At 45.6% G+C, this 144,179-nt stretch overlaps 1 protein-coding gene across 1 annotated transcript; it reads right to left on the bottom strand.

The window, feature by feature from the left end:
- Positions 1-71,546: 71,546 nt before the first annotated feature.
- PACS1 (phosphofurin acidic cluster sorting protein 1) lies at positions 71,547-143,573 on the bottom strand. Its single transcript, XM_077287344.1, has 24 exons — positions 143,336-143,573; positions 133,702-133,789; positions 132,050-132,139; positions 130,939-131,064; positions 129,369-129,513; positions 127,912-128,003; positions 124,474-124,554; positions 111,876-111,935; positions 90,802-90,956; positions 90,619-90,712; positions 90,013-90,075; positions 89,451-89,545; positions 87,948-88,065; positions 87,746-87,847; positions 87,153-87,259; positions 85,784-85,938; positions 84,673-84,783; positions 83,101-83,206; positions 81,148-81,190; positions 80,095-80,137; positions 79,825-79,960; positions 77,990-78,186; positions 77,759-77,878; positions 71,547-75,187 (listed from the first exon to the last, which is right to left on the bottom strand). The coding sequence occupies exons 1-24, from the start codon at positions 143,515-143,517 to the stop codon at positions 75,072-75,074; spliced, it is 2,625 nt and encodes an 874-aa protein (XP_077143459.1). The 5' UTR covers positions 143,518-143,573; the 3' UTR covers positions 71,547-75,071.
- Positions 143,574-144,179: the final 606 nt, after the last annotated feature.

Here is a 144,179-nt window from a genome sequence, read left to right as displayed (position 1 = left end):
AGCAGTCATAAATACTCGGAGATCACCCGAGCGTGCTCGGGAAAACCCGAGCAACGAGTATACTCACTCATCACTAATAATAAATATTATTCCGACAGGTTAGCATTCTAGGTTTCCATTGCTCGGGTTATTGGTTCAAATCTAACCAAGGACAATCATTTTCCACCAGGTACAGACAGGGGCTGAAATTCAGTCCTGGCATTTAAAATCACATAGGCCCATGCTGTCCCTGTCCCCATGAACCAGATGGAATATATTACTAATATTACCCTGGATGGAGGAAAGGAAGATTTTTCTATAAGTCCAATATTTCTAATGATACCCATGGCCTGCTGGGATAAAGTGACGGAGTCAGCAACTTTGTGCAGTATGGGTATCTTGAGACCACCGATTCTGTTACCAACATAGCAGACAAGGCAGCCCATGACCAGACAGGCCCTTCTGGTATTTGCCAGAATTCCCAGATGGCCAGTCTGGCCCTGCAGTGATGTCACAGTACAGGCAGGGCCGTATTTGCCACTAGGCACTTGAGGGCATGTGCCTAGGGTGGGGGGATGCGGGGGGGGCGCACTTGAGCTAGGCTTTTTCTTTTTTCTTTTTTTCAATAAAACTCCGGGGTCAAGTGCCCGCCCCCCTTCCTCCCTCCCTCCTTCCCAATCCTTCCCTCCTTCCCGCCCTCCTCCCTGAAGACGTAATACCTTCCTCCATCGGTGGCTGCAACTGCGTCTCAGCGCCGGCAGCGCGTCCTGTCTTCAGCGGACACATTGTACCGCTCATTAAGGTGATGAATATGCTCATATTCATCACCTTAATGAGCGCTACCACATGACCGCTCATACAGGAAGGAAGACGCTGCAGAGATGCCAGGAAGTTCTGCGCCACGCGGTGAGAGGTGAGTATGGCAGGGGAGAAGGATGGGGGAGCCATGCACGCAGGGGAGAAGGATGGGGGAGCCATGCACGCAGGGGAGAAGGATGGGGGAGCCATGCACGCAGGGGAGAAGGATGGGGGAGCCATGCACGCAGGGGAGAAGGATGGGGGAGGCATGCACGCAGGGGAGGAGGATGGGGGAGCCATGCATGCAGGGTGGGAGGATAGGGGAGCCATGCACCCAGGGTGGGAGGATGGGGGAGTCATGCACGCAGGGGAGAAGGATGGGGGAGCCATGCACGCAGGGGAGGAGGATGGGGGAGCCATGCACGCAGGGGAGGAGGATGGGGGAGCCATGCACGCAGGGTGGGAGGATGGGGGAGCCATGCACACAGGGGAGGAGGATGGGGGAGCCATGCACGCAGGGGAAAAGGATGGGGGAGCCATGCACGCAGGGTGGGAGGATGGGGGAGCCATGCACGCAGGGTGGGAACATGGGGGAGCCATGCACACAGGGTGGGAAGGTGGGGGAGCCATGCACGCAGGGTGGGAGGATGGGGGAGCCATGTACACAGGGTGGGAGGATGGAGTATAAATATGGAGTATAAATACTGGGCCCTATAGGGGGGACACAGTGTAAGAGGACAGTGTGAAGAGGGGGCTGGTATAGAAAGGAGAGGTCAGTGTGAAGAGTATGTACCATAAGAGGGACAGTGTGGGGGTCATATTTTGTGCAGACAATATAGTGAGGGGCAATTTTTTATTCAGGAGCATTATAATGACACTTGTATCTTTAAGGGCGTCATGTGGAGACTTTCTGCAAAAGAGCGGAGAAGATGGAAGTCTGCAGAGACGGCTGTGGATGAGAAAACTCATCATGGGATCTGGACAAGATGAAGAAAACAAGAACGGCTCCAGAGGCGACGTCATCTATCAGATACCTGGATGTAAATGTTATTTGTGATGCTAACTCTAATGTTTTTATTTATGTTAGGAGCATTAAAGGGGAATGTCCAGGTTTGTAATGAGTCTGCAGTCATTCTTTGTGACACACAGCCATCGCTCAAGTCTTCTTGGCGCCGGGCGCCGCCTCCTCACCGCTGTTTTGAAATCAGCCGGCGCCTGCGCTCTTTTGTCATGCCTTGGGCAGGCGCAGTGAGCGCTGCCCGTCCTCTGTCCTTATATGCAGTCTAGCTGACTGCGCCTGTGCGGCCGCCCTGCCTGTGAATCCCAGCCCCGCAGTTAGAATAAATCAGAAGACACTGCGGGGCTGGGATTCACAGGCAGGGCGGCCGCACAGGCGCAGTCAGCTAGACTGCATATGAGGACAGACTAGCAGCGCTCACTGCGCCTGCACCAGGCATGACAAAAGAGCGCAGGCGCCGGCTGATTTCAAAACAGCGGTGAGGAGGCGGCGCCCGGCGCCAAGAAGACTTGAGCGATGGCTGTGTGGCGTCTGCAGCAGGGGGGAAAGGCCTGCCTCCAGGACTGAAGAAAAGGTATTTAGGACAAATTACAAAACTGATTATTTCGGCAGTTACAGCACCCAGAACTAAAAGAGCCACCTTGTCAGAATGCAGCATTACTGCTGCACAAGGTAGCTCTTTTAGCTAAAAACGCCTGGGGGGGTTGACAGGTTCCCTTTAATATATTGTTTCTAAAGCTTTATAGTGTAGTTTTAGGTCAGGGAGGGATGGATAGGGATGAGCTAGAAAGGTGCAGGGACCGGTAGTGATGGCTACTTGCGGACATATGCGGCAATTGCGGTTTTGCACTTACGGTGATACAAAAAACACTGCTAGCAGTGTTTTTTTCCATTGCTGCAAGTACCGCATTTGCCGGACATGTCCGCAAGTCCCATAGGGAATAAATGAGGCCGAACGCAGTGTTGCCGTAAGTGATCCGTTACTCGGCAGATGCGGAAAAACTGCCGGTTCTGCTGCAAAAGGCGACTTTCACATCAGCGATTTTTGCCAAAGTCACTGCCGATAGTGTCATACTCACCAATGGGGGAGGCAGCACTAAAAGTGCCTAGGGCAGCAGAAACTCTAAATACGGCCCTGAGTACAGGGATACTACATACAGTAACGTCAAAGTACAGGGATAATACACAGTAATGTCACAGTACAGGGATACTACATTCAGCAGGAGCAGTCCGAAGAACATTTCCTGCATTTATTTAATTTTCTGCCATTTTTGATCCTGTGGTCATGGGAGTTTTGGAACGCCACCTTGATGCCAAGTCTGAACTTGGACTTAAACACCCATACAGTGATTTTTCTTTAGTGTGTTTGAATATGCAAAATACACAAAATATTATTAATCTACTATGAAATTTGTATCATTCATTATTGACAAAACTATGGGAGCACCTCCAATGCCGATAGTTATATACCAGAAGTCTCAGAGAACTGGTTCATAATAACTGGAGCCCATCTTTTTATGAAAAAAGTTAAAAGATCTGATCCTCAAACATTTTCTGGAATAATCTTGGTAAGCAATTCTGACTTCCAAGCACGCTGCCTAAGTCCTCATTTGGAGATAAGTTTTTGTTATCTTGCATACAAGAAAACACAAACTGTTTTTCATTAGTGTGCTGGAGTTTTTATCATCGGTATGTCAGCCATTTTTCTTGTCAGCAAAATACAAAATTCCAGGTTTCTGTTATCTATTACTTATCCATGAGGAAGTCACGGACGTTTTTTGGGTTCTTTTTATGTAAGACATTTTTGCTGATAATCTTGGAGGCTTTGCATCAGTCTTTGTATGGAAAAGTGCTGCTTCTATTTTTTTTTCTAGATAGGTAGAACAAATAGGATTTTGGCTGAATATGATAAAATTACACACATTTCTTGTACTTTTATTCTGTGTATATATTAATAATGCTGTATGATTGTAGATATTCAGGGCCAAGTCTTTTTCAGCTAGGAATAAAAGAAAGGGTGTGTCACTGATCCCACCGTGCTGCCACCAATTTGTCACGTACCCACTTCTCAGAACGCGACTTGGGGTTGCGCCTACAAGGGTTAATCTATCTCCCCTCTCTCAGTTCAGCATTCAACCCCTGTCCTATGCTGTAATGGGAGCATAAATCACACACCGACCCAGGCCACACACTCGCTCATACATGCTGCCACCACTCATCGAACACACGGGCGATGAGTCCCAGAAATATTACTACTACTGTCTGCCAATCAAAAGGATCAAACACTTTAAGGCTATGGATTCTTTAGAACATACAAAGTTCAACTTGTTAAAGTTTTATGCTTTAATACACAAAGGTAGAGTGATTACAATAAAGAAAAAGGTATAAAAATATGGTAATAAAAAGACATACAAATATGCAAAACAGTTATAAAATAAACAGGAGAAAACTTACAGAAATAGCTAACTTTGTAGTCTGCTTCCTGATCCCTGAGGGGGGGGGGTGAATATGGGCTGGAACACATCAGCTAGGCTACCCCTCAATCTGTGAAAACGATTCTATGCATACAGGCCTGATTTATAGAGTCACCCTGGAGGTCAGATTTCTATACCAGCCTCTCAGGTGGATATTATAATTGCTTGTTTTTTCATTGGCCCATGGCCTTCTCCACCAATGAATATATATTATTTTCTTTGAAATTCTTGGTGTAAAGTTTCCCACAGATAGATAGTGTCAGGCTGTAATTGACATCTCTCGTCAATGGAGCTAGAAGGTTTGAAATGTTTCCCCTTCTTCCTGGTTCCCAGCAAGACCCCCTGGCGAGATTGGAGACAGTAGACTGCCTTCTCAAGATAGATATGTTGTGACCTTTGTGAGACCTGCAGTTTCAAGGCAGATGTTAAACTACTGCTGGTTACACATATGAACCTATACATATTTCACTATACACATATATACCTATACATATTTCACTACAGGGTGCACAAGAGTCAGTGGCATGACTAGAGTCCCAGTGAAAAATTTGGACCTAGGTCCTTATCTCCATGTTGGTCAAACTTATGGACCCTTGTAATGTTTTAGATCCTATAACGACATATGTGCTCACCCTCCATGTAATAATATCCCCCATCCTGACCCCTTACTGAAAAAATGTCCTGACCCTGTAATAATTTCTCTCATCCTAGGCCATTTCTTGGTATAATATCCCTCATCCTGTGGCCCTTCCTGTTATAATGTCCCCTGTCCTGGTCTCTTCCTGGTATAATGTCCCCATCATGAGTCCATTCCTGGTACAATATCCCCCCTTCCTGGTATAATGTCCTCTATTGTATAACAATGTTCACCAATTTTGGGCCCCTTCCTGATGTAATTTCCTCAATCTTGGGCTGCTTCCTGCTATTATGACGACCATCCTTGCATCCTTCCTGGTGTAATGTTCCCCAGCCTGGGCTCTTTCACGATATAATGACCCCCATCCTGGTATAATGTTCACCATCCTGGGCCCCTTCCTAGTATAATATCCGTTCTGCTGCTCTTTTCCATTCCATTAAAAAAATGATTCTACTTACCTTCTTCTCCTCTTCTATAGCCTGTAGCTGACTTTGGAGTGCCAGCCATGGACGGCGAATAATTTCACTACCTTGCTCTGATCATGAAGAGCATGCCAATGTCAGCTGCCAACCTCTGATTGGCCGGCGTTGTGTGTTGCAGTTCAAGGAGGTGGCAGGTCTCTGCCCCACAGTGCACTTAAGCTGAATGTTCATCCTTGGGCACAAATCCAGCTGAAATCAGTGCTGGTGTTTGTAGACCCCCTGTCCCAAATGAGTCTGTCACAGTTTCACCCTCTGCGACCTCGATTGTTACACCCCTGACAAGAGTCCACACATTTCTGAGATCCCAAAAAAAATTTGTAACGTTGAGAATTCTTGTGTTTTGATTGATGGTCTGCATTATTTTTTTACTTTGTTGGAAAACGGTCTCTGTCCAATCAATGTTCATTCTATAACCTCATTTTTTTAATCCTTCATCAGGTTCAGAAATCTTGAAGTCCACCAGTCATGTGTGAGGACAACCACACCACGGTCACTTATGTCTTACTTCTGGGGTTTCAAAACCTTCAAAGCTTCAAGATCCCGCTGTTTTTCATCTTACTATTACTCTATATTATTATAGTAGTAGGAAACCTTCTGGTCATCCTTACAGTGCTGATTGGTAAAAATCTCAGACACCCGATGTACATTTTTCTTCAAAATCTTGCCTTGAGTGACTTTCTGTTTTCGTCTGTCGTCGTTCCACAATTGTTGTACGTTACATGGTGGGAGACGGGACAGTTAGTTATAGGGGGTTGTATTTTTCAGTTTCATATGTACAGTTTTTTTGGGATAGTTCAGTGTTACCTCTTAACCGTCATGGCCTATGACCGATATCTGGCCATTTGTGACCCTTTACGATATTTTTCTCTTCTGAGCATTCAACATTGTCACCGGCTGGTCTATCTATCATGGTCGATTGCCTTCATGCTTGATTCTCTTGAAGTCATTTTTCTTTTTCAGTTGAAGTTTTGTGACTCCAACATCATCGATCATTTCTTTTGCGACTTATCGCCTATTCTGAAATTGTCATCAAGTGATACTTTGATCATAATGTGGCAAGATTTATTTTTATCAGTTGTTACCATATTGCTGCCATTTCTGTTTGTACTAATATCCTATATATGTATCATGATCACCATCCTCAACATACCATCGATCACGGGAAGGAAAAAAGCTTTTTCCACCTGCAGCACTCATCTGCTTCTCGTGGGCATTTACTTCGGGGCTCTGATCGCTTTATATTTAGCCCCTTCCGGGGATAATTCTCACAATGAAGACAAGTTTAAATCTCTGATAAATACGGTGCTGACTCCATTCAGCAATCCTATAATATACAGCGTAAAGGTACCGTCACACTAGGCGATATCGCCAGCGATCCGTGACGTTGCAGCGACCTGGATAGCGATATCGCTGTATTTGACACGCAGCAGCGATCTGGATCCCGCTGTGAAATTGCTGGTCGCTGCTAGAAGGTCTGCACTTTATTTGGTCGCTAGGTCGCCGTGTATCGCCGTGTTTGACAGCAAAAGCAAGGATACCAGCGATATTTTACACTGGTAACCAGGGTAAACATCGGGTTACTAAGCGCAGGGCCGCGCTTAGTAACCCGATGTTTACCCTGGTTACCAGCGTAAAAGTTAAAAAAACAAACAGCACATACTCACCAGCGCGTCCCCCAGCCTCTGCTTCCTGACACTGACTGAGCGCCGGCCCTAAACTGAAAGTGAAAGCACAGCGGTGACGTCACCGCTGTGCTGTTAGGGCCGGAGCTCAGTCAGTGTCAGGAAGCAGAGGCTGGGGGACGCGCTGGTGAGTATGTACTGTTTGTTTTTTTAACTTTTACGCTGGTAACCAGGGTAAACATCGGGTTACTAAGCGCGGCCCTGCGCTTAGCAACCCGATGCTTACCCTGGTTACCCGGGGACCTCGGCATCGTTGGTCGCTGGAGAGCGGTCTGTGTGACAGCTCTCCAGCGACCAAACAGCGACGCTGCAGCGATCGGGATCGCTGTCGCTATCGCTGCAGCGTCGCTTAATGTGACGGTACCTTAAGGAACAAGGAGTTGGTGAGGGGCTTCAAGACATTCACTCACAGACAGATATGGACAAGATAAAATGTTTCTTTACTAGAGATGACCAGATAGATTAGGACGACTCTGGTCCAACATCCAGATCAGTGGCACTTGGCAGCTAGGTTGGAGACCCGCAAATCTCTCATCTCCGGTATCCTCGACATGACTTTTGATTAGCCAATGTCATCTAGGTGTCTCGTTGCACCCTCCCCAACAAATCAAATATTGCCCCGTCAACTGTCCTGTGCATCACCTGTCCAGTGCCTCTCCTATCCTGTCTCCAAGACGTATAGTTTCTCCTTGCGGAGAGTGACATGTTAAGCATGTCGAGGTGAGGAAACTTAAAGCCGCAATGCTCCTCTGGGAAATATGCAAATTGTCTCTTAAGAGAGGAAGAGGACTAGAACTCTAGTGCCACCTATTGGAAGTAGCAATCCTAACAGTCAATGTCGACCCTTTAGCGAGCCTTGTCACATGACTTAGGATAAGAGCCATACCAGATCTCAATTTGCAGACACTGTGTTTCGGGGTACTGCCCTCTTGGATCCTGGTCAGATGCCTCTCAATCAGCCAAACCAGATCTCCACATTGCACTGACGAGGGGCAGAACCCTGAAACACAGTGTCTGCCCTCCTACTGCCCCCTCCACATCTCCTGGTGTACTGGCCCTGTCTCCTGGTATCTTCTCCATGCTCTGGACACTGTGCTGACAGACACAGCTACCTTTTTTGCCACAGTTCGCATTGATGTGCCTTCTTGGATGAGCTGCACTACCGGATCAACTTCTGTGGGTTGTAGACACCGCCTCCTGATGCTGTACCTGTAGTGTACCTCTAGGGGTGAGAGCATTTACACTACTGAGCATCATTTCTTTATTTTGAGGCATTTCCACTGAAGTTGGATCAGCCTGTAATTTGATTTTCACTTTGATTTTGAATATCATTGCAAATCCAGACCTCCATGGGATATTAATTTTGATTTACATTGACCATTTTTATTATTATTATTATTATTATTATTATTATTATTAATAATAATAATTATTTCTATAGCACCATTGATTCCATGGTGCTGTACATGACATTTTTATCTTTTATTGTTCTCAACGCATTCCACTATGTAATGAATGAGTAAAGATTTTCAACTGAAATATTTCATTCAGTGATATCTAGGATGTGGTATTTTAGTGTTCCCTTTATTTTGTTGAGCAGTGTACATATGTTTATATACATTAATATATACACAAATATATAGTACTGTTGTATAATCTAATAGCTTAAATATGTACCAGCAATGAATAAACCACACATAATCATTTAGCAGCAGTGAATAAACCATTATGTGTAAATATATACATGAATAAAGCACATGCATATTCATTTCATCAGTGAATAAACTATATATATATGAATATATTCTTTGCAATGTTGCAAAAATTCTTGCACAAATTGGAAGTTGGGAAACAATTTTATGTCCTTTGCTGTTTTTGCACTATTCTCAGCAAGCTTCGACAAAAGAGGTAGGGCATGGGAGGGGCTGGGCATTTCTAGGACTTTTATTTTTTTGTGAAAGGGGCTAAGAACTGCCTGGCGCCAATCTGTATCAGCTTATTGCATTCATGGATCACTCCTGTCAGTAATTCCTCTGTTTCCGCCCATGTCACGTTGGCACAACAGTGTGTTCTCCTCCCCTCTGCTCTCTGGTAACGCACCCTTTCATTTAAAGTAGCTCTGGATTCTCAGGGAGATCTACATCCGGCCCATAGATCTTAACAGCTCATTTACATAAAAGGAAAACATGGATTTTTCTGGAATAAGTCATTGGATTGCATAGATCAAGGTATCATTTTATTCAGCTTCCTATGACCTACATGTCCATGTATGTCATGAATCACAGGGGGAATGTTTTTGATTATCCCACCACTGCCACCAATATGTCATGAACCGGGGTTGTTTGGTTGGCCCCGCTTCAATTCTGAAGAGGATTTATCTATATCGGTATTCCCAGTTCCAGTTTGGAACATGCAGATCTCCGGCGCCCCCCTTACCCTCAGGTCAGACAGGGTACTGCACCTAGGATAATTAGTTGCCTGAAAGGCTGCCTTACTATGTACTGGCTAATGGGCACACTGCAGCAAGGGCGATATAACTACTCCCACTCAGGCGGGAACATTAATTATCAATGCCGTCCATCGCTACCAGTTTTCCCAACGGCTCAGGACAATTTCCGCTGCCACCAGCTCCTATTCCTGAATTGGTAATGGGTCAGGAGCCAACCCAATTAGTAGCATAATTTACTTCAGAGGATGTGACAGTACGTTATAGAGCAAGGAGAAACGAAGCTAGTAATTTTATGTACTGTATTTTATATATTTTACTCCAAAAGGAAGGCAGTGTTTACAAACGTATAAAAAGATATTATAAAAGTAGACAATTATGGTATGTACAGACAATTACAAAAATAACAGGGATTAAAGGTGAAAATCAACTTACAGTTCTTTCATATCATTCAATGGTACGCCATGTGGAGGTGGGGGTAGGGGACCTTCCCAAAATCATCAGGTCAGATTGCACAGCCTGTCTTAGCTGAATCCCCCGACAAAAGAGCCCCCCTTGTCTGGGCTCTTTTATACCTTTGCCCAAAACTAAGGGTCTCCCCCCTGGATGACCTCATGGGGTGGGCAGAACTATGGAATGCACTCCCATTTCACAAGGACTGAAACCTTATTAATTCCATAACTCAGGGTGAAAACCTCACTGAGCGATGGCGGGACCATCATCATTCTGATTTTGAAATTCGTTTTCTATTAAGTCTAAACATGGAATGGAAGTATGACCCAGTTAAGCAGAAATCCATTTCTGTGATTGCGCTGGTTCTGGAACCTAGAAAACTCACTGGCTGGTAGTTCTACTGAGGCACATGCCAAAGATGTATTTGTCCCACTTCTATCATTAATCGGTGCTATGATATTTACGTTTGCAAGGATGAAGAAACCTTGGTTTTCCCATGTGCTCCTACTCTGTACTTTCAGTTTAGGGCCATAAAACTAATCAGTGAGGGCTGCTGGCACGCTGGTCTCACATTACAGCTGTATAGTTTCTCTGTGAAATCGCACACAGGTACATGCAGGCAGAGGGAACTGCAGCTGAGAGCACAGTATGTGTAATTGGGACAATAAGAAATTCTTCATATTTCCTGACAAGGTAGATGACTTAAGAGAGTTCATACTACTGACGGATCCCTTTTCACAACGCCACAATTCATCATATGATAAAAAAGCTGCCTACTATCCTCCCAGATCAGCACTGTGACACCCACATTACATGTTTTGTTGCATGATTGCTGCAGTCAATCAGTGACCACTGATCGGCTGCAGTTGTCATGTGATATGGAAATGAGGAGACACAGTGCTGTATTTGGAGGACGAAAGGAGTAAACTTTTTTTCTCCATGATGGACTGAGAAGCAGTTAACAAGGCATTTTCTAGTAGTCAACAACCCCTTTACCAGCATTCACAGATACACTTTACCGCAGTCACATGGACAATAGGAACCTATACTCTGAAGATCGCTCATTGACTTCTATGACCATGTGTAATAGACTTGCTCTATGATCTATGCAGAGGTCATTGTGCAGGGAAAGGAGGAGGTGAGTTCCCTGCAATCGTCTATTGTCAGTGGTTGATTCTCTATCCCAGGAAAAAATTTAGAAATTCCTAATTCATTGATGTTTCCCTTTTAAGTGGTTTTCAAGATAGACCATATAGTTGCTGAATATCTTCAAAATACAAAAATATACTTAACAATTCCTCCCCTCAGTGCTGAGCTGTGTGTGCAGTGATTGACAGCTTAGTTATCCAGTCTAGTGCAGGGGTGCGCTGTACAGTCTGGGTTTTTATTGACAGCTCGGCCATCCATTCTGAGACTGTGAGGTGCTGAGCTCTAATCAGGTTCTCCAGATTCCCTTGATTGCTCAACTATTTAACTGAGCTGGAAGTCCCAGATAGCTGCCAGCCATAGTTTCAACTAAGTGTGGTTGGTTTACTCTTGTATTTTGCTGGTTGATGTATCACTGCCTCACCTTGGACCTCGTTCTAACCATCCATCTGTTTAACACCTTTGTTCAGATCCGCTATCCTCCCAGTATTTTGACCTCGGACCGTTATCTGACTACGACGTTGTCTCTTCCCTCTGTTTATGACTTACCTCCTGGCTTTTGACCTCCGACTCCTAGACTATCCCGACTCACGGCTTGTCCGTGAGAAGTGACTCATCGTCACATATACTTTACACAATACATTTTGCAATATACTATATCACGTTGCCCTGTTTTCCATAACTATATGTGCTTAGAATGCCCTTGAAAGTCTCATCATTTAGGAATTAAAAATGTCCAACACAAGTGAAATGACCAATCGCCATAGGGCTGCTTCCCTTCAATTTGGTTGTACATATATTGAACCAAAGTAACAAAAAAAAATTTCTGCAGCATTTTGTCCTTTTTCCAAATATGATTTATTAGTCAGTTTTGCTGTGAATATAAATAATTAATTAGTCGATTTGTTGATCCAGGTCTCTGCCTTTATGTAAGTTGGTAATTAAAATAATGTCTAAAAGTTAATCCTTATTGTTTTCTCACCAATAATCCCCTGGGGATGTCATACATGCTTTCCAGACATTAATAGAAACAAACAAACAATCATTCCCCGAGTGTAGAAAGTATATAAAAGCACAATGTAGTAAAAGCTAATAATAAGCAAAGTACCGAGCCTGTGTGCACAGTAGATCATCATCTTGAAGAACACAGAAAAGTGATATTTATATAATAAACTCCTATTATTACACATATTGGTAAGTGACAAATTAAATTTTCTTTCACAGTCCAGGTATCTATAAGAGCAAGCATCTCAGATATTGAGTATTATTACTTCCTATCAGTAATTATGATGAATTTCACTTTATAAACTATGAAGATTACAATTTCTTTATAAACATCAGCCCAGGGCTTATAATGTAAGGTTATAATTACACACATTTAGTGGCATAAGTAACCAAGGAGCCCCATAGCAAAACTTGGAATTGTGCCATATTTCACCAGGACCACATTCCGAAGAATTTTCAGAGCAAGAAACAATTAAGACAATTTTCCTCTTCATAATGCAAAAGATGAAAATAATGCGCACAGTGAAATTATAGGAAATAATTATAGTGCACTGTGATGTCACAGTAAAGGGATAATGCACACAGTGATGTCACAGTACAGAGATAATGCACACAGTGATGTCACAGTACAGGCATAATGCACACAGTGATGTCACAGTACAGAGATAATGCACACAGTGATGTCACAGTACAGGGAGAATACACACAGTGATGTCACAGTACAGAGATAATGCACACAGTGATGTTACTTTACAGGGATAATGTACACAGTGATGTCACAGTACAGGGATAATGTACACAGTGATGTCACCGTACAGGGATAATGTACACAGTGATGTCACCGTACAGGGATAATGTACACAGTGATGTCATAGTACAGGGATAATGCACACAGTGATGCCACAGTAGAGGGATAATGTACACAGTGATGTCACCGTACAGGGATAACGCACACAGTGATGTCACAGTACAGGGATAATGCACACAGTGATGTCACAGTAGAGGGATAATGTACACAGTGATGTCAGAGTACAGGGATAATACACACAGTAATGTCACAGTACAGGGATAATAGAATCATAATATGTTAGAGCTAGAAGGGACCTCCAGGGTCATCATGTCTAACCCCCTGCTCAATGTAGGATTCACTAAAGCCTCTGTTTGAAGACTTCCATTGAAGGAGAACTCACCACCTCTCATGGTGCTGGTGTGGATGGACCCCTGCCCCAAATGAGTCCGTCACAGTTACACCCTCTGTGACCTCGATTGTTACGCCCCTGACAAGAGTTCACACATTTCTGAAGTCCCCAAAAAGTTAGTAAAGTTGAGAATTCTTGTGTTTTGATCGATGGTTTGCATTATTTATTTAATTTGTAGGAAAATGGTCTCTGTTCCCTCAATGTTCATCCTATAACCTCATTTTTTTTATCCTTCATCAGGTTCAGAAATCTTGAAGTCCACCAGTCATGTGCGAGGACAACCACACCACGGTCACTTATGTCTTACTTCTGGGGTTTCAAGACCTTCAAAGCTTCAAGATCCCGCTGTTTTTGATCTTACTATTAGTTTATATTATTATAGTAGTAGGAAACCTTCTGGTCATCCTTACAGTGCTCATTGCTAAAAATCTCAGACATCCCATGTACATTTTTCTCCAAAATCTTGCCTTCTGTGATTTTCTGTTTTCGTCTGTCGTCGTTCCACAATTGTTGTACGTTACATGGTGGGAGACGGGACAGTTAGCTATAGTGGGTTGTATTTTTCAGTTTTATATGTCCAGTTTCCTGGGGATAGTACAGACTTTCCTCTTAACCGTCATGGCCTATGACCGATATCTGGCCATTTGTGACCCCTTACGATATTCTTCTCTTCTGAGCATCAAACATTGCCACCGGCTGGTCTATCTATCATGGTCGCTTGCTTTCGTACTTGATTCTGTCGAAGTCATTTTTATTTTTCACTTGAAGTTTTGTGACTCCAACATCATCGATCATTTCTTTTGCGACTTATCGCCCATACTTGAACTGGCATCATCGGATACATTAATCATAATATGGCAAGATTTATTTTTATCGGTCATTGTAATATTACTGCCATTTCTGTTCGTACTAATATCCTATATATGCATCATGATCACCATCCTCAACATACCATCGATCACGGGAAGGAAAAAAGCTTTTTCCACCTGCAGCACTCATCTGCTCCTCGTGGGCATTTACTTCGGGGCTCTGATCGCTTTATATTTAGCCCCTTCTGGGGATAATTCTCACAATGAAAACAAGTTTAAATCTCTGATAAATACGGTGCTGACTCCATTTAGCAATCCACTATTATACAGCGTAAGGAACAAGGAGTTGGTGAGGGGCTTCAAGACATTCGTTCCCAGACAGATATGGACAAAATAAAATATTTTACCATTTTTTTATACTGGTTTTGGTCCAAAATTGTTCAATAATTAATTTTGTAATATATAATTATAGAAATAATATCTCCAACCTTCTCTTACTTGTGCCATCTATTAAAGATACCCACTGCATTAGTCAACGAGAATGCACCTACCTGTAGACAGATTTTTGAAGGATGACACAATGAATAATGCCATTCAGACATATTATTAAAGCACAAGATACTGCACAAACTTTCCAAAAGTGCTCACCATATTCCCTGCCAAGCTGATACATCAATTGTCACTTCAGAGAGCAAGGAGACTAGAACTTTAGTGCCACCTACTGGATGTACCAATCCTAAAAGTCAATGTTGACTCGTTAACAAACCTTGCCACATGACTTGGGATAAGAACCCAAGCCAGACACTACATTTCACGTGTTTCAGGGTGTTTGCCCCTCATCAGAACAAAGCAGGATGTCTGATTTGGTTAGTTGAGAAGCATCTGATGGGGGGTGGAAGAGAGAATGTTTCTTCTGTGGACAGTGCCAAGCTGGCATAAGAGGCTATTTGCATATTAAAATTCCCAGAGATGCATTGCATGGCCCATAAGTCTCCTTACTCTGGCTTAGCACTCTACACAAGAAGAAATTTTACCCCTTAGACACTAACATGCCTGCATTTTGAAAGGGAACTACCTTGTCGTGGCACCCTGCTATACCTTGGAGAAAGGCCCTAGTGGTTATCTTTTATCAATACCACGTGGTGAGACATCCAAAGGGAGCAGAGACCATAAGCATCAGATGGTCAAGTCTTTAGCTAATGAAAAAAAATTGATCCCTATAGTCACATCAGCATTATGGCTTTGGAGGCTCAAGGGACCCTGCTTCAAGTCTACAGACACAAAGTGCAAAGTACCCTGAAGACTTGAGGTGCCTCGAAACGCATTGTGCGGGTGAGAGAGTATTCATAATAAAGGATCTATTGTTCTTTATTAACCAAAGACTTGACCATCTGACTCTTATGTGCTTTCGTCCTTTGGATGTACCATCAACGGGTGTAGATGTAAGATCAGCACTAGGCCTCTTCTCTATTTCCTCCTTGGCCCTCTTCAGCAGCCATTAAGGATCGGGCTGCATTGTCATCAATTCAAGTTTGCAATAATGTTGTTAATAATAATAATAATAATAGCTATAACACAACACCTTAATAGGATCCTCTTTATACCACGAATGTGACGTATTAACCCTATGAAAGGCATTGTCCTCCTTCTTCCTCTTAAGTTCTCTCAAATGTGAAGTATTATGAAAGCCATTGTCTTCCTTCTTCCTTTCTCCTCTTAAGTCCTCTACTGTTGTACTATTATACTTTGAAATAACTTTCTGACAATCCCTGTATTGCAACCCAGCACTTGCTTACCTTGTAATTAACACTTGGAATTTGCCCCATGCAGTATGATAATAAGCATTCAGAAATCCAGTGGGTGTCTACATACCATGATGGGCACCCCCTCTACTTCTGCTAATACCGCCTTTTCAACTCTAATTGATGCAGATGTTGCCCCCTATTGTCATCTACAAAGTCTCTAAATCCACACATCTGGGCCACTGCTCAATATCCCTTGCATCTTCAGAGCAGCGGATACAGTTATCTCCTGTGCATGCGCAGGAACAAGATTTTGCAGGTTGTGTGGATGACATAGGGCGATGTCATGGGCATCAATCAGAGATGGAGTGGTGTTCGCAGACACAGTGGGGTTGCCCATTGGAACACTCACCATTAATTATTTTACAGGGTGAGATAACTTCTAAATATTTTCAACAGCTTTTCAGACACTGATAAGGAGTTGGGAATGGGATGCGGTAAATAGGAGAGGGAAATCAATGCCTATGTCCCTCCAGTTGGTGTTTGGACAACATTCACATAGAGCCAGGGAGCAAATCACTTGTAAGGGAAGAAGCTGACCCAACTGTCCCAGCTAAACCTCGCCATCGAGATAGGTGGAAAAAGCAGAACATGGACCTATGTGCATAGTCGCTCTATGCTCCGAGTCCTGCAAACACACAAAAGATGCACTGCAGGGTCGAGATGTCCTAAACTTCTTTCACATACTTGTGGCCTCCCTGTAAATAACAGTCTGCTTCATGTTACATTTCTCGCCCCCTGATCTCGACCTTAATACAGAAAAGATTACATGATTTACTTTCTCCCCAAATGTCTTTTCAAGCAACCTCGGCCTTCTCTAGCTCCTTTCAAATCCCTTCTGCACTAGAGAAGGTCTTGCCCCAACTGATGCGGCAGATCTCTTAGTTCCTCCTTCTTCTCACACACCCGTTGTCTATTCTTCACCTGAATTAAGGGCAAAACTTAACATTAACATAGTGTCACCAGTCACAAATTTAGATAAAAGACGACAGCTGTCTTTTGCCATATAATGTAGGCCTCTCTAAGTTCCTTCAGCATTTCCGACCTTTCCAGCAGAGCACAGATCAGGATCCAAGAGCTCGGGCCAGATGTAAAACTGTGGTTATGGACACTTTGAAAATGAATGAACATGTGGTACAGGAAAGATATATATCTTGGTACCGTACATGTGGACATGTGGTGAAAGAAGAAAGTGCTTGTCTGAGGTCAAAAGAAGCACCCTGGACAACTCCAGGAACAACAAGTTACAGAACCTCTACTCATGGAACTACTCACAGCTTCCTACCATGTCTGGTTATCATCTCAATAATTATATTGAATGTGATACATAACTTGAAGTTGGACCACAATTGTGTTTGCCCACTTCAATGGGGCAGTTGAAATCTCAACCCACTAAGGCTCTGGTGGTAGCAAGCTGAGGAGTAGTTACAAACAAGAAGAGCAACTTCTCGAAAAATAAAAAAAATCACATGACCGAGCAGCATGAAAAAGTAGTCACCATCTGACATGTACCTACTAGTGATGAGCGAGTATTCTAGTTGCTCAGGTTTTCCAGAGCACGCTCGGGTGGTCTCCGACTATTTACGACTGCTCGGAGATTTAGTTTTCCTTGCCTCAGCTGCATGATTTACAGCTGCCAACTAGCCTGAGTACATGTGGGGGTTGCCTGGTTGCTAGTACCTACCTTTAATACTCCTCATGTTACAGGTGTTCACTGCAGGTCCCAAAATCAATGAATTACAATATTAAGGCCAAAAAATATATATTTATATTTTTCTATCTACTGGCTAACACGGTATCAAGATATATTTCTTTCCTGTATTAATATTAAGGCCAGTGTCACACTTGCAAGTGCAATGCGAGAAACTTATTGTGCCAGGAGCTGCGTTGTTTCTCTCTTTTTCTTTCCAGAGCCCATTTTATGCTTTATTGTAAGCATCATTGAGCCACCACCATGATTTACTCTAAGCATCACTGAGCCACCACCATGCTTCACTATATGCTCTTTTCAGCATACACTTCATTCTTCCTCCACTACATACACAGTTGATCCATGGGTATGAAAAGTTTCAGTTTTGTTTAATCACTCCACAGAACAGAATCCCAAAGCTTTATTTACTTATTATTTATTATTTTATATGGTTTCGAGCATATCTCCAGTACTTTCAGTTCAGGAGAAATATATGTCTTGGTGTTGGAGCCTTCCACACTTAGTATGCATGTTTCTTTGCACTTTGTATTGAATTTGGAGAAAGTTGTTATATTAGTTGTGTTGAGCTAATTTTTTTCTTATTCGATTGCTTTATTGCAAACAGCAGAAATGTTGTCAAGTTTGCTAATGAGGGTTGAATAATTCTGATTGCAGCTGCAACTGTCACAAAGCAGCCTGCACAACTTCTCACTGACATAGCAGTAAAGAGCTCCCTGAAGGGAGACTGTGCTGACTTTTTATCAACTTTTTTATTTACGAAAACGTTTCTCAATAATAGCTGTGACCAGTTTTCACAGTGATCACGTGCCTGGAGACAGTTTAATTGGCCTCAGGGGTCTTCCCTGTGACAGCTGCTAGTGACAATGCAATAACAAAGCTGATCAGTGCCAGTAGGCACCCGCAGGGCCTTAATGAAGTCACTGAATGGTAGGCGAGTAGTTATTGAAATCTACACCTACGTGATTATAAGATCAGGGCATTTTTTTCTATTAAATTAAACTGAACAGAGTTTTATTTTTTTCTTAATTTTCAGTCTAAACCCAATGTGCAGAGGAGTAAAATGTGCCAAATGTGTTAAAGGCGTTATCTAGGACTTTGCTTATTTTTTTACTATGGGTCTAAGAGCTTTTAGGCAGGTAGTTGCTAACTACCTACTTGTTCTGCCTGGAGCCAATCTCTACTGGTTCACAGCAATCGGGGACCGCTCCTGCTGGCGATTCTGTTGCCTCATTTGACTTCACATCAACAGAGCAGCTTCTTCTCTTCCACTCTGCTCTATTGATGGGACGTCTCTGCCGATGTCAGGCTGATTGATAACCGGCCCCCCACTGCCTAACTGCGGGGAGTCAGTCGTCAATCAGTATGACATTAACTATGACATCTACTCAACAGAGCAGAGAGGAAGAGAAGAAGCTGCTCTGTTGACATGAGGGCAAATGAGGCAACATAATCACCAATAGGAGCAGTCCGTGACCGCTCTAAGCTGGCAGAGATCGGTGCTGGGTTAAACAGGCAGGTAGTTAGCAACAGTTTCCATTGCTGATTTGTCATTATTCTATTTTTCTCACTGTAAATTTATGGAATTAGCTGCTGGCAATTTTCCTTCTGTTCTTTATACACATTTACTGAGTTCCTTACTTGTATTTGGGATCTGAGAACCTCTGGAAGATTCCTTGTATCAGACTGCTCACCAAGCTGTGTCTTAGCCCATAACATTTCAGAAGTATCATCAGCACTGAGAATTAGAATCATAGAATGGTAAAGTTGGAAGGGACCTCCTGGGTCATCTGGTCCAACCCCCTGCTCAAAGCAGGATTCACTAAATCATCCCAGACAGATGTCTGTCCAGCCTATGTTTGAAGACTTCCATTGAAGGAGAACTCACCACCTCTCGTGGCAGCCTGTCCCAGTCATTGATCACCCTAACTGTCAAAAAGTTTTTTCTAGTATCAAATCTGTGTCTCCTCCCATTCAGTTTCATCCCATTGCTTCTAGTCTTTCCTTGTGCAAATGAGAATAAAGATAATAATAATAATCTTTATTTATATAACGCCAACATATTCCGCAGCGCTTTACAGTTTAACAGTTTCAAACACAACAGTCATAAGTAACAATGTTAACAATACAATAATTAAAGCAAAATAAGACGACCCTGCTCGTGAGAGCTTACAATCTACAATGAGGTGGGGGAGATACAAAGTACAGGTGTGTATTTACAATTATGTATTTACAATGATGGTCCAGACATCTTCAGGGGGTGGGGGATAGATGGAGATAGTGAATGGGCTACACACACAAACATGAAATTACTTTGATTAGTGAACGTGATAGGCCGCTCTGAACAAATGTGTTTTGAGAGAGCGCCTAAAACTATGCAAATTGTGGATGGTCCTAATATCTTGGGGTAGAGCATTCCAGAGGATTGGCGCAGGACGGGAGAAGTCGGAGTCGGGAGTGGGAGGTACGGATTAGTGCAGAGGTTAGTCAAAAGTCATTTGCAGAGCGCAGCGGTCGGCTAGGCCGATAGACCGAAATGAGGGAGATGTATGGGGGTGCTGCACTGTGGAGAGCTTTGTGGGTGAGAGCAAGTATTTTGAATTGTATCCTGTAATGAATGGGCAGCCAGTGTAACAATTGTCGAAGAGCGGACGCGTCCAAGTAAAGATTAGCTAGATGGACAACCCTGGCTGCTGCATTAAGGATAGACTGGAGAGGGGAAAGTCAAGAAAGGGGTAGGCCAATTAATAGAGCATTGCAGTAGTCCAGGCGGGAGTGGATCAGGGCGACAGTGAGGGTTTTTGTTGTTTCCATGGTGAGAAAAGGGCGGATTCTAGAGATGTTCTTTAGGTGTAAGCGGCACGAGCGGGCAAGAGATTGTATATGGGATGTGAAGGAGAGATCAGAGTCAAACATAACACCCAGATAGCATGCCTGCTGCCTAGGCGTTATTATGGTGCCACCCACGGAGAGGGAAATGTCAGATTTAGGGAGGTTAGTAGACGGCGGGAGCAGAAGAAGTTCAGTTTTGGAGAGGTTGAGTTTCAGATAGAGAGCGGACATGATGTTGGAGACTGCAGACAGTCAGTGGCGTTCTGTAGTACAGGGGGTAAGGTCAGGGGATGACGTGTATAGTTGTGTGTCATCAGCATAAAGATGGTACTGAAAGCCAAATCTGATGATGGTCTGTCCAATTGGGGTTGTGTAGAGGGAGGAGAAGGGGGCCAAGGACTGAGCCCTGAGGTACCCCGACAGTGAGAGGAAGAGGAGATGAAGTGGAGCCAGAGAACATAACACTGAAGGAGCGGTCAGAAAGATAGGGGGAGAGCCAGGAGAGAGCAGTGTCCTTAATGCCTAGTGACTGGAGCCTAGAGAGTAGGAGAGGGTGGTCAACAGTGTCGAAAGCTGCAGAAAGGTCAAGAAGAATGAGCAGAGAGTGGTCACCATTACATTTTGCTGTCAGAAGGTCATTGGTCACCTTGATGAGTGCAGTTTCTGTTGAATATAAGGGGCGGAAACCGGACTGTGAAGGGTCTAGGAGGGAGTGAGTGGAGAGGTAACGGGTAAGGCGGGAGTATATCAGGCGCTCCAAGAGTTTAGAGATGAAAGGGAGATTGGAGACCGGTCAGTAGTTGTTTGTGCAGGATGGGTCGAGGTTGGGTTTCTTTAGTAATGGAGTAATGATAGACTGTTTGAAGGAGGAGGGGAAAATGCCAGAGGAGAGGGAGAGATTAAAGATTGTAGTTAGGGGAGTTGTGACGACTAGTGTTGAGCGATACCGTCCGATACTTGAAAGTATCGGTATCGGAAAGTATCGGCCGATACCGGCAGAGTATCGGATCCAATCCGATACCGATACCCGATACCAATACAAGTCAATGGGACTCAGGTATCGGACGGTATTCCTGATGGTTCCCAGGGTCTGAAGGAGAGGAAACTCTCCTTCAGGCCCTGGGAACCATATTAATGTGTAAAAGAAAGAATTAAAATAAAAAATATCGCTATACTCACCTGTCCGACGCAGCCGGGACCTCAGCGAGGGAACCGGCAGCGTTGTTTGTTTAAAATTCGCGCTTTTACTTGGTTACGTGAGGTCCCGGCTTGTGATTGGTCAGGGCGGCCATGTTGCCGGGACGCGGACCAATCACAGCAAGCCGTGACGAAATTACGTCATGGCTTGCTGTGATTGGTCCGCGTCCCGGCAACATGGCCGCCATTAACCAATCACAAGCCGTGACGTCACGGGAGGCTGGACATGCGCGTATTTTGAAAAGCGCGCGTGTCCAGCCTCCAGTGACGTCCCGGCTTGTGATTGGTTAATGGCGGCCATGTTGCCGGGACGTCACTGGAGGCTGGACACGCGCGCTTTTCAAAATACGCGCATGTCCAGCCTCCCGTGACGTCACGGCTTGTGATTGGTTAATGGCGGCCATGTTGCCGGGACGCGGACCAATCACAGCAAGCCGTGACGTAATTTCGTCACGGCTTGCTGTGATTGGTCCGCGTCCCGGCAACATGGCCGCCCTGACCAATCACAAGCCGGGACTTCACGTAACCAAGTAAAAGCGCGAAATTTAAACAAACAACGCTGCCGGTTCCCTCGCTGAGGTCCCGGCTGCGTCGGACAGGTGAGTATAGCGATATTTTTTATTTTAATTCTCTTTTTTACACATTATTACATTAATGTTGTTGCGATACCCGATACCCGATACCACAAAAGTATCGGATCTCGGTATCGGAAATTCCGATACAGCAAGTATCGGCCGATACCCGATACTTGCAGTATCGGAATGCTCAACACTAGTGACGACTGAAGAGAGAGACTGGAGGAGGTGTGAGGGAATGGGGTCAGTGGTGCATTTAGTCGGACGAGAAGAGGAGAGGAGCTTGGAGACTTCTTCTGTGATGGGATTGAATGTGGAGAGTGAGCCAGGGGAGATGCAGGGAGGGATGGCAGTCACGGCGGTGTCTGGGAGCGGATTTCCTGATGGATACTGTCTATTTTCTCTATAAAGTGGGAGGCCAGGTCATCAGCACAAATGTCTATGATAGGGTCTTGTGCTTTTGGCCTGAGGAGGGAATAAAAGGTGTCAAAAGTTTCTTGGGGTTGTTGGATAGTGAGGAGATCAGAGTGGTGAAGTGGGTCTGTTTGGCGAGGTAAAGGGCAGAGTTATAGGTCCTTAACATAAATTTGAAGTGTAAGAAGTCTTCTGGTGTGCGTGTTTTCCTCCATAAGCGTTCAGCACACCTAAAGCATCGCCGGAAAATTGGGTTTGCGATGTGATCCAGGGCTGTTTCACTCTGTGTTTGGAGGTTCTGAGGGAGAGGGGAGCTACTTGGTCAAGGGTGCTTCTAAGAGTGTCATTGAAGTGATGTACAGCCAGATCAGGACAGGAAAAAGAAGAGATTGGGGACAATGATGAGTGTAGGGAGTCTGAAAGTGCGTGAGGATTAATAGCATGTAGATTTCTGAATGTGTGGTAGGTAGGAGTGTGCTTGGTTGGGCGAGGAATTGTGAGTGTGAAGAATAGAATGTTATGGTCAGAGAGGGGAAGCGGTGAGTTATCTAGGTAGGAGATTGAACAGAGCCGGACAAAGACCAGGTCCAGGGTGTTACCTGTTATGACCTGGTGGTTAAGAGGCCACACTGATATGACCTGGTGGCTAAAACGCAACATGGAACGAGCTCTGAGAAGGTGGTATCTCTACTGACCGCAGTCCCTAATCCTAACCACAACACTAGTAATAGCCGTGGGATGTTCCTGACTCTCCCTAGACACCTCTTCACAGCCTAAGAACTAACTACCCCTAAAGAAGGAAATAGAAAGCTATCTTGCCTCAGAGAAAACCCCAAAAGGAAAGACAGCCCCCCACAAATATTGACTGTGAGTGGAGAGGGAAATGACGTACACAGAAATGAAATCAGATTTCAGCAAAGGAGACCAATACTAAACTTGATAGACAGAGAGAAAAGGATACTGTGCGGTCAGTATTAAAAACTACAAAATCCACGCAGAGTTTACAAAAATGAACTCCACACCGACTCACGGTGTGGAGGGGCAAATCTGCTTTCCCAGAGCTTCCAGCTAGCCTGAATATGACATAGTGACAAGCTGGACAAAAAGAGACATATTTGCAGAGCAATAGAGTCCAAGCAAATGGACAAACAAGAACTAGCAAAAACTTATCTTTTGCTGACAAGGACAGGCCATATGAGAAATCCAAGGAGAGAACCAAATCCAACCAAGAACATTGACAGCTGGCATGAACTAAAGCCCAGAGCAGGTTTAAATAACAAACCCAGGCAAGGCGATTAGTGAAGGCAGCTGCTACAGCTACCTAAAGGAGAAGCAGTTCCACTTGAAACCACCAGAGGGAGCCCAAGGGCAGAACTCACAAAAATACCATTAGCAACCACAGGAGGGAGCTCCAGAACGGAATTCACAACAGTACCCCCCCTTGAGGAGGGGTCACCGAACCCTCACCAGAGCTCCCAGGCCGATCAGGACGAGCCAAATGGAAAGCACGAACCAAATCGGCAGCATGAACATCGGAGGCAACAACCCAAGAATTATCCTCCTGGCCATAACCCTTCCACTTGACCAGATACTGAAGCTTCCGCCTCGAAAAACGAGAATCCAAAATCTTCTCCACCACATATTCCAATTCCCCCTCAACCAACACCAAAGCAGGAGGATCAACGGAGGGAACCATAGGTACCAAATATCTCCGCAACAAGGATCTATGGAACACATTATGAATGGAAAAAGAAGCTGGAAGGGCCAAACGAAAAGACACCGGATTGATAATTTCAGAAATCTTATAAGGCCCAATAAAGCGAGGCTTGAACTTAGGGGAAGAAACCTTCATAGGAACATGACGAGAAGACAACCAGACCAAATCCCCAACACGAAGCCAGGGACCAACACACCGACGACGGTTAGCAAAACGTTGAGCCTTTTCCTGAGACAACGTCAAATTGTCCACCACATGAGTCCAAATTTGCTGCAACCTGTCCACCACAGAATCCACACCAGGACAGTCAGAAGGCTCAAGCTGCCCCGAAGAAAAACGAGGATGAAAACCAAAGTTACAAAAGAAAGGCGAAACCAAGGTAGCCGAACTAGCCCGATTATTAAGGGCAAACTCGGCCAACGGCAAAAAGGTCACCCAATCATCCTGATCAGCAGACACGAAGCATCTCAAATAGGTTTCCAAGGTCTGATTGGTTCGCTCCGTTTGGCCATTTGTCTGAGGATGGAATGCTGAAGAAAAAGACAAATCAATGCCCATTCTAGCACAAAAGGACCGCCAAAACCTAGAAACGAACTGGGAACCTCTGTCAGACACAATATTCTCCAGAATACCATGCAAACGAACCACATGCTGAAAAAATAATGGAACCAAATCAGAGGAGGAAGGCAACTTAGGCAACGGTACCAAATGGACCATCTTAGAAAACCGGTTACAAACCACCCAGATGACAGACATCTTCTGAGAAACAGGAAGATCAGAAATAAAATCCATGGAAATATGCGTCCAGGGCCTCTCAGGAATAGGCAAAGGCAAAAGCAACCCACTGGCACGGGAACAGCAAGGCTTAGCCCGAGCACAGGTCCCACAGGACTGCACAAACGAACGCACATCCGGCGACAAGGAAGGCCACCAAAAGGACCTAGCCACCAAATCCCTGGTACCAAAAATCCCAGGGTGACCAGCCAACACCGAACAATGAATCTCAGAAATTACCCTGCTAGTCCATCTATCAGGAACAAACAGTTTCCCCACTGGACAGCGGTCAGGTTTATCAGTCTGAAACTCCTGAAGTACCCGCCGCAAATCAGGGGAGATGGCAGAAAGAATCACCCCATCCTTGAGGATCCCAGCCGGCTCAAGAACTCCCGGAGAATCAGGCAAAAAACTCCTAGCAAGGGCATCAGCCTTCACATTCTTAGATCCCAGAATATACGAGACCACAAAATCAAAACGTGAGAAAAACAGAGACCACCGAGCTTGTCTAGGATTCAACCGCTTAGCAGACTCGAGGTAAATCAGATTCTTATGATCAGTCAAGACCACCACGCGATGCTTGGCTCCCTCAAGCCAATGTCACCACTCCTCAAATGCCCACTTCATAGCCAACAACTCCCGATTGCCGACATCATAATTACGTTCAGCAGGCGAAAACTTTCTGGAGAAGAAAGCACATGGTTTCATCAACGAGCCATCAGAATTTCTCTGAGACAAAACGGCCCCTGCCCCAATCTCAGAAGCATCAACCTCAACCTGAAAAGGGAGAGAAACATCTGGCTGACGCAACACAGGGGCAGAAGTAAAACGACGTTTAAGCTCCTGAAAGGCCTCAACAGCCGCAGAGGACCAATTCATCACATCAGCGCCCTTCCTCGTCAAATCGGTCAGAGGCTTCACCACACTAGAAAAATTAGCAATAAAGCGGCGATAAAAATTGGCAAAGCCCAAAAATTTCTGAAGGCTCTTTACAGATGTAGGTTGAGTCCAATCATGAATGGCCTGGACTTTAACAGGGTCCATTTCAATAGCCGAGGGAGAAAAAATGAAACCCAAAAAAGAAACCTTCTGAACTCCAAAGAGGCACTTAGACCCCTTCACAAACAACGCATTAGCGCGAAGGACCTGAAATACCATCCTAACCTGCTTCACATGAGACTCCCAATCATTGGAGAAAACCAAAATATAATCCAAATACACAATCATGAATTTATCCAGATAATTCCGGAAAATATCATGCATAAAGGACTGAAATACCGATGGAGCATTAGAGAGCCCGAATGGCATCACAAGATATTCAAAATGGCCTTCGGGCGTATTAAATGCTGTTTTCCATTCATCACCTTGTTTAATACGCATGAGATTATACGCCCCTCGAAGGTCGATTTTAGTAAACCAACTGGCACCCTTAATCCGAGCAAACAAATCAGAAAGTAAGGTGTTATGGACCTAGTGGTTAGAAACACTTGAGATGACCTGATAGGTAAACCAGAAATATAGGACAAGCTCTGGGGACGTGGAAACTTTACTGACCACAACCCTGATCCTATCACACACACTATAGGCAGCCGTGGAGCGTACCTAACTCTCCCTAGACGCCTCTTCACAGCCTGAGAACTAGCTACCCCTAGAGAGAAACAAAAGCCTCACTTGCCTCAGAGAAATTTCCCCAAAAGTAAAGTCAGCCCCCACAAATAATGACGGTGAGTTCAGAGGAAAATACAAACATAGGAATGAAAACAGGTTTTAGCATAGGAGGCCCACTAGTACTAAATAGTAAGAAGATAGCAAGGGAACTGTGCGGTCAGTATTAAATACTACAAAAATATCCACACAGAGAATACTAAGGACCCTCACACCGACTCACGATGTGAGGGAGCAACTCTGCTCCCCAGAGCTTCCAGCTAGCAAGAAAATAGCATATAAGCAAGCTGGACTGAACTTAACATATACTGAGAAACATTTTCCAAAAGCAGTGAGCAAAAATGAACTAGCATGAACTTAGCTTCTCCAAAAGGAGACAGGTCACACGAGAAGTCCCAGAGAGATCTGAACTAATACTGAATACAACGACAGCTGGCAACAAGTAAAGATCTAGGTGGAGTTAAATAGGCAGCAGCACAGCAGAAAACGAGGCAGCTGGAGCCCAGCTAAAGACCAGCAGTATCACTCAAAGCCACCAGAGGGAGCCCACGAACAGAACTCAACAAAGTACCATTCACGACCACAGGAGGGAGCCCGAGAACGGAATTTACAACAGTAAAGGTAAAGGGTACTGGAATTTGACAGTGATCTTATTGAGAAGGCGATAATCTATACAGGGTCTCAAGGAGCCATCCTTCTTGGCAACAAAAAAAAATCCCGCTCCCAACGGTGACGAAGACGGGCGAATATGCCCCTTCCCCAAGGACTCCTTTACATAACTCCGCATAGCGGCATGCTCTGGCACAGACAATTTGAAAAGTCGGCCCTTAGGGAACTTACAGCCAGGAATCAAATTAATGGCACAATCGCAGTCCCTATGAGGAGGCAGGGAACTGGACTTGGGCTCATCAAATATATCCTGGAAATCCGATAAAAACTCAGGAACTTCAGAAGAAGGGGATGAGGAAATGGACATCAAAGGAATATCACTATGTATCCCCTGACAACCCCAACCAGTCACAGACATAGATCTCCAATCCAGCACTGGATTATGTACCTGTAACCATGGAAAACCCAGCACAACAACATCATGCAAATTATGCAACACCAAAAAGCGAATATTTTCCTGATGTGCTGGAGCCATGTACATGGTTAACTGTGTCCAGTACTGAGGTTTATTCTTGGCCAATGGCGTAGCATCAATCCCCCTTAAGGGAATAGGGCTCTGCAAAGGCTCCAAGGAAAAACCACAGCGCTTGGCAAATTCTAAGTCCATTAAGTTCAGGGCAGCGCCAGAATCCACAAATGCCATAACAGAAAAGGACGACAATGAGCAAATCAGGGTAACAGACAAGAGAAATTTAGGCTGTACAGTACTAATGGTAACAGACCCAGGGACCCTCTTAGTATGCTTAGGTGTTGTGAATTTGGATTCTGGGCTCCCCCGGTGGCTACTGGTGGAATTGAACTGGTGTTTTCATCTTCTCTGTTCACCTGTTCCCATCAAGATGTGGGAGTCGCTATATAACCTTGCTGCTCTGTTAGTTGCTTGCCGGTCAACAATGTTATCAGAAGCCTCTCTGTGCTTGTTCCTGCTCCTAGACAACTACTAGATAAGTTGGACTCTTGTCCATGTTTGTTTTTGCATTTTTGTTCCAGTTCACAGCTGTAGTTTCGTTACTGTGTCTGGAAAGCTCTTGTGAACAGGAATTGCCACTCTGGTGTTATGAGTTAATGCCAGAGTTTTAAAGTAATTCCTGGATGGTGTTTTGATAGGGTTTTCAGCTGACCATGAAAGTGTCCTTTCTGTCTTCTGCTATGTAGTAAGTGGACCTCAAATTTGCTAAACCTATTTTCATACTACGTTTGTTATTTCATCTTAATTCACCGCCAATACATGTGGGGGGCCTCTGTCTCCTTTCGGGGTATTTCTCTAGAGGTGAGCTAGGACTAATATTTTCCTCTGCTAGCATTATTTAGTCCTCCGGCTGGTGCTGGGCATCTAGAATCAACGTAGGCATGCTACCCGGCCACTGCTAGTTGTGCGTTAGGTTTAGTTCATGGTCAGCTCAGTTCCCATCTTCCAAGAGCTAGTTCCTATATATGCTGATGCTATGTTCTCTTGCCATTGAGAACATGACAGTTTGACCGGCCCACAAAGTGTTAATTGTTTGGGCTGAAGCAGGAGAAAAAGAAGTGTTTAAGGGAATTTTTTTTTTTTTTTTTTTTTCCCCTCAGAGTTTTGCTGCCTAGCCCTTAATTGCTGTCTAGCTGCTTCTTACCTCCTCTTAACCCTTGAATGGCTCTGTGTCCACCTGTTTGTAATGGATCTTCAGAGTGTAACTGCAGGTTTGAATAATCTCGCCACGAAGGTACAAAATTTGCAAGACTTTGTTTGTCATGCACCTGTATCTGAGCCGAGAATTCCTTGGCCGGAATTTTTCTCGGGGAATAGATCTGGGTTTCAGAATTTTCGAAATAATTGCAAATTATTTTTGTCCCTGAAATTTCGCTCTGCCGGAGACCCTGCACAGCAGGTCAGGATTGTGATTTCCTTGCTCCGGGGCGACCCTCAAGACTGGGCTTTTTCATTGACACCAGGGGATCCTGCGTTGCTCAATGTGGATGCGTTTTTTCTGGCCTTGGGGTTGCTTTATGACGAACCTCATTTGGAGCTTCAGGCAGAAAAAACTTTGATGTCCCTATCTCAGGGGCAAGATGAAGCGGAAATTTACTGTCAAAGATTCCGTAAATGGTCTGTGCTTACTCAGTGGAATGAGTGCGCCCTGGCGGCGACTTTCAGAGAGGGTCTCTCTGATGCCATTAAGGATGTTATGGTGGGGTTCCCTGTGCCTGCGGGTCTGAATGAGTCCATGACAATGGCTATTCAGATCGATAGGCGTTTGCGGGAGCGCAAACCAGTGCACCATCTGGCGGTGTCCACTGAGAAGTCGCCAGAGAGTATGCAGTGTGATAGAATTCTGTCCCGAAGCGAGCGGCAGAATTTTAGACGGAAAAATGGGTTGTGTTTCTATTGTGGTGATTCTACTCATGTTATATCAGCATGCTCTAAGCGCACTAAAAAGCTTGATAAATCTGTTTCCATTTGCACCTTACCGTCTAAGTTTATTCTATCTGTGACCTTGATTTGCTCTTTGTCATCTATTACCACGGACGCCTATGTCGACTCTGGCGCCGCTTTGAGTCTTATGGATTGGTCCTTTGCCAAACGCTGTGGGTATGATTTAGAGCCTTTGGAGACTCTTATTCCTCTGAAGGGGATTGACTCCACCCCATTGGCTAATAATAAACCACAATACTGGACACAAGTGACTATGCGTATTAATCCGGATCACCAGGAGATTATTCGCTTTCTGGTGCTGTATAATCTACATGATGATTTGGTGCTAGGATTGCCTTGGCTGCAATCTCACAACCCAGTCCTCGACTGGAGAGCTATGTCTGTGTTGAGCTGGGGATGTAAGGGGGCTCATGGGGATGTACCTGTGGTTTCCATTTCATCATCTATTCCCTCTGAAATTCCTGAGTTCCTGTCTGACTATCGTGACGTCTTTGAAGAATCCAAGCTTGGTTCATTACCTCCGCACCGAGAGTGCGATTGTGCCATAGATTTAATCCCGGGTAGTAAATACCCAAAGGGTCGTTTATTTAATCTGTCTGTGCCTGAACATGCTGCTATGCGAGAATATATAAAGGAGTCCTTGGAAAAGGGACATATTCGTCCATCGTCATCTCCCTTAGGAGCCGGTTTTTTCTTTGTGTCAAAAAAAGACGGCTCTTTGAGACCATGTATCGATTATCGGCTTTTGAATAAAATCACTGTAAAATATCAATACCCATTGCCGTTGCTGACTGATTTGTTTGCTCGCATAAAGGGGGCCAAGTGGTTCTCTAGGATTGACCTTCGTGGGGCGTATAATTTGGTGCGAATCAGGCAGGGGGATGAGTGGAAAACCGCATTTAATACGCCCGAGGGCCACTTTGAGTATTTAGTGATGCCTTTTGGTCTTTCAAATGCTCCGTCAGTTTTCCAGTCCTTTATGCATGATATTTTTCGCGATTATTTGGATAAATTTATGATTGTGTATCTGGATGATATTCTGATTTTTTCGGATGACTGGGACTCTCATGTCCAGCAAGTCAGGAGGGTTTTCCAGGTTTTGCGGTCTAATTCTTTGTGTGTGAAGGGTTCTAAGTGTGTTTTTGGGGTACAGAGGATTTCCTTTTTGGGATATATTTTTTCTCCCTCTTCCATTGAAATGGATCCTGTCAAGGTTCAAGCTATTTGTGATTGGACGCAGCCCTCTTCTCTTAAGAGTCTTCAGAAATTTTTGGGCTTTGCTAACTTTTATCGTCGATTTATTGCTGGTTTTTCGGATATTGCTAAGCCATTGACCGATTTGACTAAGAAGGGTGCTGATGTTGCTGATTGGTCCCCTGACGCTGTGGAGGCCTTTCGGGAGCTTAAGCGCCGTTTTTCCTCTGCCCCTGTGTTGCGTCAGCCTGATGTTGCTCTACCTTTTCAGGTTGAGGTCGACGCTTCTGAGATCGGAGCTGGGGCAGTGTTGTCGCAGAAAAGTTCTGACTGCTCCGTGATGAGGCCTTGTGCCTTCTTTTCCCGTAAATTTTCGCCCGCTGAGCGGAATTATGATGTTGGGAATCGGGAGCTTTTGGCCATGAAGTGGGCTTTTGAGGAGTGGCGCCATTGGCTTGAGGGGGCCAGACATCAGGTGGTGGTATTGACTGACCACAAAAACTTGATTTATCTTGAGACCGCCAGGCGCCTGAATCCTAGACAGGCGCGCTGGTCATTATTTTTCTCTCGGTTTAATTTTGTGGTGTCATACCTACCGGGTTCTAAGAATGTTAAGGCGGATGCCCTTTCTAGGAGTTTTGAGCCTGACTCGCCTGGTAACTCTGAGCCCACAGGTATCCTTAAGGATGGAGTGGTATTGTCTGCCGTTTCTCCAGACCTGCGGCGGGCCTTGCAGGAGTTTCAGGCGGATAGACCGGATCGTTGCCCACCTGATAAACTGTTTGTTCCTGATGATTGGACCAGTAGAGTCATCTCTGAGGTTCATTCTTCTGCGTTGGCAGGTCATCCTGGCATTTTTGGTACCAGGGATTTGGTGGCAAGGTCCTTCTGGTGGCCTTCCCTGTCACGAGATGTGCGAGGCTTTGTGCAGTCTTGTGACGTTTGTGCTCGGGCCAAGCCTTGTTGCTCTCGGGCTAGTGGATTATTGTTGCCCTTGCCCATTCCTAAGAGGCCTTGGACGCACATCTCGATGGATTTTATTTCAGATCTGCCTGTTTCTCAGAAGATGTCTGTCATCTGGGTGGTGTGTGACCGTTTCTCTAAGATGGTCCATTTGGTTCCTCTGCCCAAGTTGCCTTCTTCTTCCGAGTTGGTTCCTCTGTTTTTTCAAAATGTTGTTCGTTTGCATGGTATTCCTGAGAATATCATTTCTGACAGAGGGACCCAATTCGTGTCTAGATTTTGGCGGGCATTCTGTGCTAGGATGGGCATAGATTTATCTTTTTCGTCCGCTTTCCATCCTCAGACGAATGGCCAGACCGAGCGGACTAATCAGACCCTGGAGACATATCTGAGGTGTTTTGTGTCTGCTGACCAGGATGATTGGGTTGCTTTTTTGCCATTGGCAGAGTTCGCTCTCAATAATCGGGCCAGCTCTGCCACTTTGGTGTCCCCGTTTTTCTGTAATTCGGGGTTTCATCCTCGATTTTCCTCTGGTCAGGTGGAATCTTCGGATTGTCCTGGAGTGGATGCTGTGGTGGAGAGATTGCATCAGATCTGGGGGCAGGTGGTGGACAATTTGAGGTTGTCCCAGGAGAAGACTCAGCTTTTTGCCAACCGCCACCGTCGTGTTGGTCCTCGGCTTTGTGTTGGGGATTTGGTGTGGTTGTCTTCTCGTTTTGTCCCTATGAGGGTCTCTTCTCCTAAGTTTAAGCCTCGGTTCATCGGCCCGTATAAGATATTGGAGATTCTTAACCCTGTTTCCTTCCGTTTGGACCTCCCTGCATCCTTCTCTATTCATAACGTTTTTCATCGGTCATTATTGCGCAGGTATGAGGTACCGGTTGTGCCTTCCGTTGAGCCTCCTGCTCCGGTGTTGGTTGAGGGTGAGTTGGAGTACGTTGTGGAGAAAATCTTAGACTCTCGTGTTTCCAGACGGAGACTCCAGTATCTGGTCAAGTGGAAGGGATACGGCCAGGAGGATAATTCTTGGGTGAATGCATCTGATGTTCATGCTTCTGATCTGGTTCGTGCCTTTCATAGGGCCCATCCTGATCGCCCTGGTGGTTCTGGTGAGGGTTCGGTGCCCCCTCCTTGAGGGGGGGGTACTGTTGTGAATTTGGATTCTGGGCTCCCCCGGTGGCTACTGGTGGAATTGAACTGGTGTTTTCATCTTCTCTGTTCACCTGTTCCCATCAAGATGTGGGAGTCGCTATATAACCTTGCTGCTCTGTTAGTTGCTTGCCGGTCAACAATGTTATCAGAAGCCTCTCTGTGCTTGTTCCTGCTCCTAGACAACTACTAGATAAGTTGGACTCTTGTCCATGTTTGTTTTTGCATTTTTGTTCCAGTTCACAGCTGTAGTTTCGTTACTGTGTCTGGAAAGCTCTTGTGAACAGGAATTGCCACTCTGGTGTTATGAGTTAATGCCAGAGTTTTAAAGTAATTCCTGGATGGTGTTTTGATAGGGTTTTCAGCTGACCATGAAAGTGTCCTTTCTGTCTTCTGCTATGTAGTAAGTGGACCTCAAATTTGCTAAACCTATTTTCATACTACGTTTGTTATTTCATCTTAATTCACCGCCAATACATGTGGGGGGCCTCTGTCTCCTTTCGGGGTATTTCTCTAGAGGTGAGCTAGGACTAATATTTTCCTCTGCTAGCATTATTTAGTCCTCCGGCTGGTGCTGGGCATCTAGAATCAACGTAGGCATGCTACCCGGCCACTGCTAGTTGTGCGTTAGGTTTAGTTCATGGTCAGCTCAGTTCCCATCTTCCAAGAGCTAGTTCCTATATATGCTGATGCTATGTTCTCTTGCCATTGAGAACATGACACTTAGGGCAATCAGAAATAGCATGAGCAGAATCACCACAGTAAAAACACAGGCCATTCTGACGTCTGAATTTCTGCCTTTCTGCTCTAGTCAAAATCCTATCACATTGCATAGGCTCAGGACTCTGCTCAGAGGACACTGCCATATGGTGCACCACCTTGCGCTCGCGCAAGCGCCGATCAATCTGAATGGCCAAAGACATTGACTCATTCAGACCAGCAGGCGTAGGAAACCCCACCATAACATCTTTAAGGGCTTCAGAAAGACCCTTTCTGAAAATCGCTGCCAGGGCATACTCATTCCATTTTGTGAGCACAGACCACTTTCTAAATTTCTGGCAGTATACTTCTGCTGCTTCCTGACCCTGACACAGAGCCAGCAAAGTTTTTTCTGCCTGATCCACAGAATTAGGCTCGTCATACAGCAATCTGAGCGCTTGAAAAAATGCGTCAATATTGAGCAATGCAGGATTTCCTGGCTCAAGGGAGAATGCCCAGTCCTGCGGGTCGCCACGCAGCAAAGAAATAACAATCTTCACCTGCTGAATGGGGTCACCAGAGGAACGGGGTCTCAGAGCAAAAAACAATCTGCAATTATTTTTAAAGTTCAAAAATTTAGATCTATCCCCAGAAAATAAATCAGGAATAGGAATTCTAGGCTCTAATACCGGAGTCTGGACAACATAATCTTGGATACTCTGTACCCTTGCAGCGAGTTGATCCACGCGCAAGGACAGACCCTGAACCTCCATATCAGCACCAAAATCCTGAACCACCCAGAGATTAAGGGGAAAAAAAGACAAAACAAGCTACAAAGGAAAAAAAATGACTCAGAACTTTCTTTTCCCTCTTTTGAGATGCATTTAACACATTGTGGGCCAGCTGTACTGTTATGACCTGGTGGTTAAGAGGCCACACTGATATGACCTGGTGGCTAAAACGCAACATGGAACGAGCTCTGAGAAGGTGGTATCTCTACTGACCGCAGTCCCTAATCCTAACCACAACACTAGTAATAGCCGTGGGATGTTCCTGACTCTCCCTAGACACCTCTTCACAGCCTAAGAACTAACTACCCCTAAAGAAGGAAATAGAAAGCTATCTTGCCTCAGAGAAAACCCCAAAAGGAAAGACAGCCCCCCACAAATATTGACTGTGAGTGGAGAGGGAAATGACGTACACAGAAATGAAATCAGATTTCAGCAAAGGAGGCCAATACTAAACTTGATAGACAGAGAGAAAAGGATACTGTGCGGTCAGTATTAAAAACTACAAAATCCACGCAGAGTTTACAAAAATGAACTCCACACCGACTCACGGTGTGGAGGGGCAAATCTGCTTTCCCAGAGCTTCCAGCTAGCCTGAATATGACATAGCGACAAGCTGGACAAAAAGAGACATATTTGCAGAGCAATAGAGTCCAAGCAAATGGACAAACAAGAACTAGCAAAAACTTATCTTTTGCTGACAAGGACAGGCCATATGAGAAATCCAAGGAGAGAACCAAATCCAATCAAGAACATTGACAGCTGGCATGAACTAAAGCCCAGAGCAGGTTTAAATAACAAACCCAGGCAAGGCGATTAGTGAAGGCAGCTGCTACAGCTACCTAAAGGAGCAGCAGTTCCACTCGAAACCACCAGAGGGAGCCCAAGGGCAGAACTCACAAAAATACCATTAGCAACCACAGGAGGGAGCTCCAGAACGGAATTCACAACAGTTACCGTCTTTGTGTGCTTCAGAGGTTGAGAGCTGTGAGAAGCCTAGAGAAGTGGTTAGTGATAGAAGATGTGATGCAGATGTGGAAGTGGGGCTGTTAATGGGGATGTTGAAGTCTCCCAGGAAAAGGATGGTAGTTTTAAGGACATGTAGTGCGGCAGCCAGGCAGAGAAATGGTCCAGGAAGTGGGTGGGTGAGCCTGGGGGCCGGTATATGACCGCTACTCTGAGGGAGAGAGGATGAAAGAGCCGGATGGTGTAGACCTCAAAAGAAGGGAATGAGAGTGATGGAACTGGGAGGATGACCTGGAACGTGCACTGTGGGAACAGGAGTATGCCTACTCCACCAAGTCTGTTTGTGGGTCTCGGGGAATGTGAGAATTGTAAGCCACCATGGGAAATGGCAGCAGGAGAGACAGTGTCAGAATCCTGAATCCAGGTTTCCGTGAGGGCCAACAGATTAAGAGTTTTTCAGAAAGTGATTGTGTAGGAAAGGAAGCTTGTTACATACAGACCGTGGATTCGAAAGGGCACAATTAAAAGGAGATGAGGGAGTGCAATTAATATTAGTAAGATTATTAAGGTTTTGATGTGAGGTAGGGTAGGGGTTGAGGTTGGTGGATGGAGGACCAGGGTTGGGGGAGATGTCCCCTGAAATCAGTAGAAGTAGGAAGATAAAAAGCAAGTAGGTATTGGAATTGTATGAAGTTTTTTGTGCAGTGTGTTTGGGCAAGATGGCCTGAGGTTTTTCAGGAAGGTGAGAAGTGCATGGTAGCTGTACATGGGAGAGGGAAGGAGAGAGGGGCTGATGTATATGAGTCGTGATGGAGGGGGTATTGGGTGGCGAATGTGGATTGCAAGGGAACACAGGAGTATAGGAATAAAGCACATGGATAGAAGGGAGAGCAGAGTGTGAGTTACCTGACTCCTGCCCTGAGTAACTGCCATAGAATAACTGCTGTATCACGACGCTTAGCTTCGTGACGCTTTGCTTCTGGGATGCTTGCGTGCACCCCCACATGCGTGCACCCCTAAGGATGTTTCTAAATTTATAGTCCAGACTGCTGGGTCAGAAGAGATGGATTGTGGGAACTGGTTGGGGATAATTTGGCAGCTGGGGCCAGCACACCAGGGTTTTTTTTAGATGATCAAAGACATTCAGCCTGGCAACATCTATTTTAACACCTTCCACCAGATAAGATCTACACTGATCCCAGTCATGGATATGCAACAGTGAGTATTAAGTACAGTGCACCAAATGAATTATACCAATGAATTAGCAGGCACATTAAAATATGTTTCTAGATGGTAAGGCGGCAGATGACAGACTGCAGACAGCAAGTAGAGGGAAGTTGTACCATTAGAGTCTATTGCATAAGATGAGACAGCAAGCAGAGGTGGGAAGTTGTACCATTAGAGTCTATTGCAGCAGATGAGACATCAAGCAGAGGTGGGAAGTTGTACCATTAGAGTCTATTGCAGCAGATGAGACAGCAAGCAGAGGTGGGAAGTTGTACCATTAGAGTCTATTGCAGCAGATGAAACAGCAAGCAGAGGTGGGAAGTTGTACCATTAGAGTCTATTGCAGCAGATGAGATGATCCTTCTAAAATGTGACAGCCCTTGAGATATTTGTAGACAGCTATTAAGTCTCCTCTCAGTCCTCTTCTTTGCAAGCTAAACATTCTCAAATCCTGTAACCGTTCCTCATAGGACATGGTTTACAGACCGGTCACCATTCTGGTGGCTCTTCTCTAAACTTTGCTCCAGTTTGTTGATGTCTTTTTTAAAATGTGGTGCCCAAAACGGGACACAGTATTCCAGGTGAGTTCTGACCAAAGAGAAGTAGAGGGAAATAATGACTTTGCGTGATCTAGACTGTATGCTTCTGTTAATACATCCCAGAATTGTATTTGCCCTTTTTGCTGCTGCATCACACTGTTGACTCATGTTCAGTCTGTGATCTTTTAGTATACTCAAGTCTTTTTCACATTTGCTGTTGCTTAGTCCTATTCCTCCCATTCTGTAAATGCTTTTTTCATTTTTATTGCGCAGATGTAGTACTTTGCATTTTTCCTTGATAAAAACCATTTTGTTAGTTGCTGCCCACTGCTCCAGTTTATTAATATCTTTTTGAATCCTCTCTCTCTTCTCTAGTATTAGCTATCCCTCCTAGCTTTGTGTCATCAGCATTTGATCAGTTTACCCTCAATTCCTTCATCTAAATCATTGATAAAGATGATGAACAATACAGGGCCCAGGACAGAACCCTGTGGTACCCCACTTGAGACATTCTTCCAACTGGATGTGCAGCCATTTACGACCACTCTTTGGGTCCAATCACTAAGCCAGTTATGAATCCACCTAACAGTTGTGGGAGGAAGAAGCATTGTGGGAAGAAGAATTGTTTTGCTTGGCACATCTGTCAGTCTTCATCATTATTCTTCATTCATCCAACAAAACTGGAAGGTCATGCGGACCAAACTAAAGAAACTGCCCCAGTTTGCACAGCACTGCCTTCTGTCTGCTCAACATGGTTCCTCCAGCAGTTCTGAGCCAAAACGATAGCAATTCTGACACAATTATAAATATTTTTGTAATATGAAATTCACGGTGATGATTTTATAGGTTTGGTTATCAATAGACATATTGATTCCGTTTATATTTTTTTTCTTTAATTTCCATTTCCTATATAGATTTATAGATTTTTTTTTAGTCCCCATAGGGGACCTGACCATGTTATAAGCTTGATTTTTCATTTACTACACTTCAATACTCATGTGTTATAATGCTTACAGAGCCTAATAGCTAATAGTATCGGTCCATGTGTTAGGGCAGTGACAACTCATTGACACCCCTCGATCATCGTTGTGGGGGTACAGAGAGAACCCTCTCCCTCTATCTGACCATTAGATCCTGTACTCACTATTGATAAAGTCTACGATGAGATTAAATGGCTGGAATCAAAGTTATTTCTGGTCCTGACAACTGGAGCAGAACACCCCACTTGCAGACTGTAATGGGGCCAGTATTGGAAGATGAGTGGCATGGTGGCGCTTTTTGGCAAATTAAAGTCAATTTATCTATTGATCATTGAAACAAACTTACTTTAGTGTATCTGTGTGACATGGACAGTCATTTACTGAAATGGCCACCATGTAATACTAGATATAGTAATTAAATAACAGACAATTATAATATTCAGTATCTCAGGGCATCTGTCTACAACCATAATTATGTGTATAATGATCCTAGGAGAGTAATTATTTCTCCACTACATAAAGTTTCTATGTAGTGTCTCACAGGAATAGAAGAAATAATAATGACGAGAGACACAGGAAAACATTGGATGAGATTATTTAATAAATAGGGCAAAAAATACAATTTCTTCAAAGTTATCACTTGTTCAGCAAAATGTATAATATTTTACATTTGTTATTACATTCTAACTTAGCCCCAATTAGCTCCATTGTACATTTATTGTAGCCCTTTATAAGTAAGGCTAAGTATATGTTTCATTGAGCAGTGATTTGAGGCTTTGGTTTAAATCAAAGATTTCTGCCTAAACAGGATTCAGACTGAAGCCTGTAAGCTGTGACTTGAGCCCCACAAGCTCCTGCCCCACCATTGTGTTGCTGACTTTTCTTAAAGAAGTCGTCCACTACTTTTACATTGTTGCCCTATCCCCAGGATAGGGCATCAATGTCTGATCAGCCGGGCTCCAGCACTCAGCACTCCCGCCGATCAACTGTTATCAGTGGCGGCGTGACCGCCGGCCGGAAGTACTTGCGGAGCTTGGCCTTCTACTTGTAGAGGCCAGGGCTTGTTACCGCACCACCACCTCCTATTTAATTGGAGGCGGATTTGTAGTACCCCGTGGCGGCCACTACAAGTAATTAAATCCGGCGGCTCCCGGCACCAATAACAGCAGATTGGCGGGAGTGCTGAGTGCCGGTCCCCGACAACTTTTTAAATAATTTTAGCAGGGACATTTACTACTCTTCTATTTTTCTCTTTAGGAAAATTGTTTTTGCCAAATGTTTGTAGGCCCTGTAAAGTGCACAAAAAGCAGATTATATACCCTAGGGGCTGAATTCAGATGTCCATCTACAGTCCGAGTATGGACTACACTGCACGATCTGCTGACCCGAACGTGAGTCTTATCCATGCATTGTGTTCCATACTTGGACCATGTTGTTTATATTCAGTCTCCTACAAAATATTGCCACCACACCATCCCCCTTATGAATTACAACTGCCTCAATGTCTAGCCTTATGAACTATAACCACCACACTGCTCTCTCTTATGAACAATAACTGCCACATTGTCCAGTCTTATTAACTGTAATGGCCACACTATCCTCTCCTATAAAATATTGCCGCCACTCCATACCCCCTAATGAACTACAATTTCTACACTGTCCCCCTTATGAACTATGACTGCCATACTGTCTGCCCTGAACTATAATTGACACTCCTTCCGTCTTATGAAATATAGCCTACACATTAACCATCTTTATGTAATGTAACCCTCACATTGTCAGGTCTTATGAACTATAATGCCACACCATACTTCCTTATGAATTATAACCACCACACTGTGTGCTCTTATAAACTGGAACCACCACACTGTGATCTCCAATAAATAATTGCCCCCATACTGTCTCGCCCTTATGATACACAACTGCACTCTATTCCACTTCTTAACTACAACCACCACACTGTCCTCCCTTATGAACTATAGCCTCCACACTGTCTTCACTGCACACTATCCTTTCCATAAGGTTTTCCTTCATGCTGAACCTATCTCCCCACTACCTCCCTCATGTTGCCCCGGCATTGTCCCAATTTCCACATTCTGCCCTTATTCTGTACTTTCTTACAATGCGCCCTCTCCATATTTTGCCCCTCCACACTGTGCCTACACTGTCTCCCCATGCTGCTCCCTTTCCACTCTGATCCCTATCTTTACATTGTCCCTTCATGCTGCTTCCTCTTCATACTGTTCCCCCTTTCCATATAGAGCCTTTATACCATCCCTCTAACTGTGTTTCCTGCCTCAATCGATGCACTTGTATTGAGCGATATACTGTACTAGCTATTGAACCCGTTCTACGCCCGGGTGGCGAGCATTTATATTGGTATATGGTCTCCATCCTGGTATGTGCTGCTCCCATCTTGCTCTCCCATCCTGTCATGTGCTGCTCCATCCTGCGCCCCCATCCTGTCATGTGGTGCTCCATCCTGCGGCCCCATGCTGTCATGTGCTCCAATCCTATTATGTGCTGCTCCATCCTGCGTCTCCATCCTGTCAGGTGCTCCCATCCTGCGCCCCCATCCTGTGATATGCTGCTCAATCCTACACCCCCATCCTGTCGTGTGTGCGCCCCCATTCTGTCATGTGCTGCTCCCATCCTGTGCCCCCATTCTGTCATGTGCTGCTCCCATCCTGTGCCCCCATCCTGTCATGTGCTGCTCCCATTCTGTCATGTGCTCCCATCCTGCACCCCCATCCTGTCATGTGTGCGCCCCCATTCTGTCATGTGCTGCTGCCATCGTGCGCAATCATTCTGTCATGTGCTGCTCCCATCCTGCGCCCCCATTCTGTCATGTGGTGCTCCCATCCTGCGCCCCCATTCTGTCATGTGCTGCTCCCATCCTGTGCCCCCATTCTGTTGTAATGTGCTGCACCCATTCTGCCTGTTCCTGTTTCCATTCTGCCATATGTTGCTCTCATCTTTCTCTCTCCGGCTCTACTGCCCGAGTGCGGCTGTGCTGAGTGCGGGTGGCTGTGCTGAGTGCGGGCGGCTGTGCGTGGCTGTGCTGAGAGTGCGGGCGGCTGTGCGTGGCGGTGCTGAGTGCGGGCGGCTGTGCGTGGCTGTGCTGAGTGCGGGCGGCTGTGCGTGGCTGTGCTGAGTGCCGGCGGCTGTGCGTGGCTGTGCTGAGTGCCGGCGGCTGTGCGTGGCTGTGCTGAGTGCCGGCGGCTGTGCGTGGCTGTGCTGAGTGCCGGCGGCTGTGCGTGGCTGTGCTGAGTGCGGCAGGCTGTGCGTGGCTGTGCTGAGTCCGGGCGGCTGTGCGTGGCGGTGCTGAGTGCGGGCGGCTGTGCGTGGCGGTGCTGAGTGCGGGCGGCTGTGCATGGCGGTGCTGAGTGCCGGCGGCTGTGCTGAGTGCAGGCGGCTGTGCGTGGCTGTGCTGAGTGCGGGCGGCTGTGCTGAGTGCGGGCGGCTGTGCTGAGTGCCGGCGGCTGTGCTGAGTGCCAGCGGCTGTGCTGAATGCCGGGGGCTGTGCTAAGTGCGGGAGGCTGTGCGTGGCGGTGCTGAGTGCGGGCGGCTGTGCGTGGCGGTGCTGAGAGTGCGGGCGGCTGTGCGTGGCAGTAGTGAGTGCCGGCGGCTGTGCTGAGTGCCGGCGGCTGTGTGTGGCTGTGCTGAGTGCGGGAGGCTGTGCGTGGCGGTGCTGAGTGCGGGCGGCTGTGCGTGGCGGTGCTGAGTGCGGGCGGCTGTGCGTGGCGGTGCTGAATGCGGGCGGCTGTGCATGGCGGTGGTGAGAGTGCGGGCGGCTGTGCGTGGCAGTGCTGAGTGCCGGCGGCTGTGCTGAATGCCGGCGGCTGTGCTGAGTGCCGGCGGCTGTGCTGAGTGCCGGCGGCTGTGCGTGGCTGTGCTGAGTGCGGGCGGCTGTGCGTGGCTGTGCTGAGTGCGGGCGGCTGTGCTGAGTGCGGGCGGCTGTGCGTGGCGGTGCTGAGTGCGGGCGGCTGTGCTGAGTGCGGGCGGCTGTGCTGAATGCGGGCGGCTGTGCTGAGTGCCGGCGGCTGTGCTGAGTGCCGGCGGCTGTGCTAAGTGCGGGAGGCTGTGCTGAGTGCGGGCGGCTGTGCGTGGCGGTGCTGAGTGCGGGCGGCTGTGCGTGGCGGAGTGCGGGCGGCTGTGCGTGGCGGTGCTGAGTGCGGGCGGCTGTGCATGGTGGTGGTGAGTGCGGGCGGCTGTGCGTGGCAGTGGTGAGTGCTGGCGGCTGTGCTGAGTGCCGGCGGCTGTGCGTGGCTGTGCTGAGTGCGGGAAGCTGTGCGTGGCGGTGCTGAGTGCGGGCGGCTGTGCATGGCGGTGGTGAGAGTGCGGGCGGCTGTGCGTGGCAGTGGTGAGTGCCGGCGGCTGTGCTGAGTGCCGGCGGCTGTGCGTGGCTGTGCTGAGTGCGGGAGGCTGTGCGGGTGCTGAGTGCGGGCGGCTGTGCGTGGCGGTGCTGAGTGCGGGCGGCTGTGCGTGGCGGTGGTGAGTGCGGGCGGCTGTGCATGGCAGTGGTGAGAGTGCGGGCGGCTGTGCTGAATGCCGGCGGCTGTGCTGAGTGCCGGCGGCTGTGCTGAGTGCGGGCGGCTGTGCGTGGCGGTGGTGAGTGCGGGCGGCTGTGCGTGGCAGTGGTGAGTGCCGGCGGCTGTGCTGAATGCCGGCGGCTGTGCTGAGTGCCGGCGGCTGTGCTGAGTGCCGGTGGCTGTGCGTGGCTGTGCTGAGTGCGGGAGGCTGTGCGTGGCTGTGCTGAGTGCGGGTGGCTGTGCTGAGTTCGGGCGGCTGTGCGTGGCGAGTGCGGGCGCCTGTGCATGGCGGTGGTGAGTGCGGGCGGCTGTGTTGAGTGCGGGCGGCTGTGCGTGGCGGTGGTGAGTGCGGGCGGCTGTGCGTGGCGGTGGTGAGTGCGGGCGGCTGTTCGTGGCGGTGGTGAGTGCGGGCGGCTGTGCGGGGTGGTGCTGAGAGTGCGGGCGGCTGTGCTGGGCGTCGAGTACTGGGGGCCTGAGCAGGCGGGGACACCGGCGCGCTGTGGGGGTCAGGTGCCGGAGTCGCCGCTAGCTCAGGCCCCCGGCACTTGCTATATTTACCTGTCCCCCGTTCCACTGCTGCGCGCCTCTGTCTTCCGGGGTCCTCTGGCTGTGACTGTTCAGTCAGAGGGCGGCGCGCATTAAGCGCGTCATCGCGCCCTCTGAACTGAACGTCGCAGGTGGAGGATGGAGCAGCACGCAGCAGTGGAACGGGACAGGTAAATATACTCACCCTCCGCCTCCTGGCTCGTCCCTGCTTCTCCGTTGGAGATCGCGGTGTGCGTTCAGCGCTTACGCATACCGCGATCTCCTGGGAGCGTCACTCTGTGGGGTCCAGACTGCGCCGGCGCTTGCGCTTGCGCAGTCTATAAAGGCTTCGGACAGAGTGACGCTCCCAGCGTTATATTATAGATGTTGCCATGAGTATGCATATTGCATACTTGAGGTCAAATGACCGCCTACTCCCGACACCGGAGGATCCTCATGGCGCAAAGTGCAGCGTTAGACTGGACAACTCCCTTTAATGGGTTCATGTCATTTCATTATTTTAATTTTTTTTCCAGATACTTATCAGCACACTTTCTGTTTTGCAGCTGAACAATAGTGCAATCATGAAACACTAGCAAGCCCACACACTGTATATTGCTCTGGGGAAATTTACGTTGGTTTGTGTTTTTATAAACATCACTATGGCTCCTTAGGGGCTGATTTAACTTTGCAGTTGTCAAAACTTTATGTGTATAGGGAATTGGAAAAGGAAGTCTGAAAGTTAAATGAGCGTAAATAATAAATGTGAATCATTACAAAGGTGTTTTCAAGAAAGCATTTTGTGCACAAAGCAGCAATAGAGCTTAATTGTTGAATAAGCACACAAGGCAACTCTAAGGGAAGAAATAATGAAGTGCATGAAGTAGAGAGAAGGCAAAGAACCAATGTTAGAAAGGACTGGATTTCTACATGTACATAATACTTGTATCAAGAAAACACAATAAAATTAATAATAGACAATTGATATACAATTATTTAAATAATACAGGTCCTTCTCAAAAAATTAGCATATAGTGTTAAATTTCATTATTTACCATAATGTAATGATTACAATTAAACTTTCATATACTATAGATTCATTATCCACCAACTGAAATTTGTCAGGTCTTTTATTGTTTTAATACTGATGATTTTGGCATACAACTCCTGATAACCCAAAAAAACCTGTCTCAATAAATTAGCATATCAAGAAAAGGTTCTCTAAATGACCTATTACCCTAATCTTCTGAATCAACTAATTAACTCTAAACACATGCAAAAGATACCTGAGGCTTTTAAAAACTCCCTGCCTGGTTCATTACTCAAAACCCCCATCATGGGTAAGACTAGCGACCTGACAGATGTCAAGAAGGCCATCATTGACACCCTCAAGCAAGAGGGTAAGACCCAGAAAGAAATTTCTCAACAAATAGGCTGTTCCCAGAGTGCTGTATCAAGGCACCTCAATGGTAAGTCTGTTGGAAGGAAACAATGTGGCAGAAAACGCTGTACAACGAGAAGAGGTGACCGGAACCTGAGGAAGCAGTGGACTGAGTCTGGTGTGGAAACATCCAGAGCCACCGTGCACAGGCGTGTGCAGGAAATGGGCTACAGGTGCCGCATTCCCCAGGTAAAGCCACTTTTGAACCATAAACAGCGGCAGAAGTGCCTGACCTGGGCTACAGAGAAGCAGCACTGGACTGTTGCTAAGTGGTCCCAAGTACTTTTTTCTGATGAAAGCAAATTTTGCATGTCATTCGAAAATCAAGGTGCCAGAGTCTGGAGGAAGACTGGGGAGAAGGAAATGCCAAAATGCCTGAAGTCCAGTGTCAAGTACCCACAGTCAGTGATGGTGTGGGGTGCCATGTCAGCTGCTAGTGTTGGTCCACTGTGTTTCATCAAGGGCAGGGTCAATGCAGCTAGCTATCAGGAGATTTTGGAGCACTTCATGCTTCCATCGGCTGAAATGCTTTATGGAGATGAAGATTTCATTTTTCAGCACGACCTGGCACCTGCTCACAGTGCCAAAACCACTGGTAAATGGTTTACTGACCATGGTATTACTGTGCTCAATTGGCCTGCCAACTCTCCTGACCTGAACCCCATAGAGAATCTGTGGGATATTGTGAAGAGAAAGTTGAGAGACGCAAGACCCAACACTCTGGATGAGCTTAAGGCCGCTATTGAAGCATCCTGGGCCTCCATAACATCTCAGCCGTGTCACAGGCTGATTGCCTCCATGCCACGCCGCATTGAAGCAGTCATTTCTGCCAAAGGATTCCCGACCAAGTATTGAGTGCATAACTGAACATTATTATTTGATGGGTTTTTTGTTTGGTATTAAAAAACACTTTTATTTGATTGGTCGGGTGAAATATGCTAATTTATTGAGACAGGTTTTTTGGGTTATCAGGAGTTGTATGCCAAAATCATCAGTATTAAAACAATAAAAGACCTGACAAATTTCAGTTGGTGGATAATGAATCTATAATATATGAAAGTTTAATTGTAATCATTACATTATGGTAAATAATGAAATTTAACACTATATGCTAATTTTTTGAGAAGGACCTGTAAGGTCTATGTAACAAATTTTAATTTTTAAACCCTTTGGGTTTTCAATTGTCAATCCTCATCTTCCAAAAGTCAGTTTTTTTGTTTTACTTTCCCCGACTTGGCCATTTATCTCAGAATTGAGCTGTGTGTTGTATATTTCAATGGCACAATCGATTCATTATATGATTTGGGGAGGAGGGAGGGCTGTTGTGGCATCATACAGTGTGGGGGGAACAGTAGGGGACATCATACTGAGTGTGTTGCATTTTGGGTGCATCATACTATGTGGGGGGCTGAAAGACATTATATGGTGTGGGGGCATTATAATGTGTGTTAGGCCTCTTTCACATTTACGTTTTTTTTAAGACGTTGCAATGCGTCGTTATGTGTAAAAAAAGCATCCTGCAAAGTTGCCCACAGGATGTATTTTTTTGCACATAGACTTGTGTTACCGACGCATCGTGACGTATGGACACACGTTCCATACGTCGTGCACTGGATGCGTCGGTATTTGGCGGGCCGTCGGTTTGAAAAAACGTTCAAGGGAACATTTTTTCGAACGTCGGGTCCTGCATTTCCGACTGCGCATGCGCGGCCGGAACTCCGCCCCGGGACTTTACAGTGGGCAGCGGACGCGTTGAAACACTGCGTCCGCTGCCCACATTGTGCCGAATTTGCACAACGTCTGTCGGTACGTCAGGCCGACGCTTAGCGACGGCCCCGTACCGACATAAATGTGAAAGTAGCCTTAGGATCATATTGTGTGTGATGGAAAAAATATGGAAAAAATGTGTGAGAGTTGTGGGGGCATCATACTGAGTATGGGGAGCTATGGGTGACAGCATAGTGAGTGTGGGGAGCTATGGGTGACAGCATACTGAGCGTGGGGAGCTATGGGTGACAGCATACTGAGCGTGGGGAGCTATGGGTGACAGCATACTGAGTGTGGGGAGCTATGGGTGACAGCATACTGAGTGTGGGGTACTCTGGGTGCATCATACTATGTATATTGGGCTGTAGAAACAAATCTGTGTGGGGAACTTCAGGCACATAAAATAATGGTGGAAAGGTAATGAGTGTGTTGGGGGCATCATACTGTGTGTGGGGAGCTGTGTGTCCATTACACTATGTATATTGGACTGTAGCGACATAATTCTGTGTGGGGAATTTTGGGCACATAAATGGTGGAAAGGTAATGTGTGTGTTGGGGGCATCATGCTGTGTGTGGGGAGCTATGGGTGACAGCATACTGAGTGTGGGGTACTATGGGGGCATCATACTATGTATATTGGGCTGTAGCGAGAGAATTCTGTGTGGGGAACTTTGGGCACATAAATTAATGGTGGAAAGGTAATGTGTGTTGGGGGGCATCATACTGTGTGTGGGAATCTGTGTGTCCATCATACTGTGTATAGTAGAATGAACTGTAAAGATAACAAACTGTGTGGGGGTGCTGTGGGATACACTGTGTGTATCATCCCTGCACTGTGACATCACTATGTACGTTTATTATTTCTGCACTGACATTACGGTTTCTTATCTCTGTACTCTGACATCACTGTGGGGGAATTTTACTATTGTATGGGGGCCACAGGAGCCATAACTGTTAGTATTGTATAGGGGACATATATACTGTTTGTGTGGATGGACAAAGGGGAACATCACTACTGTAACCTTTTTAATTTTCGATGATATTGTTACTATGGCAGGCAAATTTGTGTAAAAGTACCGTATTTTTCGGACTACAAGACGCACTTTTTCCCCCCCAAAAAAGGGGGGGAAATGGGGGGTGCGTCTAATAGTCGCAATGCAGGCTTACCGTGGCGGCAGAGGTACGGTGGCAGAGGTGTGGTGGCAGAGGTGCGGCGGCAGACGTGCGGGGATGAGGAGGTGCAGTGAGCGGGGTCCCTTTCCCCGGTGAGGTGATGCAGCAGCCCGGTAATTAGCAGAGCCGGGTGAATCCTGTTGTTAGCGGTGGTGGCGGCCATCTTCCGGAGGCCGCGCGTGCGCAGATGGAGCGCTCTGCTTCCCGGGGCTTCAGGAAAATGGCCGCGGGATGCCGTGCGTGCGCAGATGGGGATCGCGGCGTCCATTTTCCTGAAGTTCGTGGCTTCAGGAAAATGGCCGCCGCGATCTCCATCTGCGCACGCGCGGCATCCCGCGGCCATTTTCCTGAAGCCCCGGGAAGCAGAGCGCTTCATCTGCACACCCGCGGCCTCGGGAAGATGGCCGCCACCACCGCTAACAACAGTATTCACCCGGCTCTGCTGCTTACTGGGCTGCTGCATCACCTCACCGGGGAAAGGGACCCCTCTGACGCCATACCTCTCACTGCGCCTCCTCATCCCAGGACCTCCTCATCCCAGGACCTCCTCATCCCAGGACCTCCTCATCCCAGCACCTCCTCATCCCAGGACCTCCTCATCCCAGGACCTCCTCATCCCAGCACCTCCTCATCCCAGCACCTCTGCCGGTAACCACTGCTGCAACCCTCCCATGGACACCAGGCCGTGGCGTCGCCCACCTAAGCAGGAAGAGACCCTGCTCAGGTGCACGCCGTACCGCATCACCCCACCTGTTGTGAACTCCGTTTTCAGGCTCCCTCTTGTGGTCACAGATGGTATTGTGTGACTTTGGTTTTTTGGCTCCCCCTGGTGGTTTGGTTTATTATCCTGCGGGTCTGCTGGATCAGCTGCCTCGTTATTCACCAGGGAGGCTCCTATTTAGCTCTGCTTCACTTCCACTTGTTGCCGGCTGTCAATGTATTCAGTGCTATTCTGATTACTCCTGATTATCTCATTTTCTGCCTCTTCAGGATAAGCCAAGTTCTGTTTGAATATTTTTTGCTCATCTGCCTGCAATATGATTTCTGTGTATGATGAGTCCAGCTTGCTAACATGTGATTTCTTTTTGCTGGTAAGCTCTGGGGTACGGAGTTGCTTCCCCCGCACCGTTAGTTGGTGCGGGGGCTCGAGCAATCTCTGCGTGGATATTTTGAATAGGGTTTTTTATTGACCGCACAGTTTCCTTCCTATTTTCTGCTATCTAGTATTAGCGGGCCTCATTTGCTAAATCTGATTTCATCTCTGCGTTTGTGCTTTCCCCTTAACTCACCGTTAATATTTGTGGGGGGCTATTCTATATCTTTGGGGTCATTCCACTGAGGCAAGTGAGCACTTACTTTCCCTCCAGGAATAGTCAGTTTCTCAGGCCGTGACGAGACGTCTAGGATTTTTAGGTAACGTTCCACGGCTGCCTATAGTTGTTTGCGGATAGGATCAGGTTGCGGTCAATCTAGTTACCACTTCCCCAGAGCTAGTAGTCTGTTCAGTTACTTAGCTAGTCCGACCTGCGATCCTTGCCACTAGGATCATAACAGTACAGCCGGCCTATAAAGTGTTAATTGCATGGCAGAAGCAGGAGAAAAGAAGCTTGGAGATATTTTTTTTTTTTTTTTGCTGCCGTGTGTCTAGCTGCTGTGTGTCTGGCTTCTCTCCTCCTCTTAATCTTGGTGTGGCTCTGAGTTCAGCTGCTGATATGGATATCCAGAGTTTAGCCTCCAGTGTAGATCATCTTGCTGCAAGGGTACAAAGTATTCAGGATTTTGTTGTGCACAGTCCTATGTCAGAGCCTAGAATACCTATTCCGGAGTTGTTTTCTGGAGATAGATCTAGGTTCCTGAATTTTAAGAACAATTGCAAGTTGTTTCTTTCTTTGAAACCTCGTTCCTCTGGTGATTCCGTTCAGCAAGTTAAGATTATTATTTCTTTCTTGTGTGGCGATCCTCAAGATTGGGCTTTCGCATTGGCTCCAGGGGATCCAGCATTGCTCAGTGTGGATGCGTTTTTTCTGGCCCTTGGATTGCTCTATGAGGAACCTAATCTTGAGAACCAGGCTGAAAAAGCGTTGTTGGCCCTCTCTCAGGGGCAAGATGATGCAGAGGTGTACTGCCAGAAATTTCGGAAATGGTCGGTGCTTACTCAATGGAATGAGTGTGCCCTGGCTGCAAATTTCAGAAAAGGTCTTTCTGAAGCCATTAAGAATGTCATGGTGGGGTTCCCTACGCCTGCAGGTCTGAATGAGTCAATGACTTTGGCCATTCAGATCGATCGGCGTTTGCGGGAGCGCAAACCTGCGCACCATTTGGCGGTGTCTTCTGAACAGACACCTGAGTCTATGCAATGTGATAGAATTCTGACCAGAAGTGAACGGCAAGATTATAGACGGCAAAATGGGTTGTGCTTTTACTGTGGTGACTCAGCTCATGTTATCTCAGCATGCTCTAAGCGCACAAAAAAAGATTGATAAATCTGTCACCACCGGTACTTTACAGCCTAAGTTTATTTTGTCTGTTACCCTGATTTGTTCCCTGTCATCTTACCCGGTTATGGCTTTTGTGGATTCAGGTGCTGCCCTGAGTCTGATGGATTTGTCATTTGCCAGGCGCTGTGGTTTTGTTTTGGAGCCTTTAAAATTCCCTATTCCACTAAGGGGAATTGATGCTACACCATTGGCTACGAATAAACCTCAGTACTGGACACAAGTGACCATGTGCATGACTCCTGTTCATCAGGACGTGATTCGCTTTCTTGTATTGCATAATTTGCATGATGTTGTCGTGTTGGGCCTGCCATGGTTGCAGACTCATAATCCAGTCCTGGATTGGAAAGCAATGTCTGTGTCAAGTTGGGGTTGTCAGGGAATTCATGGCGACGCTCCTGTGGTGTCAATTGCTTCATCCACTCCTTCTGAGGTCCCTGCGTTTTTGTCAGATTATCAAGATGTATTTGATGAGCCCAAACTCAGTTCTCTACCTCCTCATAGGGATTGTGATTGTGCTATAAATTTGATTCCTGGTAGAAAGTTTCCTAAGGGACGACGTTTCAATTTGTCAGTGCCGGAGCATGCTGCTATGTGGAGTTATATAAAGGAGTCTTTGGAGAAAGGACTTATTCGCCCCTCCTCCTCCCCTCTTGGTGCGGGGTTCTTTTTTGTGGCTAAGAAGGATGGTTCCTTGAGACCTTGTATTGATTATCGCCTTCTAAACAAAATCACGGTCAAATTTCAGTATCCTTTGCCATTGTTATCTGATGTTTGCTCGCATTAGGGGGTCTAGTTGGTTCACCAAGATAGATCTTCGTGGTGCGTATAACCTTGTGCGTATTAAGCAGGGTGATGAATGGAAAACTGCATTTAATACGCCCGAAGGCCATTTTGAGTACTTGGTGATGCCTTTTGGACTTTCTAACGCTCCTTCTGTCTTTCAGTCCTTTATGCACGACATCTTCCGCGAATATCTGCATAAATTTATGATTGTGTATCTGGATGATATTCTGGTTTTTTCGGATGATTGGGAGTCCCATGTTAAGCAGGTCAGGATGGTGTTTCAGGTCCTGCGTGCCAATGCTTTATTTGTGAAGGGCTCAAAATGTCTTTTTGGAGTCCAGAAGGTCTCTTTTTTGGGTTTCATTTTTTCTCCTTCTGCTATTGAGATGGACCCAGTCAAGGTTCAGGCTATTCATGACTGGACTCAGCCTACATCTGTTAAGAGTCTTCAGAAGTTCTTGGGTTTTGCAAATTTTTACCGTCGCTTCATCGCTAATTTTTCTGGTGTTGTTAAGCCATTGACGGATTTGACCAAGAAGGGTTCTTCTGATGTTACTAATTGGTCTCCTGCGGCTGTGGAGGCCTTTCGGGAGCTGAAGCGCCGGTTTTCTTCGGCTCCGGTCTTATGTCAGCCAGACGTCTCACTTCCTTTCCAGGTCGAGGCTGATGCTTCTGAGATTGGAGCGGGGGCTGTTTTGTCGCAGAGAAGCTCTGATGGCTCTGTGATGAAGCCATGTGCTTTCTTTTCAAGAAAGTTTTCGCCTGCCGAGCGGAATTATGATGTTGGTAATCGGGAGTTGTTGGCTATGAAGTGGGCATTTGAGGAGTGGCGACATTGGCTCGAGGTCGCTAAGCATCGTGTGGTGGTCTTGACTGATCACAAGAATTTGATTTATCTCGAGTCGGCCAAGCGGCTGAATCCTAGACAGGCTCGTTGGTCGTTGTTTTTCTCTCGTTTTGATTTCGTGGTCTCATACCTGCCTGGTTCGAAGAATGTGAAGGCTGATGCTCTTTCTAGGAGTTTTGTGCCTGACTCTCCTGGTGATTCAGAGCCAGCTGGTATCGTCAGAGAAGGGGTGATTTTGTCTGCCATCTCCCCAGATTTGCGACGAGTGCTGCAGGAGTTTCAGGCGGATAGACCTGACCGTTGTCCACCGGAGAGACTGTTTGTCCCGGATAGATGGACCAGCAGAGTTATTTCCGAGGTTCATTCTTCGGTGTTGGCAGGCCATCCTGGGATTTTTGGTACCAGAGATTTGGTGGCTAGGTCCTTCTGGTGGCCTTCCTTGTCGCGGGATGTGCGTTCCTTTGTGCAGTCTTGTGGAATTTAGGCTCGGGCTAAGCCTTGCTGTTCTCGTGCCAGTGGCTTGTTGTTGCCTTTGCCTGTCCCGAAGAGGCCTTGGACGCACATTTCCATGGATTTTATTTCAGATCTCCCTGTCTCTCAGAGAATGTTGGTCATTTGGGTGGTGTGTGATCATTTTTCTAAAATGGTCCATTTGGTGCCCTTGCCTAAGTTGCCTTCCTCCTCCGAGTTGGTTCCTCTGTTTTTTCAAAATGTGGTTCGTTTGCACGGGATCCCTGAAAATATAGTTTCCGACAGAGGATCCCAGTTTGTGTCTAGATTTTGGCGGACCTTTTGTGCTAAGATGGGCATTAATTTGTCTTTTTCGTCGGCCTTCCATCCTCAGACGAATGGCCAAACCGAGCGCACTAATCAGACTTTGGAAACCTATTTAAGATGTTTTGTTTCTGCTGATCAGGATGACTGGGTGACTTTTTTGCCATTGGCCGAGTTTGCCCTTAATAATCGGGCTAGTTCTGCTACTTTGGTTTCGCCTTTTTTTTGTAATTCAGGGTTTCATCCTCGTTTTTCCTCGGGTCAGGTGGAGTCTTCTGACTGTCCTGGAGTGGATGTTGTGGTGGATAGGTTGCATCAGAATTGGAATCATGTGGTGGACAATTTGAAGCTGTCACAAGAGAAGGCTCAGCGCTTTGCCAACCGCCGTCGCTGTGTGGGTCCCCGACTTCGCGTTGGGGATTTGGTGTGGTTGTCTTCTCGCTTTGTTCCTATGAAGGTCTCCTCTCCTAAGTTTAAGCCTCGGTTTATCGGTCCTTATAAGATTTTGGAAGTCCTTAACCCTGTGTCATTTCGTTTGGACCTCCCGGCATCGTTTGCTATTCATAATGTGTTCCATCGGTCGTTGTTGCGGAGGTATGTGGTGCCTGTGGTTCCTTCGGTTGAGCCTCCTGCCCCTGTGCTGGTTGAGGGAGAATTGGAATACGTGGTGGAGAAGATCTTGGATTCTCGTATTTCTAGACGGAGGCTTCAGTATTTGGTTAAGTGGAAAGGCTATGGTCAGGAGGATAATTCCTGGGTTGTTGCCTCTGATGTTCATGCGGCCGATTTGGTTCGTGCCTTCCATGTGGCTCACCCTGATCGCCCTGGGGGTTTTGATGAGGGTTCGGTGACCCCTCCTCAAGGGGGGGGTATAGTTGTGAACTCCGTTTTCAGGCTCCCTCTTGTGGTCACAGATGGTATTGTGTGACTTTGGTTTTTTGGCTCCCCCTGGTGGTTTGGTTTATTATCCTGCGGGTCTGCTGGATCAGCTGCCTCGTTATTCACCAGTATTTAGCTCTGCTTCACTTCCACTTGTTGCCGGCTGTCAATGTATTCAGTGCTATTCTGATTACTCCTGATTATCTCGTTTTCTGCCTCTTCAGGATAAGCTAAGTTCTGTTTGAATATTTTTTGCTCATCTGCCTGCAATATGATTTCTGTGTATGATGAGTCTAGTCCAGCTTGCTAACATGTGATTTCTTTTTGCTGGTAAGCTCTGGGGTACGGAGTTGCTTCCCCCGCACCAACTAACGGTGAGGTGATGCAGCAGCCCGGTAATTAGCAGAGCCGGGTGAATCCTGTTGTTAGCGGTGGTGGCGGCCATCTTCCGGAGGCCGCGCGTGCGCAGATGGAGCGCTCTGCTTCCCGGGGCTTCAGGAAAATGGCCGCGGGATGCCGCGCGTGCGCAGATGGGGATCGCGGCGGCCATTTTCCTGAAGTTCGTGGCTTCAGGAAAATGGCCGCCGCGATCTCCATCTGCGCACGCGCGGCATCCCGCGGCCATTTTCCTGGAGCCCCGGGAAGCAGAGCGCTTCATCTGCGCACCCGCGGCCTCGGGAAGATGGCCGCCACCACCGCTAACAACAGTATTCACCCGGCTCTGCTGCTTACTGGGCTGCTGCATCACCTCACCGGGGAAAGGGACCCCTCTGACGCCATACCTCTCACTGCGACTCCTCATCCCAGGACCTCCTCATCCCAGGACCTCCTCATCCCAGCACCTCCTCATCCCAGGACCTCCTCATCCCAGCACCTCCTCATCCCAGCACCTCTGCCGGTAACCACTGCTGCAACCCTCCCATGGACACCAGGCCGTGGCGTCGCCCACCTAAGCAGGAAGAGACCCTGCTCAGGTGCACGCCGTACCGCATCACCCCATCTGTTGTGAACTCCGTTTTCAGGCTCCCTCTTGTGGTCACAGATGGTATTGTGTGACTTTGGTTTTTTGGCTCCCCCTGGTGGTTTGGTTTATTATCCTGCGGGTCTGCTGGATCAGCTGCCTCGTTATTCACCAGTATTTAGCTCTGCTTCACTTCCACTTGTTGCCGGCTGTCAATGTATTCAGTGCTATTCTGATTACTCCTGATTATCTCGTTTTCTGCCTCTTCAGGATAAGCTAAGTTCTGTTTGAATATTTTTTGCTCATCTGCCTGCAATATGATTTCTGTGTATGATGAGTCTAGTCCAGCTTGCTAACATGTGATTTCTTTTTGCTGGTAAGCTCTGGGGTACGGAGTTGCTTCCCCCGCACCAACTAACGGTGAGGTGATGCAGCAGCCCGGTAATTAGCAGAGCCGGGTGAATCCTGTTGTTAGCGGTGGTGGCGGCCATCTTCCGGAGGCCGCGCGTGCGCAGATGGAGCGCTCTGCTTCCCGGGGCTTCAGGAAAATGGCCGCGGGATGCCGCGCGTGCGCAGATGGGGATCGTGGCGGCCATTTTCCTGAAGTTCGTGGCTTCAGGAAAATGGCCGCCGCGATCTCCATCTGCGCACGCGCGGCATCCTGCGGCCATTTTCCTGGAGCCCCGGGAAGCAGAGCGCTTCATCTGCGCACCCGCGGCCTCGGGAAGATGGCCGCCACCACCGCTAACAACAGTATTCACCCGGCTCTGCTGCTTACTGGGCTGCTGCATCACCTCACCGGGGAAAGGGACCCCTCTGACGCCATACCTCTCACTGCGACTCCTCATTCCAGGACCTCCTCATCCCAGGACCTCCTCATCCCAGGACCTCCTCATCCCAGCACCTCCTCATCCCAGGACCTCCTCATCCCAGCACCTCCTCATCCCAGCACCTCTGCCGGTAACCACTGCTGCAACCCTCCCATGGACACCAGGCCGTGGCGTCGCCCACCTAAGCAGGAAGAGACCCTGCTCAGGTGCACGCCGTACCGCATCACCCCATCTGTTGTGAACTCCGTTTTCAGGCTCCCTCTTGTGGTCACAGATGGTATTGTGTGACTTTGGTTTTTTGGCTCCCCCTGGTGGTTTGGTTTATTATCCTGCGGGTCTGCTGGATCAGCTGCCTCGTTATTCACCAGTATTTAGCTCTGCTTCACTTCCACTTGTTGCCGGCTGTCAATGTATTCAGTGCTATTCTGATTACTCCTGATTATCTCATTTTCTGCCTCTTCAGGATAAGCTAAGTTCTGTTTGAATATTTTTTGCTCATCTGCCTGCAATATGATTTCTGTGTATGATGAGTCCAGCTTGCTAACATGTGATTTCTTTTTGCTGGTAAGCTCTGGGGTACGGAGTTGCTTCCCCCGCACCGTTAGTTGGTGCGGGGGCTCGAGCAATCTCTGCGTGGATATTTTGAATAGGGTTTTTTATTGACCGCAGTTTCCTTCCTATTTTCTGCTATCTAGTATTAGCGGGCCTCATTTGCTAAATCTGATTTCATCTCTGCGTTTGTGCTTTCCCCTTAACTCACCGTTAATATTTGTGGGGGGCTATTCTATATCTTTGGGGTCATTCCACTGAGGCAAGTGAGGACTTACTTTCCCTCCAGGAATAGTCAGTTTCTCAGGCCGTGACGAGACGTCTAGGATTTTTAGGTAACGTTCCACGGCTGCCTATAGTTGTTTGCGGATAGGATCAGGTTGCGGTCAATCTAGTTACCACTTCCCCAGAGCTAGTAGTCTGTTCAGTTACTTAGCTAGTCCGACCTGCGATCCTTGCCACTAGGATCATAACACCCACCTCTGCCGACACCATGCCTCCTGTGACCCTGCTCGGCCACCGCCAGCCCTCAGGTAACATACTGTAAATTTGGACAATAAGACGGACCCCCATCTTATAAAAAATCTTTTTTTCTGCAATTTTCACCCCAAATTTGGGGTGTGCCTTATGGTCCGGTGCGTCTTATAGTCCGAAAAATACGGTAGGTGAAAAAGTGGGGAATGTGCTATAGAAGTGATCAGACCTAGATATGTACAGTTATATGAAAAAGTTTGGGCACCCCTATTAATCTTAAGCTTAATGTTTTATAAAAATAGTTTTTTTTGCAACAGCTATTTCAGTTTCATATATCTAATAACTGTTGGACACAGTAATGTTTTTGCCTTGAAATGAGGTTTATTGTACTAACAGAAAATGTGCAATCTGCATTCAAACAAAATTTGACAGGTGCATAAGTATGGGCACCCTTATCATTTTCTTGTTTTAAATACTCCTACCTACTTTTTACTGACTTACTAAAGCACTTTTTTTGGTTTTGTATCCTCATTGAGCTTTGAACTTCATAGCCAGGTGTATGCAATAATGAGAAAAGCTACTTAAAGTGTCCACTTGCAAGTTGTTCTCCTGTTTGAATCTCCTCTGAAGAGTGGCATCATGGGCTCCTCAAAACAACTGTCAAATGATCTGAAAACAAAGATTATTCAACATAGCTGTTCAGGGGAAGGATACAAAAAGCTGTCTCAGAGATTTAACCTGTCAATTTCCACTGTGAGGAACATAGTAAGGAAATGGAAGAACACAGGTACAGTTCTTGTTAAGGCCAGAAGTGGCAGGCCAAAAAAAACATCAGAAAGGCAGAGAAGAAGAATGGTGAGATCAGTCAAGGACAATCCTCAGACCACCTCCAGAGAGCTGCAGCATCAACTTGCTGCAGATGGTGTCACTGTGCATCTGTCAACTATGCAACGCACTGTGTTTTTTTTGCCGCCATGCATAATGCCTTTTTGTATGACCAAACAACTCAATCTTGGTTTCATGAGTCCACAGGACCTTCTTCCAAAAAGAAATTGGCTTCTAAAAATGAGCTTTTGCATACCTCAGCTGACTCTGTTTGTGGCGTGCTTGCAGAAACAGCTTCTTTTGCATCACTCTCCCATACAGCTTCTCCTTGTGCAAAGTGCGTTGTATAGTTGACCGATGCACAGTGACACCATCTGCAGCAATTTGATGCTGCAGCTCTCTGGAGGTGGTCTGAGGATTGTCCTTGACTGATCTCACCATTCTTCACCAATTTTGTTTGAATGCAGATTGCACATTTTCTGTTAGTACAATAAACCTCATTTCAAGGCAGAAACATTACTGTGTCCAACAGTTATTAGATATATGAAACTGAAATAGCTGTTGCAAAAAAAAACAATTTTTATAAAACATTAAGCTTAAGATTAATAGGGGTGCCCAAACTTTTTCATATAACTGTATGTGTTACATCCCGCAGAGTCGAGTCATGGCTGGAAGAAGTCATAGCGGTCTGTGCCGGATGAAGAATAAAAAACAAAAATTGTGCTTTTAAAAAAAAAAAACATCACTAGTAAGTCGCTGGATTTACGTGCACTGGTTACACATACATGGTCTGCAGAGCATCCGTGTATAACTGGCATCTATCACTATATGGGGTAATATTGGTATTAGTTACAGAGGTTTTTGTTTATGATCAGTATGGTGGTTGCATCCAGTCACCAGTGTGTGTGCAGGTAATATATGATCATGGTGTGGTGATCTTACATGTCCCTTGTAGGTCGTATTATTGATCTTGGTACAATGGATTTTCTCCAGTAACAGGATGGTGGTAATAATCAGACACTATCTGGCGGTAATATAAGGTCATGGTGTGGCGCATATTTTGCCATTGTATAGTGATATTGGCAATATTTTCAGTACTACTGTAAGGCTAGGTTCACATTGCGCTAGGTGAGTCCGTCTAACGGACACGTTTTAAAGTAATGAAAACGCAATATAACGCACATACTAATGCGCCCATAGACTTGCATTGTCTGTCGCATCGTGACGCATGCCAAAATTGGCATGCGTTTGTCACATAACGTTTTTTTCTGACGGACCTTGGAACGCGGCTTGCAGCGTTTTCAGGTCCGGCCAAGCTAACACAATACTAACGGAAGCGTTAATTCTGCCATAGAAGGCTATGGCAAACGCAGCCAGACGCAAATCGTGAAAAATTTCCAAATAGAACCATACGTTTTAATAGCGTTTGAGGGTGGTCCATGTGGTCATTTTGACAGGACATATGATTTCGGCCATTAATGTCCCAAGCACACATTTTTCCTGAGGCCTGCTGCACGTCAGAGAGAAAGTGTCTTGCAAGAGATCACAGGAAATGTAAGTACATTTGTATATATATATATCTCTGTACACATCATGGGAGTCTGTATTGTCCGTCGGATGTGTGTGTACTAAAAATGTATTGCTTTGTTGCAGATGTCGGATAGTGAGGGAAGCAGCAGCAGCAGCGTGTCTGCGTTTTTTTCTTCTCAATCGGTAGGCTTGCACTTTAAAAAACCACAAAATGTTGTGTGAAACTCCAGTGTATTGAGCTAAGCACGTGTATAATCATGTTTCTATTGCAAATAGGAGTCTTCGGAGCCCGAGGCTGCTAGGCCCCCCCAAAAAACAGGCAAAACCCACAAAGGTACATGGCAGACATTTTTAGTTTTGCAGGCATAAATTTATTGATCCAAGAAATGTAATTTTATTTTTTTCCATTTAAATACACAATAGGTTGTGGCACACGGAGGACACAAGAGAAAGAAGGTTCCTCGCCGTCTGTCGTCGCCACAACTGCCAGTGGTAAATATAAAACTAGAAATTTTCTATCCAATATTTATCTACAATCTATCTATTCACTTTCTATCTACTATATCTATAAACTATCTATCCACTATCTATCTCGCTCTCTCTCTATCTTTCGCTCTTTCTATGTATCTATATATCTATGTATCTATCGCTCTATCAATGTATCTATATATCTATGTATCTATCTATCACTCTATCTATGTATCTATCTATCTATCTATGTATCTATCAGTCTATCTATCAATCTATCTATGTATCTATCTATCTCTGTATCTATCAGTCTAGCCGTCAAGTGAAATTGAACCTTTCAACGTAACGTTTTGTGTTTACATAATCCAAGTCAGCGACCAAAAAAAAAAAGGATTGTGGTTGACGAAGAGCCGTTGACCATTCACAACGAGACACTGATCAACCTTGTGGAAGCCAACCCCTCAATATGGGACCAAAGCGACAGCTCCCACCATGACATCGTGAAGAACCGCAAGTTGTGGGATCAAATTATATGTCACTTCGATCCCCGATACATGGAGAAGTCGTCAACCTCTAAGAAAAAAATTGGTAAATACTGGTGATGTTAAATTGCAAAATGTAAAGAATGCAAACAGTCAAACCGTTTTTTTTTTGGGGGGGGGTTTAAATGTAAATCTTAAACTATCAAACAAAAAATTGTTGTTTTTCTCTCCTATCTATCTGCAATCTACCTATCCACTTGTTGTCTACTATCTATATCTCAACTATCTATACAGTATTTCTAAACTATTTCTCTATCATCTATCTAATAACTACTATCTATCAACTATCTATCTACAATCTATATATCAACTATCTTAACTAACTATCCACAATTTTTAAACTATCAATATAAGAACTATCTACCTACTATTTATATATTTTTTTTATCTTTTTTTAAAATTTAAAGCCGATGCGGTCCATACCCGTTGGAAATCGATAAGGGATCGCTTTTTCCGTGACTACCTCAACAGTCAAAATGCACCAAGCGGATTAGGTGCCAAACGGGTGACCCCGTATGTGCATTATGACCAATTGCTCTTTCTGCAAAAAACAGTGTCTCAGCGCTCGTAAGTACAAATAGGTCTGTGTGCGAGACAAAATAGTTTAATTAAAGAAAAAAATGAATTTTTTGGGGGGGGTTACAGCACGATATGCAGTACCGCAGCGCCTAGACAGGCAGAGGAACTGGAGCCATCTCCACTGGAACCAAGCCAGCAGACGGGCGCTGAAGATGTGTCTGGCATCAGCGAGCCACGATCTGGGGAGAGAAGCACTGTTGCTTTTGGTGTGAGTGCCCGGTTACAATCACAGCGTGGACGGAAGCGAGCATCACAAAAAGATGAAGCTGATGCCATTATTGTCGATGGACTCCAACGGGTTGAGGACATGTGTCGTAGTGAACTCAAAGGCCTGAGGCGGAAAATTACCGACTTGCAATCCCGCGAGTCTGTATATTCTGCAAATGAGTGGAAGCTTCTTTTTTTGTCCTATGTGCCTGTAACTCAAAATATCCCTGCACACATAAACCTTATGTTTAGGCAAAGACTGAATGACCTTCTTGAGGAATTTGTGGGCCCCCAGGAACCCGCTCCATCGCGAACAAGAAGCATGGACATGCCGGCCTACAACCCTCAATATAGAGGCCGGGGTGAAACGAGCATGGAACATCAGAGACAAAGTAGCAGTCCATCATACAGTTGGGCAGACAATCTGCCCGCGCAATACCAAAGTCTATAGTACTGTTCACTGTCCCCAGCCAGGTGCAATTACTGCGTTTCAAGTTTTCTTGGTTAATTTTTTTTTTTGGCACCCAATTTCGTGTGGGGTTTTTTACATCCCTATGGGATATCATATGTTAAACATGTCTAGCAACAGTTTGTTCGTACAAATTCCAAAACATTTAGTAAACTGTTTAAAATGTAAGATTCTTGTATGACTTTAACTTTTAACACAACATAATAACTTGAATGTAAATTTTTACACGACATACGGTTGTGGGAAATAAAACAAACAAAAAAAGCCCCACACATTTCAGCAAAACATCAGGATACAACTTTAGACTTTAAATAATTTTCACACGTGTCTGTCTTGCCATGGAACATGGCCTTCATGTGTGAAGTACTGTGCAAATTGATCACAAATCCTCATTATTTGAGCTGTAGACTGAACAGCAGTCGATTCAATGCTAATGAGGTTCGACTCACATTCATCGGGGTCAACCACCTGGGGTTCATGTCTGGCAACAAAATTGTGCAGACATATGCATGCCTTCACAACACGGTCCACATTTTCAGGTTGCAGTTGCATGCAAGTTAGTAAAATTTGCCATTTTAATGTCAAAATCCCAAAGGCACACTCTACATAACGTCTTGCCCGGCTGAAGCGATAATTAAAAATGCGCCTGGTGGAGTTTAGACTACGGCTTGAGTAAGGCTTGAGGAGATTTTGTCCAAGTTGGAACGCCTCATCACCAACTAAAACATAGGGCAAACTTGGGTCTTCGGTCCCCGGTAGAGGTCGTGATGAGGGTATGTTAAAAGTGTTGCTGTACAAACATCTCCCCATGTTGGAGTCTCTGAAGACTCTGGAATCGTTAGTCCGGCCATACGCACCAATATCCACAGCAACAAAACGGTATCTTGCATCCGCAATAGCCATCAATACAATTGAAAAGTATTTTTTATAGTTATAGTATAGTGACCCACTATGCGCTGGTTTCTGAATCCGAATGTGCTTGCCGTCCACGGCACCAATACAATGGGGGAAATTAGTCACATCCTCGAACTGTTGGGAAATCGCTAGCCACATTTCTGATGTCGGTGTTGGTAGCACAAGTGGTTGCAAGTTGTTCCAAATGGCATCACAAGTTTCCCGAACCAGTTGGCAAATTGTTGACTTCCCAAGTCTAAATTGATAATGCAGTGACGCGAAAGATTCTCCGGTAGCCAGATATCTATCAACATTCAAAAAGAAAAAAAAAATGTTTAGGATTTTAAAGGACAACTAAAAGGCTAGATACAATAGAATATACAATTGCTAAATGAACATTATGCCCCACGATACCTAGATCTAGTCTTTGTCAATAGAATGATAAAAAATGTTATAATTACCTCACAGTCACTACTAAACGTTGCTCCGCACAGATGCTTTCACGGAAAGTGCTGCAATGATGATGTATCTCATCCTTCACATGTGAGAGCAGAACATCAAAGGTCTCAATGGACATCCATAGATAGCGTTGGAATTTGGAGGGATGATCCCGAAGCTGAACATACAGGGTGTGAAAGGCACCATATGAATTCCGCAAGAAATTCACTTCGTGGATCCAATATCTCCTTTGCGAACTACGCTTTCTCTGCCGAAGTCGCAAACGCATCAAGCGAAATCTAACGAGCTCAGACACAAACATCTTGCTAGCAGAAGTTCACTCAGTGCTTTCAAAATGGAGAATGAGTCTGCACCCACACCCGACGATGACAAAAGGAGAAAAAAAAAAAAAAGAACAACTTTATTGACAGTGACAAACGCAGACAAACGGATACTTCGCGAACGGACATCCAAATGAGAAAAACGCGGTCACATGCGTTAACGTGACGGCGATTTTTCGACAAATTGGCTCCTTTTCTGTACATGCGTTTAACGGATCCGTTTAACGACATGTACTTGACGCAATGTGAACCTAGCCTTATAGTATTTGTTATTTGGAAACTGTGTGACTATTATTTAGAAGTATTAATTAGAAAATTGTTTTTTTTGCTGAATTTAGCAAGATATTTATATATTTGTATTGGGAGACAAACAAACTCTTACAACAGCACTGGGGCACTCACATCTGAGCAACATCTTCATGGTAGTGGGAACCCAGATCTAAAATTTTGAAACGTTGCACTGGATCCCAGCTACAGACGGAAAATACTGCTAATTTTGCAGTCCCAGGTTAAAGGTGTACATACTGCTATACTGTGTTACACATGTATATACTTCAAGGTATAGGGGGTATTTATTGTGGTATACTACTGTATGTGTATATACATGTCACATGGTGTTTCTCAGGAGCCAATCGGTTTCCGCAATTGGCCAGGCATAATGATCTGTTGAGTTGAGGGACCAAATGAAGGGTCAGGTGAAAGAGCGCCTCCCTCAAGGAACCAGGGGCAAAATCCAGGAAGTATAAAAAAAGAGTAAAAAAGACCGTTTAATGGTGGATAATCTACCGGAGCCTAAGAGGTGTTGGAGCTGGTGAGTAACCAGCGAACGTGAAAGTACACTAAGCTGTCTGGGAGAGACTATGGGATTGTTCGTACTGTACTGAGACATGGACTGAATTCTGAAAGGGCGAGCCCGCTGTGGTAGTCATTACCTGCTAGTGCATGAACTGTTAATTTTGTGGTTATACCTTTGTGCCCAGAAGAGGCTGTTTTGTTTGAATCCCTTTGAGTTTTGTGGAAGCAATAAAACTGCAAATGTTTGGACCAAACGACATTGACTGTATGAACGTTACCTACTGTTGAGTGTGAATCCCTACAATTGGTGGAGAATGCGGGCATGAAGTAGCAAAGAGCACAGGTGATTGCAGTGTAAAGTTTGAATGTCCTGAGTAAAGACAGCTACAGCATTGCAAATACAGTCTGGAAGCATGGAGGAGCTTGTTAACCATCTGGTCCAGGCTAATCTGCAGTTGCAGAAGCAGCAAACCCAACAAGAAATCAACAAACTCCTGATCCAGCAGTTGCAACAGCAGCAGCAGGTGGCTCTCTTGGTGGAAACTGTCCATCTTAGGGAGATGGCACCTTTCACATGTCAAAAAGCAATTGAAATTTGTGATCTCTTAATTTGCATGTTTCTTTGAAGATCATTTTCTTTAAAAGTAGAACATGGATTGTGGAACTAAAGGTCAGCTACTTCTGAGGGAAAGCAACAGTACATATTGATGTTAATCTTGTGCTTTTATACCTGACCGCAATGCAAAATATCTGCCCCAATCTTCCTGTATAGGAACTGATCATTTTAATAACACACATAACAATAACTGTAAAATAGGGATTTTTTGTGTACTCACCGTAAAATCCTTTTCTCCGAGCCACTCATTGGGGGACACAGAACCATGGGTGTTATACTGCTGTCGCTAGGAGGCTGACACCAAGTTGAGACAAAAAAAGTTAGCTCCTCCCCTGCAGTATACACCCTCATGTTGGCTTCCAGAGAGACAGTTCAGTGTAAAAGCAGTAGGAGATTATCAATAACATATAACATAATATTAGAGTACAACATGACAGAGTAAGCAAAGAGCCAAAAAGAAAACAAGCCATAAGGCTAACAGGGTGGGAGCTGTGTCCCCCAATGAGTGGCTCGGAAAAAAAGGATTTTACGATGAGTACACAAAAATCCCTATTTCTCCTTCGCCAAACTGGGGGACACAGAACCATGGGACATTCCAAAGCAGTCCCTGGGTGGGGAACAATACAACCAAATAACTCCGTGTACCAACTGACTATAAATGTGAAACAGCTGCTTGCAGAACACATCTGCCAAGGGCCGCATCCGCAGAAGATTGAGTGTGGACATTGTAGTGCTTCGTGAAGGTATGCAGGCTGGACCATGTTACGGCCTTGCAAACCTGCTCCGCCGACGCCTGGTGCCGAATGGCCCAGGAAGCACCCACCTAGTTGAGTGAGCCCTAATCCCCGCCGGGATAGGCCTGCCCCTGACCCGATAAGATTCTTGAATAGCTGATCGGATCCATCTGGCTATCGTGGCCTTAGAAGCGGCTAAACCCTTTCTGTGACCCTCCGGGAGCACAAAGACGGAGTCCGATTTGTGGAAGGGGGCAGTCCTAGAAATGTACCTCCTGAGGGCCCTTACCAACGTCCAAGATGTGAAGGGCCTTTTCAACCCTATGTCTTGGCTGTGGGCAGAAGGAGGGAAGAACTATATCTTCGTTAAGGTGGAAGGATGAAACCACCTTGGGAAGAAAAGACGGAAATGGACGTAGGACTATTTGTCCTGGTGGAAGGAAAGGAAGGGCGCCTGGCAAGAGAGGGCGGCCAACTCTGAGACTCGCCTGATAGAGGTTACTGCCACAAGGAAGAGGTTCAAAAGGGGACTCCTGAAGAACACTCAGGACCAAATTGAGATCCCAAGTCTCTAACGGCATTCTATAGGAGGGTACTACGTGGGAGACCCCCTGAACGAAAGTCCTGACTAGCAGGTTAGCAGCAATCTTACGTTGGAACAGCACGGATAATGCCGAGATCTGACCCTTGAGAGAACTGAGCGCCAGACCGGAATCCAAGCCGGACTGAAGAAATTCCAGAATGGAGGGAATAGAAAAGCCTGCACCATGAGAAGAAGGCTTTCCAGGTGCGGTGATAAATGCAGCGGAAGACGTCTTGCGAACGCTAATCATGGTGGCAATGACTTGCTGAGAGAAACCAGCTTGAGTTAGGATCCAGGTTTCAACAACCACGTCGTTTAATGTAGGGCCCCTGAGTTCTGGTGGTAGATCGGCCCTTGGCGAAGCAGATCTGGGCGATCTGGTAGCCGCCAGGGAACATCAGATACAAGTTGAAAGAGCTCCGCGGACCACACCCGACGTCGCCAATCTGGGGCGACTAGGATCAAAGGAACCCCCTCCATCTTGATTTTCCAGATTACCTTCGGTAGTAAAGGAAGCAGAGGAAACACGTACGGGAGATGGAACTGATGCCATGGGAATATCAGTGCGTCCACCCAGATGGCTTGAGGATCCCGAGAACAGGCTATGAAGTTGGGAACCTTTGCGTTCAGTCTGGATGCCACCAGATTCACGTCCGGAATCCCCCAGCTAAGACAAATCTGCTGGAAGACCTCTGGATGGAGTTCCCACTCCCCCGAGGCGAGACCCTGACGGCTGAGAAAGTCCGCTGCCCAGTTCTCGACGCCTGGAATGTGCACTGCAGAAATGGTGGAGCAGCTGTGCTTGGCCCAGCGGAGAATGTGAGAGACTTCCCACATCGCCGCCCTGCTGTGGGTACCCCCCTGATGGTTTATGTACGCCACCGCTGTGACGTCTGATTGAATTCGAATTGGGTGACCCGCAAGGAGGAAATGGAAATGTCTCAGGGCAAATCTGATCGCTTGAATCTCCAAGATGTTTATCGGAAGTCTCGACTCCTGAATCGTCCAACGTCCCTGGGCAGTATGGTGGGGAAATACCACTCCCCAACCGAGGAGACTGGCGTCGGTAGTTACCACCAGCCAGTGAATTGGGAGAAAAGACCTTCCCTGGCCGAGAGATGACTCCAAAGTCCACCATTTGAGCGCTTGCCTGATCCGTGGGGGCAGAGGACATGGCCGATCGAGGGATAAGGGACTCCTGTCTCAATTGTCCAGTAGAGCCTGTTGTAAGGGACGGAGATGCAGTTGGGCGAAGGGAACCGCTTCTATTGCGGCCACCATTTTCCCCAGGATCCTCATGGCAAAACGAATGGAATGAGGGAAGGGATGTCAAAGTGTCCGGGGTCCCTGTTGAAGCGCTTGGGCCTTGGACCGAGGAAGTAGGACCAGCCCCTTGGACGTTTCCAGGATCATGCCTAGGAAGATTAATGGGGATGGAACGGGGGAGGACTTGTTGAGGTCTAAGTTGATTAGCCAGCCCAGGCGTGAAAGCATATCAAAGGTAATGCGGACGCTTGCTTCGCAGGCATGATAGATGACCTCCTGATCAAAGGTCCGTCCTAAGTATGGCAACACGACCACTCCTCGGGAGTGAAGAATGGCCATTACAGCCTCCATGACCTTTGTGAATACCCTGGGCACGGTAGCAATGCCGAAGGGTAAGGGTATGTGCACACGTCAGGATTTCTTGCAGAAATTTCCTGAAGAAAAACGGAAATTTTCTGCAAGAAATCCGCTCTTTTTTTGCGTTTTTTTCCCTTTTTTTCGCGTTTTTTTAGCATTTTGCAAGCGTAATTAGCTTGCAGAATGCTAAAGTTTTCCAAGCGATCTGTAGCATCGCTTGGAAAACTGACTGACAGGTTGGTCACACTTGTCAAACATAGTGTTTGACAAGCGTGACCAACTTTTTACTATAGATGCTGCCTATGCAGCATCAATAGTAAAAGATAGAATGTTTAAAAATAATTAAAAAAATGGTTATACTCACCTGCAGACAGCCGATCTCCTCAGAGCTGTCCGTTCCTATAGATGGTGTGTGTGTGCAGGACCTTCGATGACATCGCGGTCACATGAGCAGTCACACGACCAATCACAAGACCGCGACGTCATCGCAGGTCCTTCACACACACCATCTATAGGAACGGAAGCGGCAGCATGCACCGCTGAGAGGCCGGAAGACTCCGGGGCCATCGAAGGTGAGTATATCACTATTTTTTATTTTAATTCTTTTTTTTTTTACCAATTATATGGTGCCCAGTCCGTGGAGGACAGTCTCTTCTCCTCCACCCTGGGTACCAACCGCACATAATCTGCTTACTTCCCGCATGGTGGGCATAGCCACATGCGGAAAGTAAGTAGATCAATGCATTCCTAGGTGTGCGGAATCCCCGCAATTCCGCAAATTTAATGAACATGTTGCTTTTTTTTCCGCGATGCGATTTTATCGCAGAAAAAAATGCAACATTTGCACTAGAAATGCGGAATACACTGTAAATAATAGGAGGCATATGTAAGCTTTTTTTCGCATTTTTATCACGTTTTTATAGCGAAAAAACGCGAAAAAAATGCGAAAAATACTGAACGTGTGCACATGGCCTAAGGCTGTGAATTGAAAATGGTCCTCTTGGATGGCAATACACAGGAACCTTTGATGTGGCGGGAAGACTGGGATATGGAGATAAGCATCTTTGATGTCTATTGATGCTAAAAATTCTCCTCAGTCCACTGAGATGACTGACCAGAGGGATTCCATCCCGAAGTGCCGGACCTTTACATATTTGTTTAGGAGCTTTAGATCCAAAATAGGGTGCACCGTCCTGTCCTTTTTTGGAACGACAAAGAGGTTTGAGTAAAAACCTCTGAATCTCTTGTGTTCTGGAACCGGAACAATGACCCCATTTTGGCGGAGAGACTCGATGGCGCGGTGAAGCGCGCGAGACTGAGCTCCTGAACTTGGAAGATGAGAGGGAAAAAAAAGAGCTGGAGGGGAGGAGAATTCTATTTTGTAACCGGAAGACACCAGGTCTCTGACCCATTCGTCGTGGATGACAGAAAGCCAGACATGTTGAAAGAGAAGCAGGCGTCCGCCTACTTTGGTGGTGTCGACCAGAAGACTCCCCGAGTCATTGTGAAGGAAATCTGGAGGGCCTGGATCCCCTAGTTCTGGGTTGCCTAGGCTTACCTCGCCAGGACTGATTTGGCCTGTATGAGGGCCGAGAGTCTCTGTCTGTACGTGGAGATCATTCTGATCTGGACAAGGCTGTGGAGGAGGACCAGAAAGGGCTACTGTGAAAGGGCCGAAAGCGAAAATGTTGCCGACGCTGAAAAGCAGTTTTAAGCCTGTGCTGCGGGAGGAATTTGCTTTGCCCTCCTTTAGCATCGGAAATAAGCTGGTCTAGTTTTTCTCCAAATAGACGTCCGCTCTGAAAAGGCAGAGAAATCAGAGACTTTTTAGAAGATGAATCCGAGCGCCACTCTCTAAGCCATAGTGCTCTTCTAATAGTGACGGCGTTTGAGGCAGCAATTGCCGCAGTCTGCTGTGTCTAAAGACGCGTACATCACATAGTCTCCAGCCATAGCGATGTTTGGCGAGATCCGCCACCTCAGACGGAAGAGCCTGGTCCTGAATGGATTTTGAAAGGGCATCTGCCCAGAAAACCATTGCTTTTGCGACCCATGCCGCAGCGAAGGAAGGGAATAGCGAGGAACCTGAGGCTTCATACACTGAGCGAGCCATGGAATCTATTTGGCGTTCTGTGGGATTTTTAATTGAAGCACCATCAGGTACAGATAAAAGCGTTTTGGTAGCCAAACGCGATACCGGAGGATCTACTAGTGGAGGTTCCGTCCAATCTTTGACAAGATCTGCAGAAAAGGGATACTTCGTTTCCAGGGTCTTTTTACCAGTAAAGCGCTTATCCGGTCACTCACTGTGTCGCCTGACTATTTTCAAAAAGTCCGGATGAGAGGCGAACACACTATGGGATCGCTTGGTTCTTGTAAAAGATACCGCATGATCCGGAGCCGAATTAGGGTCAACATCAACCTTTAGCGCATGATTGACCGCTTCAATGAGGGAATCCACAGTCGCTTGAAACTCCGGAGAATCCGGGTCCAAGTATGCCTCAGATTCATACTCAGAGTCATGATCGCGGCGAACCCCTGTAGAGGGTGAGCGAGAAGGTGGAGCTACCAGAAGCTGAATGGCTAGGTGAATGCTCTGGAGAGGTAGTGCGGATCCGTTTTTTGGATGTCCGTACCTCCTTCAGGTGAGAGCGGTCCCTGCTGGCCGATGATTCCCCTATAAGGGAGGGGTCTCTTAACCCAGGTAGACGAATGTCCCGCTCCCCAGAGGGGTCATGAAGGGATTCAATCGCCTTGGCCAGCGAAGCCATGGATTGACAGTGACGAGGCCCACTCAGGGGGGCTACATACACTAGGGGCGGTAGCGGCGGAGGGCTCCTGGGCACATTGGGCATCACAGGCTGAGCAGAGAGGGGAGCTTTGAGGCCGAGGGAGAGGAGCCTGGCAGGTGGTACAGGCAGTGAAAAAGGTGGTATGTACCTTTGTAGTCTTTTTAGCCTTTGACTGCAACATGATGTACCCCAATATAAGTGAAAGAACTGCTAGTGGAAGCGATGTGGGGTAAAGCTGCAGGGAAGCACCTAGTGCGACTGCACTAGGTGCACCCAGGTCCTGTGTCCCACAATCTGAAGGTGATGGCGCTGAGTAAAAGGCATCCAGGAGTGCTTACACTTGCAGAGGGCGGCCAGAGCTGCTGTGCAGTGAGAAAAGATGGCTGCTGAGAGCTGGGAAGTAGTCTCGCAAGGAGTGAGAAGCACCAGGTCTGGGGCTGGAGCTGCCGGAATGATGCGAGCGGTGGGCGGGGCTTACCGGGATGCGGCCTACACAAGGCCAAAGCCGGGGACTAAATTTATGGCTTCGGCCGGCGCGCACCCGCGGACCGACGGGAAATGTGCCGCGGAGCTCTGTGGGGACCCTACCGCTATGGAGCCCTACTGCCAAAAAAACGACCCCTCCCGGTGCACTTACCCCGATATGAAGGGGATGTTCAGATGCAGGTCAGAGCTATGCCCAGGGTATTTAGGACGGTGCAGGGTTGGGGAGCCTCCATCCACCATCCCCTTGAAAGGGGGGTGGAGAGGAACTGTCCGCCTCCTTCCATCATCCGCTTTTTCAGTGGTGATGCAGTGGGGGCTGCACGGACGCCACAATGGAGAGTGCCTCTGAACAGCCGAGGGTAAAACCTGGTGGGCAGGGCAAAATGTCCGGCAATAGGCCTGGCTGCAGAAGAGGATACATGGAGGTACCACTCCAGTGTTCGTCTGAAAAGAGAGGGGGGGAGATCGGTGCCCTTGAAGGGGCCCGTCGCCCCTAAAATCAGTTCAGGCAGTGGCATCCCACGTCGCAGGAGAGGATACGGAGAGGTAACACTCCCGTGCTCGCCTGTTGTTGGTTCGGGGAGATCGGAGCCTTGAAAGGTTCTGTCGCCCCTTCGTCCAGGTAAAATGGATAAATAGTAGAAAAATCCGAAAAGTTCTGGTCTGAACAGCAGACCCTGTGTGCCTCCTACGGACACTAAGCTTGAACTGAGTCTCTGGAAGCCAGCATGAGGGTGTATACTGCAGGAGAGGAGCTAACTTTTTTTGTCTCAACTTAGTGTCAGCCTCCTAGCGACAGCAGCATAACACCCATGGTTCTGTGTCTCCAATGTGGCGAAGGAGAAAAGTATTTTTCCAGGTGCTTTGATCAAATCAACCCTTCTAACTTATCGTAAGTGCCCTCTACACAAAGCAGTTATGGATCAGAGCTCTATGTGGAGGTAAAAAGAAGCCAAGTAGATTACCGAGGCAAGAACAGGCAGGTATGACTAGAGATTTACACTTCCCCGATCTAGCGTCTAATCCGGTCCCCCAAGGCGGCCTTTCCCTTCTCCCCCGGCATCCACCGCCTCTCGTTGCGAGAGGTCTAGTCACGGAGGACCGGAATGAACACAGCACAAATTAAAATTGAAAATTAACCTCGTCTCAAGTAGTGACCAATTCTACAGCAGATACAAACAGAACACGGTAATATGTAAACCACAGAAACTTTAATGAAAACAATAAGAACAATAATAAAAACCATAAAAAAACATAAAAATAAGCTGTGAAGCAAATTATATACATTTGTGCAACACCAGACGAGAGGCTAAAGAACGGCATGGGGCATCTGGAAAAAAAATATGGCATTTTGTAGGGCAGGACTTGGACCAAAACCCATCGGGGTGAGCTCTATTGTGCTTTACTAGTCGTAGAATAGATCATTTCATATTAAGACATGAAAAATGAGTCAAGCAAATAATAAAAAATACTGACCAGGAAGGCAGTACAGGACCATGGAGTGTGTGTAACCTCCCGAAGTTGGAGTTTATGACTTCTAACCTTATAGTTGTATGATCTATGACCATTCGTTTGCTCCTGGCATCTTGTACTTTGCCTTCGTCTCGGTTTGACCTTCTGTTGTAAGCACCAACAATTCATGGTAATTGTGTCCGTGTAACAGGGTATATACATTTTGCAGGGAATCGAGTAACAGGCACATTGGATATAGAAATGCACATGTAACAATCGGTATAGATGTCGGCAACATAGAGCACGTAACATATTTGCCTGGAATCAGACCATTTCTATACTTGTGCCGCACATAAAACGTAACAATTTACATCACAGTGTAACAGTGTCCGACAGGTGGTGTGTATGCATGGATCAACAGGAGGGGCAGTTTCCCATTTTAAAGAGTATGCTCATCTTGTGCTATCAGGAGCGCACTACTCCCCTACCTCCTGGCTTCCTTAATGTCGGGGGAACGGTGCACTCCTGAAGACTGACAGTTCGGACTAGCTGCATAGCGGCGCTGCTGACCCAAACTGTGCCCTCTTCATTGCTGCTAGCGGAGACAGCATCAGAGGGCCAAATCCAGACAGCTTCAGTGCAGGGCTTACAATTTCGAAAGCAAAGAGCTTGTAAGCGCTGCGCTCCTTGCTTAAGAAACCGGCCCCTATGGCAACGAGCAGTAAATCGTAGGACTAAAAATTCCCACGCTATCGAGATGCAAAATTGGAAATTTGCTTGTTTTTTACCAACACTTTGCAATTTTGCCCACTAAACAAGATGAGACAACCCCTTATTTTTCCCAAGTTCTTCATTTGGCTTTTAAGCCATCACTCCAAAAGAAGCAATCGGAAAACGAGCTGCCTCTAATCACGTAGAGAATACTAATGCTACCACGTCACGTCACTAAGACTAGAAGATTAATTTCTGGAAATGAATACAGATACATTCAATTCTTAGCCAATAAAAGCTAATGGAGCTTTGTAATATCAGATTTCCCAAGATCTGACACAAGCCGCATAGATGACGCAAGTGTGCGATATTCTCTTGCTTCAGCTACATAAAGGGGCCGAGCATTTCCAATAAAACACTCTGGACCCCATTCATCAAACCCATCTAACAATACGAAATTGTGACCCATCGCATCTTTTTTTTTTTTCCCAAGCGACCGGATAGGTATATAACAGACTTATCCACAATAACCAACCTGTTGCATACTGCTACATTATTTCGCTTTGCCACTTTACATCTTTATTTCTGTCGGCTTCTTTTTGTCCGACAAAGATTATGGTATTTTATTTTAATAGGAGCCAGTTGAATATTTTCTGGAGCCTAAATTTGGCACTTGTAACCTACCAGAATCCGGCCCATCAAATATAGCATCACAACAAATTCCCTTTTTACCTGCCATCTACCAGAAGACCACAATGTATGTAACGGACAGGACTCGGGTAAGTGGAGAAGTGAAGGAGGACTACAGCGCTCAGCAAGAAAGACTCAGGGGGCCCTAAAGGAGTAGCCGATTTCGGCTGTAACATGGCCCGGGATTGATTCTTTAAAGGATTTTCTCACCATCGTAAAACGACAAACTTACAACGTTCTTGTGAGAACGAGCAAATTTGCAATTTACCGCTTTTTTTAAAAAATCCATTCCATTCTCAAAAACAAAAGGATTTTTTAATTCTAATGTGTCCCACGTAAAGCCTAGGTTACCGGCCACCTCTGCACTCTATGGAAGGTGGCCACGCGCTTGAAAACTATAAAGCTTGTCAGGTTGTGTCACTGGATCCAGAAAACTTCAATCCCCCAGCGCTCCTCTGATGGTGCAGAGGCAAAGGTTTTTTGCATGCACCGGCAGAAAGCGCACAATTCGGGCCAATGGCTGCCGGTCCGAAACATTGATCTTTTGTTAAAGCAGCGCCAGAACCAGGCAAATAGGAATATGGGAATGGTGTGCTGCTTAAGAGAACATGACAATAACCCTTTATAGAGGTTGTCCATTACTTTTTCATTGATAAGGATAGGCCATCAATATCTGATCGACCGGGATCCGACACTCGCCATTTCCGCCGATCACCTCGGCCGGGGTCTGATACCCGGCATCCCTGCCAATCACCTGTTATCGGTGTCAGTGGCCAGAAATGCCCACTTGCAGAGCTGTCAGTCTTCTGGTAGTGGCCACGTCAGGGTACTGCTCATCCACCTTTTATTGATCTGAATAGATGAGTAATACCTTGACACGGCCACTACCAGAAGACGGTCAGCTCCGCAAGCGAGTATTTTCAGCTGGTGGCCGCCAACACCGATAACAGGTGATCGGCAGGGGTGCCAGGTGTCGGTCCCTCGCTGATCATTCATGGATGACCTATCCTAAGGTAGATCATCAATTAAAAAGTAGTGGACAACCTCTTTAATTTGATATCCTGCAGTTTACCTAGCTGATTTGAGAGCAGGGAGCGAGCCATCACGAAAGGCCTGTACATCATGCTGCTCTTAAACTACCTAGCAAAAACCTGCTGACGGATTCCCTTTAAGAAAGGCGGAGGGAAGTTGGATCCATCGGCTATGTTCAGATGTGGAGAATTCGCTGCAAACCATGGTCAATGCACATGTGTGGATGAAACGTTCTCCCACACACTAAAATAGAAGCACAGAAACATATTCTGCAAAATGAAGTATGTTAGTTCCCCCTTAGAGAAGCTGATCAAGTCCAGCTTAAAAGCAGCAAAGACGAGACACAACATGGAGACGAGAACACCAATAGACACGACACAAGAGTCGAACTACACCGGGACACACGTAATCGGCAGATCTGGGCCCATGGCACCTAAAAGTGCTGCAACCTATGTGCAAAACCACACATAAAATGTAGAGTGCGTGTGCACATGTCAGCAGAACACACAGACACTACACTTGCTTCTTTTCCACTTCAGAAATTTTAGCTTTTCAGACCTGAAAAACCTGTTATGTTTTAAATGTAAAGTGATGTAGCAATGTAACATGTGGAGAGAGTTGGTCAATGTCATGATGATCACATGGGTACTATGTAACAGATGGTATCAGCGCTTCATCACGGACACGTCCATCCAGGAGATGCGATGAGAAGGGTATAACTATGCACTGAAATACGACACAGCGTCACAGTTCACGAGAGCTGCATGTGTACAAGAGAATGCTGAGAGTGTGCAGATAGGCTCCTCTGTTTGACGACGTTAGGGAAGAATATTCAGGGTTTTCCGGCTGGACTGAACACCCCAACAGGAAAGTATTTTACGTGAGTCGGCCACTGGGAAGCCACCTGGAAAAACTTCACGTCGCTGAAGAGCCGTCCGTCAACGGTGACTGAAAGATAGAATGTATAAAAGAGCATAAGTCACGACACGTAACAATGGGTAACACAGTGATGGACTGGTGCTGGGAACAAGGACAAAGACCACGGCACAGTCTTCACAGTAGCAAAAGAGACAATCACCAGAAAGCACATTTGAGCAGTTAAAGTAATAAGCATCCCTATCTCCTGTCAGACTGCTACACCATTTACAGGGATCCGGAGCCCACGTTAGCATGTCCAGTGGAGGTCTCATCAATCAGATGCTTTAATTGATTAGGTAGTTGCATGGAGTAGATCGAGAGTCAGCAGCTGAACAGAGGAGATCAAGAGTCGGCAGCTGAACGGAGATCGAGAGTCGGCAGCTGAACGGAGGAGATCGAGAGTCGTCAGCTGAACGGAGATCGAGAGTCGGCAGCTGAACGGAGGAGATCGAGAGTCGGCAGCTGAACGGAGGAGATCGAGAGTCGGCAGCTGAACGGAGGAGATCGAAAGTCGTCAGCTGAAAGGAGGAGATCGAGAGTCGGCAGCTAAACGGAGGAGATCGAGAGTTGGAAGCTGAACGGAGGAGATCGAGAGTTGGCAGCTGAACGGAGATCGAGAGTCGGCAGCTCAATGGAGATCGAGAGTCGGCAGCTGAACAGAGATCGAGAGTTGGCAACTTAATGGAGGAGATCGAGAGTCCGCGGCTGAAAGGAGGAGATCGAGAGTCGGCAGCTGAACGGAGATCGAGAGTTGGCAGCTCAATGGAGATCGAAAGTCGGCAGCTGAACGGAGGAGATCGAGAGTCGGCAGCTAAACCGAGGAGATCGAGAGTCGGAGCTGAACGGAGGAGATCGAGAGTCGTCAGCTGAACAGAGGAGATTGAGAGTTGGCAGCTGAACGGAGATCGAGTCAGCAGCTCAATGGAGATCGAGAGTCGGCAGGTGAACGGAGGAGATCAAGAGTCGGCAGCTGAACGGAGATCGAGAGTCGGCAGCTGAACGGAGGAGATCGAAAGTCGGCAGCTGAACAGAGGAGATCGAAAGTCGGCAGCTGAACGGAGGAGATCGAGAGTCGGCAGCTCAATGGAGATCGAGAGTCGGCAGCTGAATGGAGATCGAGAGTTGGCAACTTAAGGGAGGAGATCGAGAGTCCGCGGCTGAAAGGAGGAGATCGAGAGTCGGCAGCTGAACGGAGATCGAGAGTTGGCAGCTCAATGGAGATCGAAAGTCCGCAGCTGAACGGAGGAGATCAAGAGTCGGCAGCTAAACGGAGGAGATCGAGAGTCAGAAGCTGAACGGAGGAGATTGAGAGTGGTCAGCTGAACAGAGATCGAGAGTCGGCGGCTGAAAGGAGGAGATCAAGAGTTGGCAGCTGAACAGGGGAGATCGAGGGTCGGCAGTTGAAAGGAGGAGATCGAGAGTCGGCAGCTGAACCGAGATCGAGAGTTGCCAACTTAATGGAGGAGATCGAGAGTCCGCGGCTGAAAGGAGGAGATCGAGAGTCGGCAGCTGAACGGAGATCGAGAGTTGGCAGCTCAATGGAGATCGAAAGTCGGCAGCTGAACGGAGGAGATCGAGAGTCGGCAGCTAAATGGAGGAGATCGAGAGTCGTCAGCTGAAGGGAGATCGAAAGTCAGCAGCTCAATGGAGGAGATTGAGAGTCGTCAGCTGAAGGGAGATCGAGAGTCAGCAGCTCAATGGAGGAGATCGAGAGTCGGCAGCTGAACGGAGGAGATCGAGAGATGGCAGCTCAATGGAGGAGATCGAGAGTCGGCAGCTGAACAGAGGAGATCGAGAGTCGGCAGCTGAACGGAGGAGATCGAGAGTCGGCAGCTGAACGGAGGAGATCGAGAGTCGGCAGCTGAACGGAGCAGATAAAGTCAGCAGCTGAACGGAGCAGATCGAGAGTCGGCAGCTGAACGGAGGAGATCGAGAGTCGGCAGCTGAACGGAGGAGATCGAGAGTCGGCAGCTGAACGGAGGAGATCGAGAGTCGGCAGCTGAACGGAGCAGATAGAGAGTCGGCAGCTGAACGGAGCAGATAGAGAGTCGGCAGCTGAACGGAGGAGATCGAGAGTCGGCAGCTGAACAGAGCAGATAGAGTCGGCAGCTGAAAGGAGGAGATCAACTGGATTTCATTAAAATTGTTTGACTTCTATATTCTTTTACTTCCTGGCTGGCAGCAGAATGAGCTGAGAACCCCTCAGTAAGCTTTGTCCGACAGGAAGTTTGTAAAGTTGCTTTTTTCTGAGCTCCTCTCGGCTGAAATATGACCACATCAAAGTTTAGATTAACTTTGACGTGGTCATAAACCAGCAAAAGGTAGATAACAGCATTACGAACTCCCCCATCACAACAAGTTTCCTGCAGCCGGCAATAGTCAACGCAATACGGAGACTACAGACGGCAAAAGGTTGTTTTTTGTTTTTTTTTAAATACTGTAATTTTTAGCCCAAAATATATGATTTTAAGTAAAAAAAATGCCCTGAAGGTTTCATACCCTGTAGGTTTATGTGATGCCGATACAGAATATTTTATACAATTTTGGGAAAATTATATTTTTCTTTGCTTTTACGTTTCTGCCAGCAGAGCACGGCCTTACCTCTTAGCATAGTCTGTTGCTGTCGAGCAGAACAAATAAGTCTTGTGATTCCTTCTATGATTTGACTTTTGGCATCAGTTTCTTTTTCCTTTGGTTTCTTACTAAGGAAAATTGTCGGCACTAAAAAAAATAAATAAAAAAAATAATGTAGATCACACATTACTCCAAGTTTTTTTCTCCCAAACCAGTAACCCCCTTTAATGACTGTTGGACAAAATAGAGGTCACTTACCTTTCTTGTTCCGTGACTCAGTAGTTACGACGCTCAGGCTCATACTACCAGGGGGTGTATCGGGTCCGGGCAAACGTGATACGACCATCGAGCGGAAGATGCTCCGCAGAGTGTTCTTCCCTCCTCCTTCTCGCTCTTTTCTCCGGTCACAAGTCAGCCAATAATCCACCTGCAATCCTAAAGCATCTGAAGTCGGCCTACATAAGGAGCAGCAGCCGTCAGATCAGACTCTATATGAGAATACGCCTTAAATTTCATAACAAAATGCTGTATGACAACAGTCAGCGACATAAAATCCAATAAAATAATGTAACGATAACAAAAATAACTAATACACCTAAAAAAAAATAATTAAAACGGGATCTGTCACTAGTTTTCACAATACAAACTGTATGCATTATTAATTAGATCTCTTAGACTTGATGAGGCTGGTGTACTTACTTTGAAAATATGTGTCAGAATGCCTGTATAATCCTGATAATAAAATCAGCATTTTAGGAAGTCGGCTGTAGAGTGAGAGAGGTCATGAGGTCTAATGTATTCAGTCTCTGCCCACCCAGCCTAACAACTGCAGCTTGTACTGAGCAGTGTAAGATCTCAGCAGCAGGGAGGAGGGTTACTCAGGCGTTGTCAACCAGGCTAAATGGGTGGATATTCGGCAGGGAGGAGTTATATGGAAACGATTTCAATCTGGATATTCAGGTAATGATTCAGCAGGGAGTCATGACACAGAGGAGCTGTCAATTTGGCTAGGTGCATCCAGATTCAGCAGGGAGGAGTAAAACGGAAGAGGTGTAAATCAGGCTAGGCGAATGGAGATTCAGCAGGGAGGAGGGACACTGAGGTGGTGTCAATTAGTCTAGGTAGGAGAGGCTGTAGCAGGGAAGAGGGACAGTGAGGAGCAGTCAATCACACTCGGTGGGTGGAGATTCAGGAGGGAAGAGGGACAATGAAGAGCTGTCAATCACACTCAGTGGGTGGAGATTCAACAGGGAGGAGGGACACTGAGGTGGTGTCAGTCTAGGTAGGAGAGGATTCAGCAGGGAAGAGGGACAGTGAGGAGCAGTCAATTACACTCGGTGGGTTGAGATTCAGTCAGGAAGAAGGGCAATGAAGAACTGTCAATCACGTTTGGTGTATTGAGATTCAGCAGGGAGGAGGGACAATGAAGAGCTGTGACTCAAGCTGGGTGGGCAAAGACCAAGTTTAAACTTTCAGAAATTATTATACAGCCATTCCAACATGGATTTTTAAAAATAATTACAACAGCTTTATCAGGTCTAAGTTGTCTATTTCTTAATGCTTACAAATCGTGTTGTATTATCTGTTGACAAATGTCATTTAAGTTAAAGGGGATGTCCACTACAAGGACAACCCCATATCGATCTGAATGTTTGGCGCTGATAAAATAAAAACACATATTCACCTCCTGTGAAAGCGCCTTTCCAGAGATGTTGGTACACGTGGCCCTGGGGCTCTTTGTGTGGCTGTTACGACACGTGAGCCCTGCACCCAATCACCGCTGTCCTCGCCTTCAGAGGTATTGAACTCAGGGCTGCGGCTGCTTTCTGACTCCTTCTTGATGATCGGTGACAGGGACACCAGAGCTGATTTGGTGCCGGGTTCACGCGTCATAACAGTGTAAGAGTCCCAGGTAGAGCCGACACCGCTGGAAAGGAGTCAGCACGGGAGGGGAGTACAAGTATTTTTATTTTATGGACGCCAATCATTCAGATTCAAATGGGGTTGTCCTAGTAGTGAACAACCCCTTTAAGGCTTAATATTCAGTATACACAGGTACAAAAGTAAAAAAGGGAAAGAACATTTCCTCTGACCCTGCGTTTCCCTGCAGATTGGCACTTAAAGATGGCGAAGATGGAGGTGTTGCTGAACAATCTCGGAGGACCCCCGCTGATGATGGGGGAGAAGTAGAAGGAAGGCCGACACCAAGAGTTAGAGAATCCTCTGCATCTGTGGGAACACAGAACTCCACCAGTTAGAGAAGCTGGGAGCCATCGCGTATACACAGGACAGACAGAGAAGGGGGGACATCTGCTAGGATGAAAGGGTTGGTGCAGATTGGGGAGCTGTTCTTCCTCACATACCAGTATTTGGGGGGGACGTCTCCACCAGTCCGACTTTCACCACCTGCGGGAGGACATGAGGGCGAATGAGAGGAAGGAAACCCCCGAGGATAGACGAACAGGAAGGCGCAAGGAGAAAAGGAAAAAGTCTAAATATGAGAAGGTATTTCCTAATAAAGGGAGTGGGAGAAATGGAGCAAATGGAGATGAAAAAATATGACCTTTATTAAAGGGATTATATGTCATTAATAATAAGTACACAAGTCATTTCCGGCCATTTTTCCCTTTTGCTGTGCTGTAACAGGACCGGCCGCCCTCTCCCGCTGTCATCTTTACATTACTGGAGAGAGACGCAGCTGCACCGGTTGTCAGTAGTTGCCTTTAATTTAATTTTTTCACTTCTGTTCTTCATTTAAAAGAGACATCGGAGAAACATAATGATAATATGAATGGCAGAAGCTTGTTAACCATTTTTTTATTTTTTACATAACTGTTGGTTGACAGCCATGTTCTCCGATTCCTCCATGCATATGAGACGTTAGTGCATGGGGGTGTAGAAGAGAAGTCGCTGCCTGACACCTCCGATAACAAAGGGATAGGACACCGGAAATCCGACTGCCCAATCCTTGTTTCTCCCGACATCTTCCGCCGGGGGAGAGTTGGGAGACCCCCTTAGACATCAGACTAAGCCACTACTGCGGAAATTTGGTTGACTTTCATTTAATGTGCATGGCGGTCTTAAGTAAGAAGGCAACTTTCTGTGACGCATAAGTTCGCATTTTTCCTACAAACACCGGAAGGATTCTCCGGCACAAGTCTTACATGGGACTGTCTTTTCAGGCCGTGACAGCATGACCTGCTACTAACATCAACAATGCAAGAAAACCCTGTAAATGGTCGTGTTTCTTCTCAACGGCAGACGTTCTTGGGCAGATGGACATAAATCTTTATAAATCCATAATTTGAACCGTTGGAAAACATTTGTATCCTTTTTTTGTGTGTTTTTAAACAATAAAAACAAAAAAGAAACCACTATAGCTAAACCCTACGGCGACATGAACATTGGCCACTTACCCCAATGAATGGTATAAACTTCTGATAGGAATCATCCTCCTGACTAAGAGAGGAGAAAGAGTAACGTCACTGACAAGATCACCAGATCCCAAAATGTTACAGCTAGAGTCATTAATCAGTGTTATATTAATGGAAAGATCTGCACTACTTAGGTAGCGATGAGCTGCTGTGATGTGTCCCATACAATGCAACCAGAAAGAGATCCTGCTCTCGTATATATGTATCAGAAGCAGCATGGAGGACATTTCACAGAGCTACTGAGCAGTGCAGCTGTAAATCCAGCACTTGGGACAGATCCAACACTTACTAGATAGTTTCAATATCATCTCTGTGTGTTTTTGCCTCTTTCTCCCTTCAATAGCTCCTCCACCCTCCCCGTTCTGTAGACTTCTATTGGTAACGTTACCCAATTCCATGCGATAAGCCACTTTCCTCTCTACAGACTAATTTCAGAAGATTTTAAGGGTGGATGATCATTTTACGAGGCAAGGGCAAGTGGCATTTTATTATGGAAAAATTGAGGCATTCCCAAATTAAAGGGGTTTGCCATTTTCAGAAAACTCCTGTTTCCTAGCTGCAGTTTTTTTTTTTTTAAATATGCGCTTGACTCACCCTCCCCGGGTTTAGCACTGAGTCTCTCCCGCTGTCTATTATTGTCTCCGATGCTGACGTCACGTCGAGAGCACTGAAGTCAAATCACTGAGCTTATCAGTTTTGCCCGAATTGATAGCATGAGCCTTTCAGAGCTGCTGTGCTCAGTGATTGGCTGCAGCGCTGTCAAAGTGAAGTCGGCACTGCAGATAATAACAGAAAGCAGGAGCAGCGGCGGAGACTCATCGTTGGCCATGGGGAGGGTGAGTAAAGCACATTTTGTTATTAATAAACAAACTGCAGCCGGGGAAGAAGGGTCGTCTGAAACTGGAAAAAACAAGAAAGTGGATTATTCAGAATTGTCAATAAGAATAAAATCAAAACTGTTGGACAACACTGGCGCAGCAGCGTTGGACCGGAGGAGAATGGACGCCAGGCACAGCAGCGCTGGACCGGAGGAGAATGGATGCCAGGCGCAGCAGCGCTGGACCGGAGGGAATGGATGCCAGGCGCAGCAGCGCTGGACCGGAGGAGAATGAATGCCAGGCGTAGCAGCGCTGGACCAGAGCCGAATGGATGCCAGGCGCAGCGGCGCTGGACCGGAGCCGAATGGATGCCAGGCGCAGCAGCGCTGGATCAGAGGAGAATGGATGCCAGGCGCAGCAGCGCTGGACCGGAGGAGAATGGATGCCAGGCGCAGCAGCGCTGGATCAGAGGAGAATGGATGCCAGGCGCAGCGGCGCTGGACCGGAGCCGAATGGATGCCAGGCGCAGCAGCGCTGGACCAGAGCCGAATGGATGCCAGGCGCAGCAGCGCTGGATCAGAGGAGAATGGATGCCAGGCGCAGCAGCGCTGGACCGGAGGAGAATGGATGCCAGGCGCAGCAGCGCTGGACCGGAGGAGAATAGATGTCAGGCGCAGCAGGGCTGGACCGGAGAAGAACAGATGCCAGGCGCAGCAGCGCTGGACCTGAGGAAAATGGATGCCAGGCGCAGCAGCGCTGGACCGGTGGAGAATGGATGCCATGCGCAGCAGCGCTGGACCGGTGGAGAATGGATGCCATGCGCAGCAGCGCTGGACCGGAGGAGAATGGATGCCAGACGCAGCAGCGCTGGACCGGAGGAGAATGGATGCCAGGCGCAGCAGTGCTGGACCGGAGGAGAATGGATGCCAGGCGCAGCAGTGCTGGACCGGAGGAGAATGGATGCCAGGGGTAAGTATGGTTCTTCTTATTCTTTTATGAGGATGGTTTGTTTTAGTCTTTTTTAATGAACAGTAGAAAACACACAAAAAATGGACATTTAAGACCTCCAAAACCCCTAAAATAGGCCGATATTACCTGCGACGCTCAGAATACTCACAGTTTATGTTTGCAGGTTAACATGGCTTCCGCGATTGGCAGCTGCTGAGAGTTGTTGGCTCCATTCACATACTGCATGATTCGCCCAAGGATGTCACAGGAGGGTTCTTCATGGAGAACGAAAAGTGAAAAACAGACAAATGTATTCATTGTAGAATCCTGAAATTTCTGACACCGTTAGCAGTGGTTAACCCCTTCCTGCCACGACCAATTTTCGTTTTTTTTACAACTTTCCCACTTCCCTCCCCTTCTTCCGAGAGCCGTAACTTTTTTTTTTTGTTTTCTTCAGTCAATATAGACGTTTGAGGGACAAGTTATAGCCTCAACGCCTTCAAGCGGTGTAAAATAAAAAATAAAAAAAATGTTGTTTGTGTCGCCTTTTTTCCGAGACCTGTAAAAGTTTCTATTTTTCCATCAACTTGGTGTGGTGATAAAAAAAACGTAATTCTGTTTTTTATTTATTTAATGTACGGGTTGATTAATTTTACATACTGATAGACTGGACGCACCTATAAAAAATATATATTTATTTTTTAAGGGGGAAATTAATATTTTTAGATTTTTTAAAATATTTTTTTATTTATTTTTTTTACTTTATTTTTTAAGTATACCTGTGAAGGGTTAAACTAAGATCAAAACTAAAGGGCTTCATTTGCTGCTCGTGACTCCATCTTGTTGTTTACGAGATAAATTCTGTTACTTAATTAGGTAAAGGTTCATAGTTGTTGTGGGGCCAGATTGTTCCAGCCTGAAAAGATATGAGACTGAGGGTGTATTGTTCTGCGAGACCTTGACGTACAAGCGGTTATGTTTTTTTCTATGCCACGTAGACACAGCCATATATGTAGTTTCCGGTTTTTCTGTATTCTTATAGGTTAAGTGGTGCAAGTGTGTTTTTATACTATTGGTTGAAGTATAACTTCCTAAGATTATGAAAAGTGTGACACAATAAATTTCCAGCGCTTTTACTCATCAGAAAGAGATGGCGTCCCGACCGCCAGTCACATGCCCTCAGACGTCGGTTCACTATTGGTTGTGAGGTCATCACTTCCGATATGGTGGAGAACGTTGGAGCGGTTGGATTTCGAGGGCAAGTATGCCTCGAAGCATGGCTTCTTTGTGGCTAAAAATCATTTTTTGCATTTGGGTTTTATTAAAAAAAAAAATCTGTGCTTGCCTGCTATAGCCTCTATATTGCACAGTCTATTACTGGCTGCAGAATGAGTTTACTGAGACTATCAGTGAGCTCATTCTAACTCCTTTATCTGTCTTGTTCTGAGCTTCTCTATTATTGTGGTTTTTATGACTACATCAAAGATCAACTCAACTTTGATCTGGTTATTTAAAAAAAAAAAAAAAAAAAAAAAACAGTCAAAAGAGTTACAAACTCCAGAAAGAATTCACCAACTTATTCTGCTGTCGGCAATGTGCAAACAAAGCCAGTATTATTTTTTATTTTTTTATAAAACCCAATTGCAAAAATGATTTTTAAGCAAAAGTACATGAATTTAAGTAAAAAATGCCCACAAAGGTGTATAATAAAAAAAAAATACAATAAATCCAAATCACTTACCTACAGAAGGAACCTCAGATTTATTGAACATCTCTCTCCATGAAGGGTCAAAGAACAAAGATGCATATCGGGAATCCAAAGAAGATATATATTTACATACAGGATGAGACCCTGTGAGAAAAGAGCGGACTACGTAAGTATAAATGTAAGACAATAGTGATGAGCGAACATGCCGGGAAGTGACTGTTTGGAAGTGACGGTCAGTCTTTTGATACTTGTATACATTAGTTCTCTGACTGAGCACTCCGCCCGTCAGCCTCAGGCATTTTTAATTACAGCAAGATCTTACCTTCCAATAGAGATGTAGACTTTAGTCTAAGAGAGGATTCATATTAGGCAGGTCCTAGCAACAAGAATCGCCTTATTTAAGCTGCTGGTACACATGAATTGGCCAATTTATGCGCTAAGTGTTCTCAATTTTTCATATTTTATAGTGCAGTAATGCATTTACATGTTCATATTTCATGTTTGCATGCTATAGCGCTACAAAGTGCTACTTTGTTCAGTTCTATATTGAAATGGCTACACTTAATAAGCACCTGTTCATACCTGATTTCTGTTTGGAAGTGATGGTCAGTCTTTTGATATTTGTATACAATAACTCTCTGACTGAGCACTCCGCCTGTCAGCCTCGGGTGTTTTTAATTACAGCAGGATCCTACCTTCCCAGAGAAATGTAGACTTTAGTCCAAAAGAGGATTCACATTAGGCAGGTCCTGGCAACGAGAATCGCCTTATCATGGCAGCCTGGTACACATGAATTCGCCAATTTATGCGCTAAGTATTCTCAATTGTTCATATTTTCTAGTGCCGTAATGCAGTTCAAATTTCATATTTCATGTTTTCATGCTATAGCGCTACTTTATTTGTTTAGCTGTATATATGGAGATGGCTACTCTTAGTAAGCACCTGTTCATACCGGATTTCTGTTTGGAAGTGACGGTCAGTCTTTTGATATTTGTATGCTGGGATAAGGTGTTATCTGAGCATGCTCGAATACTATGTTCGAGTCCCCGCGGCTGCATGTCTCGTGGCTGTTCCACAGACGGAACACACGCAGTTCTACTCGCTGGCAATACAATCACACGTGATGCTCCGATTGGTCACTCACCTAGGGGAACTAAAAGGAAGCGCAGGTACCCCAACCAGTCCGGGGTCCGTCCAGCTAAATTTGTAACATATGCTCCAAGCAGAAAGCTGAGAAAGGTGTGCCCTCCCACACACACAATTTTTAGAGGTCGTGGTGGTCCCGGGGCCATATGACAGCTGGAAAAAAATATATATATTGTAAAATACACAATAGATTCTGGAAAGCAGCAATCTCATAAATGTTATAATGAAAAGAAATTCAATAACACTCATTTTTTTCTTTTTTAGGATTCCTTTCCTCTGTCCAGTGTTGAAATAGGGGTGGAAGGCCCCTTTAAATCATTTTGTCACTACTAGTCTACATTATTCTATGGTTGCCTTTTTGATACTGTTAATAGTTTTATATGAACTGTTACATTGAATATTTTAGCGCTATAATAAAGATTTATTCTTATTATTTTCGGCTGGGGAGCTTGTGCTTAGCTGATGGCAAGTGAGTTCGTCTCACTGAATGACCTGCCTGATACTCCTATAGTAATAAAGAAAGGATTTCTACTCTCTTTTTTTGTTAATTAAAATATTCTTTCAAAAATATTTCCATTCATATACTGAGAGCACTCCTTCAGATTATGTATACTTTCATGCAGAATATTCTTCATTCATTTATTTCCCAAATGCAAAGTGAAGCTATTTGTCCAAATAGGTCTTTATTAAAATTTTTCTACGAATTAGCTGCTACAGAGTCAAAGTTTTATCTAGGTGACTGTTCTGCAAAATTAGTTACAATCCCATCAATTCCTGACGTCTCTTTGTTGCCCTCGCCTCTCAGTTAAAGATAGCAGCAGGGATAGAAAAAGGCTTGAACACAAGTCTTATGAATGGAAAAAGTATCTACAGTCTCAGGGAGGGCAGAGAAAGCAGACTATAGGCAAGGAAGAAAGCAAATGAAGAGTAAATATGTGCTGTAGAGAAGTTGTGCTGATATATAATCCAAAGAAAACGGCAGCACCCTGGATACACACAGAACTTACATCCAGCCTATATTACTGAGAGGAGTGGCTCTCCCAGCAATATAGGCTGGATGTGAGATCTGTGTGTACAAGAAAACAATCTGAAACTTGGATCAGGCTACAAGCTGCAAATCAGGAAGGGGTCTAAAAACTTACATTTACATGAATGAAGGAAGGAATGAAGACTGAAGCTTAGTTCAATTTTAATACCAAAAAGAAATAAAAAAATATTTTTTTGGTCAACTTTGCATAGCGTTTATATAAAGAGCTGCGCTGACGGCTCAATTCACATTTATATAATGGCTCAAGGTCAGTTCAATTAAAAAAAGAAAAAAAGACATGTTAATGAACATTTAAAACGTTTTGCCGTCATATACCTACTGTCTCTGTATTCGGGTCAGCACTGCGGTCAGAGCGCACTGTACATCGGAAGAACAGGATATACATACACATGGCTTATGCTGCTGCTGAAAAAGACTGGAGATAAACTGAAAGACAAAAGAGAAGGATGGAGACCAAAGCTACGTAAGAAAAGAAATGAGAGATGAGCGGATCGTTTCAGAAAATAGACTCTTGTTTATATCTGGTTTTTGTAATAAATGTATTTTTAAAAAAATTCGGCAATTTTTTTTTTTTACATTTTACCACATCACTATCTGTACGAAAAATAAATAGGAATCTTGGAATTTTCACCCTGGCCACTGGGATGACTTTAGATCAATACTTCCTGCTCTTTGCAGAGGGCTTTTCAGAATTCTCATTATCATCACAGAGAGCTGTAACTGTATATATTCTGGCTTACAATGACCAGTATATATACACAGATCCACCAATCACAATAGGCAATGTCACAGCTTTGCCTGCTCACCCTTCCTTTTATAATGACCTTTTGCACACGCTTATTAGATGCTTCATTGCAAAAGATAGCATCGGAGTCAGTCTATTGCTGCTCCTGTACGGGTGGATTATATCACCTGTCCTTGCCAATCGGAGGTGTGCACGATGAATATCGTTTCTGGAAGAGACTGATCTGAGAGGTTCTGATTTAACTGGTCTAGTAAGATCTTCCGTGGAATCTGCGATAAATGACAGAAATCAGACATTTTTTTAGATTGTACAAGATCATAATTATTCTTAATCATATTTAGCCGAGAGCAGGAGGCGACCAACTAGTACCTGCATCAGTCCGGCCTCTGCGGCCCGCTCACTCTCTGTGCTCTGGGTTCTCTCGGACATTCCTTTGTTAGTGGGTCTTTCTTTGACAGAGACGCTCCTCTTACTTTGAGGTGTCACACTTAAAAGGAAAAATGTAATCTTAACTTATTCACATTAAAAGGCATCTGTTGCTTGAGTCATGCTGCCAAAACCGCGGTCAGCATGGATCGGAGCCTGGCCAGAAATATTTGTCTCTGAAGCACTCAGAGACTATATAGTCAAGAGTATCCGGCTGGAGACTGTAGGGAGAAACTAGACTAGTCCAGCACCGCTCCTGACCCCACTCTGCTCCAGGTGATTGACAGGTTGCTGTGTGTATATCGGAAGAGACTTGTCAATTAATTGAATCGACACTGGGAGTAGCCGGTCCCGGGCAATGGCCGAATAGTCTCGTTTCTCCATATAGTCACAGATCAGCTCACCAAACTAGAATTTCTCTGAAATGCCAAAGTGTTTCAGAGAAAAATGTATCAGGCTGCAATCATGGAGCCAGGCTGCAATCGCGTGGAGACAGGCTGCAATCGCGTGGAGACAGGCTGCAATCGCGTGGAGACAGGCAGCAATCGCGTAGAGACAGGCAGCAATCGCGTGGAGACAGGCAGCAATCACGTGGAGACAGGCAGCAATCGCGTGGAGACAGGCAGCAATCGCGTGGAGACAGGCTGCAATCGCGTGGAGACAGGCAGCAATCGCGTAGAGACAGGCAGCAATCGCGTAGAGACAGGCAGCAATCGCGTGGAGACAGGCTGCAATCGCGTGGAGACAGGCGGCAATCGCGTGGAGACAGGCTGCAATCGCGTGGAGACAGGCTGCAATCGCGTGGAGACAGGCAGCAATCGCGTAGAGACAGGCAGCAATCGCGTGGAGACAGGCAGCAATCACGTGGAGACAGGCAGCAATCGCGTGGAGACAGGCAGCAATCGCGTGGAGACAGGCTGCAATCGCGTGGAGACAGGCAGCAATCGCGTAGAGACAGGCAGCAATCGCGTGGAGACAGGCAGCAATCGCGTGGAGACAGGCAGCAATCGCGTGGAGACAGGCGGCAATCGCGTGGAGACAGGCTGCAATCGCGTGGAGACAGGCTGCAATCGCGTGGAGACAGGCTGCAATCGCGTGGAGACAGGCTGCAATCGCGTGGAGACAGGCAGCAATCGCGTAGAGACAGGCAGCAATCGCGTAGAGACAGGCAGCAATCGCGTGGAGACAGGCAGCATTCACGTGGAGACAGGCTGCAATCGCGTGGAGACAGGCAGCAATCGCGTGGAGACAGGCAGCAATCGCGTGGAGACAGGCTGCAATCGCGTGGAGCCAGGCTGCAATCGCGTGGAGCCAGGCTGCAATCGTGAAGCCTGACTCCGATGCACGCTGCATGTTATTTGGGCAGCATGAATCAGCCAACATGTTCCCTTTAAAATGTTTATTTTTTCTGAGTATTCAAGATAAGTATTGCAAGTATCCTCATACCTGGGACTTTTCACAGATTTTGATTTCTCGGGAACGGAAAAAGTGATAGATTCGGAAAGCGTGTCTACGTCTTGTGATATATCCAAAGATACATCCTGTAACGGGGCAAGAAATAAAGCAGATTACCTATTTGTCACAAAAGTATCTGGCATAACAGTTATAGCGAAGTGAAACACCTTCGTGACATGTCCGGATGGGTGCGAGCTGTGTTATACAGCCGGCACCTGCCTGTAACTGCAGTGATCCAAGCCAACTACGCCTTAGATGCCTCGGTCACTATTGACGATTGCATCTAAGTGGTTAGATAGAGGGGAATAGAGAGGATCCTTCGCTGTCAACCCCCGAATTGCAAAAAAAAGATTTTCAGCCCCAAATACATGCATTTAAAAAAAAAAGTAAAAATATGCCCATAAGGTGATCAACCCTTTTCTATCCCCAAGCACAAAATATTGCAGATAGAATATTATTTTTCTGAGTTATAAACGTTAAACGTGAACATTTATTACGTTGTTGAATTCCATGATGCAGAATTTGTGTGTAAGAACAGCTCGGCCGACTCTACCTGACTGATCGTGTCCATTGAATCGTCCTGTCGGGGGATTTTGACATCGACTGAAAGATCTCCCTATGAAATAAACAAAGGTAAAAAAAATAAAAAACGGACATGATGGGTGCCGTCACTGATCATGGCCGATGCGACAAGGAGCCATCTTTAGCATACAGATGAGACATCTGCAGCATTTTTGCCCCAGACAGGGCAGTAAAAAAAAATAACTTATCGGCAGTTGTTAAAGGGTCAATATTCAATTTAAAAGGAGTATTCACATCTCCAAGATCTTATCCAAATATGTTGTAGGTGTAGTAATAATAAAAATATTAGCAAATACCTCCATTTAAAAATGTAGTATAGTTCTTCTGATTTGCTATGTCACTTAACCCATGTGCAGGCATTACAGTAGCTTAGGTATCCATGGTTATGACCACTCATAGTGACAGGTAGTGAATGTAACCATGGATACCTAAGCTACAGCATGGGGTAAGTGACATAGCTAATCAGAAAAACTATACTACATTTCTAATTGGAAGTATTTGCTAATATTATCACATATTATGATAGGATCTAGTTGATGGGAATACCTCTTTAACCTTTCTCCCGCCAGGTACTCACCGGGCTGCTCATGTCTCTTCCTTGGCTTCCTTTGCTGTTCAGACTTCCGATTTCGGTCTGTGAACTGGACTGAGAAACTCCCTCGAAAAACGGTCTAAGACAAAGGCCGGCAGTGGTGTCAGTGCAAAGGACAAAATACCGATACGCTCAGATGGCAACGCGAACCGGCGGCACAGCCCCTACCTAAGCTTTGGTTTCGGAGTACTCAGGACGCTCTCGCTTTCCTCTAACTCCGGGCAGCTGTCACTCGGGTTGAACATTTCTAGACTGTCGTATAAATCGTCCAGATCTTCTTCCCGAATCTCGTCCCGTGAAACGTGATCCAGGCTGAATCCGACCTGGAAAAGAAAAACGATCCTTAAACATGAGAGTGGGTTAAACGTCCACGCTCGTTTAAACCATCAACAGACGGGAAACTTAATATTTTGTTTTGGATTTGTGTCTTTTTGCATCGATTGGGGAGTTTGCACTTTGGACCATGTGGGGTCATCGTGGCGGGGCCAAACCCCAGTCAGAGGACAGCGGGGCATTCGCTCCTAGTCTGGGAGCTGTTCCGATGTTTATGGACGCGGCTGTTTGTCGCTTGTCGCTTTCAGATGGTGACAGTTCTGTGCTGTGTGGTTCTTCGGATGTTGTATCGGTCTGTGCCTGGTGGAAGGGCTTGAGTGGTCTCGGGGGCTTGCTGTTTGTTACCATCTTTTCAGTTGGCCATTGAGGGGTGTCGACCACTGAGGACTCTCAATTCTAAAAATTTTCGTAACTAATTGGAAACCCAAACAAATGTTACTCCCACAGGGGGAAATGTAATAAAAAAGAGATGTACGTCTATCATTCCCATTTATTCTTATATTTTCCATTTTCCCTATCTCTGGACAGTCCTCTAATGAGGTAGTGTATACCTCTACAATAGAAAATTATTCAAATACTTTTATATTATATTTGTATTTATAGCCCTGTCTCTGAGCTGTTGCTAGGGACAAACATATCTTGTTGCACACAGTCTGGCTTCAAATCTATGAACCTGTGTTCGCCCCTTCCTTTTGTTATTTACTTTCATCGATGGAGTCACATTTTTTTATTTATTTGTTTGATTTCATTATGATTTAGCTTTGTCTACTCATTCTCCACCACTAGATCACCAGGCTTAACGTCTTCTGTGCCGCTACAGGCAGTCCAAGTTTTTGGCAAGGATGTCTATGATGCCCATATTATGTTTTTTAAAAATGTATCCCCCTTGGGGAAATGTTTGCTATCCCATACGCTTAGTGTATGGGCATTACAAGTGTAGGAGACCCGCTCCTTTAAATTTGGCCTAGGTTTTAAGGAGGCCTTCCACCACTAGATCACCAGGGTTCACGTGTTCCGTGCTGCTACAGACAGTCAAAATTTTGGCAAAGGTGTCTATGATCCCCATGAAATATTTTTTTTAAATTTACCCCCCATGGGGAAATGCACTTAGTGTATGGGCATTACAAGTGTAGGAGACCCGCTCCTTTAAATTGGGCCTATTTTTTAACCCCTTTACCCCAAGGGTGGTTTGCACTTTAATGACCGGGCCAATTTTTACAATTCTGACCACTGTCCCTTTATAAGGTTATAACTCTGGAACGCTTCAACGGATCCCGGTGATTCTGACATTTTCTCGTGACATATTGTACTTCATATTAGTGGTAAAATTTCTTTGACATTACTTGTGGTTATTTGTGAAAAAAAAACGAAAATTTCGCAATTTCCCAACTTTGAATTTTCATGCCCTTAAATCACAGAGATATGTCACACAAAATACTTAACATTTCCCACATGTCTACTTTACAGCAGTACAATTTTGGAACCAACATTTTTTTTTGTTAGGGAGTTATAAGGGATAAAAGTTGACCAGCAATTTCTCATTTTACAACACCATTTTTCTTTTAGGGACCACATCACATTTGAAGTCACTTTGAGGGATCTATATGATAGAAAATACCCAAGTGTGACACCATTGTAAAAACTGCACCCCTCAAGGTGCTCAAAACCACATTCAAGAAGTTTATTAACCCTTTGGAAACTAGACCCCCCCAAGGAACTTATCTAGATGTGTGGTGAGCACTTTGAATCCCCAAGTGTTTCACTAAAGTTTATAACGCAGAGCCGTGAAAATAAAAAAATCCTTTTTTACCACAAAAATGATTTTTTTAGCCCCCAGTTTTGTATTTTCCCAAGGGTAACAGGAGAAATTGGACCCCAAAAGTTATTGTCCAATTGGTCCTGAGTACGCCGATACCCCATATGTGGGGGTAGACCACTGCTTGGGCGCACGGCAGAGCTCGGAAGGAAAGGAGCACCGTTTTACTTTTACAACGCAGAATTGTATGGATTGAGATCGGACGTCATGTTGCGTTTGCAGAGCCCCTGGTGTGCCTAAACAGTGGAAACCTCCCAATTCTAACTCCAACCCTAACCCCAATACACCCCTAAGCCTAATCCCAACCTCAACACACCCCTAACCCCAACACACCCCTAACCCTAATCCCAACCCTAACCATACCCCAAACCCTGACACACCCCTAACCCAACCGTAAACGTAATACAAACCCTAACCCCAACCCTAACTTTAGCCCCAACCCTAACTTTAGCCCCAACCCTAACTCTAATGGGAAAATGGAAATAAATACATTTTTTAAATGTTATTTTTCCCTAAGGCGGTGATAATGGGGGGTTTGATTTACTATTTATAGCGGGTTTTTATAGCGGGTTTTTGTGTCAGGGTTTATGATTGGCAGCTTCCGAGAGCTATAATTTTTCCATATTTTGGTCCACAGAGTCCTGTGAGGTCTTGTTTTTTGCGGGACGAGTTGACGTTTTTATTGGTATCATTTTCGGGCACATGACATTTTTTGATCGCTTTTTATTCCGATTTTTGTTAGGCAGAATGAACAAATACCAGCAATTCATGAATTTCTTTTGGGGGAGGCGTTTATACCGTTCCGCGTTTGGTAAAATTGATAAAGCAGTTTTATTCTTCGGGTCAGTACGATTACAGCGATACCTCATTTATATCATTTTTTTATGTTTTGGCGCTTTTATACAATAGAAACTATTTTATAGAAAAACTAATTATTTTTGCATCGCTTTATTCTGAGGGCTATAACTTTTTTATTTTTTCGCTGATGATGCTGTATGGCGGCTCGTTTTTTGCGGGACAAGATGACGTTTTCAGAGGTACAATGTTTATTTATATCCGTCCTTTTGATTGCGTGTTATTCCACTTTTTGTTTGGTAGTATGATGATAAAGCATTGTTTTTTGCCTAGTTTTTTTTTTTTTTTACGGTGTTCACTGAAGGGGTTAACTAGTGGGACAGTTTTATAGTTCGGGTCGTTACGGACGCGGCAGTACTAAATATGTGTACTTTTATTGTTTTTTTTTATTCACAAAGAAATGTATTCATTGGAACAATATATATTATTTTTTATTTATTTAGGATTTTTTAAAATTTTGTTTTACACATGTAAATATATATATTTTTTTTTACTTTGTCCCAGTGTGGGACATCATGTTATAGTGTCAGATCGCTGATCTGACACTTTGCAATGCACTGTGTCAGATCAGCGATCTGACAGACACTGCGGAAGACTTGCTGGGCCTGCAGGGAGGAGGACGGAGGAGACGCTTGGAGCAACGCGATCACATCGCGTTGCTCCGAGGGTCTCAGGGAAGCACGCAGGGAGCCCCCTCCCTGCGTGATGCTTCCCTATGTTTGACCGCAGTGTTCTGGGGGTTAATGTGCCAGGAGCGGTCCGTGACCGCTCCTGGCACATAGTGCCGGGTGTCAGCTGTGATAGTCAGCTGACACCCGGCCGCGATCGGCCACGCTCCCCTGTGAGCGCGGCTGAACGCGTAAGACGTACTATCCCGTTGTTGGTCATACAGCCCATACCACCTCGACGGGATAGTACATCTAATGTTAGAAAGGGGTTAATGAGGCTTTCCTGCCACTCTTATCATTTTCCACCACTAGATCACCAGGGTTCACGTGTTCCGTGCTGCTACAGACAATTTTTTGGCAAGGGTGTCTATGATCCCCATGAAATATTGTTTAAAAATTTACCCCCCATGGGGAAATGTTTGTCAGCCCATACACTTATTGTATAGGCATTACAAGTGTAGGAGACCCGCTCCTTTAAATTGGGCCTAGGTTTAAATGAGGCCTCCCACCACCTCTCATCATTTTCCACCACTAGATCAGCAAGGTTCACGTGTTCCATGCTGCTACAGAAAGTCAATTTTTTGGCAAGAGTGTCTATGATCCCCATTAAATATTTTTTACAAATGTACCCCCCATGGTCAAATGCTTGTCAGGCAATGCACTCCATTAAAAGTCTCAGAGACCCACACCCTTACATTGGGCCTACTTCTTAACTCAGTTTCCAACAATGTCTCTTCCTTACCTGCCACTAGATGACCAGGGTGAACGTGCTCTGTACTGTTATAGGCCGGTGAATTTTGGGCAAAGGGGCTGTGATGGCACTATTTTATTTATTAAAAAAAGTACCCCCCATTGGGGAATTGTTTGTCAGCTCATGCACTCCATTACAAGTCTCAGAGACCCACACCCATACATTGAGCCTACTTCTTAACTCGGCTTCCTGCAATGTCTCTTCCTTATCTCCGACTATATGACCTGGGCGAACGTGTTTTGTACTGTTATAGGCCACTGAATTTTAGGCAATAGTATACAGTCATGGCCAAAAGTATTGACACCCCTGCAGTTCTGTCAGATAATACTCAGTTTCTTCCTGAAAATGATTGCAAACACAAATTCTTTGGTATTATTATCTTCATTTAATTTGTCTTAAATGAAAAAACACAAAAGAGAATGAAGCAAAAAGCAAAACATTGATCATTCCACACAAAACTCCAAAAATGGGCCAGACAAAAGTATTTGCACCCTCAGCCTAATACTTGGTTGCACAACCTTTAGCCAAAATAACTGTGACCAACCGCTTCCGGTAACCATCAATGAGTTTCTTACAATGCTCTGCTGGAATTTTAGACCATTCTTCTTTGCCAAATTGCTCCAGGTTCCTGATATTTGAAGGGTGCCTTCTCCAAACTGTCATTGTTAGATCTCTCCACAGGTGTTCTATGGGATTCAGGTCTGGACTCATTGCTGGCCACCTTAGAAGTCTCCAGTGCTTTCTCTCAAACCATTTTCTAGTGCTTTTTGAAGTGTGTTTTGGGTCATTGTCCTGCTGGAAGACCCATGACCTCTGAGGGAGACCCAGCTTTCTCACACTGGGCCCTACATTATGCTGCAAAATTTGTTGGTAGTCTTCAGACTTCATAATGCCATGCACATGGTCAAGCAGTCCAGTGCCAGAGGCAGCAAAGCAACCCCAAAACATCAGGGAACCTCCGCCATGTTTGACTGTAGGGACCGTGTTCTTTTCTTTGAATGCCTCTTTTTTCTCCTGTAAACTCTATGTTGATGCCTTTGCCCAAAAAGCTCTACTTTTGTCTCATCTGACCAGAGAACATTCTTCCAAAACGTTTTAGGCTTTTTCAGGTAAGTTTTGGAAAACTCCAGCCTTGCTTTTTTATGTCTCGGGGTAAGAAGTGGGGTCTTCCTGGGTCTCCTACCATACAGCCCCTTTTCATTCAGATGTCGACAGATAGTAAGGGTTGACACTGTTGTACCCTCGGACTGCAGGGCAGCTTGAACTTGTTTGGATGTTAGTCGAGGTTCTTTATCCAACATCCGCACAATCTTGCGTTGAAATCTCTTGTCAATTTTTCTTTTCCGTCCACATCTAGGGAGGTTAGCCACAGTGCCATGGGTTTTAAACTTCTTGATGACACTGCGCACGGTAGACACAGGAACATTCAGGTCTTTGGAGATGGACTTGCAGCCTTGAGATTGCTCATGCTTCCTCACAATTTGGTTTCTCAAGTCCTCAGACAGTTCTTTGGTCTTTCTTTTCTCCATGCTCAATGTGGTACACACAAGGACACAGGACAGAGGTTGAGTCAACTTTAATCCATGTCAACTGGCTGCAAGTGTGATTTAGTTATTGCCAACACCTGTTAGGTGCCACAGGTAAGTTACAGGTGCTGTTAATTACACAAATTAGAGAAGCATCACATGATTTTTCGAACAGTGCCAACACTTTTGTCCACCCCCTTTTTTATGTTTGGTGTGGAATTATATCCAATTTGGCTTTAGCACAATTCTTTTTTTTTTTTTTCATTTAAGACAAATTAAATGAAGATAATAATACCAGAGAATTTGTGTTTGCAATCATTTTCAGGAAGAAACTGAGTATTATCTGACAGAATTGCAGGGGTGTGAATGCTTTTGGCCATGACTGTACTTTTAAAAAAGGTACCCCCCATTGGTGAAACCACATCCTTGTTGGCAAAGACTTCATAACATTTGTGTGCCTTAAAGGGAACCTGTCACCCCCAAAATGGAAGGTGAGCTAAGCCCACTGGCATCAGGGGCTTATCTACAGCATTCTGGAATTCTGTAGATAAGCCCGCGATGTATCCTGAAAGATGAGAAAAAGAGGTTAGATTATACTCACCCAGGGGCGGTCCCGGTTCGATGGGTGTCGCGGTCCGGGGCCTCCCATCTTCTTACGATGACGTCCTCTTCTTGTCTTCACGCTGCGGCTTCGGCCCTGTTGAGGTCAGAGCAAAGTACTGCAGTGCGCAGGCACCGGGAAAGCTCAGAGAGGCCCGGCGCCTGCAGTACTTTGCTCTGCCCTCAACAGGGCAGACAAAGTACGCCGGAGCCGCAGCGTGAAGACAAGAAGAGGACGTCATCGTAAGAAGATGGGAGGCCCCGGACCAGACCGCGACACCCATCGGACCAGACCACAGCGGGAACGCCCCTGGGTGAGAATAATCTAACCTCTTTTTCTCATCTTGCAGGATACATCAGGGGCTTATCTACAGCATTACAGAATGCTGTAGATAAGCCCCTGATGCCGGTGGGCTTAGCTCACCTTCGATTTTGAGGGTGACAGGTTCCCTTTAAAGAGCTCACTTGAAAAGCTCCTTTTTTGTTGCCTGGTTGCTCACATTGGACACAATACACTTCATATAAATTTGATAAAGCAATGCTGTTAGTTTGGCTCAGTAGTTCATTACAAATATTTCTTTGTCCACTATAGTTTCTCTCCTTGAGAGCCATAACTTTGGCTGCATTAAATATACAAATGGCGAATATACAAATGGCGATTTGGAGTGCAGATTGAAATGTACCAAATGCATTCAGACAATCACATAACTGCATTTCTTGTAAAACACTTAGGGTACTGTCACACAGTGGCACTTTGGTCGCTACGACGGTACGATCCGTGACGTTCCAGCGATATCCATACGATATCGCTGTGTCTGACAAGCTACTGCGATCAGGGACCCCGCTGAGAATCGTACGTCGTAGTAGATCGTTTGAAACTTTATTTCGTCGCTGGATCTCCTGCTGTCATCGCTGGATCGTCTGCGTGCGCAGATGGAGATCGCGGCGGCCATTTTCCTGAAGCCCCGGGCAGCAGAGCGCTCCATCTGCGCACGCGCAGCCACAGGAAAGATGGCGGCGCCCACCGGTAAACGGCGAATAGCGAAGACCGCGCTGTTTTGAATCTCCTGGGCAGTGGATCTTCTCTTTGGACATGCGCACACCACTACGCCACCAACGTAATGATGAGCCTGATCTGGGGGAGAAACAGCGCTGTGACCACGCCCATCCGACCTGACCAACTTGAGTGACAGGACAAAACGGCCACTTCACAAAGGTATTTCGGCAGCCTAACGGGGGTGTAAAGGCACCAAAAAGGCACTAATGTAAAGCCCAGCTCTGCCCCTATTTCACACTATTTTTATCTAATCTTTAAAAAACGGGGTGATAGGTTCACTTTAACTGAAAACAGACATCATTTTGTGTCACATTAGTAAACTTTATAGTCTTGCAAGGATTTAAAGTAATCTGTTTCACTCGCTTTTGGACTAATTGGTGACATTTTTCTCAGCCACAACTCTGAAGTTTTAGCAAGTTTTGGTGGAAGAGATACAGATTATTTCCTTTTTTTTCCTTGCAGTCAGTTCTCCTTAACTCTGTGTGATTTTATATGTTTTATTTGAACATTGAGAAATGGATTTTGTAGGGAAAGAACGCACTTTTCTGACATTTTAAAAAATCTTTTGGAACCATGCCTTGTTTAACGTCCACCATCTTGCAATGTACGATCTTTGCCCACAGTTTAACAGTTCAATGAATGCTTTTCTTTTCCATCAAAGACGATTTCAGGGAAGCAACATTATTTTCTTTCTCTGACACAATAACAGCAATAATGATCTTCAAGTGTTTCTGTGGAGAAAACGCACACTTTGCATGGAGGTGTAATTAATTTTTTTTTGGCGTGGAAATGCCATTTACTTATATATGTTGGAAATCTTGCACTAAAGCCCCATTAATAATCACTTGGGTAGATTAACTTAGACCTTTTATGTCTATCATTGGCGACTTCTGGATGTACAAAATGAATATTGTGAAGTGGATTTTCATGGGCCCATCCAGTATTGTGGGTTCCAAGGCCTAATGGGGTGCATATGAGTGACTATGCAGCAGGGCTGACCTTCCTGCCAATGTATAAAACAAAGGAGTACGGGAGTACAAAATGCATATTGTGAAGTGGATTTTCATGGGCCCATCCATTGGGGTGCATATGAATTGGTAGCAGGGCAGGCCTTGCATTCAATGCAACTTTTTTCAGGAGGCCCTCCTGGACATCTTATGACAGGGGTATTGTGCTGCATTGTAATTCTTGGCAGCCCATCCACTCACAGCATAGGCTACAACAGCTTAGGAGACCCACTGTTTAATAATGGCCCTTTAAGAAGATTAATGCCGCCTGATGCACCAGTAAAAATAGGCTCTGTGACTTTAAGAGTCCCTCCTTGGTACATGAAACAAGATGGGTCTGCTTATGTGTCACACACCACATGGCCAGCTAGGGGTGTTAAATGTTACGATGACATTTCCCAGTGAATGCATTTGTAGTGGTTGAAAGCAATGTTGAAGTTGCATCTGTAGCATCTTAAGAGGTGCACGCGTGTGGGGTCAGGCACGCGCATCCCTACAGCAAAGCACACACAGCTAAGCATACAGACGCCGCAGTTATTTCAACGACAGTTAGTCACAGCAGGAGTCAGGACCCCACTCTATGTATCTGTCTCTTTTGGGTATGTCTGCTGAATAAGCACTTCTTATTACTTGGACCTAGCTTTTCTATTAACCCATCTTACTCCTTCATCATGTTTACATATGCCCTTACAGTGTTTGCTCCACTAATCCTCTCTCTCCTTCGCTATCCACAAACCCCAGCACACTCTACCCAAATAATCATCTCCCCTTCCCTCTTACCTCCCCACATGTCCTCCTCTGCTGTGCTGCTCCTCAACCTCAAATCTGTCATAATGAAACATTGTTGTGAATTCTATTTTTGGGCTCCCTCTAGTGGTCACAAGCGGTACTGTGTAGTGTTGTCTTTCTGCAGGTTGGCTGCATCAGCTGGTTCGTTATCCTTGGTTTGTTTGCTATTTAGCTCACCTGGAGACTCAGTTCCTTGCCTGCTATCAATGTATCCAGTGCTCTTCAGATTCCTTGTGTTTACCTTGCTCCCAGTCTCTCCAAGACAAGCTAAGTTTTTGTTTGATCATTTTTTGATTATCAGTGTTTATTATGTTTTTTGTCCAGCTCGCTAAAATGTGATTTCCTCGCTTGCTGGTTGCTCTAGGGGACTGAGTTTCTCCCCCCACACCGTTAGTTGGTGTGGGGGTTCTTGAAATCTCAGAGTGGATATTTTGTAAGGGTTTTTTACTGACCGCATAGATTCTCTTTTCTATTTTCTGCTATCTAGTATTAGTGGACTTCATTTGCTGAATCTGCTTTCACCCCTGTGTATGTGCCTTCCTCTTACCTCACCGTTATTATCTGTTGGGGGCTTCTATATCTTTGGGGATATTTCTCTGGAGGCAAGAGAGGTCTTTCTTTCTCTCTAGGGGTAGTTAGTTCCTCAGGCTGGCTCGAGACGTCTAGGATTTTTAGGCACGTTCACCGGCTACTTCTAGTGTGTTTGGATAGGTTCAGATTTGCGGTCAGTTCAGTTTGCCACCTCCCTAGAGCTTGTCCTATGTTTGTTACTTAGCTGGAGTTTTGTGATCCTCAACCACTAAGGATCGTAACAGTATAGCAGGCCAAAAAGTGTTTAATGCATCGCAGAAGTGGGATAAAAAGAAGACCTGAGTACATTTTTTTTTTTTCCTCCCGCTTTTCCTTTGCTGCAGTCTGTTTTGTCTGTTTTGCTTCTTTCATCCCCTTGAACTCTGGGTGGTTTTGAGCTCAGCTGCAGACATGAATGTTCAGACTCTGACTTCTAGTGTGGATCATCTTACTGCACGGGTGCAAAGTATTCAGGATTTTGTTATTCATAGCCATATGTCAGAACCAAAGATACCCATTCCTGAGTTGTTTTCTGGAGATAGATCTAGGTTTCTAAATTTTAAGAATAATTGTAAGTTATTTCTATCTCTGAGACCTCGTTCCTCTGGTGATTCCGCTCAGCAAGTTAAAATTGTTATCTCCTTGTTGCGTGGCGACCCTCAAGATTGGGCTTTCTTTCTGGCGCCAGGAGATCCTGCATTGCTTAATGTAGATGCATTTTTTCTGGCTCTTGGACTGCTTTATGAGGAGCCTAATCTTGAGAATCAGGCAGAAAAAGCGTTGCTGGCTATCTCTCAGGGTCAGGATGAAGCAGAGGTGTATTGTCAAAAATTTCGGAAATGGTCGGTGCTTACTCAATGGAATGAGTGTGCCCTGGCTGCAAATTTCAGAGAAGGTCTTTCTGAGGCCGTTAAGAATGTTATGGTGGGGTTTCCCACCCCTGCAAGTCTGAGTGATTCTATGGCTTTAGCCATTCAGGTTGATCGGCAGGAGCGCAAATCTGCTCATCCTTTGGCGGTATTTTCCGAACAGAGACCTGAGTCTATGCAATGTGACCGAACTCTGACCAGAATTGAGCGACAAAGTCATAGACGTCAAAATGGGTTGTGCTTTTACTGTGGTGATTCTACTCATGTTATCTCAGCATGCTCTAAACGCTTAAAAAAAATTGCTAAACCTGTCACCATTGGTACTATACAGCCTAAATTTATTTTGTCTGTTACTTTGATTTGTTCTTTGTCGTCCTACCCGGTTATGGCTTTTGTGGATTCGGGTGCTGCCCTGAATCTGATGGATTTGTCGTTTGCCAGGCGCTGTGGTTTTGTCCTGGAGCCTTTGGAATTTCCTATTCCTCTGAGGGGAATTGATGCTACGCCATTGGCTGAGAATAAGCCTCAGTATTGGACGCAAATGACCATGTGCATGACTCCCGTACATCAGGAGGTAATTCGCTTTCTTGTTCTGCATAATTTGCATGATGTTGTCGTTTTGGGTCTGCCATGGCTGCAAGTTCATAATCCAGTTTTAGATTGGAAAGCTATGTCTGTGTCAAGTTCGGGTTGTCAGGGAATTCATGGCGATACTCCGTTGGTGTCTATTGCTTCTTCCACTCCTTCTGAGGTCCCTGAGTTTTTGTCTGACTACCAGGAGGTATTTGATGAGCCCAGGTCCTGTGCCCTGCCTCCTCATATATATTGTCTGACCATGAGTTCTATTCCAAAATAACTAATGATCCCTTTTCAGAAATGCAAAAAGCTTATAAATTCATGATCAAGGAAGCCTTTGATAGTGGTGTCCTAAATGAGAATGAGAGCAAGTTTCTTTCTATAACAAACCCAAGCGTACCTTTTATGTACCATATTCCTAAAATTCACAAGAGTCTAAAAAATCCCCCGGGATCCCCCTTTTATTTATAATAGTGCTTTTACTGACTGTATGGTTTTTTATGGACGCTATATTGATGATCTTGTTTTTATTTGGGATACAACTTTTAAACCTCCTGAATTTTTAATATCAGAGCTGAAAAACAACCCCTGGGGTCTCAATTTTACCTCTGTTTTTAACAAAACTGCTATTAATTATCTAGATGTGATATTTTTTATTGTGGATGGAGAGATTCATACAAAGAATTTTTTTTAAAAAGTAGACAGTAATAGCTATGTTCATTACAATAGCAACCATCTTGATAAATGGCTCTGTAATATTCCAAAAAGCCAGTTCATGCGCATTAGGAAAAATTGTTCTTCTGATAGTGATTTTAAGGAACAATCGGAGGTTTTAAAAAATAAGTTTTTAGCACAAAAATACCCCAGGGAGTTGGTAAACAGAGCAATTGAACACGTTTTTAAGAATTTTAATCAAGAAATGTTATTAAAAAAAGAAAAAGCTGACACTGCAGCTAGTTTAGAAGAATACACCTGTAGTTTTTTAACCACATTCAGTACAGACCACAAATTCATTAAAAAATCTATTAATGAGTTATGGCATATAGTAAGAGAGGATAATATACTTGGTAAATTGATGCCACAACATCCTAAAATTATTTTTAGGAGAGCACCAAGCCTGAAAAATAAATTGGCTCCCAGCAGACTTCTTGATGAAAGAAAAAAATCATTTGTTGCACAAAAACCAGGAATTTTTAAATGTCTCCACAAAAAAGGTCTGTGTTGTGGTATTATAGCCCATACTAGTACAGCATTTAAACATCCCTCCTTTCCTTATTCTTTTCCAATCAGTCATTTTTTCACCTGCACCACTTCCTTTGTTATTTACATTATCACTTGTCCATGCAACAAGATATATGTTGGTAGGACTACACAACCACTTCACCTCCGCATGAATTCCCACCGACACAATATTAAAATAGGTTATCTTAAACATGGTCTTTCCAAACATTTTAGTATCGCACACAATTGCAATCCTTTATTATTCCGAGTTCACCCCATTGATCACGTTCCTGCACATGTTTCTAATCGCATACAGTCACTTAATAGGAAAGAGGTTTTTTGGATATACACTTTGAATTCCCTTGAACCTGAAGGGCTAAATGTAATAGCAGATATCCTTTGACCTAACAAAATCTTGTACTGAAGTGTGGTTATAATAACTGAATTTTATTCTAATAATTATCTCTGGTTTCTTGGAGGGTTTTTAGTACATATTATAGTATAAAAATGTTAACATTATTTATTGTATAATTAACTACAGTGTACATCCTTTTTGCAAGATTGTTTGTTCTCCTTTTTCTTATAGGATTAGTTCTGGGTTCTTTTATTTCCACATTAAAAATCAAAAAAGAACCTATTAGTAACCTGTGGCACAATGACTTGAATAGCCTAAATAATAGAATTATCACACAAGGGTCCCTGGTTCGAATACTCGTTGGGCTACCTGAGATCCCAGTCTTTTTATACTTAGATCCCTGTTTTTTTTTTGTTTTGTTTTTTTTGTTTTTTTCTGTTTTTGTTTTTATATTAATTATTGTTTTAGGTTATTAATAGTAATGTGTATTGCTTCCGTTTTACTATATATATATGTTTTTAATCTAGTTTATGTATTATAATACAAGGGCCTGGCCGCCCCTCCCCTTCCTTTCTATAAATATACCCATAATGTGTTATGTACTACATGCCCTGAGGAAGAGAGCAAGAACCCTCTTGAAACGCGTAGGCTCAAATAAACTATCTAAAATATATCCCGTGAGCGCGGTCTTCATTTTGCCTAAGACTATTACCCTCAACATCCTTTTGGATTTTTTGTGGAGACCTGCTGCTACGGTTACACCTGTATGGGAGTTGTGACCTATTTTCACAACTTCAATAGGTGAGCACATTCCCTACAAAGTCTGTATTTATTCATATACAGTGTGACACATTGGGGGCGCCTTGTGTTTTTTTCTTTTTCATCCCTCATAGGGATTGTGACTGTGCTATAAATTTAATTCCTGGTAGTAAATTCCCTAAGGGACGACTTTTTAATTTGTCTATACCAGAGCATGCCGCGATGCGGAGTTATATAAAGGAGTCTCTGGAGAAGGGACATATTCGCCCATCCTCTTCCCCTCTTGGTGCAGGATTTTTTTTTGTGGCCAAGAAGGACGGTTCTTTGAGACCTTGTATAGATTATCGTCTTCTGAATAAAATTACAGTCAAATTTCAGTATCCTTTGCCACTATTGTCTGATTTGTTTGCCCGGATTAAGGGTGCCAGTTGGTTCACCAAGATAGATCTCCGTGGTGCGTATAACCTTGTGCGCATTAAGCAGGGAGATGAATGGAAAACAGCATTTAATACGCCCGAAGGCCATTTTGAGTACTTAGTGATGCCTTTTGGACTCTCTAATGCTCCTTCGGTGTTTCAGTCCTTCATGCATGACATCTTCCGAGAATATCTGGATAAATTTATGATTGTTTATCTGGATGACATTTTGGTCTTTTCTGATGATTGGGAGTCCCATGTGAAGCAGGTCAGAATGGTGTTTCAGGTCCTGCGTGCTAATGCTTTATTTGTGAAGGGCTCAAAATGCCTCTTCGGAGTACAGAAGGTCTCCTTTTTGGGTTTTATTTTTTCTCCTTCTACTGTGGAGATGGACCCAGTCAAGGTCCAGGCTATTCATGACTGGACTCAGCCCACGTCTGTTAAGAGTCTTCAGAAGTTCTTGGGTTTTGCTAATTTTTACCGTCGTTTCATTGCTAATTTTTCTAGCGTGGTTAAACCTTTGACGGATTTGACCAAGAAGGGTTCTGATGTGACTAATTGGTCTCCTGCGGCCGTGGAGGCCTTTTGGGAGCTGAAGCACCGTTTTTCTTCAGCTCCAGTCTTATGTCAGCCAGATGTCTCTCTCCCCTTCCAGGTCGAGGTTGATGCTTCTGAGATTGGAGCAGGGGCTGTTTTGTCGCAGAGAAGCTCTGATTGCTCTGTGATGAAGCCATGTGCTTTCTTTTCAAGAAAGTTTTCGCCTGCCGAGCGGAATTATGATGTTGGTAATCGGGAGTTGTTGGCTATGAAGTGGGCATTTGAGGAGTGGCGACATTGGCTCGAAGGAGCTAAACATCGTGTGGTGGTCTTGACTGATCACAAAAATCTGATTTACCTTGAATCTGCCAAGCGCCTGAATCCTAGACAGGCTCGTTGGTCGTTGTTTCTCTCCCGTTTCAACTTCGTGGTCTCATACCTGCCTGGTTCGAAGAACGTGAAAGCTGATGCACTTTCTAGGAGTTTTGTGCCTGACTCTCCGGGAGTTTCTGAGCCGGCTGGTATTCTCAGAGAGGGAGTGATTTTGTCTGCCATTTCCCCAGATTTGCGACGAGTGCTGCAGAAATATCAGGCGGATAGACCTGACCGTTGTCCACCAGAGAGACTGTTTGTCCCGGATAGATGGACCAGCAGAGTTATTTCCGAGGTTCATTCTTCGGTGTTGGCGGGTCATCCTGGGATTTTTGGTACCAGAGATTTGGTGGCTAGGTCCTTCTGGTGGCCTTCCTTGTCGCGGGATGTGCGTTCCTTTGTGCAGTCTTGTGGGATTTGTGCTCGGGCTAAGCCTTGCTGTTCTCGTGCCAGCGGTTTGCTTTTGCCTTTGCCTGTTCCGAAAAGGCCTTGGACGCACATTTCCATGGATTTTATTTCGGATCTCCCGGTATCTCAGAAAATGTCTGTCATCTGGGTGGTGTGTGATCGTTTTTCCAAGATGGTCCATTTGGTGCCCTTGCCTAAGTTGCCTTCTTCCTCTGATTTGGTTCCTCTATTTTTTCAGAATGTGGTTCGCTTGCACGGCATTCCTGAAAATATTGTGTCTGATAGAGGATCCCAGTTTGTGTCCAGATTTTGGCGGACTTTTTGTGCTAAGATGGGCATTGATTTGTCTTTTTCGTCGGCCTTCCATCCTCAGACTAATGGCCAAACCGAGCGAACTAATCAGACGTTGGAAACTTATTTGAGATGTTTTGTTTCTGCTGATCAGGATGATTGGGTGACTTTTTTGCCATTGGCCGAGTTTGCCCTTAATAATCGGGCTAGTTCTGCTACTTTGGTTTCGCCTTTTTTCTGCAATTCTGGTTTCCATCCTCGTTTTTCCTCGGGTCAGGTTGAGCCTTCTGACTGTCCTGGGGTGGATTCTGTGGTGGATAGGTTGCAGCAGATTTGGAACCATGTGGTGGAAAATTTGAGGTTGTCACAGGAGAAGGCTCAGCGCTTTGCCAACCGCCGCTGCGGTGTGGGTCCCCGACTTCGTGTTGGGGATTTGGTGTGGCTGTCTTCTCGGTATGTTCCTATGAAGGTCTCCTCTCCTAAATTCAAGCCTCGCTTCATCGGTCCTTATAAGATCTTGGAAATCCTTAACCCGGTGTCTTTTCGTTTGGATCTCCCAGCATCGTTTGCCATTCATAATGTGTTCCATAGGTCTTTGTTGCGGAGGTATGTGGTACCTGTGGTTCCTTCTGTTGAGCCTCCTGCTCCGGTGCTGGTCGAGGGCGAATTGGAGTACGTGGTGGAGAAGATTTTGGATTCTCGTATCTCTAGACGGAGGCTTCAGTATTTGGTTAAGTGGAAGGGCTATGGTCAGGAGGATAATTCCTGGGTTGTCGCCTCTGATGTTCATGCGGCCGATTTGGTTCGTGCCTTCCACGCGGCTCATCCTCATCGCCCTGGGGGTCTTGATGAGGGTTCGGTGACCCCTCCTCAAGGGGGGGGGGTACTGTTGTGAATTCTAGTTTTGGGCTCCCTCTAGTGGTCACAAGCGGTACTGTGTAGTGTTGTCTTTCTGCAGGTTGGCTGCATCAGCTGGTTCGTTATCCTTGGTTTGTTTCCTATTTAGCTCACCTGGAGACTCAGTTCCTTGCCTGCTATCAATGTATCCAGTGCTCTTCAGATTCCTTGTGTCTACCTTGCTCCCAGTCTCTCCAAGACAAGCTAAGTTTTTGTTTGATCATTTTTTGATTATCAGTGTTTATTATGTTTTTTGTCCAGCTCGCTAAAATGTGATTTCCTCGCTTGCTGGTTGCTCTAGGGGACCGAGTTTCTCCCCCCACACCGTTAGTTGGTGTGGGGGTTCTTGAAATCTCAGAGTGGATATTTTGTAAGGGTTTTTTACTGACCGCATAGATTCTCTTTTCTATTTTCTGCTATCTAGTATTAGTGGGCCTCATTTGCTGAATCTGCTTTCACCCCTGTGTATGTGCCTTCCTCTTACCTCACCGTTATTATCTGTTGGGGGCTTCTATATCTTTGGGGATATTTCTCTGGAGGCAAGAGAGGTCTTTCTTTCTCTCTAGGGGTAGTTAGTTCCTCAGGCTGGCTCGAGACGTCTAGGATTTTTAGGCACGTTCACCGGCTACTTCTAGTGTGTTTGGATAGGTTCAGATTTGTCCTATGTTTGTTACTTAGCTGGAGTTTTGTGATCCTCAACCACTAAGGATCATAACAAACATAAAACAAGCCGCCCAATCTCCTTCTCTCACCTGCTCTCTCTTTCTCTGCTTCTCCTCACTGCTGGCGACATATCTCCCAACCCTTGACCCCCACAGCTCATACCTCCCATTACTACCCCCTCCTACCGCTCCCTATCTAATATGAACTACCGCAATCTTTCCAACATAAAACCCGTGCCCCTGACCCCCACCCCCCTGCTCCCTCTCTCTGGAGCACTCTGGAATGCCCGCTCAATCTGCAATAAGCTTCATGTGATTCATGACCTCTTTCTCTCTCACAATCTTGCCTTCCTGGGCCTCACAGAAACATGGCTAACACCCTCTGACACCGCCTCCCCTACTGCGCTGTGTTATGGTGGCCTCCGCTTCACCCACACCCCTGGCCACAGACATGGTGGAGGAGTGGGTCTTCTCCTTTCTTCAAACTGCACCTTTAACCCAATCCCACCTCTACCCTCCCTTATCCTTCCCGCTTTTGAAGTCCACTTTGTCCGCATCTACTCTCCCTCCAACCTCCAAGTGGCCGTCATATACCGACCTCCGGGCCCAGCCACTGCCTTTATTGACCAATTCTCCACCTGGCTTCTTCACTTTCTCTCTGTTGACATTCCCACCATCATCATGGGTGACTTCAACATCCCCACTGATACCCTTAAGTCAACAGCCTCCAAACTTGTCCCTTACTTCATCTTTTGGACTTACTTAGTGGACCTCTGCAGCCACCCACACACTACGGACATACACTAGACCTGGTCTTCACCCATCTCTGCTCCCTATCTAAATTCACCACCTCCCCTCTCCCTCTATCCGACCACCATCTGCTCACCTTCTCATCCCTGTCCTCCTCACCGGTCACCCATGTCCAGCAACATGCACACCCCCGCAGAAACCTTGCACACCTAGACTGCCACACACTCTCTAACTCTATTCTACCACTGGCATCCATATCCTCACTCCACGACACACAGTGCCACTGCTATCTACAAAGCCACTCTCGCATCAGCTATTGACACGGTTGCCCCTCTCGTTCATGGCAGAGTGCGACATATCAATAGACAACCCTGGCACAATAACATCACTAAAAAGCTACGGAAAGTGTCCAGGGTTGCAGAGCAGCATTGGAAGAAAACACATTCGCAAGACGACTTCACTGCATTCAAACAGGCAACACTCGCTTTTAAATCTGCTCTCACCTCTGCTAAACAGGTTTACTTCACAGCCCTCGTATCCTCCCTATCCTAAATCCCCAAAAAGTTATTCAAAACCTTTAACTCCCTCCTCCGCCCCCCACTGCCCCCTCCATCCTCCCTCATCTCTGCTGAGGACTTTGCCACACACTTTAAAAATAAGCTCGACCAAACAAGGCAAGTCTTCATTGTTCAACCACCGCAACCCCTTTGTATACCAGACCAATGCCCAAACCCCATAACCTCCCTATCCAACATCACTGAAGGGGAGCTTAATTGTCTCCTCTCCAAAGCGCATCTCGCCACCTGTGCGCTCGCCCCATCCCATCCCACCTCCTCCCCAACCTCACCACCACTCTTATCCCATCCCTAACCCACCTCTTCAACCTATGACTAACTTCTGGCACCTTCCCTTCTGCTTTCAAACATGCCACAATCACGCCTATCCTTAAAAAGCCAACCCTCGATCCAACAGCTATGTCCAGCTATCGCCCAATATCGCTGCTCCCATTCGCTTCCAAACTCCTGGAGCAGCACGTCCACGCTGAACTTTCCTTCCACCTCTCATCTAACTTGCTTTTTGACAATCTACAGTCTGGTTTCCACCCCCATCACTAAACTGAGACAGCCCTGAACAAAATCACTAACGACCTACTTACAGCCAAAGCTAACGGACAATACTCTGTACTCCTCCTTCTAGGCCTGTCCTCTGCTTTCGACACAGTTGACCACTGCCTCCTACTACAGATCCTCTCTTCCTTTTGCATCAAAGAACTCGCCCTATCCTGGATCTCCTCATACCTTTCCAACAGCACATTCAGCGTCTCCCACTCCCACACTGCCTCCTCATCCCACCCTCTCTCTGTTGGGAGTCCCCCAAGGCTCTGTTCTAGGACACCTACTCTTCTCAATCAATACACTTGGCCTGGGACAACTCAAAACGTCTCATGGATTCTAGTACCACCTTTATGCTGATGACACTCAGATCTACTTTTCTGGCCCAGACGTCAACTCTCTGCTGTCCAGAATCCCGGAGTGTCTATCAGCCATATCCTCCTTCTTCTCCTCTCGCTTCCTCAAACTCAATGTGGACAAATCTGAACTCATCATCTTTCCTCCATCTCATAGATCTTCCTTACCTGACCTATCTATCGCAATTAATGACATCATGCTTTCCCCCGTACCGGAAGTCCGCTGCCTCGGAGTAACCCTTGACTCTGCCCTGTCCTTCAAACCGCACATCCAAGCTCTTTCCACCTCCTGAAGCCTCCAGCTCAAAAATCTCCCCAGAATCCGTCCTTTCCTCAACTGTCAATCTACTAAAATGCTTGTGCATGCCCTCATCATCTCCCGCCTTGACTACTGCAACATCCTTTTCTGTGGCCTCCCTGCTAACACACTTGCACCTCTCCAGTTCATCCTTAACTCTGCTGCCCGACTAGTCCATTTCTCTCCTCGCTACTCCTCAGCTTCCCCTCTCTGCAAATCTCTTCACTGGCTCCCATTCCTTCAGGGTATCCAGTTCAAATTACTAATACTGACCTACAAGGCCATCCATAACCTGTCTCCTCCATATATCTCTGAGCTAATCTCCCGATATCTTCCCTCACGTAATCTCCGATCCTCCCAAGACCTCCTTCTCTCCTCCACATTTATTCACTCCTCACCCAATCGCTTCCAAGACTTCTCCCGAATATCCCCCATCATCCTGAATTCTCTGCCCCAACACGTCCGACTATCAACCACATTCGGATCCTTCAGACGGAACCTGAAAACCCACCTCTTCAGGAAAGCCTACAGCCTGCACTGACCCCGCTCTGCCTCCTCACCACTACTGAAGCTATCGCCTCACCAGTGCCGGAGCTCCTACAACCCTCAACCTATTGTCTCCATCCCCACCATCCTGTAGAATGTAAGCCCGCAAGGGCAGGGTCCTCGCCCCTCTGTATCAGTCTGTAATTGTTAGTTTGCTTAATGTAAGTGATATCTGTAACTTGTATGCATCCCCTCCTCATGTACAGCACTATGGAATCAATGGTGCCATATAAATAAATAAATAATAATATTTTCTCGAATCTGTTCAACAGCTGCAACACATGCAGGGATTTTCTAACAAACCCTCCATGTGTTGCTGCTGTCAAACAGCCATGAGACATGCAGCCGAGGGGACTCGAACATATTTTTCGAGCACACCCTTATCCGAGCATGTTCGATCATCACTACACTGCAGCCAATCGCAGTGCTCGGCGGCTCTGCCCAACTTAATGGCATATGCCACCGATTTGTTGCAGCGCTGTCAACGTGACGTCAGCACTGCAGACAATAATAGACACAGCAAGTCGGGGCAGAGATTAAGTGCTAGACCTGGGGAGGGTGAGTAAAGGACAGCTTATTTCTGTATCAGGGGGATAGCGGTTTTCCAAAAATAAGAAAAACCCCTTTAAATTTAGCCTCGAATAATATGAATGACTGCAAAACACGTGTCTACAGGATAGGAGTGAGAAGCCCGGACGTGGGCATGCAGCTTCTCTGACTACTCTTACAGTATTTCTTGGGTGTCATGGCTTCCACTTTTACAGGATCCTTAATAGATAAAGCAGGAGTTATGGCCTGTGTGACAAATCGGACAAATAAGTACATCAATGACTCCACGGATTTACCTCCTCAGAGACTTTGAATCTGTTCAGCAGCGACTTCAGCTTCTGTTTTATGTTTGGTTGCTAGAATAGAGAGTAAAGGGAAATAGAAGGAACGTCAGATTACCAAAATCATTCACGCTAAATTGTAACAAGGCAGGAAGACACAACATATATTACATTATTCTGTGCAATTAGCTGAGTGCCACAACGTCACCCGCCTGACTGCTAAAGACGCATGGACTTTGTAGCCAATTATAATATATATATATACCGTATATACTCGAGTATAAGCCGAGATGAAAGTGCCCCTCTCGGCTTATACTCGAGTCACGGTCGGCGGTGGGGTCGGCGGGTGAGGGGGAGAGAGGACTGTCGCATACTCACCTAGTCCCGGGGCTCCCCCTGCCTGTCCCACGGTCTTTGGTGCTGCAGCTCTTCCCCTGTTCAGCGGTCACATGGTACCGCTCATTAAAGTTATGAATATGGACTCCTCTCCCATAGGGGTGGAGCCGCATATTCATTTCTCTAATGAGCAGTAACGGTGACCGCTGACAGAGGAAGAGGCTGCGGCACCCGGAGACCAGCTGTCCGGGATAAGGAGCCAGGGACGCCGGGAGCAGGTAAGTATGTCATAGTTACCTGTCCACACGCCGGGCGCCGCTCCGTCTTCCCGTCCTCTTGCTCTGACTGTTCAGGTCAGAGGGCGCGATGACGTACTAATCTGCGCGCCGCCCTCTGCCTAAACAGTCAGTGCGGAGAGACGCCGAGACGGGACGCTGAGGAGCTGCAAGCAAGAGAGGTGAGTATGTCATTTTTTTTTTATTGCAGCAGCAGCAGCATTATATATTGCACAGATTTATGTGGAGCATCTATGGGGCAATAATGAACGGTGCAGAGCATTATATATGGCACAGCTTTATGTGGAGCATCTATGGGGCAATAATGAACGGTGCAGAGCATTATATATGGCACAGCTTTCTATGGAGCATCTATGGGACCATAATGAATGGTGCAGAGCATTATATATGACACAGCTTTCTATGGAGCATCTATGGGGCCATACTGAACGGTGCAGAGCATTATATATGGCACAGCTTTCTATGGAGCATCTATGGGGTCATACTGAACGGTGCAGAGCATTATATATGGCACAGCTTTCTGTGGAGCATCTATGGGACCATAATGAACGGTGCAGAGCATTATATATGGCACAGCTTTCTATGGAGCATCTATGGGGCCATACTGAACGGTGCAGAGCATTATATATGGCACAGCTTTATAAGGAGCATCTATGGGGCAATAATGAACGGTGCAGAGCATTGTATATGGCACAGCTTTCTATGGGGCAATAATGAACGGTGCAGAGCATTGTATATGGCACAGCTTTCTATGGGGCAATAATGAACGGTGCAGAGCATTGTATATGGCACAGCTTTTTATGGGGCAATAATCAACGGTGCAGAGCATTGTATATGGCACAGCTTTCTATGGGGCAATAATCAACGGTGCAGAGCATTGTATATGGCACAGCTTTCTATGGGGCAATAATCAACGGTGCAGAGCATTGTATATGGCACAGCTTTCTATGGGGCAATAATCAACGGTGCAGAGCATTGTATATGGCACAGCTTTCTATGGAGCATCTATAGGGCAATAATCAACGGTGCCGAGCATTGTATATGGCACAGCTTTCTATGGGGCAATAATCAACGGTGCAGAGCATTGTATATGGCACAGCTTTCTATGGAGCATCTATGGGGCAATAATCAACGGTGCAGAGCATTGTATATGGCACAGCTTTCTATGGAGCATCTATGGGGCAATAATCAACGGTGCAGAGCATTGTATATGGCACAGCATTCTATGGAGCATCTATGGGGCCATAATGAACTGTGCAGAGCATTATATATGGGGCAGCTTTATGTGGAGCATCTATGGGGCCATACTGAACGGTGCAGAGCATTATATATGGCACAGCTTTATGTGGAGCATCTATGGGTCCATACTGAACGGTGCAGAGCATTCTATATGGGGCACAGCTTTATGTGGAGCATCTATGGGGCCATAATGAACGGTGCAGAGCATTCTATATGGCACAGCTTTATAAGGAGCATCTATGGGGCCATACTGAACGGTGCAGAGCATTATATGTGGTACAGCTTTATATGGAGCATCTATGGGGCCATACTGAACGGTGCAGAGCATTCTATATGGCACAGCTTTATAAGGAGCATCTATGGGGCCATAATGAACGGTGCAGAGCATTATATGTGGTACAGCTTTATATGGAGCATCTATGGGGCCATACTGAACGGTGCAGAGCATTATATGTGGTACAGCTTTATATGGAGCATCTATGGGGCCATAATGAACGGTGCAGAGCATTATACACTCACCGGCCACTTTATTAGGTACACCATGCTAGTAACGGGTTGGACCCTCTTTTGCCTTCAGAACTGCCTCAATTCTTCGTGGCATAGATTCAACAAGGTGCTGGAAGCATTCCTCAGAGATTTTGGTCCATATTGACATGATGGCATCACACAGTTGCCGCAGATTTGTCGGCTGCACATCCCAAAGATGCTCCATACAAGGCAGGATGGATCCATGCTTTCATGTTGTTTACGCCAAATTCTGACCCTACCATCCGAATGTTGCAGCAGAAATCGAGACTCATCAGACCAAGCAACGTTTTTCCAATCTTCTACTGTCCAATTTCGATGAGCTTGTACAAATTGTAGCCTCAGTTTCCTGTTCTTAGCTGAAAGGAGTGGTACCCGGTGTGGTCTTCTGCTGCTGTAGCCCATCTGCCTCAAAGTTCGACGCACTGTGCGTTCAGAGATGCTCTTAGGCCTACCTTGGTTGTAACGGGTGGCGATTTGAGTCACTGTTGCCTTTCTATCAGCTCGAACCAGTCTGCCCATTCTCCTCTGACCTCTGGCATCAACAAGGCATTTCCGCCCACAGAACTGCCGCTCACTGGATTTTTTCCTTTTTCGGACCATTCTCTGTAAACCCTAGAGATGGTTGTGCGTGAAAATCCCAGTAGATCAGCAGTTTCTGAAATACTCAGACCAGCCCTTCTGGCACCAACAACCATGCCACGTTCAAAGGCACTCAAATCACCTTTCTTCCCCATACTAATGCTCGGTTTGAACTGCAGGAGATTGTCTTGACCATGTCTACATGCCTAAATGCACTGAGTTGCCGCCATGTGATTGGCTGATTAGAAATTAAGTGTTAACAAGAAGTTGGACAGGTGTACCTAATAAAGTGGCCAGTGAGTGTATATGGTACAGCTTTATATGGAGCATCTATGGGGCCATAATGAACGGTGCAGAGCATTATATGTGGTACAGCTTTATATGGAGCATCTATGGGGCCATAATGAACGGTATGGAGCATCTATTTATAATTTTGAAATTCACCGGTAGCTGCTGCATTTTCCACCCTAGGCTTATACTCGAGTCAATACGTTTTCCCAGTTTTTTGTGGCAAAATTAGGGGGGTCGGCTTATACTCGAGTATATACGGTATATATATATATATATATATATATATATATATATATATATATATATATATATATCTATACAATGGTGTTCAAAAGTCCTGCATAGGCGTGAAGAAAACTATATGTTTCATACTTCTGCATCTCTACAGTGAAACTGGTGGAACATATATGTTTTTGTAATCCCTCATTGTATGCCATACTCATTTTTTAATGTCCCAAGTGTATAAATTGTTATGGTATGCGCATTTTTGATAAAATTTTTTACAGCATAACCATACCTACACCAGTACAGTGTGTAGAATGGTGAACAGGTTTCCAAGTTCATTAACTTCCAATGCAAGGTAACACAGACTTAAATTTTACTTTTTAAGATTTATTTTTTTTATTTAATTCAGAGTCCTGAAAAGGGCCTTTTGAGTGCATCTTTAGCTTCTAATACTTTATTGGCCAGCGTTTGCTCTTGAGCACCAGCTTGCATCTCTGTGGCATTGAATGAACAAGCTTCTGCAGATGTTCACGAGTGATGATGTGGTTCCAGGCCTGTATCAGAGCATCAATCAACTCACTCTTGGTCCTTGGCTGTTTTCTAGATATCTCTAATGATACCTTGTGCCACAAATTTTCAATTGGATTGAGGTCCGGGGACTGAGCTGGCCAGTCAATAGTAGCCACCTTGTTCTTTTTTTACCATTCCGTTACTGTCTTAGCTCTGTGACAAGGAGCATTATCATCCTGGAAGATATAATCCCCTGAAAACAGGTGTTGAGCAGAAGGCAGCATTTTCTTATTAAGGATGTCTGTTGTGAATTCCGCTCGTGGGCTCCCTACTGTGGTTATAAGTAGCATTTTTATGAGTTCTGCTCTTTGGCTCCCTCCTGTGGTTTTGAGTGGAATGGCTGCTTCTTGGATTTAGCATCAGCAGCTGTTTTCACTGATCGTCTTTCTGGCTCTGCTATATTAGTCTGGCCTTTTCCCTAATTCAATGCCAGTTGTCAATTGTTGAGCTTGGAGTCATGGCTCTCTGAGGATTTCCCTGTCACTCTGACCATTTCAGCAAAGCTAAGTCCTTGCTTGTCTTTTTGCAGTTCACTTGTTGTGGACTTTGTTGTTTAGCACTTTCTATGTTTTGCTCATTTGTCCAGCTTATCAGTATGTATCTAGTCAGCTAAGCTGGAAGCTTCGGGCAGCAGAGTTTGCCCTCCACACCTTTAGTCAGGTGTGGAGATTTTTGCATTTCTCTGCGGTGGACTTTTTCTAGTTTTTATTACTGACCGCACAGTGTTCTGTCCTGTACTAATTCTTTCTAGCTAGTAGTGGCCTCCTTTGCTAAATCTTGTTTCATACTACGTATGTCATTTCCTTCTCCTCTCACCGTCATTATTTGTGGGGGGCTGTCCTATCCTTTGGGGATTTTCTCTGAGGCAAGATAGCTTTCCTGCTTCTACCTTTAGGGGTAGCTAGATCTCCGGCTGTGACGAGGTGTCCAGGGAGTGACAGGAACATCCCACGGCTACTGCTAGTGTCTGTGTTAAGATCAGGAACTGCGGTCAGTATAGTTACCGCCTGCCCAGAGCTAGTCGCATGTCGCTCCTTAATCACCAGACCATAACAGATGTCTATGTATTTTTTTGCATTAACCATACCCTCCACAATATGAAGCCTTCCAACACCATTGGCTGCCATACAGCCCCATCCTCCCTTTTAGTTGACTTTCTGGGCCGACCAGATCTGGGCCTGTCCTGGGCAATTCCAAGCTGCTTATGTTTCTGCAAAATTCTTACGACTGTACTCTGATTACAGCCGACCTTCCTTGCGATCTGGGGGCCAGTTCACCCTCTTCATGTAGCACCACAACTCGCACACGATCCTCCGCTGACAAAAATCTGAAGGCTCCCATCATAAAACTCTACAGTATGATTCTCTAGATAGACCAACAGATAAAACAAACAAACAAAGCAGCAGATGTGATGCAATGTAATGCAATGTGATTGGCTGCCATATCCAGGTTATGATTGGTCACAAGAACCTCATCTGTGATTGGCTAATTTTGGATCTGAAGCTGTACAATATTTAGTTGTGCTTTCAGTTCCTATATTGTTGCAATAATTTCAGGCAAAACTGCTTCAAAAGCTAAAAATATTACAGGGAGAGAATGCAAAATTGTATTCTGAACAAAACCATATATAATATGTCATATTAGCACCGAAGATATTCGACAGAAAACGTTTAAAACTTGAAAAATCAATTAATCCTATGCAGGACCTTTGAACACCACTATATATATATATATATATATATATATATATATATATATATATATATATATATATATATATATATATATATATATATATATATATATATATATATATATATAAAAAAATAAAAAAGTGCATGCTATAATGATCTGAAAAACAAAATACTAAAGTACTCTTCCCTACTATCTCAGGATAAAAGGTAAATTCCTTCTGTATCATATCAAAATAAACGATAGTAAAATTAAAAACATAGTCAAACCTACGCGTTTCGAGTGATTTTTTGATTTACCGTAAATCCCTTTCTTGCAGTCTTCATTGGGGGGGGCAGGGGACACAGGAAACCATGGATGCGGTGTCCCCCAATGAAGCAAATGAGAAAACTAGTATATGTATCCTTTGGTGTAAAAGTTGTTTTTTTTCCCACTCAAAACGTGTTTGTTTCACTTTGTTTTTAATTTTTTTATCATATTTTGATATAAAACAATAAATTCCCTTTTATCCTGAGTGCTGGACTGCTTTATCTAGGTGTCCTGTTTCTGGGAAGCCGGCCCCGGTCATTTTGCTCCGTGTGCCAAGGGCCCCAGTGTTGTGAATTCGGTTTGTGGGCTCCCCCGGTGGTCTGTTATGGTAGTGTCTCTTATGTGCCTTCCTCCATCTCTGATTACCTGTCGCCACCCTCTTGGGGAGTTTCCTATTTAAGGCTGCTTGGCTGTTAGTCACATGCCGGCCAACAATGTGCTAGTAGCATTCTGTTGCATTCACCTGCCTCAAGTTCCAGTTCAGCTAAGTTGAATTTTGTTTCTTGTTTTTGCTATTTTTGTCCAGCTATCTGCAATGTGACTCTTCAGTGCTGGAAGCTCTTGTGGACAGAAAATTACTACTCCAGTGGCATGAGTTGTCACTGGAGTTTAAAGTAATTTCTGGATGGTGTTTTTGAATAGTGATTTTTAGGTCGACCGTGAAGTAACACTTTCCTGTCCTTCTGCTATCTAGTAAGCGGACCTCACTGTGCTAAATCTGCTGTTCATCCTACGTATGTCATTTCCTCTGAACTCACCGTCAATATCTGTGGGGGCCTACTATCATCTTTTGGGGTTCCTCACTGGAGGTAAGGCAGGCCTGTATATTCCTCTTATAGGGGTAGTTAGATCTCCGGCTGGCGCGTGGTGTCTAGGGCATCGTAGGTACATCCCCCGGCTACTGTAAGTGTTGGGTCAGGTTCAGGTCACGGTCGACCTTAGTTTCCATCACCCGAGAGCTAGTCCGTTTTGTATTTTTTCCCATGGTCATTGGGGTAACCATAACAGTTTGGCCGGCCAGTAAAAAATCTATGTGTTAAAATATGCACTAAAGCAGGAAGGAGGAGAAAAGGTTTTTTTTTTCTGTGTTTGAAAGTGCACCTTAGTTTGATCATTTGTATTCCTTGCTTAAACTGCAGTCTTCAGCCTTTTTTTTTTCTCCTCTCCTCTTAACCTCTGAATGCTTGGGTTACACCCATTTTGAAACATGGATCCACAGAGTTTAGTTGCAGGTTTGAATAACCTTGCGACAAAAGTACAGAACCTACAAGATTTTGTTATACGTGCTCCAATGTCTGAACCTAAGATTCCTCTGCCTGAATACTTTACCGGAGACAGATCCCGGTTTTTGAGTTTCAGAGAAAATTGCAAATTGTTTTTGTCTCTGAGATCTCACTCTGCTGGTGATCAGACTCAACAAGTTAAAATTGTTATCTCTCTACTGCGCGGCGACCCACAAAGTTGGGCATTTGCATTATCGCCAGGGGATCCTGCGTTGTTGAATGTAGATGCGTTTTTTCAGGCTTTGGGGTTGCTTTATGAGGAACCTAATTTGGAGATTTTGGCTGAGAAAGCCTTGATAGCTCTTTCCCAAGGGCAAGATGAAGCTGAGATATACTGCCAGAAATTCCGTAAATGGTCGGTGCTTACTAAATGGAATGAGTGCGCTTTAGCAGCTAATTTCAGAGAAGGTCTCTCTGATGCCGTGAAGGATGTCATGGTGGGGTTCCCTGTGCCTACAGGTCTGAATGATGCCATGAAATTGGCTATCCAGATTGATCGGCGTTTGCGGGAGCGCAAATCTGTGCACCATATGGCGGGGTCTTCTGAGGAAGAATCTGTGCACCATATGGCGGTATCTTCTGAGCAAAAACCTGTGCACCATATGGCGGTGTCTTCTGAGCAAAGACCTGTGCACCATTTGGCGGTGACCTCTGAAAAGGCATTAGAGCATATGCAATGCGATCGTGTTTTGTCTAGAGGCGAACGTCAAAATTACAGGCGCAAAAATGGATTGTGCTTCTACTGTGGAGATCCAGCTCATGTTATATCAGCATGCTCTAAACGTATAAATAAGGTTGATAAAAAGGTTGATAAATCTTTTTCTACAGGTACCTTGCCGTCAAAATTTCTTTTGTCCGTGACATTGATTTGTACCTTATCATCTGTGACTGTGAATGCTTATGTGGATTCTGGCGCCGCTCTGAGTCTCATGGATTGGTCCTTTGCCAAGCGTTGTGGGTTTGATTTGGAGCCGTTGGAAGTTTCTATTCCCCTGAAGGGTATTGATTCTACACCTTTGGCTAGCAATAAACCACAATATTGGACACAAGTGACTATGCGTCTTACCCCAGACCATCAGGAGATTATTCGTTTCCTTGTATTATATAACCTACATGATGTCTTAGTGCTTGGATTACCATGGTTACAGATTCATAATCCCGTCTTGGACTGGAAATCTATGTCTGTGTTGAGCTGGGGATGTCGGGGTATTCATGGGGATGCACCTTTGGTTCCTATTTCTTCATCTACTCCCTCTGAGATCCCAGCATTTCTGTCAGATTTTTATGATGTCTTTCAAGAGCCTAAAGTTGATTCTCTCCCTCCCCACAGAGACTGTGACTGCGCTATTGAATTGATCCCCGGTAGTAAGTTTCCTAAGGGTCGCTTGTTTAATTTGTCTGTACCTGAACATACTGCTATGCGGGAGTATATCAGAGAATCCTTGGAAAAGGGTCATATTCGCCCCTCGTTGTCTCCACTAGGGGCAGGATTTTTCTTTGTAGGTAAAAAGGATGGTTCATTGAGACCTTGTATCGACTATCGACTTTTGAATAAGATTACAGTTAAATACCAGTACCCGTTACCTTTACTGACTGATCTGTTTGCTCGTATAAAGGGGGCTAAGTGGTTCACTAAGATCGATCTACGTGGTGCGTATAATTTGGTGCGGATTAAGCAGGGGGATGAGTGGAAGACCGCATTTAATACGCCTGAAGGCCATTTTGAGTATTTGGTAATGCCTTTCGGTCTCGCAAATGCCCCTTCCGTTTTTCAGTCCTTTATGCACGATATTTTCCGTGAATATCTGGATAAGTTTATGATTGTGTATTTGGATGATATTCTTGTTTTTTCGGAGGACTGGGAATCTCACGTTCAACAGGTCAGGAGAGTTTTTCAGGTTTTGCGAGCTAATTCTCTTTTTGTAAAGGGCTCAAAGTGTAGTTTTGGAGTTCAGAGAATTTCCTTTTTGGGATATATTTTTTCCCCTTCATCTATGGAGATGGACCCTGTCAAGGTCCAGGCTATTTGTGATTGGATGCAACCTACTTCTTTGAAGAGTCTGCAAAAGTTCTTGGGTTTTGCTAATTTCTATCGCCGATTTATAGCGGGTTTTTCTGCCATTGCTAAACCTTTGACTGATTTGACCAAAAAGGGTGCTGATGTTGCTAATTGGTCCTCTGCGGCTGTGGAGGCCTTTCAAGAGCTTAAGCGCCGCTTTTCTTCCGCTCCTGTGTTGCGCCAACCTGATGTGTTACTTCCGTTCCAGGTTGAGGTGGATGCTTCGGAGATCGGAGCAGGTGCAGTTTTGTCGCAGAAAGATCCTGACTGCTCAGTAATGAGACCATGTGCGTTTTTCTCCCGAAAGTTTTCGCCCGCTGAGCGAAATTATGATGTGGGAAATCGGGAACTTCTGGCCATGAAGTGGGCGTTTGAGGAGTGGCGTCATTGGCTTGAGGGTGCTAGACACCAGGTGGTGGTCCTCACTGACCACAAGAATCTAATTTATCTTGAGTCGGCCAGGCGTCTGAATCCTAGACAGGCGCGCTGGTCGTTGTTTTTCTCCCGATTTAACTTTGTGGTGTCATATCTGCCTGGGTCCAAGAATGTGAAGGCGGATGCCCTCTCTAGGAGTTTTGAGCCTGACTCGCCTGGTGATTCCGAACCTACCGGCATCCTGAAGGATGGGGTGATATTGTCAGCTGTCTCCCCAGACCTGCGGCGTTCTTTGCAGGAGTTTCAGGTGGATAGGCCTGATCGCTGTCCGCCTGGTAGACTGTTTGTCCCTGATGATTGGACCAGTAGAGTTATCTCGGAGGTTCATTCTTCCGCGTTGACAGGTCATCCTGGAATTTTTGGCACCAGGGATTTGGTGTCTAGGTCCTTCTGGTGGCCTTCTTTGTCTCGAGATGTGCGCATGTTTGTGCAGTCTTGTGATGTTTGTGCTCGGGCCAAGCCCTGCTGTTCTAGGGCCAGTGGGTTGTTGTTGCCCTTGCCTATTCCTAAGAGGCCTTGGACGCACATCTCTATGGACTTTATTTCTGACCTTCCGGTTTCTCGTAGGATGTCTGTCATCTGGGTGATTTGTGACCGTTTTTCCAAGATGGTTCATTTGGTACCTTTACCCAAATTGCCCTCCTCCTCTGAGTTGGTTCCTCTATTTTTTCAGAATGTGGTGCGTTTGCATGGTATTCCTGAGAATATAGTGTCTGACAGGGGTACTCAGTTTGTGTCTAGATTTTGGCGGACGTTCTGTGCCAGGATGGGTATCGATTTGTCTTTTTCGTCTGCATTCCATCCTCAGACTAATGGCCAGACTGAGCGTACTAATCAGACCTTGGAGACTTACTTGAGGTGTTTTGTGTCCGCTGATCAGGATGATTGGCTTGACTTTTTGCCATTGGCAGAGTTTGCCCTTAACAATCGGGCTAGTTCTGCCACTTTGGTTTCTCCATTTTTTTGTAATTCAGGGTTTCACCCTCGGTTTTCGTCCGGTCAATTGGAGTCTTCGGATTGCCCTGGAGTGGATGCTGTGGTTGATAGGATGCATCAGATTTGGGGACAGGTTGTGGACAATCTGAAGTTGTCCCAGGAGAAGACTCAACAGTTCACTAATCGTCATCGGCGTATTGGTCCTCGTCTTTGTGTTGGGGACCTGGTGTGGCTGTCTTCTCGATTTGTTCCTATGAAGGTCTCGTCTCCTAAGTTTAAGCCTCGGTTTATCGGCCCTTATAGGATTCTGGAGGTTCTTAATCCTGTGTCCTTTCGTTTGGACCTCCCAGCATCTTTTAATATCCATAATGTTTTCCATCGGTCATTATTGCGGAGGTATGAGGTACCGGTTGTTCCTTCTGCTTATCCACCTGCTCCTGTGTTGGTTGAGGGTGAATTGGAGTATGTGGTGGAAAAGATCTTGGACTCCCGTGTTTCCAGACGGAAACTTCAGTATCTGGTTAAGTGGAAAGGTTATGGCCAGGAGGATAATTCTTGGGTGACAGCATCCGATGTTCATGCTCCCGATTTGGTTCGTGCATTTCATAGTGCTCATCCAGGTCGCCCTGGTGGTTCTGGTGAGGGTTCGGTGCCCCCTCCTTAAGGGGGGGGTACTGTTGTGAATTCGGTTTGTGGGCTCCCCCGGTGGTCTGTTATGGTAGTGTCTCTTATGTGCCTTCCTCCATCTCTGATTACCTGTCGCCACCCTCTAGGGGAGTTTCCTATTTAAGGCTGCTTGGCTGTTAGTCACATGCCGGCCATCAATGTGCTAGTAGCATTCTGTTGCATTCACCTGCCTCAAGTTCCAGTTCAGCTAAGTTGAATTTTGTTTCTTGTTTTTGCTATTTTTGTCCAGCTATCTGCAATGTGACTCTTCAGTGCTGGAAGCTCTTGTGGACAGAAAATTACTACTCCAGTGGCATGAGTTGTCACTGGAGTTTAAAGTAATTTCTGGATGGTGTTTTTGAATAGTGATTTTTAGGTCGACCGTGAAGTAACACTTTCCTGTCCTTCTGCTATCTAGTAAGCGGACCTCACTGTGCTAAATCTGCTGTTCATCCTACGTATGTCATTTCCTCTGAACTCACCGTCAATATCTGTGGGGGCCTACTATCATCTTTTGGGGTTCCTCACTGGAGGTAAGGCAGGCCTGTATATTCCTCTTATAGGGGTAGTTAGATCTCCGGCTGGCGCGTGGTGTCTAGGGCATCGTAGGTACATCCCCCGGCTACTGTAAGTGTTGGGTCAGGTTCAGGTCACGGTCGACCTTAGTTTCCATCACCCGAGAGCTAGTCCGTTTTGTATTTTTATTCCCCTGGTCATTGGGGTAACCATAACACCCCAGGGATAGATTTTTGTTCCTATGGAGTAATCAGCCGGCCCACCTTTTTACAATAGTCCCTATTACCCTGTAAATTGCCTCCTTGACTGCAAACCCCTGAATTATGGTGATGTTTGACACATCTGCTCTGTGACGGTCATGTGTGCCATCGGGCCGCTTCCCCTTCATCCTGTTTCCTCCTCACTCTTTCCCAACATGGATCCTCGGTCCTAGACTCCGGGGCTACTACTCCTGCAAAAGCCAAGTGCCCATCGGTGACCACCTCTCCTAGAGATCGGAGCACATATATCGGGTACTTGTCCTCTGGTCGGGTGGAAGGTCTACTACAAACCTTGTGAAGGTCCTCAGGAAAGTGTCGCTCTGCTAATCTGTGACCACTAATCTAACTAGGGTCACAGAGACCCACAGGACAGTAATGATAAAGCAGACTCACTCTAGTGATGGCGGATGAGGCTTGGATCTTTCTGCGCGACTTCTTCACCTTTCGGACTTCTTCATCCTCATAATAAAAATCCTACAAGAAATTGAATAATGTTACAATAACTAAAGAATCCATGCAAGCCATGCTGTGTAAGCTTCTGTACATGTATCCAATGTTCCGGTGATCATCAACAAAATACTGTCCCAATACATAGCAGGTGTCATAATAATAAACATATTAGAAAATACCTCCAATTAGAAATGTAGTACAGTTCTTCTGATTATCAATTTCTCTTTCCTCATGTGCAGGGCCTTGTATCCATGGCTACGACCACAGACAGTTGGATAGTTAGAAAGTTGCTAGTGGTAGTAACCATGAATACCTAAGCTCAGGGCCGCCATCAGGGCATTACTGCCCTTACTGGTGTATGAGGCTTCCGCTCATCGAGCCTGATGAATTGAAGGTGGGGGACAGCAAATGATAATGAACTGAGGGTGGAGGGGAGCAAATAATCAATAATTGGGGGTGGGGGTAAATGATGTATTGAGACTGGGGATGATGATGAATTTAGGGTGGAGGGCGGAGGACAACAAGTGATGATGAATAGGGGGTGGGGAGAGGCAAATAATGATAAATTGTGGGTGGGAGAGAGTAAGAGATTTATTGAGGATGGGGGGAGACCCAATGATGATTAAATGAGGGTGTGGGAGAGCAGTTGATATGGACTAGAGAGTGGGAGTGGGACAGAGAGGACATGACAATCAATTGGGGCAGAGAGGAGAATGTAAATATAATGAATCGAGGGAGCGGGAGGTACATAGTGGGGGGCACTGAGGATGCAGGAGTGTGACTGGTAATGAATTGGGGAAAGAGTACAGGTGTAAATTTATATATTTATTGGGTGGGGAAAACTGCTTTTCATACTTGGTGGGGGCACAGTGTTGGATTATAATTTATATTTGGAGTGGTGGGTGGCATAATAACTAATTATGTAATAATGGTGGTTGCATGTCAGTATTCAGCTGCGTAGTGTAGAAGTCAGGAAAAAAGTGGGGAATGTGCTCTATAAGCAGTGCTCTGCATAACTGTGTGATATTTTCTGCAGAGACAAGTCCTGGCTGGAAGAAGTGATGGCGGTCTGCACTGGATGAAGAAGAAAAGCAAAGATGAAGGACTTCAACTAGAGAAGTCACCGGTGAGTCGGTGAGTGTTACCTGTACACTGACACTATACATTGTACACTATATTTGTACACATATTCCCCAAAACATGGTACTCAATACGTATTGTATTGCATACATATGCCTTTATATGCTAGATTGCATATTGCGACAGAAAGCGACTCGCAGTTACATGATATACAAAAGAAAAAGAGTCATGCTAAATACTAAAAGTATATGAAACACCTTTTATTGGTTATATAACTCACACAAAATATATTAAAATTTAGGGCTTAAAAGAGCACAACAATAGCCCATTGTGTAACAGAGCAATTCCAAGGGGAAGGAGCTGTGGCACAACTACCAGGACACCATGATGGGTAATATACCTTTTTAATACCTTCTATTGTTGCTATATTACACATAGGCACTTTTTGCAGCTACAATGCTGGGATAGAGAGGGAAATTTAAGCTAGTGGCTACTAGCTGTTACATGCTATAAGTATACCTCCCCCTAATTCCATTTTGGGGTGGTATTTCCCTTTGTGCCTTTATATGGGAATTGTGCAATAGTAATATTATCACTTACCTGTGAGATTGCCCCAATTCACTCTGGTGTTGTGCCTGGCTCCTATTTCTATCTTGGACTATCTGTCACTCACCTGCAATACTTTTTGTATCTTTTGTATTCTTTGTATTTATTCCAATTGCTCTGTTACACAATGGGCTATTGTTGTGCTCTTTTAAGCCCTAAATTTTAATATATTTTGTGTGAGTTATATAACCAATAAAAGGTGTTTCATATACTTTTAGTATTTAGCATGACTCTTTTTCTTTTGTATATCATTGTACACTATATATAGAGCTCCTACGTATAATGTCACCGGTTATGCCTGTATACCCTGTACATTATACACTATATACAGAGCTCCTGTGTATGTCACTGCTGATCACTGTATTGCCTGTACACTATATACAGAGCTCCCGTGTATAATGTCACTGCTGATCACTGTTTTACCTGTACACTATACACTATATACACAGCTCCTGTGTATAATGTCACCGGTGATCACTGTATTACCTGTACACTGACACTATATACAGAGCTCCAGTGTATAATGTCACTGTTGATCACTCTATTACCTGTACACTATACACCGAGATCCTGTGTACAATGTCACTGGTGATCATTGTATTACCTGTACATTGACACTATACACAGAGCTCCTGTATATAATGTCTCTGGTGATCACTGTATTACATGTACAATATACACTATATACAGAGCTCCAGTGTATAATGTAACTGCTGATCACTGTATTACCTGTACACTATATACAGAGCTCCTGTGTACATCGTCACTAGAGAACCCTGTATTTGCTGTACACTGACACTATATACAGAGCTCTTGTGTATGTCACTGTTGATCCCTGTATTACCTGTACACTATATACAGAGCTCCCGTGTATAATGTCACTGCTGATCACTCTATTACCTGTACACTATATACACAGCTCCTGTGTATAATGTCACTGCTGATCACTGTACTACCTGTACACTATAAACTATATACACAGCTCCTGTGTATAATGTCACTGGTGATCACTGTATTACCTGTACACTATACACTATATACAGAGCTCATGTGTATAATGTCACCGGTATTCACTGTATTACCTGTACACTGACGCTATATACAGAGCTCCTGTGTATAATGTCACCGGTGATCACTGTATTACCTGTACACTGACACTATATACAGAGCTCCAGTGTATAATGTTTACCGGTGATCACTGTATTACCTGTACACTATATACAGAGCTCCTGTATATAATGTCACAGGTGATCACTGTATTACCTGTACAATATACACTGTATACAGAGATCCTGTGTATAATATCACTGGTGATCACTGTATTAACTGTACAATATACACTATATACAGAGCTCCTGTGTATAATGTCACAAAGGATGAATGCTGGTTGTATTATACAGCCGGCACCTACCTCTAATAGCAATGAACAGAGCAAGCTCTGATCGCTGTGTGTAAGGTCGCAGGGTACCACCATCTTGGTTCCACTATGAGGAGACCATTAATTATTGCAGTATGCAGAAGAAGCGATCAAAAGGATCGAAGGATCAAGTCCCCTTGAAAGACTAAAATATTAGTAAATGGAATCCTTGAAAACTACAACACGCAAAAAAAAAAAAAATCCTTCAGCCTGCAATGTTGATGCAAAAGAAAAAAAAAATCAATATTACAGTAATAGTAAGGAAACACATTGCTCACCGGCCCATGTAACGGGTCATCGCTCCCCTCTTGTTCTGAAGAGAAACTTTCATCTTCATCTTCGGAATAATTCTCGATATCTGGGGACCGGTCTGCAGAAACATAAAAAAAACCTCAGTATTAACATCTGCTGTATATAAATACCGGCCTTTAAGTAAAATTTGTTTTGCCATTTCTAAATAAGAAAAATACAATGATGTCTCGAGCAGAAAGAAAATGCTATGAGTAAAGCAGCCAGAAGCAGCAGGATATCCAGCTATGTACAGGAGTAGCACAGGTTCGACAGCATCAAAATAGTAGGATATTTGTAATGGAAATTAATTAGACAGTTGCTTGAAATGAATGACTGATGGCCCATGCATAGGTTAGGTGATCAATGAGATCGGTGGGGCCCCACAGCCACTCATCAACTGTAATCTGCGGCTGGATATAAGAGATGTACCAGGCAGACCTCCGCAGCCTCATATATTGCTTAGTGACCTGGTGTAAACACAATGATACATCTGCTCCACAGTGTGCTGGCAAGCAAGCATATTGACACATATACAGGAATATACCATATTTTTTAGACTATAAGATGCAGGTTTTGTGTTGAGGCAGCAGAGCTGTGTGTGTGGATGCTGCAGAGCGGAGGGTGCGGATGCTGCAGAGCGGTGGGTGCAGATGCAGCAGAGCAGGGTGTGCTAATGCAGTAGAGCGGGGCGTGCTGATGCAGCAGAGCAGGGCCTGCTGATGCAGCAGAGCAGGGCCTGCTGATGCAGCAGAGCGGAGCGTGCTGATGCAGCAGAGCGGGGCGTGCTGATGCAGCAGAGCGGGGCCTGCTGATGCAGCAGAGCGGAGCGTGCTGATGCAGCAGAGCGGAGCGTGCTGATGCAGCAGAGCGGAGCGTGCTGATGCAGCAGAGCGGGGCGTGCTGATGCAGCAGAGCGGGGCATGCAGATGCAGCAGAGCGGGATGTGCTGATGCAGCAGAGCGGGGCGAGCTGATGCAGCAGAACGGTGTGTGCTAATGTAGCACAGCTGTAAGTGCTGATCAAACAGTTGTGTGTTGATGTGGCAGAATTGTATGTGCACATGTAGCTGAGCTGTGTGCATGTAGCAGAGCTGAGAGGATATATAAAGCAAAGCTAAGTGTGTGTCCACTGTACATGCAGTAGTGATGTATATAATTGTGTGCGCAGTAAAGCTATATGTGTACATACTGCAGAGAAACACTAACATATTGTACCCTACTGATCCTACAAATCTTTACAACAACAGAGAAGTTTTAATTAGCAGGAAATAAGTTCTTCCTATTTTTTTAAACCGGGGGTGCGACTTCTAGTAAGACGAGTCTTATTGTTGGAAAAATAAAGAATGAACCACAGTCCCTCATCATGCACTCAATGTACAGACACACAACATGAGCACTACAAGGTATGTAAAAATAAAACACCGACGCTCAATATCTGGTCGTACCGGACAATTTGGCTTTCGGTCCCTCGTGATCAATTGGCTGACTGGAGAGTGAATGGATATTGATCTCTGCAACAGGCAGAGACACATCCTTGGCATGGCTATGAAGAGACAAGACAAGGCCGCTTTCACTGGGAAACTGCAACACCTAAAAGAAGAGAGGAGACTGAGGAGAGCACGGAAAACATCTTACCTTGTATATACAGTATGTGTATGTCTATAGATGTATAGGAGTCAGCCACAACATTAAAACCCCTTACAGGTGAAGTGAAAAATATGAATTACCTCAGTCAGTTCTTAGTGTTGAAAGCAGGAAAACTGTCAAGCGACAGGATTTGAGAGACTGTGACATGGGCCAAATGGTGATAGCTTCACAAATGGGTCAGAGATGTTCCCAGCATACGGCGGGTCTTGTGGTGTGTTCCCAGTAAACAGCGAATCATGTGGAGTGTTTCCAGGATGTGGAAGGTCTTCTGGGGGGAGTTCCCGGGATGCGGAAGGTCTTCTGGGGAGTTCCCGGGATGCGGAAGGTCTTCTGGGGAGTTCCCGGGATGCGGAAGGTCTTCTGGGGAGTTCCCCGGGATGCGGAAGGTCTTCTGGGGAGTTCCCGGGATGCGGAAGGTCTTCTGGGGAGTTCCCGGGATGCGGAAGGTCTTCTGGGGAGTTCCCGGGATGCGGCAGGTCTTCTGGGGAGTTCTCGGGATGCGACAGCTCTTGTGGGGAGTTCCCGGGATGCGGCAGCTCTTGTGGGGAGTTCCCGAGATGTGGAAGGTCTTGTAGGGAGTTCCCAGTGCGCGGCAGGTCTTGTAGGGAGTTCCTAGTGCGCGGCAGGTCTTGTAGGGAGTTCCCAGTGTGCGGCAGGTCTTGTGGGGAGTTCCCAGTGCGCGGCAGGTCTTGTGGGGAGTTCCCAGTGCGCGGCAGGTCTTGTGGGGAGTTCCCAGTGCGCGGCAGGTCTTGTGGGGAGTTCCTAGTGTGCGGAAGGTCTTGTGGGGAGTTCCCAGTGCGCGGCAGGTCTTGTGGGGAGTTCCCAGTGCGCGGCAGGTCTTGTGGGGAGTTCACAAGAGAAGCAGGAGAAGGATCTGCTGCTGTCGTCTTGGTGCCAGTAACCACAGGACATCTTCAGAGGACTGGTGGACTCCATGCCGTGAAGGACTGGAGTTTCTGTGGTGGCACGAGGGGCACCGTCACCATATTAGGCTGGCCATTTTCATGTTATGGCTGATGTATATACAGTAGAGAAGCTTCAGCTGTAAATAGTAACTACAGCAGGAGGCTCCGGTAAACGCTTTACTTTCTCGGAGCCGGCAGAACACAATGGAGAAACCTCCAAATGTTTGCAGTTACGGAATTCAGATTTTACTGAAAATATACTATTCTTATATGTTGAAATAAAAGTTTATTTAAGCTGATAACCAGATTTGTCCCAAAATTTCCACTATTTTGGTCACTTACAAGAAAGACTTAATGGACCTAAATCTTGGGAAGATGCATACACAAGAACAGTATCCCAAATCTACTCCTTCACAGACCAGTAAACTCTTTTTTGCTTCCACGAGACCCCTATGGCTCTTACCTCTGCCATATTGATGACCCCGACAGCCAAGCTCTTATATCCCAGGATGGTACGGTTCTTGTATCGCTTTCGTCGCTGCAGCATGATCTGTAAGCGGTTTGCATTCCTCTTTAAAAAGTGCGGATACTAAAAAGAAAACCAACAGGGGACGTAGTTATCGGTAGACACTGACCTGATGGGGGGCTTGGAAGACCCGTCCGATGGGTACAGCACTGGGTTTTCCCAGCTATATAACTTTTATGGGAACACGTAGACTATTACAATTTCACACCATACTGACATACACTGACCGGACAGTCCTTGCAGCCCCCCCATCAGGCTAGTCTAGCTGTATGGATACACGTAGTGTGCACATCCTGGCAAAAATGCATTCTGGGGGCCAATCTTGGCCCATCTCGAGGACATAAACCAATCGGCCCTATTCACGCAAGAATATGGACGATTCGATGATTTTTATGCCCCAACATAAATAATCCAATCACCTGATGGAGAAGGTTTTTCCTCGTTCATCAAAAGATCCCCAGGGTCAACAACTGGGTAGGAACATTCTTATAGACGCTCGTTCACCAATTCTCGGACCATCTAAATGCACCTTAAAGGGATTGTCCTATGAAAACAAGTCATTACCTATCCACAGGACTTGTTGATTGGTGGGGGTCCGACCGCCGGGACTGATCGGAGAACTTTAGAATGGAGCACACAGAGAGCATGTCCGAACCATTTAGGGGGGGATGTAGAGCGCTCTCAGACTTTTCCAGCAGAGAATGAATTGAGCAATGATCTATCCAACCAGATACTTCTCATCTGCAGTCAGACCCCCACCAATCAGTAAGTTGTCACTGGGCAACCCCTTTAAGTGTGCTTCACCAGCACATAAACACAACCTCCCGAATGTTTATGAATATGCCGATAACCGGGTGCCATCATTCCATCGTTAAACGGCTGTGCCTCTACACTGTGTGACCCTGTGAAAGTGTCGGACCCCAACTGGTAACACTCAGAAGCTAGGGTCCCAGGAGGAACAACAGAGGAGAGCAACAACAGAGGAGCGGCACCGAGCACAGCTCTAGGGAAAAAGCTTTTTAAGTCTGCAATAAACTCTGAAACTCACCTGCAGCGAGAACGTGAGCTGTAGTTCTGTCTCTGACACCCCGCTGGTAGGGAGAGAAATTTCATTTGAACGAAGAATTCGTTTTGATCCCTAAAACCATAAAAGAAAAAAAAAAGAAATGATGAAAAAAAAAACAATATTAACCCATTTTTTTCATTCTTTTAACCCCAAATTATTCTTTTGAGTCAGAACTTTTTATTTTCCCATCAGCAAAGAAATGTTGGTTAATTTTTCCACAGCGTCATCGTGGGGATCATATAACATTTTGATTATTGCATCTAAGGGGTTAAACGTGCAAGATCTGAGTTGCAGAGGTGTCCGCTCCAATACCCAGCGGTGACAGCTCAGCCCCACTGCAGACAGTGGAGGAGATGCTCCTGAACACCATCCATCCCCACGCCTTGCTGTTAACAACTTAGAAGTAATGATTTAATATCTATGTATGTATATCTATATTTATCTATATATACAGTATTATACAAAAGTTTTAGGCAAGTGTGGAAAAAAATGCTGCAAAGTAAAAAATGCTCGGAAAATAGTATTAATTTGCACAGTGTGTTTGAAGGAACTCGGCAGGAGGTTGCTCCAAACATCTTGGAGAAGTGACCCCTGATCGTCTGTAGATGTCGCTAGTGCAGATCCTTCCGTCTCTTCGTATAATCCCAGACAGATTGGATGATGTGAGATCTGCGGGGCCGGATCATCACTCCCAGGACTCCTTGTCCTTCTTAATGACATTTTCTTGATGTTTGGGGTCTAAGTTCTGTTGCAGAATATATCTGGACCCAATCAGTTGCCTCCCTGATGGTGTTACATGATGGATAAGTATCTGCCTGTATTTCTCAGCATTGAGGATATAATTAATCCTGACCAAATCCCCAACTCCATTTTTTAAAATGCAGTCCCTGTACCTTCTTTGACCCTCATTATTGTGCCGCTCTCCAGACCGGAGGAGAACAAACTGTCTTGTGTTACAGCTGAATATTTCACATTCTGACTCGGCACTTGCTGACATTTTTCTGCACCCAAATTCTTATGCATTTGCGCATAGTTGAGTAATTTGGCCTTGTTGCCATGTGGAAGGTTTGGGCTTTTTGGATGCAAGTCTTCTTTGAAGACCACTTCTGGCCGGACTTCTCCGAACAGTAGATGGGTGAAGATGGGTCCCTCTGCCAGTTCTGAGCTGATGGCACGGCTGGGCATCTTCCCATTTCGAGGGATATAGAAGAATTGATGTTGTTGTAAGGCATGCTCACTCTACAACTTTTTCTCCACACCTACCACAAAAAGACCACGCAGATGTCTAACTACCAAAGGGGGACTGCCCAAAGCCAAGAAACCCTTTAAATTACCCTTGTTTTACTGTCTACAGCCCCCCACACTCCAGACCAATGTTGGCAGAACCCTTCAACATTGAAGGGATCGTCCTAGAGTCTAAAGTGTATGGTGGTCTCTTGACAGATGAGAAGGTTCTGGTATGTCCCATTTCCAAAGGTCGATACTTTCGTAAGTCAGAGAGAACACAGGAGCTCGGCCAGCTAAGTGCTCCTGTGTGATGGGAAGGTCGGGGAACATAGCCGAGGGCATCATGATCACTTGACGACAACTGGGGGCTTAACGTGCGCACATCATAGATGAGGAGCTTGTGTTACCTGCAACTTCACAGCTATAACTACGGACGGTAAATCTTTATCCAGATCCTTCAGCATGACCAGCTTCCGCAGCGTCAGAGAGAAGAGCCTGAGAAGAAGACAGATCCTGAGTCAGTGATCGTCAGCAAAAAAAACCCAGAGGTATCGGATGAGCAATGTAGGGGGGCATGGCCGGGAGGGACGGGACCTCCCCAAGAGCACAACATAGTAAGGAATGTCATGTACAGCGTGGGCTGATAGAGTCCATGACAGAATCCCAAGGGCCTAAAACCAAGATATTATTAGCTTTATTCATGTGTTTTTAATGGTGAGAGTGAAGGAAACCGCAGCGGAATCCCTCCGGGGGTGAGGGGCTTCCATCCCAGAAGAAAAAGTTTTGAAGATTAACTTCAAACTGTTCAATCTTTATCTCCTCCAACATCATCTGTCAGGAGAGAGAAGAGGCTTCCTACATTAGATCGGTGAGGTTCAGCTAACTTTACTGTATGGGATGGAGGGGGGTCTAATATACTAAAGGGATTTTACAGGACTATTTTATTTTATTTTTACTATGGGCCTAAAAAGTAACAGACAGGTAGTCACTAACACACACAACTACCTTCCTGTTTATCTGGCACTAGCTCAGAGCACTCACAGACAGCTCCTGCCGGCGATCCAGCTGCTCCGTGATTTCGAGGCTCTTCTTCTGATCTGTTCTGTCCATGGTTTGCGACTTCTGATATCATGCTGATTGACAGCTGCCTCTCCGCAGTTAGGCAGCCGGCTGTCAATCAGCATGACGTCAGCAGTCACACCCCAACCACAGAACAGAGCGGAAGACAAGCTGCTGCTCCATCGATGTCACGAGTGGGTCACGTGCTCCTAGATGTGGGGTTAGAAGATCTCTACGTATTGTGAATCGCAGATCTTCCATTTAGCCTGTGTGTGTGTCCCATATTAAATGGATTTTGTTTCTTTTGGTGCTAAAGAGGTTAACGACCCTTTCTATGCTGGTGAGAAACTTGCAGCTCCATTTCAGCTGCTTCTGATCTGGTCATTACCTCTCCCTATAAAACCCGGCCAGACCTTCTCTGTCTTGCCAGTGAAAGCTTTGCTTCCTAACTCCTTGGAGACGCTGTGCTGAATTGGAAATCGTTGTTGCTACTGGACATTGTTGCTGTTTTGGGGTGTATGCTTTCCTCATGGTCCTATTCCTATTTGGCTGGTACATTCCTATCCTTACCTATATACCTCTCTACCTTAGGTGAGTGTTTGAATGTTTGTTTCTTTATGTTATCCCCGTAATGTCTTTGTGTCTTGTTTACCTTACATTGCTGTCCCATGCCTCATGTGGTGGGGGAGCGGACACATCAGGGTGTACCAGAAGCATAGTAAGGTCGGAGACTCAGGCCTCTCTACCATCAAGAGTACCTCTGGAAGAGGGATACTTAGGGTCCCAGTTCCAGGACAGTTTGAGGCCCTCCTTCCTTACTAAAAAAACATCAAGCATGACCCATTACATCAGTGGAAGCTTCTGATTCTCTGGCAGGAATGGTCTGTGATTGCAAATATCGGCGTCAGGCACAACTGACCATTTAGTTCTTAGGCACATAGTAAAAAAAATAAATAAATGGTCCTGGATATCCTCTTTAAGTATGATATTTTAATATTTGCAGGTAATATGAAGTGCAAAGAGTAAAACAAATCAATGAGAGAAATGAGCGGGCACATCAATTGTTTGGTAGAATAAGAAAATAAAAGGACAGGGCTAAGGAGCTTCAAAATGCCTCTAGGCAAAGAGCACCATAACTGTGGAGGATGATAGGAGTAGTCTATTGTTGATGAAGAAAAACCCTGCACAGCAGCGGGGCGGAGATGGGCACCAGAGGAGGAAATGTGGAGGGCAACTAAAGCCTCAAAAAAAAGGAAAGGAAGAAAAAAAAGGGAAGACCTCAACATAGATTGCAACAAAACTCCGTCCAAGAGCAGGCTCCAGACAATTCATCACAGATGCCATTATGTTTCATGCTGCGGGCAATAGCGGTCACCTCAGCGTACACAGTATTGTGGCTTCCACAATGGACGCAATGAGCATAGCCTTAAAGGGGTCTCTCTATGTCACTGCAGGCTGCTGAGCACTGACAATGAGATGTACACACCGTCACCCCTGTATTTGCAGCGATCACATGACAACGTCTCAATGTTCTATTCAGAGAAGAGCAGGAGAATCTAATCGGTACTTGATTGTATGGAAACCCCCTACATGCAGCGTCATGCCGCTCACTTGTGCTGTGAATAAAGGGGAGTTGTGATAGTGGCACAGAGAGTAACTGCAGACTATTATTTTCAGACTGAAAACCCCTTTAAGAACCAGCACCCTCTGTAACAGCATCTCTCAGACAGGAAAGTCGGAAATCCATAAGTGCTAGAATGATAGAAATAAACGAGTACAAAGAAAGACATAATCAGGATCCAAATACAGTCATGGACGAAAGTGTTGGCACTTTTGAAATTGACCCAGACAATGAAGTTTCTCCCAGAAAATCATTGCAGTTACACATGTTTTGTTATACATATAACCCCTGGCAAAAAATTATGGAATCACCGGCCTTGGAGGATGTTCATTCAGTTGTTTCATTTTGTATCTCAAAACTAACACCTGCATCAAATTAGATCTGCTCGTTAGTCTGCATCTAAAAAAGGAGTGATCACACCTTGGAGAGCTGTTGCACCAAGTGGACTGACATGAATCAGGGCTCCAACACCAGAGATGTCAATTGAAACCAGGGCCGGTTTTAGACAAAGTGGGGCCCTAGGCAAAAATTGAAAGTGGGGGCCCCAAATGATAACATTGCACTATGGCCCCCATATTTAGGGGCCTTATATAGGCCAACGGGTCTGCCACTATTAGCTGTACGCAGGGGCGTTGCTAGGGTCAGAAAAGATTGGGGGCCCAAGACAAAGAATTGCCCCCAACCCCCTCTTAATTTTTTTTTAACTCTTCAGATAAAACAGTGCTAACTCTCTGAGAATAGATAATGTAGTAGATGTGACCTGCAGTCCTATGTAACACCACAGATAACACAGTGATATCTCTGAGTACAGATAATGTAGTAGATGTCACCTGCAGTCCTATGTAACACCAGAGATAGCAGTGATAATTCTCTGAGTACAGATAATTTAGTATATATCACATGCAGTCCTATGTAACACCACAGATAGACATAGCGTTTCAGAGTAAGACTATGTTCACATGCAGCATTTTTTTTCAGTAGCTTCTTTGAGCAATTTTTTTCACCCGTAGAAAGCAATGAAAAAGTTTAAAAAATGCTGCAAATGTTGCAACGTTGTTTTTCGCTGCGTTTTTTTGTGAATAACACTAACTTTATTAAACATGTACTGTAGACAAAATGCATACTGTAATAAACAAACAGCAGAAGCTCTAAGGGTGTGTGCCCACAATCAGAAAACGCTGCGGGTCGGCTGCTGTGTACTTGTACAGCGTCCAACCTGCAGCGGCCAGATGTTACAATATAGTGGATGGGATTCCAAGAATTTCCATCTCTACTGTGCGTGCACTGGCACCTGCACCTCACCTGCAGAGACGGACATGCGGCGCATCTGTCCAGGCTGCAGCATGCCAATTTATATGGCGTAGACGCGAGCCTCCACCAGAGAAATCTCACCCCTGCAATGTATAGGACGCGGTGATTCCGTACAGATCAATGAACACACGCGGAATCACCTGTGTTCAAAAGATGGCAGCACTTTGGACACCGCACATGTCCAAGGCATCCAAAGGGCTGCCATTTCCGGATCCTGGGTGCTTTGAAAGCAGTGTTTTTACTGCCAAGAGAGCATGCTTTGGCTGCAAAAAAATGCACCAAAAACGCTGATTCCTATGCACACCTGTACTATATATGTGTATAGTTTACCCTTATTATTTCACGTGGGAATTTATTTCTGTATAATAAATGCCCTGATTCAGCAGACAATATTCCTGCCTTGTGTCATCCAGACAGTAGTGACAGCAGGTCGCCCTGTCAGATTACAAGCAGTGATTTAGTGACTGGTCAGAGCCCATGCTGATCCCTGCTGTATGTGACTCTGAAACCTGATCCTACAGCAAACAGCACAGAACTCCGGGACAACATGAGTAAATCACTGCATTGAGAGGGTTTCAAGGGGGGTTTGGGAGAGACGCTCTGGGAACACCCTCTGGGCACTTCATACAGGGGCTGCAGAGGCAGGGGGCCCCCTTTCTAGGGGGGGGCCCCAGGCGTCTGCCTGGTCTGCCTGTGCCAAATGCCGGCCCTGAATGAAACAAAGGAGAGGATTATCAAACTCTTAACAGAGGGTAAATCATCACACAATGTTGCAAAAGATGTTGGTTGTTTACAGTCTGTTGTGTCTAAATTCTGGACCAAATACAAACAACATGGGAAGGTTGTTAAAGGCAAACATACTGGTAGACCAAGAAATATCAAAGCGTCAAGACTGGAAACTTCAAACAATATGTCTCCAAAACAGGAAATGCACAACAAAACAAATGAGGAACGAATGGGTGGAAACTGGAGTCAACGTCTGTGACCGAACTGTAAGAAACCGCCTAAAGGAAATGGGATTTACATACAGAAAAGCTAAACATAAGCCATCATTAACACCTAAACAGAAAAAAACAAGGTTACAATGGGCTAAGGAAAAGCGATCGTGGACTGAGGATGACTGGATGAAAGTCATATTCAGCGATGAATCACAAATCTGCATTGGGCAAGGTGATGATGCTGGAACTTTTGTTTGGTGCTGTTCCAATGAGATTTATAAAGATGACTGCCTGAAGAGAACATGCAAATTTCCACAGTCATTGATGATATGGGGCTGCATGTCAGGTAAAGGCACCGGGGAGATGGCTGTCATTACATCTTCAATAAATGCACAAGTTTATGTTGATATTTTGGACACTTTTCTTATCCCATCAATTGAAAGGATGTTTGGGGATGATGAAATCATTTTTCAAGATGATAATGCATCCTGCCATAGAGCAAAAACTGTGAAAACATTCCTTGAAAAAGGACACATAAGGTCAATGTCATGGCCTGCAAATAGTCCGGATCTCAATCCAATTGAAAATCTTTGGAAGTTGAAGAAATGCTCCATGACAAGGCTCCAACCTGCAAAGCTGATCTGGCAACAGCAATCAGAGAAAGTTGGAGCCAGATTGATGAAGAGTCCTGTGTGACCCTCATTAAGTCCATGCCTCAGAGACTGCAAGCTGTTATAAAAGCCAGAGGTGGTGCAACAAAATACTAGTGATGTGTTGGAGGGTTTTTTTGTTAGTTTTTCATGATTCCATAATTTTTTCCTCAGAATTGAGTGATTACATAATTTTCCCCCTATGCTTGGTTAAAAAAGGAACCATTACTGACTGCCACATTTTTTGTTCTTGATTTCTTTTATGGTTTCTTAAAGCCAGAAAGTTGCCATTTAAAATCACTTTAGTTTTGTGCCATGTCTATGATCTGCTTTTTTCTACAAAATTAAACAACTGAATGAACATCCTCCAAGGCCGGTGATTCCATAATTTTTGCCAGGGGTTGTATGTATATTTCCTTTCTGTGTATTGGAACACCACAAAAATAACAGAGATAAAAAGGCAAATTGGACATAATTTCACACAAAACCCCAAAAATGGGCCAGCAAAATTGTTGGCACCCTCAACTTAATATTTGGTTGCACACCCTTTAGAATAAATAACTACAATCAGTCACTTCTTATAACCATCCACAAGCTTCTTACACCTCTCAACTGGAATTTTGGAGCAATCTTCTTTTACAAACTGCTCCAGGTCTCTCATATTTGAAGGCGCCTTCTCTCAACATCAATTTTAAGATCTCTCCACAAGTGTTCAATAGGATTTAGATCCGGACTCATTGCTGCCTCTTCAGAACTCTCCAGGGCTTGATTTCCATCCATTTCTGGGGGCTTCTTGAAATATGTTTGGGGTCATTGTCCTGCTGGCGATCCATGACCTAGGACGCAAACCCTGCTTTCCGACTCTGAGCCCCAAAATCCTCTGGTAATCTTCAGATTTCATCATGGCATCCAGTGTCTGAGGCAGCAAAACAACTTGAAAACTTCTTTGAACCTCCAGCATATTTGACTGTAGGTATTTTGTTCTTTTCTTTGTAGGCCTTCATTTCATTTTCGGCAAACAGTACAATGATGTGCTTTACCAAAAAGCTCTCTCTTGGTCTTATCTGTCCACAATATAGTAGAGAAAACTGGTCTGCACTCAAACAAAAAGTGGGAGAGGTGCCAGTGGCATAGGTATTAACCTAATAAATCCTTATAGAAATATCCACCACACTCTCCAAGTATATATTGCAAGGTGATAGGTAGATGACATCACTGAATAAACTGTCCACAAGATTCCTTCCCAGATGGATTTTGGCTACTCACGTACATTTTGTCAAACTGCAGTCTCTTTTTTAGGTCTCTGTGTCAGCAGTGTTGTCCTCCTGGATCTCCTGCCATAGCGTTTCATTTCATTCAAATGTCGACTGATAGCTCGCGCTGACACTGATGCACTCTGAGCCTGCAGGACAGCTTAAGTTTCTTTAGAGCTTGATTGGGACTACTTAGCCACCCTCTGGATTATCCTACATTGCAACTTTTCATCAATTTTTCTCTGCTGTTCACGTCCAGGGAGATTAGCTACAGTGCTATGGGTTGTAAACTTCTTGATTATGTTATGCACCGTGGACAAAGGAACAACAAGATCTCTGGAGATGGACTTGTAACCTTGAGATTGTTGATATTTATCAACAATTTTGGTTCTCAAGTCCTCAGACAGTTCTCTTCTCCGTGCTTAGATTGGCACACACAGATTCACTCAACTTCTCCCCTCTTTACCTGGTTTCAGGTGTGATTTTCACATTGCCCACACCTGTTACTTGCCACATGTGAGAGTGAAAGAGCATCACATACTTGAAACAAAGTTGTTTACACACAATTTTGAAAAGGTGCCAACAATTTTGTCAGGCCCATTTTGGGGGTTTTGTGTGATATTATGTCCAATTTTCCTTTTTTTTTCCTCTGGTTTTTTTTGTGTTACTGCAATACACACAAAGGAAATAAAATTGTGCATAACAAAACGTGTGTAATTGCAATAATTTTCTGGAAGAAATACTTTATTTTCTGGAACAATTTTCAACAGTGCTAACAATTTCGGTCAAGAGGATAAAAATTCATCTATTGAGCACAGCGGCAATGGAGCCGGCCCCTTGTATTTACTGATGATGTCACTGCTGACATGATGGACTCTGGAGTGTGGACATCTACTCTCCTAAACAATGAAGCTGCAACACCAAGAAGGTCACAGGATGGATGAAACATTTCTAAACATCTAGATTTATTCAGTCTGGAGTATGAGCTCCATGTGCAGAAATCCCGGCACTTTCAGTCTCGGATGCCATCAGTAAGGTCAATAATGGTTGTCTGAGGAAGGTTCTGCCTCTGAATGACCTTGGGCAAATCATCAAGATCCGCCGCTGGCAGCTCCTGTGTAATCACCGACCAATGACATCGCAGATGTGCTCGATGGGAGACAAGTCCGGAGACGCTGCAGACCATGGGAACAGGCTGACAATGACAAGAAAAATGCCCAATGGGCTGGAACGGGCCTGGATGCTCTTTCCCTGACTCCCAAGGGGAATAAACAGTGCCGAAAACAGAGTTCAGAAGATAAGCATCTGATCAACTAAGAAATAACTTATGGCCCCCTCTCATTGGCTCACTGAGCTGATTGTATATGGGGGGCCGGGAAGATCAATTTCGCCCACAGGAGCATGGCCGGATTTAAGGGGGAGTTCAGACGTCCAGGTATGATGGTGCATGCGCTGGCCACCGGTCTCCTGATCTGAACCTGGCTGCCTCATAGACTTATACCAGGCTGTCAAGTTCAGGTCTGGAGATCCGTGATCCGTCCTTGGACTGTGATACATAAATGTCTGAATTCGACCTAAGGGCAAGTTCACACAGTGGTTTGGGGTTTTTTAGGATGAGTTTCAAGCTCCAAAATCCACATGAAATATTTTGTTAATACTAACCCTATTAATTTCATTGGATATTTAGGCACAAAATAGGGTCTCATCCAAAAATAGGAGACCTTCATCTGCATACAACTGTTTGGGGGTTCTTGCCCCTCATCAGCGCAGATCGGGGTACTGGTTCGCTGAGTGATAGGACAGTAATAAGGTCTGGGAGGACTTGTGGAGACTGTAAGATGCCATAAAGAGTCATAGATGCAGACAGACGGCCGTATACCTCGTGCGATGGTCGCATTGCACTGCACAGACTGGCCGGCGGCTCTCCTGACCTGAACATAACGTATTTCTATGCAGCGGTCAAGCTCAGGTCAGGAGAGCTGCCAGCCAGTCTGTGCAGTGCAATGCGACCATCGCACGAGGTATACGGCAGTCTGTATGTGCCATTAAAGGGGTTTTCCACTGCACCGATAATTATGAGCGGTCAGCAATATCAGATCGGTGGGGGGTCCTACACCAGGCGTTAATGAACTGATATCGAGCTCAGACGTAAACAGTGCATGTAGCAGTATATAGCGTAGCTCTGCTCGCCGTCTAGTGGTCACCGCCAGGTACTGCAGATTAGCTCCTTGTCTTTGAGTGGCGCGGATCTGCAGTGCCTGGGACCGGTGACGTTCTGCTCTGTACACCCATTAAAACCAGGACCCACTAAAGCAGATCAGTGGGGATCCAGAGTGTCAGACCTCCACCAATTTGATATCAATGACCTGACCTAAGAATCGGTCACCACTATCAGTGTAGCGGTCAACCCCATTAAGGGAGCATTGCTTGGCCTTTAAAGGTATTCACGGCCGTTTCCCTATAGGAGATAGGTTCCATGTAAGTCATCATCCGACCCTCTAACACGCCTTATAACACGACTTTGGATACTTTTTAAAGGGGGTTTTCCACTAAAACTATTTACTTTACACTCAGTACCTTCTCGGATTGCTTCTGCTCCACTGATTCTGGATCCGTTTTTCTTTTACTTCTGTGCCCCTCCGTTCCAAAGTTATGCCCCTTTTTAATAAAGATGGGCATAGACCACAGAACATCACTGTGGGTGTGGCCTTGTTGCGATTGGCCGGCATCAAAGCAGAAGACGACGCCCACAGACAGGTCCTGCGCGCTACGATTGTTGATTTCCACGGGGCATAACTTTGGAACGGAGGGGCACAGAAGAAAAAGAAAAACTGTCTCAGAATCTGTGGAGCAATGATGATCGGAGGAGGGGCTCGGGGTAAAATTAAAATGTGCGGTGAACAATCCTCTAACCCCAGGACCACCCACATGGCCCATTAATAGACCACTCCCCCTCATAGGAGGCGCTTTATGGTAATGCTGCTTTTCAGGAGGCCTCGACGGTCGCCTAGGAGACCGGCCCACACTTCTGGGGTCAGGAGGTCGCCGCTTTTTCCCAGATCTCCACCTGACACTGACAGCAGCGACAAAGATGGAGGAAGGCGGCGCCCTGCTATTTCCATAATTATCCCAGCCCCGATCCCCCACACACTGCCGCACCGTTACCGCAGGTGTGAATGACATCACGGGATTACGTGCTGACGTCATACCTGGGCACGCAGGCCGCGCTGCCTCGGTCTGTCTCCCAGGTGGCGTACAAGTTCATGCGGACCGGACCTCCAGCAGTCGGGGCGGGGCCGGTAACGGTTAAATCACCACCGAGAGTGGAGCCCCCCGGCGGTGCCATGACTGTGGCCCCCAAGGGCCCCGTTGTCACAGAGCGCTCGGACATGGCGCAGAGAACAGACAGCAAAGACAAAGGCAACGACCAATCGCAGGGCGTGGAGGAGAGCACGTGACAGGGCGGGACGCGAAAAACGTCACTGGGTCAACGGTCCACCAATCAGCGAAGGAGAAGCAATGTTTACGGGCGAGGCTTCCTTCCTTGACGTCATCGCTCCTCTGGCCAATGAGCGTGCAGTGTTAGGGCTGTGACGCTTTCCGGCCGTCGTGCTAGTTAATAGTTATTTATGTGAAGAAAGAAGGGGAGACCGGAGGTGCGCGACTGAGGGATGATGGCGGCTTCTCCACGGTCAGGCGCCGCGGGGCCCGCACTTATAGACTCCTTCCTCTCATACCGGGCTGTAAATAACAGTTGTGTGCAGTGCACCACCAGGGGGCGACACACGAGCTGCAGCTCTGGGGGGCCTGGGTCTCCAGAAGAGGTCTGGTGTTACGCATGCTTCCGTCCTCCATGCTTTACACTGCTGTTAGCCTTGAGGGGTGTGCGAGAGCCAGTGTCTGCCTGGGGGTCCACCAGTAGCATGAGTTCTGGATGCCCACCCTCAATGATTGCTGGGTTTTTGCACTGAAAGGCTTACCACAGATGATATTTTCCTGTAAAAACCAGCACTTATTGCAATTTTCGGCTTGTTAAAATTGTCAGCCGCTCTT

This window comes from Ranitomeya variabilis, chromosome 2 (genome assembly GCF_051348905.1).
Source record: "Ranitomeya variabilis isolate aRanVar5 chromosome 2, aRanVar5.hap1, whole genome shotgun sequence".
NCBI lineage: Eukaryota > Metazoa > Chordata > Amphibia > Anura > Dendrobatidae > Ranitomeya > Ranitomeya variabilis.
This window is presented reverse-complemented; position numbering and strand designations above follow the sequence as displayed.

What these genes read in the sequence shown, in the direction of transcription:
- PACS1 (XM_077287344.1), bottom strand. Translation starts at nt 143,517, where the DNA reads ATGTCCGAGCGCTCTGTGACAACGGGGCCCTTGGGGGCCACAGTCATG. An exon ending in ATGACCCGTTACATGGGCCG is followed by an intron (nt 124,555 to 127,911) that starts GTGAGCAATGTG and finishes AATTTCTTGTAG; the next exon opens with GATTTTTATTATGAGGATGA. An exon ending in GATTCAAAGTCTCTGAGGAG is followed by an intron (nt 90,957 to 111,875) that starts GTAAATCCGTGG and finishes TTTCTTTTCCAG; the next exon opens with GTCGGATTCAGCCTGGATCA.